Genomic DNA, 144,179 nt, shown 5'->3' with positions numbered 1-144,179 from the left:
TGAAGAATGGTCCTGATAGCCTCCAACAAGTCAGGAACATCCACCTGTGAAACAGATTCCCCATCAGAAGCATCGGGATCAGAATCTGTGGGGTCAGTATAAACGCCATCCTCATCAGACGAGGTGTCTGGGACGTTGGTGGATTGTAAGGAAGTAGTGGACTGCTTAGAGGACCGCTTGGTCTTAGGCGACTGAGGTTAGACTTCTGAGTAGTCAATGATTGGTTCAATTGCTGTAACTGAGCGGACAGTTGATCTGCCCATGGCGGATTAACCACGGGGACCATAAGCGGTTGCACTGGCACAGGAGGTCCCACCTGACAAGAATCCCCTGTGCAGTGTATCAGCACAAACAGGAAATTCAAGAGGTATATGGTGACTAAAAATCACAGAGAAAAATACATATGGAGTATATCCTGTGAACTGCCTATATTATGATAAACCTGACACACTTAGCCCCCTCAGGTTATAGAATATAGGGATAGCAATCTGAGTGAGAGACACAAAATGGAGTTCACACAGCAGCTATATGCACACACACAGAGTCACAGTTTGTACAATGCAGAAATTATAAAATGCAATAAAACCGCACTGGACTAGCAATCAGAGTAGTACTATGTATAGCTATACACTGAATAGATATAACAATGCACAGTAAAGACTGGGGGTGAATATACTAAACTGGGAGTTCTATTTAAGTCCCAGGATCAGCTCTGCTTGCTATAATGGCGCCCAAACGCAGAGAGAGAGAGAGAGAGAGAGAGAGATGCAGCTCCAGGGCAGGAACATTTACTCTAAATGGTGCCCTGGGGGAGGGGCTACAGGTCGAAGCCTTATCCCCCTGCTGGACTTCACCACCGGGTACTGTGGGCTTATATAAACTGTTTGAGAGAAAACCAACCTGTGCTCTTGCCCTGGTGGTCTAGTGGGGTCCCTGTACTACCACAGTGTCCACGCCAGCGTGCACGGCCCGTCTCCCACCGCCCGCACGGGATCGCGATTTACAGCGGGTCCCGCTGGGGGGACCCACTTATCTACTCCCTGAGTGCGGCCATGCGATCCAGGAGAACAGCGGTCGTGTGTGTGCAAGAAAACCGGAGCCTCCGCTGTAAGTATCCGGCATCCAAGGCGCGGGAGTGTACAGTGCCGCTGGGGGAGGTGATGGAGCTGCAGCAGGAGATGTCTGCTGCTGCCCTTGAAGTCTTCATTTTTCTTTTAAAAACTTATTCTCAGGGCTGCTGGAGCAGCCCCCCTGTTGTATGCCTGCTTACTGCATGGCACCAACTACAAAACTGAGCTCCTGTGCACGGAGGCGGGGTTATAGAGGAGGCAGCGCTATGCATTCTGGGAACAGTCAAAGATTTGAGCCTGTTGGTGCCACGGATCAAGATCCTACTCTACATCCCAATACCATTCCCTGTGAAGCCCAGTGTACCCCGCAGCAGAAATAGGAATTTTATACCTACTGGTAATTCCTTTTCTCGTAGTCCATAGTGGATACTGGGAATTGCAGATTATCATGGGGGGGGGGGGGGGGTAAAGATCGGGTCCATTGCAGCCTGGCACTTTAAGAAATTAATAGTGTGTGCTGTCTCCTCCCCTCTATGCCCCTCCTAGTAGACTCAGCTTAGGAAACTGTGCCCAAGGAGACGGACATACTTTCAGAGAAGGATATAACACATAAAGCGGTGAGGTAATGAACCAACACACAACAACAACAAAGATAGCATAGCTAACCACAACAAAGGAAAGCAACGCTAACTATAAGAAGGTAGCAATGATAACTAACATGGAACAGGGAAAGCAACAGCAAACCCAACAAAAAAACTCCTACTACCTGGTAAACAGGAAACGAACCACGGATCATATAATCCCTCTCCTGCAAAAATACCTCCATAGCATCAAGTGGTTAATGTCATCTGAGGATGATGTAAATAAGCAGGGCCAAACTCTGAAATGTAAGGCTTTTCAGAGTGTGGTATACAGGGGACAGATCACCGTCCCCATTGATAAAAATATGGACATCGATCTTCATTGATCGTTAGCCTTTTGCATCTCCTTTTGTAGTGCTTTAACCTAATCTGTATATAATATTGTTTATTCTGCTATAATGGGTGCCAAATCTATATTCACTTTCCAAAACATTGGGATCGGGCCGGCCCTGGGTACATGGCTTCAAATATCCTGATTTTTAAATCTGGGAATGTAAGTAAGAAAGCGACTAAATACATGGCAGATAGGCACAAAGCAGCCTCTTGCCAGGCGACACAGTCCGTGGTGTACAGTGTATTAAGAAGCACAGTAGTGAAAGTGACTGGGCTGCTTTGATAATGAGCAACAGAAAACACAACGTTTGGAAAAGTATAAATAAGTTTTCGAACCCAATCCAAATACAATAGACATTTTACCTATCTCTCTTTCAGTTAGCACTATACCGGTCATAGGTGATATCGGACTGGTTACTTTATATTACACACTACTGAGTACAAGTCCAAGAAAATACTAATGGTGAAGTTACAGAAATACCTTGTCCGACATTCTCAGGCTCCTATCAGTATTCAGAAAAGATTTGATGTTACATTTTTCTGCAAAGACAAGTATAACATTTTCACAGGGAAATGACAGGTAATCAAAGAAATGCTGGTGTTGCCCATAGCGATCATTGGGACTTTTACTCTAATTTTTAAACTCCTAGAAAGTGAGAGTCTTGTTGGATAAAAATTGCATTCACATCCTGTACACCAGAAAGCAGTGATGTCAGCCCTCTCTGTACTGCTGTCTGTTATCCTAGATTTCCCACCCAGACTCACTTCCAGAGCTGTGTCCCCGAGGTCTAGTGCCCCTTCCTAGCCAGTGTCAGTTTTAGAAGGTTTGGATCTAGACCCCAGCGGTCTTACCCTAATCACAGTAGGAGCTCACTGCACTTGTTGGGATTCCCAGGTAGGGATGCTTAGAATCATTCTGGAGCTGCTAGGAGGGAGCTTAATACTGCCGGGTCCTACTGAACCCCACTACATCACCCATAGCCAAATGTTAGTAAATGATCAGACAATGGCCCTCATTCCGAGTTGTTCGCTCGCAAGCTGCTTTTAGCAGATTTACTCACGCTAAGCCGCCGCCTACTGGGAGTGAATATTAGCTTCTTAAAATTGCGACCGACGTTTTCGCAATATTGCGATTAGACCTCTCTTAGCAGTTTCTGAGTAGCTCCAGACTTACTCAGCATCTGCGATCAGTTCAGTGCTTGTCGTTCCTGGTTTGACGTCACAAACACACCCAGCGTTCGCCCAGCCGCTCCTCCGTTTCTTCAGCCACTCCTGCGTTTTTCCCAGAAACTGTAGCGTTTTTCCGCACACACCCATAAAACGTCCAGTTTCCGCCCAGTAACACCCACTTCCTGTCAATCACATTACGATCACCAGAACGATGAAAAAGCCGTGAGTAAAAATACTAACTGCATAGCAAATTTACTTGGCGCAGTCGCAGTGCGGACATTGCGCATGCGCATTAAGCGGAAAATCGCTGCGATGCGAAGAAAAATACAGAGCGAACAACTCGGAATGAGGGCCTATAAGCTTTACCCAGCAATCTGTAAAAGGCTTCTTTTTTCCAATGACCTGGGCGAGGCGCCTTGGAATGGTGGCTTGGATATTCACAGATTATTTTTTTTTTTTAATTCAATAATTTTTTATTGAGATTTTAAAGTTTATAAAAATACAATTACAAAACAAACTGAAAATGCTGTAGCAAGTGCAGGTATACGTGGCAGAATATAGAATATACAACAAAAATTGCAAATCAAGAGGACACCTGACATACGATTCAGTATAAATAGTTTGTCTCCCCATACCAAAGTACGCAGAGGCCCACAGGCGCCATGTGAGCCCATATATTCTATCCACAGAATAAAATGGGGAGTACCTAGTCCCAAACACATGTCACCATAAAGACACATCATTGTTAAGTATAATCCAATAGGGTATGAAACGTCTGCCAAACAGCCACAAAAAATAAAACAAAACCCACAAAAACAAACCACCCCTGTAACCCCCCACCCTGTATAGCCTTCCCCCAACTCAGGTATACTTGGATCCCTAAACCCCCATCCCCTTCTCTAACTACCCTAACTAGCAACCTCCCCCTCCCTCCCTTTTATTCCAAAAGGATAATAGGACTCAAAACTAATAGGAGCAATAAACTAATGACCTTAAGCTAGGCTAAGTCCGGCTCTCCCACAGAAAGATATAGCGTTCCTCCCATATAGCATAAGCATACTAAGCAGTATATAAACGTACTGCATAGATAGGAGAAGATTCAACCATATAAAAAAATTAAAAAACATTACAAAAAATACAGGTAATAGAGATTACAAATAATAAAACAAAAATACTGGTAACAAAGATGAGAATCAATCCGGCCAGGCCTCCATCGCATGCAATATCACAGTATCAGTCTCGTCTCTGGTTATCCAAGGATAGACACATCGGGGCACAAAGTACTTAAAAGATAAGTCCAGGAAAGGTATTTGAGGCATGGGAGTAACGGATCTGGAAATTAGAGATGAGCGGGTTCGGTTTCTCTGAATCCGAACCCGCACGAACTTCATGTTTTTTTTCACGGGTCCGAGCGACTCGGATCTTCCCGCCTTGCTCGGTTAACCCGAGCGCGCCCGAACGTCATCATGACGCTGTCGGATTCTCGCGAGACTCGGATTCTATATAAGGAGCCGCGCGTCGCCGCCATTTTCACACGTGCATTGAGATTGATAGGGAGAGGACGTGGCTGGCGTCCTCTCCATTTAGATTAGGAGAGAGAGAGAGAGATTGACCTGAGGCTGATACTGTAGAAGAGAGTGCAGAGTTTAGTGACTGACCACAGTGACCACCAGCAGTGCAGTTGTTTTATTTAATATATCCGTTCTCTGCCTGAAAAAAACGGTACACACAGTGACTCAGTCACATACCATATCTGTGTGCACTGCTCAGCCCAGTGTGCTGCATGCCTGCATCATCTATGTATATATTATATATCTGACTGTGCTCAGCTCACACAGCTTATAATTGTGGGGGAGACTGGGGAGCACTGCAGTGCCAGTTATAGGTTATAGCAGGAGCCAGGAGTACAAGACAGTCACATACCATATCTGTGTGCACTGCTCAGCCCAGTGTGCTGCATCATCTATGTATATATTATATATCTGACTGTGCTCAGCTCACACAGCTTATAATTGTGGGGGAGACTGGGGAGCACTGCAGTGCCAGTTATAGGTTATAGCAGGAGCCAGGAGTACATATTATATTAAAATTAAACAGTGCACACTTTTGCTGCAGGAGTGCCACTGCCAGTGTGACTGACCAGTGACCTGACCACACTGACCACCAGTATAGTTAGTAGTATACTATATTGTGATTGCCTGAAAAAGTTAAACACTCGTCGTGTGACTTCACTTGTGTGGTGTTTTTTTTTTTATTCTATAAAAAACTCATTCTGCTGACAGACAGTGTCCAGCAGGTCCGTCATTATATAATATATATACCTGTCCGGCTGCAGTAGTGATATATATATATTTTTTATATCATTATTTATCATCCAGTCGCAGCAGACACAGTACGGTAGTTCACGGCTGTAGCTACTTCTGTGTCGGCACTCGGCAGTCCATCCATAATTGTATACCACCTACCCGTGGTTTTTTTTCTTTCTTCTTTATACATACATACTACTACATCTCTTTATCAACCAGTCTATATTAGCAGCAGACACAGTACAGTACGGTAGTTCACGGCTGTGGCTACCTCTGTGTCGGCACTCGGCAGTCCGTCCATAATTGTATACCACCTAACCGTGTTTTTTTTTTCTTTCTTCTTTATACATACATACTACGACATCTCTTTATCAACCAGTCTATATTAGCAGCAGACACAGTACAGTACGGTAGTTCACGGCTGTGGCTACCTCTGTGTCGGCACTCGGCAGTCCGTCCATAATTGTATACCACCTAACCGTGGTTTTTTTTTCTTTCTTCTTCATACATACATACATACTACGACATCTCTTTATCAACCAGTCTATATTAGCAGCAGACACAGTACAGTACGGTAGTTCACGGCTGTGGCTACCTCTGTGTCGGCACTCGGCAGTCCGTCCATAATTGTATACCACCTAACCGTGGTTTTTTTTTCTTTCTTCTTTATACATACATACTACGACATCTCTTTATCAACCAGTCTATATTAGCAGCAGACACAGTACAGTACGGTAGTTCACGGCTGTGGCTACCTCTGTGTCGGCACTCGGCAGTCCGTCCATAATTGTATACCACCTAACCGTGGTTTTTTTTTCTTTCTTCTTCATACATACATACTACGACATCTCTTTATCAACCAGTCTATATTAGCAGCAGACACAGTACAGTACGGTAGTTCACGGCTGTGGCTACCTCTGTGTCGGCACTCGGCAGTCCGTCCATAATTGTATACCACCTACCCGTGGTTTTTTTTTCTTTCTTCTTTATACATACATACTACTACATCTCTTTATCAACCAGTCTATATTAGCAGCAGACACAGTACAGTACGGTAGTTCACGGCTGTGGCTACCTCTGTGTCGGCACTCGGCAGTCCGTCCATAATTGTATACCACCTACCCGTGTTTTTTTTTTCTTTCTTCTTCATACATACATACTACGACATCTCTTTATCAACCAGTCTATATTAGCAGCAGACACAGTACAGTACGGTAGTTCACGGCTGTGGCTACCTCTGTGTCGGCACTCGGCAGTCCGTCCATAATTGTATACCACCTAACCGTGGTTTTTTTTTCTTTCTTCTTCATACATACATACTACGACATCTCTTTATCAACCAGTCTATATTAGCAGCAGACACAGTACGGTAGTTCACGGCTGTAGCTACCTCTGTGTCGGCACTCGGCAGTCCGTCCATAATTGTATACTAGTATCCATCCATCTCCATTGTTTACCTGAGGTGCCTTTTAGTTGTGCCTATTAAAATATGGAGAACAAAAATGTTGAGGTTCCAAAATTAGGGAAAGATCAAGATCCACTTCCACCTCGTGCTGAAGCTGCTGCCACTAGTCATGGCCGAGACGATGAAATGCCAGCAACGTCGTCTGCCAAGGCCGATGCCCAATGTCATAGTACAGAGCATGTCAAATCCAAAACACCAAATATCAGTAAAAAAAGGACTCCAAAACCTAAAATAAAATTGTCGGAGGAGAAGCGTAAACTTGCCAATATGCCATTTACCACACGGAGTGGCAAGGAACGGCTGAGGCCCTGGCCTATGTTCATGGCTAGTGGTTCAGCTTCACATGAGGATGGAGGCACTCAGCCTCTCGCTAGAAAAATGAAAAGACTCAAGCTGGCAAAAGCAGTAGCACCGCAAAGAACTGTGCGTTCTTCGAAATCCCAAATCCACAAGGAGAGTCCAATTGTGTCGGTTGCGATGCCTGACCTTCCCAACACTGGACGTGAAGAGCATGCGCCTTCCACCATTTGCACGCCCCCTGCAAGTGCTGGAAGGAGCACCCGCAGTCCAGTTCCTGATAGTCAGATTGAAGATGTCAGTGTTGAAGTACACCAGGATGAGGAGGATATGGGTGTTGCTGGCGCTGGGGAGGAAATTGACCAGGAGGATTCTGATGGTGAGGTGGTTTGTTTAAGTCAGGCACCCGGGGAGACACCTGTTGTCCGTGGGAGGAATATGGCCGTTGACATGCCTGGTGAAAATACCAAAAAAATCAGCTCTTCGGTGTGGAACTATTTCAACAGAAATGCGGACAACAGGTGTCAAGCCGTGTGTTCCCTTTGTCAAGCTGTAATAAGTAGGGGTAAGGACGTTAACCACCTCGGAACATCCTCCCTTATACGTCACCTGCAGCGCATTCATAATAAGTCAGTGACAAGTTCAAAAACTTTGGGTGACAGCGGAAGCAGTCCACTGACCAGTAAATCCCTTCCTCTTGTAACCAAGCTCACGCAAACCACCCCACCAACTCCCTCAGTGTCAATTTCCTCCTTCCCCAGGAATGCCAATAGTCCTGCAGGCAATGTCACTGGCAATTCTGACGAGTCCTCTCCTGCCTGGGATTCCTCCGATGCATCCTTGCGTGTAACGCCTACTGCTGCTGGCGCTGCTGTTGTTGCTGCTGGGAGTCGATGGTCATCCCAGAGGGGAAGTCGTAAGCCCACTTGTACTACTTCCAGTAAGCAATTGACTGTTCAACAGTCCTTTGCGAGGAAGATGAAATATCACAGCAGTCATCCTGCTGCAAAGCGGATAACTGAGGCCTTGACAACTATGTTGGTGTTAGACGTGCGTCCGGTATCCGCCGTTAGTTCACAGGGAACTAGACAATTTATTGAGGCAGTGTGCCCCCGTTACCAAATACCATCTAGGTTCCACTTCTCTAGGCAGGCGATACCGAGAATGTACACGGACGTCAGAAAAAGACTCACCAGTGTCCTAAAAAATGCAGTTGTACCCAATGTCCACTTAACCACGGACATGTGGACAAGTGGAGCAGGGCAGGGTCAGGACTATATGACTGTGACAGCCCACTGGGTAGATGTATGGACTCCCGCCGCAAGAACAGCAGCGGCGGCACCAGTAGCAGCATCTCGCAAACGCCAACTCTTTCCTAGGCAGGCTACGCTTTGTATCACCGGTTTCCAGAATACGCACACAGCTGAAAACCTCTTACGGCAACTGAGGAAGATCATCGCGGAATGGCTTACCCCAATTGGACTCTCCTGTGGATTTGTGGCATCGGACAACGCCAGCAATATTGTGTGTGCATTAAATATGGGCAAATTCCAGCACGTCCCATGTTTTGCACATACCTTGAATTTGGTGGTGCAGAATTATTTAAAAAACGACAGGGGCGTGCAAGAGATGCTGTCGGTGGCCAGAAAAATTGCGGGACACTTTCGGCGTACAGGCACCACGTACAGAAGACTGGAGCACCACCAAAAACTACTGAACCTGCCCTGCCATCATCTGAAGCAAGAAGTGGTAACGAGGTGGAATTCAACCCTCTATATGCTTCAGAGGTTGGAGGAGCAGCAAAAGGCCATTCAAGCCTATACAATTGAGCACGATATAGGAGGTGGAATGCACCTGTCTCAAGCGCAGTGGAGAATGATTTCAACGTTGTGCAAGGTTCTGATGCCCTTTGAACTTGCCACACGTGAAGTCAGTTCAGACACTGCCAGCCTGAGTCAGGTCATTCCCCTCATCAGGCTTTTGCAGAAGAAGCTGGAGACATTGAAGAAGGAGCTAACACGGAGCGATTCCGCTAGGCATGTGGGACTTGTGGATGGAGCCCTTAATTCGCTTAACAAGGATTCACGGGTGGTCAATCTGTTGAAATCAGAGCACTACATTTTGGCCACCGTGCTCGATCCTAGATTTAAAGCCTACCTTGGATCTCTCTTTCCGGCAGACACAAGTCTGCTGGGGTTGAAAGACCTGCTGGTGAGAAAATTGTCAAGTCAAGCGGAACGCGACCTGTCAACATCTCCTCCTTCACATTCTCCCGCAACTGGGGGTGCGAGGAAAAGGCTCAGAATTCCGAGCCCACCCGCTGGCGGTGATGCAGGGCAGTCTGGAGCGACTGCTGATGCTGACATCTGGTCCGGACTGAAGGACCTGACAACGATTACGGACATGTCGTCTACTGTCACTGCATATGATTCTCTCACCATTGAAAGAATGGTGGAGGATTATATGAGTGACCGCATCCAAGTAGGCACGTCACACAGTCCATACTTATACTGGCAGGAAAAAGAGGCAATTTGGAGGCCATTGCACAAACTGGCTTTATTCTACCTAAGTTGCCCTCCCACAAGTGTGTACTCCGAAAGAGTGTTTAGTGCCGCCGCTCACCTTGTCAGCAATCGGCGTACGAGGTTACATCCAGAAAATGTGGAGAAGATGATGTTCATTAAAATGAATTATAATCAATTCCTCCGCGGAGACATTGACCAGCAGCAATTGCCTCCACAAAGTACACAGGGAGCTGAGATGGTGGATTCCAGTGGGGACGAATTGATAATCTGTGAGGAGGGGGATGTACACGGTGATATATCGGAGGGTGATGATGAGGTGGACATCTTGCCTCTGTAGAGCCAGTTTGTGCAAGGAGAGATTAATTGCTTCTTTTTTGGGGGGGGTCCAAACCAACCCGTCATATCAGTCACAGTCGTGTGGCAGACCCTGTCACTGAAATGATGGGTTGGTTAAAGTGTGCATGTCCTGTTTTGTTTATACAACATAAGGGTGGGTGGGAGGGCCCAAGGACAATTCCATCTTGCACCTCTTTTTTCTTTTATTTTTCTTTGCGTCATGTGCTGTTTGGGGAGGGTTTTTTGGAAGGGACATCCTGCGTGACACTGCAGTGCCACTCCTAAATGGGCCCGGTGTTTGTGTCGGCCACTAGGGTCGCTAATCTTACTCACACAGTCAGCTACCTCATTGCGCCTCTTTTTTTCTTTGCGTCATGTGCTGATTGGGGAGGGTTTTTTGGAAGGGACATCCTGCGTGACACTGCAGTGCCACTCCTAAATGGGCCCGGTGTTTGTGTCGGCCACTAGGGTCGCTAATCTTACTCACACAGTGAGCTACCTCATTGCGCCTCTTTTTTTCTTTGCGTCATGTGCTGATTGGGGAGGGTTTTTTGGAAGGGACATCCTGCGTGACACTGCAGTGCCACTCCTAAATGGGCCCGGTGTTTGTGTCGGCCACTAGGGTCGCTAATCTTACTCACACAGTCAGCTACCTCATTGCGCCTCTTTTTTTCTTTGCGTCATGTGCTGATTGGGGAGGGTTTTTTGGAAGGGACATCCTGCGTGACACTGCAGTGCCACTCCTAAATGGGCCCGGTGTTTGTGTCGGCCACTAGGGTCGCTTATCTTACTCACACAGTCAGCTACCTCATTGCGCCTCTTTTTTTCTTTGCGTCATGTGCTGATTGGGGAGGGTTTTTTGGAAGGGACATCCTGCGTGACACTGCAGTGCCACTCCTAGATGGGCCAGATGTTTGTGTCGGCCACTAGTGTCGCTTAGCTTAGTCATCCAGCGACCTTGGTGCAAATTTTAGGACTAAAAATAATATTGTGAGGTGTGAGGTATTCAGAATAGACTGAAAATGAGTGGAAATTATGGTTTTTGAGGTTAATAATAATATGGGATCAAAATGACCCCCAAATTCTATGATTTAAGCTGTTTTTTAGTGTTTTTTTAAAAAAACACCCGAATCCAAAACACACCCGAATCCGACAAAAAAAATTCGGTGAGGTTTTGCCAAAACGCGGTCGAACCCAAAACACGGCCGCGGAACCGAACCCAAAACCAAAACACAAAACCCGAAAAATTTCAGGCGCTCATCTCTACTGGAAATATCACCACCGGCAGCAAAGGTGTAGAACGGATCTTCAAAAAGCCCATAATGGAGCCTTGACACCCACGGACTAAGGCAATATCCATAACAGTTGGAGTCACATCCCTCAGGAAGGAGAAATCCAGAAGCTGCGACGGGACGCCATGAGCGCAGACCGCAGTGACAGAATGCAGAGGTACAGCTACCACATCTCCGAGCTCCGTAAGGAGCCTCTACGTAGAGGCAACGATTGCTTGAAGGAGTTGCTGCACAGAATTAGCCATCAGTAAGTTGTGAATTCAAGCCAAACAGGAGGCCCGTGGCAAGATGGCGGCAGCTAGCACACCACCAGAGCCCACCAATAGATCTACAGCGGAAGCCACCAGCCTGATGACTACAGAAGCAGGGAATAACAAGGAGACATAGCCGCAACAGTAGTATTGTCACGCTGGAAAGACCGCATCCATCACCCAAAAGGCGTCTGAGCAGACAGGGGATCCGTGCTGCAGCCGATGAGGACAACAACAAGATGGCAGCAGCCCGCGCCCAGCACGCCCCAAACACAGCAGCAGACAGGCGTATGTCGAGGAGAAGCCACTTGCAGGGGTTACACACGATCCTGGAGAACACAGCCGGGAGACAACCAAAAGGCAGCACTCAGGTATGTATAATGTCCCCGAACAGCCGCAGGAGCATACTTACCTACTCTCCCGGAAGCTGCGGGAGGCTCCCAATTTTTGGGGTAGCCCCCCGCACCCCCGGAAGAGAGGGCAGGTCTCCCGCATCCTGCTCGCACCCTAGTGATGCGGGCAGGATGGAGAGATTACCTCCCGCATTCACGGGTCCGTCGGGTGGAGAAGGGGTTAAAATGACGCAAATCGCGTAATTTTAGCCCCTCCCCCTTCCCGCGGACCCGCGAATCGCTGCATTTCCCGATGCTAGGGGCGGGGCTTAGTGATGTCACATTCCGGCCCCGCCCCCCGAAGACACTTGCAGCGTCTCCTCTCCGGGCTTCTCCCGGAGAGGAGAAATCAAATGTAGGTAAGTATGCGCAGGAGCTGGAGACGAGACACCAAGCCGCAGTGTGAGAAGGCCCGGCTGCAGAGATCTCTGTAAAACTGACAAAAGGCACCACACAGGATCCTTCCCCGGAGCTACTGGTGATCAGCAGACAATACACCACTGCAGAACCGAATCCAGGGGAGAAAACAGCTACAAAAATAAGAATTTACTCACTGATAATTCTATTTCTCGTAGTCCGTAGTGGATGCTGGGGACTCCGTAAGGACCATGGGGAATAGACGGGCTCTGCAGGAAACTGGGCACTCTAAAGAAAGATTAGGTACTATCTGGTGTGCACTGGCTCCTCCCTCTATGCCCCTCCTCCAGACCTCAGTTAGGGAAACTGTGCCCGGAAGAGCTGACATTACAAGGAAAGGATTTTGGAATCCAGGGTAAGACTCATACCAGCCACACCAATCACACCGTACAACTTGTGATAACCTTACCCAGTTAACAGGATGAACAACAACTGAGCCTCACTCAACGGATGTCTCACAACAATAACCCGTATTAAGCAATAACTATATACACGTATTGCAGAAAGTCCGCACTAGGGACGGGCGCCCAGCATCCACTACGGACTACGAGAAATAGAATTACCGGTGAGTAAATTCTTATTTTCTCTAACGTTCTAGTGGATGCTGGGGACTCCGTAAGGACCATGGGGATTATACCAAAGCTCCCAAATGGGCGGGAGAGTGCGGATGACTCTGCAGCACCGAATGGGCAAACACAAGGTCCTCCTCAGCCAGGGTATCAAACTTATAGAATTTTGCAAATGTGTTTGATCCCGATCAAGTAGCTGCTCGGCAAAGCTGTAAAGCCGAGACCCCTCGGGCAGCCCAAGAAGAGCCCACCTTCCTTGTGGAATGGGATTTCACTGATTTAGGATGCGGCAATCCAGCCGCAGAATGAGCCAGCTGAATCGTTGTCAGACTCGGGTTTGTCTGTGTCCCCGGAGGGGGCGCTAGTGGGTCAGTGGTGGTGGAAGGGAGAAAGCGAGGAGGCTGGATTAAGTTTCTGCGCATGGGCGCAATGATATTTATTGTACAGCAGGTTCACAACGGCAGTAAAAATAAACAGTAATAAATGCAAATGTCAATAGTGCAGCATGGAAGCTGAAAGTCTATGGCAACGGAAATATGGCAGATGGATGAATGGTAACTGATGAATGATAACTGATGATAATAATAACAGGTGAAAGTATACTGATGAAATAATAACTTGGCAGGAGATAAACTGGTATGGGAACCAGAGCAGTTTAAAACGTGGAGCCAGCAGAGATGGTAATGAATGGCAAACCTGGTAGCAGAGGCAGGAGACTGACGATGTCCACAGTGCAGGTGATGAGGCACTGGCAGCAAGCAAGCTGCATCACAGGTGGGGAGATGGAACACACCTGGAGTCAGTCTCTACTGCTTAGGCCAGGCATGTTCAAACTGTGGCCCTCCAGCTGTTGTGAAACTACATATCCCAGCATGCCCTGACACAGTTTTGCTGTCAGAGAATGCTAAAGCTGTGTCAGGGAATGCTGGGATGTGTAGTTTCTCAACAGCTGGAGGGCCGCAGTTTGGGCATGCCTGGCTTAGGCTGAAGCACACTGAGATGATGATTAGTGTGAAGCCTGTAACAGAAGCAGGTGTTGCTGAGGCTTGTAGTTCCACGGAGCTGTGAAGATAACCAGGAGCACAGAGTCTCAGGTAGATGACCAGGAACACGGAGAACAACAGGTAGGTATCCAGGAACACGGAACAACGGGTAGGTATCCAGGAACAGGAACCAGATCCAGACACATGGGTCGCAGGAGTGACACAAAGTTCAGGATGCCTGCAGACTGATCCTGCAGCTCTATATATACCCCCTGTTGCACAGTCATTGGTGGGAGTGAGGAAAGTGGGTGCGGCCAAGCACCGGATTGGCCGCCGTACTCTGACTGCTGGAAACTGTCATGGCGGCGCCCATGCCGCGGCCTAGCGGGAACGCGGCGTGCTACACGCCCGCTGTCACAGGAGCGCTCCCAGGACCAGGATGACGTCTGGTGGCAGAGGTGCGGATGACAGTGGAACGCAGGGACCCAGGACGGAGTCCGCACCGGCGGACAGATGTGACTGTGGTGAGTCGATTCCTGACAGTACCCCCCCCTTTAAGGGTGGGCACTGAACACCCACGTGGCTTGGCAGGATGAGTGTTATGGAAGACACGGACCAACCTTGGAGCATGGACATCTGACGAATTCACCCAACTTCTCTCCTCCGGACCATAACCGGACCAATCGATAAAGTATTGTAGACGACCATACCGGCAACGGGAATCCAGAATCTTCTCTATTTCGAACTCCACGCCCCGCTGAGTTCGAACTTTGGGGCCAACTGGAAGAGCTCTTTGGAAGCGATTCAGGACTAATGGTCTGAGGAGAGAGACATGAAAGGCATTAGGTATTCGCAGAGAAGATGGTAACTTAAGCTTGTAGGCCACAGGGTTGATGACTCTTTCAACAGGAAAGGGACCGATGAAACGTGGTGCAAATTTCATCGACGGGACCCTAAGACGAAGGTTCCGGGTAGAAAGCCAAACCTTGTCCCCAGGTTTCAGGCTAGGAACTGCGCGTCTTTTGCGATCAGCAAAGTATTTATACCGGCTGGAGGCCTTCTTGAGAGAAGTGTGAATTTTCCTCCAGGTTGAAGAGAACAGACTCAGGGCAGTAGTGGCAGCAGGAACATCTATGTGAGGGAGTTCTTGGAAGTCTGGAACACGAGGATGTTGCCCATATACTGCAAAGAATGGAGTTGTCTCAGTAGCAGTGTGATAGCGGAAGTTGTGGGCAAATTCGGCCCACGGGAGCAGATCCAACCAATCATCCTGAGAAGATGAAACATACAATCTTAAAAATGTCTCTAGTTCCTGATTTACCCTCTCTGTCTGCCCATTCGTCTGAGGGTGGTAAGATGACGAGAACTTCAGTTTAACCTGCATGGCAGAACAGAGAGCCCTCCAAAACCTCGCTACAAACTGTACACCTCGGTCGGATATTATTTCTGAGGGTAGACCATGTAGACGGAAAATCTCCCGTAGGAAGATTTGGGCGAGTTTTGGGGCAGAAGGGAGACCCTGGAGAGGAACAAAATGGGCCATCTTGGTAAATCTGTCCACTACAACCCAGATGGTATTGTATCCTTGAGAAGGAGGGAGGTCGGAAATAAAGTCCATGGACAGGTGTGACCAGGGGCGGCTAGGAACAGACAATGGTTGTAACTGACCTGCTGGAGACTGACAAGGAATCTTGTGCTGCGCACACTTAGGACAGGATGCCACGAAATCCTTGATGTCAGCTTTCATCTTTGGCCACCAGTATGTCTCAGAGAGGAACTTGAAGGTTTTCAGAACACCGGGATGTCCAGTGAACTTGGATTGATGGGCCCAAGACAGCAACTTGGGACGGAGTTCTGGGGAAACAAAAGTCTTACCAGGAGGAGGAGCTGGGGAGACTTGAGATGCAGCAAATACCACTGGACTCAGGATGGAATGTGGAACTGAGTCAGACGTTTCCTCTTCGGACTCCATAGATCGGGATAAGGCATCAGCTTTAACATTCTGCGAACCTGGGCGGAAATGAAGCTTAAAGTTAAAACGAGAGAAAAACATAGCCCACCGGGACTGGCGAGAGTTAAGGCACTGGGCTGCCTTTAAATATAGCAGATTTTTATGATCCGTATATATGTTGAACGGATGTTTGGCCCCTTCCAGGAGATACCTCCATTCCTCGAGGGCCAGCTTAATCGCCAGTAGTTCTTGATCTCCAACGGAATAGTTAGCTTCTGCAGGGAGGAATTTACGAGAATAAAATCCACAGGGGTGGATCTTCCCATCAGTTCCCTTCTGAGAGAGAACAGCTCCAACTCCAACTGTAGAGGCATCCACCTCCAACTCGAACGGCTTGTTTACATCTGGTTGAGACAGAACTGGAGCAGACATAAAGGCCAGCTTGATCTTTTGGAAGGCCGCTAAAGCTTCTTCTGACCAGTTGGAATGATCTGCCCCTTTCCGAGTTAAGTTGGTAATAGGAGCGATGAGAGTTGAGAATCCTCGGATAAACTTCCTATAGTAATTGGCGAATCCCAGGAATCGCTGAATAGACTTGAGAGAATTTGGAATGGACCAATTGGCAATGGCTTCCAACTTTGTCGGGTCCATCTGGAGATCCGATCCGGAAATTATATACCCCAGGAAGGGTATAGAGGAAACTTCAAAGGTACACTTGGATAATTTACCGTAGAGCCGGTTCTCACGAAGACGTCGGAGAACTTCACGGACTTGTAGACGATGAGAGGAGAGATCTTGGGAGAAGATGAGGATATCATCCAGATAAACTACAAGGTATTTGTACAGAACGTCACGGAAGATTTCGTTCACAAAGTGCTGGATCACTGCTGGGGCATTACTCAACCCGAATGGCATTACCAGGTACTCGTAATGACCATCTCGAGTATTAAAAGCTGTCTTCCATTCGTCACCACTCCGGATTCTGATGAGGTTGTAGGCACCGCGGAGATCTAACTTGGTGAAGATGCGTGCTCCCTTAACTCTGTCAAACAATTCGGTGATGAGTGGTAATGGATAGCTATTTTTGACGGTAATGTCATTGAGACCCCGGTAGTCGATGCATGGACGCAATCCTCCATCCTTTTTCTTAACAAAGAAGAAGCCCGCACCAGCGGGTGAAGACGAGGGACGGATGAATCCTTTCTGTAAGTTCTCCCTGATGTAGTCGCTCATCGCTTCAGTTTCAGGAACGGACAACGGATAGGTACGCCCCCTAGGTGGTTTCTTGCCAGGAACAAGGTCAATGGGGCAATCCCACTCTCTATGGGGCGGCAAAACATCAGCGGCTTTTTCACTGAAGACGTCAGAGAAATCTTGGTAAGCCGCAGGAAGACTTGACTGGGTTTTTACTTCAGTAGACTTGATAGGACAAACTTGAGCTAAACAGGACTGGTGGCAATGTGAACCCCAAGAAGTAAGTTGTAACGTTGACCAATCAAACTGTGGATTGTGTAGCTGGAGCCAGGGCATGCCCAAAACGATCTCCTGGGTGGCCTGAGGAATGACTAAGAACTTTATTAATTCAGAGTGCAGGAACCCAACTCCCAAAACCACTGGTGCGGTTTGGTGAGAGATATTCCCCTTGGAGATTCGGCTACCATCCACAGCGGTAATGTAGACTGGGTAAGAAAGTTCACATACAGGCAAACAAAACTTATTTACCGCAGCTTGAGTGATGAAGTTTCCTGCGGATCCACAGTCCACTAACGCAGATGCAGATTGAAGCCCAACTGAAGTCTCTAAAGTCACGGGAAGGATAAGGTCTTGATTAGAAGGAGCTTGTCTAGAAGATCCCAACTTGACTCCTCCTTTACAAGTCAGGATCTGGCGTTTCCCGAACGCACTGTACAAGAATTAATCTGGTGACCTGCAGCCGCACAATAAAGACACAGTCTCTCACGAAGTCTTCTTGACCGCTCCTCAGGAGTTAGGCGGAACCTATTTATTTGCATAGGCTCATCAGAAGGTGGAGACTGGAACTGTACGGAAGGTACCATCCTTGACCTGCGTGGCTCACTACGAGCACGTTCATTGTTGCGTTCGCGGATGCGAGAGTCCAACTTGATGCACAAGGAAATTAAATCGGACAATTGCTCAGGAAGGTCGCGGGTTGCCAGTTCGTCCTTGATCCGATCAGAGAGTCCATGCCAGAAAGCTGCTACCAGGGCTTGATTGTTCCACTGAATCTCTGCGGCCAACGTCTGGAACTGGATGACATATTGTCCCATACTACGGGTACCTTGACGAAGTTGGATTAGGTCTGCAGAAGCTGATGTTGCACGACCCGGCTCGTCAAAGATCCGTCTGAAGGTTGACACGAATTCTGCGTAGTTATTCATCAGAGGGTCAGCACGTTCCCACAGGGGAGACACCCAACTCAAGGCAGAACCAGAGAGTAGAGAGATAATGTAAGCAACCTTGGATCTTGGCGTGGGGAAATTGTGTGACAATAACTCAAACTGGATTTCACATTGGTTAAGAAACCCGCGACATAACTTTGGGCTGCCATCATACTTGCTAGGCACGGGCAGGTGCAAGCGTGACACTGGAGCTGATGCAGCCGGCATAGAAGAACTCACAGTACTTGCAGGTGCTGGAGTAACAGGAACTGTAGAAGTGAGTACACTAGGCAGGGTTTGCTGTAGTGTATCAATCCGGGAGGACATCCCTTGCAGGAACTGAAACATCTGCTGCTGCGCAGCCTCTTGACCATCCAAACGGGAGACCAGATTTTGCAAGGCCTCTGACCCCACACTCCGACCACCGTCCGAGTCCATCGATCCTGAACTTACTGTCAGACTCGGGTTTGTCTGTGTCCCCGGAGGGGGCGCTAGTGGGTCAGTGGTGGTGGAAGGGAGAAAGCAAGGAGGCTGGATTAAGTTTCTGCGCATGGGCGCAATGATATTTATTGTACAGCAGGTTCACAACGGCAGTAAAAATAAACAGTAATAAATGCAAATGTCAATAGTGCAGCATGGAAGCTGAAAGTCTATGGCAACGGAAATATGGCAGATGGATGAATGGTAACTGATGAATGATAACTGATGATAATAATAACAGGTGAAAGTATACTGATGAAATAATAACTTGGCAGGAGATAAACTGGTATGGGAACCAGAGCAGTTTAAAACGTGGAGCCAGCAGAGATGGTAATGAATGGCAAACCTGGTAGCAGAGGCAGGAGACTGACGATGTCCACAGTGCAGGTGATGAGGCACTGGCAGCAAGCAAGCTGCATCACAGGTGGGGAGATGGAACACACCTGGAGTCAGTCTCTACTGCTTAGGCTGAAGCACACTGAGATGATGATTAGTGTGAAGCCTGTAACAGAAGCAGGTGTTGCTGAGGCTTGTAGTTCCACGGAGCTGTGAAGATAACCAGGAGCACAGAGTCTCAGGTAGATGACCAGGAACACGGAGAACAACAGGTAGGTATCCAGGAACACGGAACAACAGGTAGGTATCCAGGAACAGGAACCAGATCCAGACACATGGGTCGCAGGAGTGACACAAAGTTCAGGATGCCTGCAGACTGATCCTGCAGCTCTATATATACCCCCTGTTGCACAGTCATTGGTGGGAGTGAGGAAAGTGGGTGCGGCCAAGCACCGGATTGGCCGCCGTACTCTGACTGCTGGAAACTGTCATGGCGGCGCCCATGCCGCGGCCTAGCGGGAACGCGGCGTGCTACACGCCCGCTGTCACAGGAGCGCTCCCAGGACCAGGATGACGTCTGGTGGCAGAGGTGCGGATGACAGTGGAACGCAGGGACCCAGGACGGAGTCCGCACCGGCGGACAGATGTGACTGTGGTGAGTCGATTCCTGACAATCGTGTTACAGATCCAGCGAGTAATAGTTTGCTTTGAAGCCGGAGCACCCAGCTTATTGGGTGCATACAGAATAAACAGCGAGTCAGTCTTCCTGACTCCAGCCGTTCTGGAAACATAAATTTTCAAAGCCCGGACTACGTCCAGCAACTTAAAGTCCTCCAAGTCCCGAGTAGCCGCAGGCACCACAATAGGTTGGTTCAAATGAAACGATGATACCACCTTTGGGAGAAATTGGGGGCGAGTCCGCAATTCTGCCCTGTCCATATGGAAGATCAGATAGGGGCTTTTACATGACAAAGCCACCAATTCTGACACACGCCTAGCCGATGCTAAGGCCAACAGCATGACCACTTTCCACGTGAGATACTTTAGTTCCACGGTCTTAAGTGGCTCAAACCAGAAATCCAACACAACGTTAAGATCCCCACTGGTGGCACAAAAGGGGGCTGGATATGCAGCACTCCCTTTACAAACGTCTGAACCTCAGGCAGTGAAGCCAGTTCTTTTTGAAAGAAAATAGATAGGGCCGAAATCTGGACCTTTATGGACCCTAATTTTAGGCCCATAGTCACACCTGACTGTAGGAAGTGCAGAAAGCGACCCAGCTGGAATTCCTCTGTAGGGGCCTTCCTGGCCTCACACCAAGCAACATATTTTCGCCATATACGGTGATAATGCTTTGCTGTTAAATCCTTCCTAGCTCCTATTATCACTGACCTGGTTTGGGAGTGTTGTGGACTCGGGGCTTCTTCCGATGACCGGGAAGAGGAACCGCTACTGGGTCGCAGTAGAGATGGCCGGATGTAGGTCTTCCTCATGCAGGATTAAGACGGCAGGCAGGAAGCACAGAGGAATTCTTGAAGGTCCCCTGAAAGACAAGACTTGTAGAAATACTAAAGGCTGAGGTACTGAGATATTGAAGGCACGGTGGTGTTGGAGACACTGTGGTGTTGGAGGCACTGAGGTGCTGGGAGTACAGGGAGTGCTGGGAGGCACTCGGAGGCACGAGGGTGCTTGGAGGCACGAGGTAATTGGAGGCACGGAGGTGCTTGGAGGCACGGGGTGCTTGGAGGCACGAGGTGCTTGGAGGCACGGAGGTGTTTGGAGGCACGAGGTGCTTGGAGGCACGAGGTGCTTGGAGGCAGGGAGGTGCTTGTAGGCACGAGGTAATTGGAGGCACGGAGGTGCTTGGAGGCACAGAGGTGTTTGGAGGCACGAGGTGCTTGGAGGCACGAGGTGCTTGGAGGCACGGAGGTATTTGGAGACACTGAGGTGTTTGGAGGCACGAGGTGCTTGGAGGCACGGAGGTACTTGGAGGCACAGAGGTAATTGGAGGCACGGAGGTAATTGGAGGCACGGAGGTGCTTGGAGGCACAGAGGTGTTTGGAGGCACCAAGGTGTTTGGAGACACGAGGTGCTTGGAGGCACGGAGGTATTTGGAGACACCAAGGTGTTTGGAGGCACGAGGTGCTTGGAGGCACGGAGGTATTTGGAGAGACCAAGGTGTTTGGAGGCACGAGGTGCTTGGAGGGACGGAGGTACTTGGAGGCACGGAGGTACTTGGAGGCACGGAGGTGCTTGGAGGCACGGAGGTGCTTGGAGGCACAGGATGCTTGGAGGCACAGGATATCACAGGGACGAGGGAGCTCTGGAATCACAGCTTCCGCAGGAGAAACGAAGATACTCAGGCACCGGATCTCTGCCTGGTGTCTAGTTTTAAATCCCCCGCCCTAGCCTGATTGGCGGAGCAGGCAGGTGACGTCAGACCTGCTCCGCCTCCTTGCCCTCGCTTATGATGGCGGCGTCCTTGCTTCCGGGAAGCCGCCGGAGGGACGCGCCGACCCGCCGCCGAAGCCGGAGATCGTCAGGAGAACAGAGGCGCCGGGCAGACCAGGCCACCCGCAGGGACAAGCGCGGTCGCCGCTGCCCGAGGTGCGTGACACCTATCAGCGTAGGAATCACTTGATCCGGAATGCCCTTTTCCTTTAGGATCCGGCGTTCAACTGCCATGCCGTCAAACACAGCCGCGGTAAGTCTTGGAACAGACAGGGCCCCTGTTGCAACAGGTCCTGTCTGAGAGGCAGAGGCCATGGGTCCTCTGTGATCATCTCTTGTAGTTCTGGGTACCAAGTCCTTCTTGGCCAATCCGGAACGATGAGTATTGTTCTCACTCCTCTTTTTCTTACTATTCTCAGTACCTTGGGTATGAGAGGAAGAGGAGGAAACACATAGACCGACTGGAACACCCACGGTGTCACTAGTGCGTCCACAGCTATCGCCTGAGGGTCCCTTGACCTGGCGCAATATCTTTTTAGCTTTTTGTTGAGGCGGGACGCCATCATGTCCACCTGTGGCCGTTCCCATCGATTTGCTATCTGTGTGAAGACTTCTTGATGAAGTCCCCACTCTCCCGGGTGGAGGTCGTGTCTGCTGAGGAAGTCTGCTTCCCAGTTGTCCACTCCCGGAATGAACACTGCTGACAGTGCTTGCACGTGATTCTCCGCCCAACGAAGAATCTTTGTGGCTTCCGCCATTGCCACCCTGCTTCTTGTGCCGCCCTGGCGGTTTACATGGGCGACCGCCGTGATGTTGTCTGACTGAATCAGCACTGTTTGGTCTCGAAGCAGGGGCTCCGCTTGACTAAGGGCGTTGTATTTGGCCCTTAGTTCCAGTATATTTATGTGCAGACAAGTCTCCTGACTTGACCACAGCCCTTGGAAGTTTCTTCCCTGAGTGACTGCCCCCCATCCGCGGAGGCTTACATCCGTGGTCACCAGGACCCAGTCCTGTATGTTGAACCTGCGGCCCTCGAGAAGGTGAGCACTCTGCAGCCACCACAGAAGAGACGCCCTGGCCCTCAAAGGAAAGGGTGATCAGCCGATGCATCTGAAGATGTGATCCGGACCACTTGTCCAACAGATCCCGCTGAAAGATCCTTGCATGGAACCTGCCGAAGGGAATGGCTTCGTATGAGGCCACCATCTTTCCCAGGACTCGCGTGCAGTGATGCACCGACACCTGTTTTGGTTTGAGGAGGTCTCTGACCAGAGTCACGAGCTCCTGAGCCTTCTTCTCCGGGAGAAACACCTTCTTCTGGTCTGTGTCCAGAATCATGCCCAGGAAGGGCAGACGCGTCGTAGGAATCAGCTGCAACTTTGGATTATTCAGAATCCAGCCGTGCTGTTGCAACACTTCCTGAGAGTGTGCTACGCTGATCAACAAATGCTCCCTGGACCTCGCCTTTATAAGGAGATCGTCCAAGTACGGGATAACTGTAACTCCTCGCTTCCGAAGGAGTACCATAATTTCCGCCATTACCTTGGTAAATACTCTCGGTGCCGTGGACAGACCAAACGGCAACGTCTGGAATTGGTAATGACAGTCCTGTACCACAAACCTGAGGTACTCCTGGTGAGGTGGATAAATGGGGACATGCAAGTACGCATCCTTGATGTCCAGATACCATAAAATCCCCCTCTTCCAGGCTTGCAATGACCGCTCTGAGCGATTCCATTTTGAACTTGAATCTCTTGAGATAAATGTTTAGGGATTTTAAATTCAGAATGGGTCTTACCGAACCGTCCGGTTTTGGTACCACAAACATAGTGGAATAGTAACCCCTTCCTTGTTGAAGGAGGGGAACCTTTACTATCACCTGCTGGAGGACTAGCTTGTGAATTGCCGCCAGTACCACCTCCCTTTCCATGGGGGAAGCTGGCAAGGCCGATTTTAGGTAACGGTGAGGGGGCATCACCTCGAATTCCAGCTTGTATCCCTGAGATACAATTTGTATAACCCAAGGATCCACCCGTGAGCGAGCCCACTGGTTGCTGAAATGTCGGAGACGCGCCCCCACCGCTCCTGGCTCCGTCTGTGGAGCCCCAGCGTCATGCGGTGGACTTAGTGGAAGCCGGGGAGGACTTTTGTTCCTGGGAACTGGCTGCATGGTGCAGCTTCTTTCCTCTCCCCCTGCCTCTGGCAAGAAAGGAAGCACCTCTGACCTTCTTGCTTTTCTGAGAACGAAAGGACTGCATTTGATAATACGGTGCTTTCTTGGTCTGTGAAGAAACATGAGGCAGGAAAGTCGACTTTCCAGCTGTAGCTGTGGATACGAGGTCCGAGAGACCGTCCCCAAACAATTCCTCACCCTTATAAGGCAACCCCTCCATGTGTCTTTTAGAGTCGGCATCCCCTGTCCATTGCCGAGTCCATAAGACCCTCCTGGCAGAAACGGACATTGCATTAATTCTAGAACCGAGCAGGCAAATGTCCCTCTGGGCATCCCGCATATATAAGACAACGTCTGTTATATGGCCCAGGGTTAGCAAGACAGTATCCCTGTCGAGGGAATCTATGTCGTCTGACAGAGTATCTGTCCATGCTGCTACAGCGCTACACATCCAGCTGAAGCAATAGCTGGTCTCAGTAAAGTACCAGAGTGAGTATAAACAGACAGGATAGCTTCCTGCTTCCTATACGCAGGCTCCTTTAGGGCGGCCGTATCCTGAGACGGCAGGGCCACCTTCTTAGATAAGCGTGTCAGCGCCTTGTCTACCCTGGAGAGGGATTCCCAACTCCAGCAGTAATCTTTTGGGAATCACTATTTTCTTATCAGTGGAGCTCCACGCTTCTTCACATAACTCATTCAATTCATGTGACGGGGGAAAAGTCACTGCCTGCTTTTTCTCCCCAAACATATGTACCCTCTTGTCAGGGACAGGGTTAACCTCTGAAATGTGCAATAATCATATAGCGGATGGCCTTGGTCATTTTAGGCTGCAATTGTGGCTCATCATCATCGACACTGGAGTCGGACTCCGTGTCGGCATCCGTGTCAACCATCTGAGACATTGGGTGTTTATGAGACCCTGACGGCCTCTGAGCTGCCTGGGCAGGCCCGGGTTGAGAGCCCGGCTGTCCCCCGGCTGCAACATCATCAAACCTTTTATGTAATGAGTTTACATTTTCATTTAAGACCTTCCACATATCCACCCAATCAGGTGTTGGCCCCGACGGCGGCGACACCACATTTATCTGCACTTGCTCCGCCTCCACGTAACTCTCCTCATCAAACATTTCGACACAGCCGTACCGACACACAGCACACACACAGGGAATGCTCTGACTGAGGACAGGACCCCACAAAGGCTTTTGGGGAGACAGAGAGAGAGAGTATGCCAGCACACACCACAGCGCTATATAACCCAGGGATACACACTATAAAAAGTGATTACCCAATAGCTGCCGATTATATGACTTTTTTGCGCCTAAATTTATGTGCCCCCCCTCTCTTTTTACCCTTCTTGTATCAGGATACTGCAGGGGAGAGCCTGGGGAGCGTCCTTCCAGCGGAGCTGTGAAGAGAAAATGGCGCTGGTGTGCTGAGGAAGAAGGCCCCGCCCCCTCAGCGGCGGGCTTCTGTCCCGCTTCTTGTGAGAAAATATGGCGGGGATTTTACATATATACAGTGCCTGACTGTATATATGTAGTTTATGCCAAAAGGTACTTCAATTGCTGCCCTGGGTGCCCCCCCCAGCGCCCTGCACCCTACAGTGACCGGAGTGTGTGGTGTGCTGTGGGAGCAATGGCGCACAGCTGCGGTGCTGTCCGCTTCCTTAAATGAAGACAGGAGTCTTCAGCCGCTGATTTCGCCGTCTTCATGCTTCTGTTCTTCTGGCTCTGCGAGGGGGACGGCGGCGCGGCTCCGGGAACGGACGATCGAGGACAGGTGCCTGTGTTCGAACCCTCGGGAGCTAATGGTGTCCAGTAGCCTAAGAAGCGCAACCTAGCTGTGAACAGGTACGTTTGCTTCTCTCCCCTCGGTCCCTCGTAGCAGTGAGTCTGTTGCCAGCAGAAGCTCACTGAAAATAAAAAACCTAATAAATACTTTCTTTTCTAGTAAGCTCAGGAGAGCCCACTAGGAGCACCCAGCTCTGGCCGGGCACAGATTCTAACTGAGGTCTGGAGGAGGGGTATAGAGGGAGGAGCCAGTGCACACCAGATAGTACCTAATCTTTCTTTAGAGTGCCCAGTCTCCTGCGGAGCCCGTCTATTCCCCATGGTCCTTAAGGACTCCCCAGCATCCACTAGGACGTTAGAGAAAACAGGATATATTCAAGGATATGAGCGGGAGAGCCGGCAAAAGCTCCCTCACCTAGCTACTCCAGGCCATGCCCCCAATATTCACAGATTCTTAGTTTTCTTTTCTTGGCTGGGAGCTGGGCAGTTTGCCTGTGTGATAAATTATTCTCTATTATATATGGTAATATTTATTTTCATATGAAAGATGATTCAGCATTCATAGACACATATAGAATGCCGCTGTAAAGTGGGGACGCAGCTACGTTTGCTGGATTGCAGGTCTGGCTGACATTGCACATGGGGAAAAGAGTAATATGTAACTTTCATTCTAAATATCCTTTAGTTTTTCAGATGATAAGAAGCTCTGCAGCCACCCACAGATCAGGTGATTCCTCCATAAATGTGGCCACGTCATCCTTTCCATCTTCTGTAAGTACTTTCTCCCACTATATGAAAGCTCATGTTACATGTGGAAGCGTTGTGAGGTCATACTGGCTCCCTGATGGGATACATGCTTTTTATTACTGTATTTCTTCATAGAGAATATCAGAATAGTGGCTCTATAAGATCTATAACTATCTGTAAAAATGTTAATTACAGATCTCTACCGCAGTACTGACCTGCAGAAATAGTCCCCAAGTTACTGATATCTTTTCTCTGCATAATATAAGCTACTATTTGTAGTGACTTACCTATAAGCTACTATTTGTAGTGACTTACCTATAAGCTACTGTGGGAATGTGTCCTGTTTTACAGGACACATTCCAGCTGCAGCAGCCAGAGCGCCTGTGTCCCCTGCGGGACAATGTCTCTGACAGCGCGGGGACAGCTTGTCTGTCCCCAGCGCCTGTCAGTGTGTGGCGGCGGCGGGTGTCCGGTGCAGGGATTACCCTTTTTTCTGCACCGGACCAGAGACTGCGGGGGCATTTGAATCTTGGCGCCCTCCGGGAGCCAATCGCGGCTCCCGGAGCGGCAGCCAATCGTAGAGAGACGCGGCGAGCCAATCGGCGCTCGCTGCGTCATAGGCCCCGCCCCCGGCGTCTGACACCAGACGCCGGGCGGGAGCCTGAAGCAGAGGCCGCGCCGAAGAGCGGCAGGAGACACGGGCGGGAGCGGACGAGAGCGGGCGCGCAGAAGAGCGCGAAGAAAGAAGATGTCCAGCGGCGGCTGGACGCGGCGTGACGACGGCGGCGCCGCTGGCCAGGACGGGCCAGCGGCCGAAGATTGAAGAAGAACAGCGCCGGAGGGGTCACCAGGGGTGGGAAGCAAAGGGCTGCCGAAGCTCCCCCCTGGTGCCTCTCCCAGCGGGTCAGGTAGGCCCTTATCAGGCGCCCCTGTACCCGCCCCTCCCTAGACCACCGGGTGTTCGGGCATTAGGCCCGTGGGCACAGTCAGGCCCTCCCGGCCTGTGGGCACGTAGTCGGGCCCTCCCGGCCCGTGGGCATTTGGTCGGGCCTCCGGGCCCGTGGGGCATGTAGCCGGGCCCTCCAGGCCCGTGGCCACGGTTAGCTGGGGGAGCCCCAGCTCGGATAGGCAGGCCCTAGGCCTGGGCGCAGTTGGGCACTAGGCCCTTAGGAATAGTCAGGCCACAGGCCTGTGGGCAGTTAGGCGGGCATTAGGCCCGAGGCGCAATCCAGGCACTAGGCCTGTGGGGGCATTAGAGGGCATTAGGCCCTAGTGTATTTTGGCCATTAGGGAATATTAAGGTGACCCTGGGCACAAGGCCCAGGTCACCCAACGGGCGGCAAGTTAGGCGGGCGCTAGGCCCGTGGGCGAAGTCAGGCCTCCGGCCTGTGTGCAGTTAGGGGGCGCTAGGCCCAGTGAATTACTGTTCCCCCGAGGTGAGTACAGGTGGCCCTGGGCGCTAGGCCCCGGCCACCCTGAGGTGTTAAGTAGGCCGGCCAGCTCGGCCTGAGCCCCTAAGGAGAGAGCACGGTAGGTGGGTGGGCTGTGCGGCCCCCACTACGGGGTGTTCTGAGTCGGGTAGATAAAGGGACAGCACCGTTTTATGTTGTAACTCCGATAGTGTGATATATGTTGTTACCGTGCAGGGCAAAGTGTATGTGTTGTGTAAGTTGTGCATAGTTGTGTCGCACCACCCACACGAGCTAGTTTGAGGGCTCTATTTATGTAGCTAGTGTAGCGGACGCACACTAGGGTAGTTCTTGGCCCTGCACGGCTGTTTCTCTTTGCCTCCTTACAGGGACCTGTAAGTGGAGAAGATCGGAGTGCAAGACTTGTGACGGTGAGTAGCATCCGTGTACGTCTGTCCCTTGTTTGTCCCCGAGCGCCGGAGTTAGGATTGCTCACGGACGTGAGAATCCCTTTCATCACACTACGTGCGAGAGCGCGAGTGTGTGAAAGCTGGGTAGCTGAGGCTTTGTGCCGGTGATGACCATTCACCCAGCCGGTGAAGGTCGCGGCCACCCCTGGGGTATCCCCTGTTCCACCGGAAGAAGGGTCGATACCCCCTTTAATGTAGACCATTCTCTCCTCAGCTCGGTCGTCGGTCAGCTCCGAGAGGGAATCGCCGTGTCCGGATCCGAGTGAAGATTTCCAGGTCCGTTGAGGGTTCCGGTACCTGAAGGTGAGAGCGAGCGGCGCCTGGTGAGTACCGAGTCTACACCTGCACGGCAGCAGGCACCACCACATGCACTCGCAGGCCCCCACCCCCTCTCACACTACTATTTGTAGTGACTTACCCAGAGTCCATTGCTCCGCAGCTTGCTCACACTCACCAAAGGTGAGGTGAAGTTTATAAAGGTGACTTAAATATTATAAAAGATATATTGTACTATATACAAAAGAATAAAGAAAGTAAATTATAAAATGAAGTAAATGTAGTTTCATTCCACAACGTTTTGATGCTCAGGTAGGTGAGACAACTGTCAGGCACAGAGCTCACAGCTAGTCTGAGAAAGAACAACTGGCATTGCTATGACATCAGGATGAGCAATAATGGTGCTAGTTCTGTTGCCATGGTTATAACTAGACTTAAAGGGCCACTAAAGCTAAAGGCTGTATTACATAAGGGAAGTAATATAGAGGTTAAAAATCAGACATGATTGACATATAAACATATATATGTGAGAAAGTTAGAAGAAAAGTGGTTAATAAAAAGGCAAAATTCACTAATTCAGTCCCTTACAGTATTTAGTGCTATATTGTGACCAGATTGATCTATGCAGGAAATCTATGTAATCCACAATATATGTATAGTTGTTCTCCACTAGACAATATAATAAATAAAGATATATTGAAAGTTGAAAGCCTGATATTGACTTTTAAATTACTGTCTTTGTAGTGTCCTAGTCTACAGTTTATGTTCTGGTTGTTAAATGAAACTCCAATGAGTGATTGTGTATTTGTGTCTATGGGGGTCATTCCGAGTTGATCGCTAGCTGCTTTCGTTCGCAGCGCGGAGATCAGGCTAAAATTCGACACTTCTGCGCATGCGTATGGTACGCAGTGTGCATGCTCGACGTACTTTCACACAAAACTATGCAGTTTCACACAAGATCGAGCAACGCTTTTCAGTCGCACTGCTGATCGGTGAGTGATTGACAGGAAAGGGATGTTTCTGGGAGGTAACTGACCATTTTCCGGGAGTGTGCTAAAAAACGCAGTCGTATCTGGTAAAAACGCAGGCATGCCTGGGAAAACGGGGGAGTGGCTGGCCGAACGCAGGGCGTGTTTGTGACGTCAAAACAGGAACTAAACAGACTAAAGTGATTGCAAGGAAGGAGTAGGTTTAAAGCTACTCAGAAACTGCTTGGAAAAATGTCTGCACTATTCTGCGATCCTTTCGTTCGCTCTTCTGCTAAGCTAAGATACACTCCCAGAGGGCGGCGGCTTAGCGTTTGCACTGCTGCTAAAAGCAGCCAGCGAGCGATCAACTCTGAATGAGGGCCTATGTAGGTTCTATAAATTCTGAACCAGCGGTGGGAAAATCCTACCAGTTCGTATTTGTTAATAAATCCCATGGGAGTCAAATCAGCCAATGATGACACCTTCTTAGAATTAGTTTTATTTGGGGGATATTGTTACCCTAAGGGATATGATTAATGGGGGTAATTCAGACCTGATCGTAGCAACAAATTTGTTAGCAGTTGGGCAAAACCATGTGCACTGCAGGGGAGGCAGATATAACATGTGCGGAGAGAGTTAGATTTGGGTCTGGTGTGTTCAAACTGAAATCTAAATTGCAGTGTAAAAATAAAGCGACCACTATTTACCCTGCACAGAAACAAAATAACCAACCTAAAGCTAACTCTTAACATGTTATATTTACCACACCTGCAGTGCACATGGGGGGTAATTCCAAGTTGATCGCAGCAGGAATTCTGTTAGCAATTGGGCAAAACCATGTGCACTGCAGGGGAGGCAGATATAACATGTGCAGAGAGAGTTAGATTTGGGTGCGGTGTGTTCAATCTGCAATCTAATTTGCAGTGTAAAAATAAAGTAGCCAGTACTTACCCTGCACAGAAATAAAATAACCCACCCAAATCTAACTATGTCTGCAAATGTTATATCTGCCTCCCCTGCAGTGCACATGGTTTTGCCCAACTGCAAAAAAAATTCCTGCTGCGATCAACTTGGAATTACCACCATGGGAGGTAATTCTGAGTTGATCGCAGCAGCAAGTTTGTTAGCAATTGGGCAAAACCATGGGGGTAATTCCAAGTTGATCGCAGCAGGAAATTTTTTAGCAGTTTGGCAAAACCATGTGCACTGCAGGGGAGGCAGATATAACATGTGCAGAGAGAGATAGATTTGGGTGTGGTGAGTTCAATCTGCAATCTAAATTGCAGTGTAAAAATAAAGCAGCCAGTATTTACCGTGCACAGAAACAAAATAACCCACCCAAATCTAACTCTCTCTGCAAATGTTATATCTGCCCCCCCCCCCCCCCCCCCGCAGTGCACATGGTTTTGCCCAACTGCTAAAAAATTTCCTGCTGCGATCAACTTGGAATTACCCCCATGGTTTTGCCCAACTGCTAACAAATTTGCTGCTGCAATCAACTCTGAATTACCCCCAATGACTCCCACTATTTAAATGATAATAGAAGGGGATTCAATGTTCAGGTTGTAGAAATATATTATTCCTATATGTCAAGAGACTATGGGGGTAATTCCAAGTTGATCGCAGCAGGAAATTTTTTAGCAGTTGGGCAAAACCATGTGCACTGCAGGTGTGGCAGATACAACATTTGCAGAGAGAGCTAGATTTGGGTGGGTTATTTTATTTCTGTGCAGGGTAATACTGGCTGCTATATTTTTACACTGTAAATTATATTGCAGATTGACCACACCACACCCAAATCTAACTCTCTCTGCACATGTTATATCTGCCTCCCCTGCAGTGCACATGGTTTTGCCCAGTTGCTAACAGAATTCCTGCTGCGATCAACTTGGAATTACCCCCAATATTCTCCACAGTGGTAGTCACAATTTAGAGATGTGCGCCACACCCGATGATTTGGATTTGTTGGCGGGATTTGGATTTGCCAAACAGTCCTGACGGGCTTTAGTTTTGGATTTGGATTTTTTTCAAAAATTTTCCAAAAATGCCAAAATCACAGAATTTTTGCGTGCTTTTTTTGTCCCTAGAGTATTATTAACCTCAATAACATTAATTTCCAGTCATTTGCAGACAATTTTGACCACCTTATAGCTGACAATGTGCATCAGTGTTAGTACTAGATGACATCAAATCGGCACTACAGGTTGAGTATCCCTTATCCAAAATGCTTGGGACCAGAGGTATTTTGGATATCGGATTTTTCCGTATTTTGGAATAATTGCATACCATAATGAGATATCATGGTGATGGGACCCAAGTCTAAGCACAGAAGGCATTTATGTTTCATATACGCCTTATACACACAGCCTGAAGGACATTTTAGACAATGTTTTTTTTACAAATTTGTGCATTAAACAAAGTGTGTCTATATTCACACAATTAATTTATGTTTCATATACACCTTATGCACACTGCCTGAAGGTCATTTAATACAATATTTTTAATAACTTGTTTTAAAATAAGTTTGTGTACATTGAGTCATCAAAAAACAAAGGTTTCACTCTCATACTCTCACTCAAAAAAGTCTGTATTTCGGAATATTCCATATTTCGGAATATTTGGATATGGGATACTTAACCTGTATTACTGGTGGCAGCAGCTGGAGCAATAGTATTTGGTTCTATGAACTGATTGTTATCCATTTTTCAATTCACATATCACAATTCACAAATCAAGGGTGCAGTGCACACAACAAATAATGTAAACACTAAACAGCAAAGATTTTTTTTTAATTTTTTGGCGACGCAGCTTTTCCCACATTGCGTGGAGTGTGGAGTCAGACTGCTTACACACACGGTACTATATAACTAGGGTATACTGGGGTGCAGTGCATACAACAAACAATGTAAAGAGCAAACAAATTATTTTTATTTTATTTTGGGGGGGGACGCACCTTGTTCCACACTGCTTGGAGTTAGATCGCTTTCACACACAGTACTATACAAATATGGTGTACTGGGCTACAGTGCACACCACAAACAATTTGATTTAATTTTTTTGGGAATGCACCTTCGGCATACATGCCGACATTCTGGCTGCTCTCTCCGGGAGAGCGCAGCCAGGTCAGCTCAGCAGGGGAGCAGGGGAGGGCTGTGACATGAGGAGAGGGTGGACTGGAGGCGGGATGGGGGTGGGGCGTAGGTGGGACGGGGCAGGGTTATATCAGCTCCTCCTTTAAGCCACGCTCTCCCCCGCTCTGTAATGCCGCAATCACGGGCATTATACTGCAGGGTGTGTGGCTATGATGACGCGAGTCAGCAAGAATCGCATTATCGATTGCCTGGCCCGTCCACTTTATACACTAAGTGAGTGGACGGGCAGGGGCAACCCGAAGAATAGGGAGACTTGCTTGCTCTTCCGGGGGGTCGGGAGGGTCACCTGATTTTCGGGAGCCTCCCGGCCGTTCCGGGAGAGTAGGCAAGTATGACCTTCGGCCTAATTAAGATCTGATCACAGCAGCAGCAGCAGAAAATGTGTTAGCTAATGGGACAGATAGGGGTATAGCGAGGGTGGCTCCGGTATAGCACGAGATCCGGGCGCTGAAAAAGGTAGAGGGCGAACTGCCGCCCGTCACCCTCCATTTCCACGGCCCACTGTACTGGCAGCCGCAGAGCAGAAGGAGGAGAAGCAGAGGGGGGTGCACACTGACTCGGACTCAGAGACTAGGTAGGGAACAGGGCAGGCCAGAGGCGACAGCAGGAGACATAGCAGCCGGCACATGCCGGAGCACTGCCTGCCCTCTTTATATGTCTCACTTGCTTGTAGCTGTGCAGCAGGGTTACTTCTGTCCTGGTATACCACTCTCTCCCCCTGCTGCTGCAGCACCTCTCTCTTCCCTGGAAGCTATAACACGTCTCTACTTCAGATGCTAAAACATCTCTCTGCCCTAGCTGCTGTAGCACCTCTTTCTGCCCTGGCTGCAGCACATCTCTCTACATTGATGCTGCAGCACCTCTCGCTGCCCCAGCTGCTGCTGCAACAGCACTTCCCTCTGCATTAGAAGCTACAGCACCTCTCTCTGCCCCTCAGGCTGCTGAAGCACCTCTCTCTGCCCCTCAGGCTGCTGCAGCACAGCTGTCTCTGCCCCTCAGGCGATTCTAGGACATTATTTTCATTGAAACATGAAAATAATGTACCACAATTGCCTGAGGGGCAGAGAGAGCTGTGCCGCAGCAACCTGAGGGACTGTAACATAGTGGGATTATCAGGTCTGGTATTGCAGTTCTAGGGTATTATTTTCATTGAGGCACTGTGTGGATTATCAAGTCAAGGGGGGGGGGGGCGATTTTGGTGTATTATTTTCATTGAGAGTTTGGGGGGGTTTCATCTCTGCAGAGTGGTCAGTACAGGGAAGGGAGGTGCCAAAACATACTGTTGCTTCGGGCACCATGGCGTCTAGCTACACATCTGGGGACAGATAAACACAATAAACTAAAAACATAGAGGTTGATAATCCTACAGTATGTTGAGGGACTCACCAACTTAAACTGTATACAATAATATAAGCACTACATCCAAAGCACTATAGGCGATATTACAAGTGGAGTTACGCTGTGCTTTCTCTTCCTTATTTTTGACTTGAGATATAGGAGTACATTTACTAAGCAGTGATAAGAGTGGATAAGTGAGCCAGTGGAGAAGTGCCCATGGCAACCAATCAGCACTGAAGTAATATCTATAATTTGCATACTATAAAATTGTACAGAGCTGCAGATTGGTTAATGGGGCAACTTCTCCACTGGCTCACATCTCCACTCTTATCACTGCTTAGCAAATGTCCCCCATAATCACATATTTATCTTATGGGATCTTTGAGTCACCATACACTTTTTCCTTCTTACATATTTATTCTCCTTAAAATATGGACGATATAACCTAGTCCTAGAGAATATGAGAAGATTTCAGTGAATTACTCAAATGAGTTTACCCACTGGGGTCACTTCATCACTATTTATAGTCATTATCTATGGCCATTTATTCGCTCTGATAATATACGTATAGAATCTCCACTATCTTTCTTTTATCTTGTCTTATCTTTGACATCACTGTGACACTGGTGTTTCAATTACCGTATATACTCGAGTATAAGTCGACCTGAATATAAGCCGAGGCACCTAATTTTACCACAAAAACCTGGGAAAACTTATTGACTCGAGTATAAGCCTAGGGTGGGAAATACAGCTCTAGCTGTACACAGCCCTCATACTACCAGATAGGCCCCCACAGTGCCAGATATGCCCTCATAGTGCCAAATATGCCCTCATAGTGCCAGATATGCCCCCACAGTGCCAGATATGCCCTCATAGTGCCAGATATACCCCCACAGTGCCAGATATGCCCTCACACTGCTAGATATGCCCCCACAGTGCCAGATATGCCCCCACAGTGCCAGCTATGCCCCCACAGTGCCAGATATGCCCTCATACTGCCAGATAAGCCCCCACAGTGCCAGATATGCCCTCACACTGCCAGATATGCCCCCACAGTGCCAGATATACCCTCATACTGCCAGATATGCCCCCACAGTGCCAGATATGCCCTCACACTGCCAGATATGCCCCCACAGTGCCAGATATACCCTCATAGTGCCAGATATGCCCTCACACTGCCAGATATGACCCCACAGTGCCAGATATACCCTCATAATGCCAGATATGCCCCCACAGTGCCAGATATGCCCTCATACTGCCAGATATGCTCCGTCAGTGCCACATATGCCTCCCCCCACCCCCCAAGTGCCAAATATGCTCCCCCAGTGCCAGGTATAACTTACCCTCCGCCGCTCCCGCACTGTTTTGTGAAGGAGGGACACGGAAGGCGCAGCGCGCGCCTCTCCTGTGTCCCTCCTGCATCTCCATCGGCCGCGGCGGGTCTGTTAAATGAAGTACCGGTTCGTGAGCCAATCAGAGCTCACGAACGGGTACTTCATTTAGTAGACCCGCCGCTGCCGTCGGAGACGCAGGAGGGACACAGGATAGGCGCGCGCAGTGCTCTCCGTGTCCCTCCTTCCCACTGACTTGAGTATAAGCCGAGGGGGCTTTTTCAGCACAAAAAAAAGTGCTGAAAAGTCGGCTTATACTCAAGTATATACGGTCATTTTTCTTCACTTCCCCTCCTTCCGATATTTATTGTTTAGGATTACCTTTTAGGAGGCTTCACTACAGCACTATTTTCCCACTTTATTTTCCTTTCACCTTTTCAACATCCATTCTACTTATTTTTCTGTATTACTGTCCAACACAGGTGTGGTTATGATGGTCCTGTGATAATACAATCCATACCAGGTAGATATTTCTTTACAGTATTATACAGGACTTTGTAACCCAATTAATCTTTAGGTCTAAAAACACTTTTTTTACTTTACTTTCCCTAATTATCAATAACTAAGAAGCACACCCTTTTTTATAGCTGTAGTATTGATATTACATCATTTACTGTTGAATACCACTTTTTTACTGGGGAGAATTTTTGACTATACTTGTGGAATAATCACTCTATGATATACTTACTCCTAAAATCTGTGGAATCTATTAATTTAAGGATGGTTCGACAATATATTATGTCTACTCTGATCCAACTACATTACGTTTCAATATACTTTCACTATTATTACTTACCTCATGATGAGTTTAATTTCTGTGAAATATCTAGATACTTAATGAGTGCAGTGGCGGAACTAGCGCAGGGGTATAGCACCGGGCCCGTCGCCATGAAGGGGCCCACAGCTGTCATAATACAATGAGTCACACTGACCTTATTGTATGCTGCCGCCAGCACTGCGCCCACCATTCAGAGTCTGCAGCCGGTCGGCATGCGGGTACTAGCAGGAGGGGGGAGGAAGGTCCGCTCTCTCCGCTGAGGCTGCCTGTCTCGCTCCTTCCTGGTGTGCACTGAATGATGGGAGGAAGGAGGAGGAGGGACGGGAGCTGTGGACTGTCCAAGTGTGGAGTCAGGACGTTTTGGAGCAGTGAAGTAGGCTGAGAAGAGCCAGCCATGTCATCAGCCGTACAAAGTTTGTTGGGGGGTGGATGCTAGCGTTTATGTTTGCATGCACTGTGTGCGTCTATGAGTGTGCATAGATCTATATATATATGTATGTTCCCTATGTGTGTGTGTAGATTTATATGGGAGAATGCACAGTATATGTATGTGTGTGTGTAAAGAGCTATACAGTATATGTGTGTGTGCACTCACTGTGTGTATGTACGTGTGTCCGTGTGTGTGTGTGTATATATATATATATATATATATATATATATATAATATAAAGTTCTGTAGCGGATATCTGAAATAGTTATAGTGTTTTCACAACGTTTCGGTGGCCCGTCTTCAGGTGAGACAGTGTGTGTATGCATATATATATATTTCTCTTACATCCTAGGATGCTGGGATTCCATTTAGTACCATGGGGTATAGACTGGCACTTTAAGAGTTTAATAGTGTGGGCTGGCTCCTCTCTCAATGCCCCTCCTACCAGACTCAGTTTAGAATATGTGCCCAGAGTAGCCGGTGACAGCTAGGGGAGCTCCTAGGATCTTTTCTAGTTTTATTCTTTTTTTTAAGAGTTTTTAGGTACAGGAAGGCTGCTGGCAACAGCCTTCCTGCTTCCTGGGACTTAGGGGGGAGTAGGAACCAACTGTAGAAGTTAATGGTTTTCTTTCTCCACTGACAGGACACTGAGCTCCTGAGGGTGCTGATGGAAAGCCCACGAGGCGACCGCTCACTCCCGCAGCATGGCCGTCACCCACTAACAGAGCCAGAAGAAAGAAGAGTGGTGAGTATGACGCCGGCGGCCTGGGAAGCGGGGAATGGCGGCACAAGGGAGGGAGCGCAGCTCTGACAGGCTGCGCTCCGGAAGGCTCAGCAGCACTTGGTGGCACTGTGAGGGGCGTCATGGGCCGGTGCACATACCCTACACTGGTCAACTATGCTAAAAGGGGCTAATATCGCTGTTAGCAGCAAAAATACCTCAGGCAGGTATAATTCATTAAGTGCGGAGGCTTCTCGTCAGTGCGGATCCAGCACTCACCAGCGCCATTTTCTTCCTGCAGATTACACAGATGAGACGCTGACAGGGAGCGCTGCCCTCCTCATAACTCCAGAATACCTCTGTGGTACCAGGGTGTTATAGACAGGGGGGAGAGTGTTATATCAACTGTTTATCCTATTAAGGTTATTTAGTCAGCACTAGCCATTTTTTCTATTAACTGCCTACTGGGGCGCTGTGTGGCTGGTTCCTTATACTCTGTGACTCTCTGAAGGTACTCTGGGGAAACTGTGTCTGACATTTTCCTGTGTGTGTGTGTGTGTATGTTCATTTATCCACATTACCATGTCTGAGGGCTCTGTATCCTGTGCTGCAAAGTGTGTATCTTCTCCTGATGAGTCTATCCCATGTACTCAGGACTGCAATGTGCTTTCCCAACCTGTCGAATCCGAGCCCCCATGGGTGGATTCTTTAAGAGGAATGATATCACAGATTTCATCTAGGATGTCACATAATTAGAAAGAAGCACAGTTTTTGAGGAAGTCTGTAGAGGGGTTACAGCATTCAGCTCCTACTCCCTCCCATACCCCACCTACATACCCTAAGAAACGTACACTTGCACAAATAATGCAAGTTGACACTGATACTGACTCTGATACAGGAGACGGTGATGGAGATATGCAGGGGGGGATGCATCCCTTGCTAAGGGGATGCAGTTGATGATTGAAGCCATTCGGGATGTTTTGCATATTACTGAGAAGGTATCTGAGCCAGAGGAGGAATCTTATTTCACAGAAAATACGAAATCCTCTCTCACCTTCCCTGCTTCTAAAGAGCTGAACTCTTTATTTGAAAAATCCTGGGAAATACCCAGATAAAAAATTCCATATCCCTAATAGAATTCTCATTGCTTTTCCTTTCCCTGAAGAGGATAGGAAGAAATGGGAAACACCACCTATAGTAGACGCTTCTGTATCTAGGTTGTCTTAAAAGGTGGTTTTACCTGTCCCTGGTTCAACCGCCCTCAAGGAGCCGACTGACCGCAAGATTGAGACTACGCTCAAATCTATATACACGGCTACAGGCGGGCTTTAAGACCCACTATTTCTTGTGTGCGGATTTCTAAAGCCATAGTAAAGTGGTCAGGCACATCAGGGCCGAAACTAGGATTTCTCTCACCCGGGGCAAGACAGTAAATCTGCGCCCCCCCCCCCCCCACACACACACACACACAAAAATTATGTATAAAAATAATAATAATTAAAATACAATGCAATATATATATATATATATATATATACCCATTACATAGATTGTATAGGGGGCACACTGACACACATATAGTGCAGGTCCCAGGGGAACACTGACACCCACACACAGACCAGGAGCACACTGACACAAAAACAGATTGTATATGAGCACATTGACACACACACACACACACACACACACACACACACACACACACACACACGGTATAGGGACCATATGCACACTGACACACACACACACACACACACACACACACACACACACACACACACTAAATGTATAGGGACCAGATGCACACTGACACACACATACACACTGTATAGGGATCAGATGCACACTGACACACACACACACACACACACACACACACACACACACACACACACACACACACTGCATAGGGACCAGATGCACACTGAAACACACACACTGTATAGGGATCAGATGCATACTGACACTCACACACACTGTATAGGGACCAGATGAACACTGACACACACACACACACACACACACACACACACACACACACACACACACACACACACACACACACACACACACACATTGTATAGGGACCAGATGCACACTGACACACACACACACACACACACACACACACACACACACACACACACACACACACACTCACGCTTTGAGAACCCTCCACCCCAGCCCAGGCCATTGGTAACTGCCCCATTTATCAAAAGCCAGCCATGTTTATTTTGCTATTCCTTTACCATGATAAAATGTTAATTGCTGAAACTTTCAATTACATAAATATTTGTATTTTATTTCAGGCTCACAGGTATTTACTGTTTTATTGTGGACGGCACTCAGTATTGCTATGGTTATCATAGGTAAGACTCTTTAGATTGTCTGTATAACAATATCGTCTACTGTGATCGATAAATATAGTCTTTGTGCTGTAATCTTTGTAACTTTCTTTTTACAGGTTCCATGCATGTTGACAACTGTCCAGTCGAGCCAAAAATTCCAATCTACCTTATTGTGGCAGGGGTCTTTCATTTGGTGGCATTCGCACTCCTCCCATTAAAGCTGGTGGGTGACAAGCTAGCATATGCCATAGAGAGCGTTATGGCCCTTTTCTCCTTTTGCTGGTTCATCGCAGGTAAATGTAAAGTGATTTGGGGTTAAATCATTTTCTCAACACAAACTATTGCAGTGAATAACATACAGACAAGAAAATAATTGAAATTGCCCAATTATATATGTTCAGTAGAATGTAAAAGGGGAGACTGGAGGGGTGGGGGGGGGGTGGGGGGAATTTCTCAAAGCTTGGATAGGAAGTGGAGAGAGATACAGTACCAACCAATTAGCTCCTAATTGTCATTATACAGGCTCTCTCCACTTTATCTTTCTCCAAGCTTTGATAACTCTCCCCCATGTTTATATATTATCCCTTAAAATATCACAGCTTTAGGCAGGGGCAGATCTAGACTTTTCTTATGGGGGGGGGGGGGGGCGGTTTCAAAATCCTGACTCCTCCCCTCACTACTGATTTCTCCCAATTCCAGCCCTGACTCCTCCCATTTTCAGAGCATATATTATACAGTACTTTAATTTATATGGTGCCATAAGGGATCCACAGCACCCAGTGACAGAGTACATAAACAAATAAGTAAAACAAGAAAACAGTGACTTGCAAGTCAAGACAATATAGGACAAGTATAGGGTACATAAACATAAGTATCAGTGATTTTGTCAAGTGTCTGGGGCACAGTTGCGCAAATTCCTTTAGACCTCTCTGCTGTCCTCGCACAAACATGCAGTCTTATCAGGGACCAGATGCACACTGACACACACACTGGGGTAAATTTACTAAGGTGGGAGATTTTTAGAACTGGTGATGTTGCCCATAGCAACCAATCAGCTTATATCTATTATCTGCTAGAAGCAGCGAAATAAATGGTAAGTAGAATCTGATTGGTTGCCACGGGCAACATCACCAGTTCTAAAAATCTCCCACCTTAGTAAATTTACCCCACTGTATAGGGATCAGATGTACACTGACACACACACACACACACACACACACACACACACACACACACACACACACACACACACACACACACGCACACACACACACACACTGTAGTATAGGGACCAGATACACACGCACACATACACTGTATAGGGACCAGATGCACACTGACACACACACACACACACACACACACACACACACACACACACACACACACACACACACACACACACACACACACACTGTATAGGGACCACATGCACACTGACACACACTGTATAGGGACCAGATGCACACTGACACACACACACACACACACACACACACACACACACACACACACATATTGTGTAGGGACCAGAATGATGCTCACTGACACACACACACACACACACACACACACACACACACACACACACACACACACACACACACACACACACTGTATAGGGACCATATGCATACTGACACACACACTTACACACACGTTGTACAGGGGGAGCTGTCTGCCAGCCAGAGATTTATACCTTCTAAATCTCCTGTCTGTCTGTCACAGGTCCGCTCCATCTCCCTCTTGTTCAGAGTTGACGCTGCACTGTGTTCCCAGGCATGGGGGAGGGCTGTGTGCTCAGGGCTGCCAGAGACATACAGTCTCAGTGAAAGCTCCCCTGTCAGACGAGCCTTTAGAATCCAGTGCGGAATGCTGAAGCGTGACAGTGGCTCTTTCACTGTCACTGATTGCAGCCAGCATGCCCTTATCAGTCCCGCACTCTATGCGCATGGGTTCAACCACGCCAGCCAGACTCCTCTCTCCAGTCCGTCCTCTCTCCCTCTCCTCCGTCGATGCGTGATGCGTGTGACATCACGCATCGACGTGGCAGCCAGAACCCGAACGCGTCCCTGGAGCCGACACCCGATAGGCTGTCAGGTATTGACAGCTGCTGTATGTTGGTGTCTGCAGGCACAGCACGCGGTAACCTCAGATAAACTTGGCTCCGCAAAACAGTCTCCCTAGCGCCCCCCTCATTCCAGCGCCCGGGGCGCGTGACCCCCTAGCCCCCCCCCTAGTTACGGCCCTGGGCACATTACTAGAGGACTTAGATTCTATGGATAGGTGTGACCTTGATTAATTTTTGCGTCACATACAGGATTCTGCTGGTTTCATGGTGGAGGCCATGAAAGACCTTGCAATGCTGAATGCAAGGACTACTTCCATAGTGGTGTCAGCACGCAGAGGACTCTGTTTACGCCAATGGACTGCGGATGCAGAATCCAAGAAAAGTGTGGAGAACCTACCCTTCACAACTTTGGGTAAGTCAACCTTTATGCCCTCAGCAGCTCCACCGACTAGGAAATCTTATCCTACGTCCACACTGCAGTCCTTTCAGACCGTAAAATGTAAAAAATCCAAATCCCCTTCCACCTTCTTTAGGGGTGGTCGGGAAAAATCCAGAAAACCTGCACCAACAGGTTCTCAGGAACAGAAACCAGGTTCTCTCTTCTCCAAATCGTTAGCATGATGGTGGACTTCCCAGCCTGGGGATTGTGCAGGTGGAAGCAAGACTAAAAAAATTTCAGTCACATCTGGGCGTCATCAGGCCTAGACCCCTGTGTGATGGAAATTGTTACACAGAGTGTTAGGGTCTCCTGCCCTGTGCTGCCACGTCATCATGGCAACCGGGAGACAAGTGCTAGTGGAGTAACCTGAGCGCAGCTGATACTCCGGTTCGGGTCTTTTGCTGTGCAGTGGTTATAGGCTCTGTGCACGGCAGGGGATCCGGTGCTGGTTTTTGTGCTCACAGTCTGTGAGGTCTGAGTGGGGCGTGGACAGCACCTGCTTTATAAGGCCTCTTTTCAGGGTAAGCAGATGCTGCTGAATCTTTGTTGGTTAGTCAGTTCATGAAAGTTAGCCAGTACTGTGTAGCTTTGTATTTGTTTGTTGCTTACTGCAAATAGGCCTGGGGATTTGGTATTACACTCTGCCAATCCAGACCTAGCAGTAAGACTGGAGTCAGTCGTTTAGCTTGCTGGGGTTCTGTTACTACTCTGTGAACTTAGCAAGTTTGCGGCTGTATTCTAAGACTTGCCTGTCTAATCCTGTCTCACTGTGCTAGGTGTCAGGGGTCAGTTTAGTGGCAGTAAGCTAAAACCTGTGCACTGCAAGTGAGAATCAGGATTGTGGAGACTCTCCTTGTGTCTATCATTCCATCTCTGACCAAGGAGTTTACTGCCACACCCGTTGGTAACCCTTTAGGGTTTTGCTGTTGCCCTTAGCAACAGCATTTCGGGTTCTCTACGTATTAAAACACAACATCTTGCTTTTTCCATCTGAGCAGTTCTAATACAAGGGAGATACCCAGTTCCTTAGCCTCTGGGCTTCTCTGTTCACTTTGTGTGTATTTTGTTACCCTATCACCTTCTGTGTACGTTATGTCCTATTCCCCAGTTTGTCTGTGAGTCCATTTGTTTTGCATAACAGTTCAAACACCAGTACATTCCTGCAGACACTGGAGTGCATAACAGTTCTGACACCAGTACTTTCCTGCAGGCACTGGTGTGCATAACATATTCAGCAGCCTAATACTCCTGTTGAAATTTTGTGGGAATATGGAGCATACCCCTCAAAATACGTTGCAACAGGTGGTCGATCAGGTGCAGGTCCTGACTCGACAATTTAATGATTTGTCCATTAAAATGCACACCTCCCAGGCTGCTGGCGGAGCTCCCGCAGCAGCAGCACCTGCAGGGGTTAAGGAGCCGAAAGTAAATCTCCCGGATCGTTTTTCTGGAGATCGCTCGCAGTTCTTTTGTTTCAAGGAGAGCTGCAAGCTATACTTCCGGCTTAGGCCTCAGTCTTCTGGGTCGGAGATTCAGCGGGTGGGCATAGTGATTTCCTTGCTACAAGGAGACCCACAGGTCTGGGCATATGGGTTGCAGCCTGACTGTCCGTCGCTTAAAAGTGTTGATGCTTTATTTACGGCACTGGGCATGTTGTATGATGACCCTGACAAGACGGCCTCAGCCGAGGCTCAGATTTCGATCCTTAAGCAAGGGCGAAGGCCAGTTGAGGTTTACTGTACGGAGTTTCGGAGGTTGGCCCATGATACCCAGTGGAATGACCCAGCCCTGAGACACCAGTACCGAAGAGGTCTTTCTAACCAGATAAAGGACCAACTGGTACAATATCCCTTGCCTGATAGCTTGGATCAGCTCATGCAGTTATCCATCCGGGTGGATAGACGGCTGAGAGAGCGTAGGCTTGAAAGGGAGACTGAGATTTCCTTCCTTCCCAAGGGAACCTCAGACTCTGAGGAATTTTCTGAGGAGCCTATGCAGATTGGGGATACCCGCCTCTCCTCGCGTGAGAAGACGCGGAGGAGACAGCAGGGGTTGTGTTTGTACTGTGGGAATAAAGGTCATGTGGTAGTATCATGCCCAGAAAAGCCGGAAAACTTCAGGGCCTGAGGGTGATGGGAAATATCCTGTCAGGCCAGAAGTCAGAATTTCTCAAGAAGACTTTTATCATTCCGGTGACCTTGAAGATCCTCGGTCAAACTGTCAAGACCGAGGCCTTTGTGGACAGTGGGGCCGACGGGGTTTTTATGGACCGCCAATTCGCCCTGAAACACTCTGTTCCCTTAGTACCCTTGGCATCGGAAATTGAGATTTGTGGGTTAAACGGGGAACCATTATCCCAAGGTAAAATTACCTCTTGCACTAGCCAGATTTCTTTGTTTATTGGAGCCACACACTCTGAAAAATTGTCCTTTTATGTGACTGTCTGTACTTTTGCCCCATTGGTGTTGGGGTTACCCTGGTTAAGGGCCCACAATCCTCAATTTGACTGGGTCTCTGGGGAGATTCTTAGTTGGGGTACTGATTGTTTCAGGAGTTGCTTGAGCCTTCCAGTCAGGCTCTCGCAGCTAAGTTTGCCAGGATTGCCAGGGTGTTATGCAGATTTTGCGGACGTGTTCTCCAAAAAAGTTGCAGAGGTACTACCTCCCCATCGCCCCTATGACTGTGCCATTGATTTGTTGCCAAATGCTAAGCTTCCCAAGAGCAGGTTGTACTCCCTGTCACGTCCTGAGACTCAGGCTATGGCAGAGTACATTCAGGAGAACTTGGCTAAGGGATTTATCAGACCTTCACAGTCTCCAGTTGGGTCGGGGTTCTTCTTCGTGGGTAAAAAGGACGGTTCGTTGCGACCCTGCATCGACTTCAGGGAATTGAACCGTATCACGATTAAAAACTCATACCCACTGCCTCTCATTTCGGTCTTGTTTGACCAGCTTCGTACTGCCACCATTTTTTCTAAGATTGACCTACGCGGTGCGTACAATCTAATCCAAATAAGAGAGGGGGATGAATGGAAGACTGCCTTTAATACCCACTCAGGGCATTATGAATATTTGGTGATGCCTTTTGGGCTCTGTAATGCCCCGGCAGTCTTCCAGGATTTCATGAATGATGTGCTCAGGGAATATTTGGATAGATTCTTAGTTGTATACTTAGATGACATCCTAATCTTCTCCCATTCCCTGGAGGAACATCGGAAGCATGTACGCTTAGTCCTCCAGAAACTCAGAGACCACCGGCTTGGGGCGAAGCTGGAGAAGTGCGAATTTGAAGTTCAGCAAATCGCATTTCTAGGATATATTATCTCCCCAGAAGGTTTCCAAATGGAGGGTTCCAAGGTACAGGCAGTCCTGGATTGGGTGCAGCCCACTAGTTTGAAGGCGCTTCAGCGTTTCCTGGGCTTTGCGAATTTTTATAGACGATTTATCGCTGGATTTTCGTCTATAGTGGCGCCCTTGGTGGCACTCACTAAGAAAGGGGCGGATGTTGCTCACTGGTCTTGTGAGGCTAAAGCGGCTTTTGCCCGTCTCAAAAGGGCATTTGTTTCGGCCAAGGTGCTGCGACACCCAGATCCAGAGCGTCCTTTTGTGGTGGAGGTGGATGCCTCTGAGATGGGTATTGGGGCAGTGCTTTCTCAGATGGGAGTGTCTGATAATCGCCTTCATCCCTGTGCTTACTTTTCCCGTAAATTTTCGCCTGCCGAGATGAATTATGACGTGGGTAACCGGGAATTGTTGGCTATTAAGGATGCACTCGAGGAGTGGAGACACTGGCTTGAGGGGGCTAAGTTTGTGGTCTCAATTCTCACTGACCATAAGAATCTGGCATATTTAGAGTCAGCGAAGCGTCTCAATGCCAGGCAGGCACGATGGGCTTTGTTTTTTGCTCGCTTTAATTTTTTGATAACATATCGCCCTGGGTCAAAAAACATCAAGGCTGATGCGCTCTCGCGGAGTTTTGCTCCAATCCAGGAGACCACCGAGGAGCCGTTGCCCATTGTTTCCCCATCATGTATTAAAGTGGGCATTACCCAGGACCTCTTATCATTAGTCCTTAGAGCACAGGAGCAGGCTCCTCCAGACCTTCCGGTAGGTCTTTTGTTTGTGCCTCCTAGGTTAAGACAGCGAGTGTTCCTGGAATTCCATGCCAAGAAGTCGGCAGGTCACCCGGGTATTGCCAGAACTCGGGAGTTGCTATCTAGGGCGGTGTGGTGGCCCTCGGTGGCTAAGGATGTGGATCAGTGGGTTCGGGCATGTGACATCTGTGCCCGAAATAAGACTCCTAGAGGGGTTCCTGTTGGCCCATTACATCCACTCTCTATCCCATCTAAGCATTGGACCCACATTTCAATGGATTTTGTGGTGGACTTGCCCAAATCCTCGGGGATGACAGCCATCTGGGTTGTCGTTGACAGGTTTTCGAAGATGGCGCACTTCGTTCCACTGGTTGGGCTGCCATCAGTCAGACGCCTGTCTGAATTATTTATGCTGCATGTTGTGCGTCTCCACGGGTTGCCACTTGATGTGGTCTCTGACCGCGGATCCCAGTTTGTGGCCAAATTCTGGAGGGCATTTTGTTCCGATCTCCAGATTTCTGTCAGCTTGTCGTCAGGCTACCATCCGCAGTCTAATGGGCAGACTGAAAGGGTGAACCAGTCCTTGGAGCAGTTCCTCAGGTGTTATGTCTCCAAGTGTCAGACTGACTGGGTTGCTCATCTGTCCATGGCGGAGTTTGCCTATAACAACGCGGCTCACTCTGCTACAGGGATCTCTCCCTTCCTTTGTGTGTATGGGCATCATCCTAAGGCCAATTCTTTTGACCCCCTGGACTCCACGCCTGGTGGTTCCTCTGTGGTTTCGGTCCTTAGAGGTATTTGGCGGAAAGTGAAGAAAGCCCTTGTGTCTGTGTCATTAGTGACCAAAAGGGTTTTTGATAAGCGGAAAAGACCCTGCAGCTTCAAATTAGGAGACTTCGTCTGGTTGTCTACCAAGAATTTGAAGTTGAGACAGCCATCTCATAAGTTAGGCCCCCGGTACATAGGCCCTTATAAGATCACCAGGGTTATCAATCCGGTGGCATTTCAGTTAGATCTGCCCCGTTCTTTGGGTATCAATAAAACATTTCATTGTTCCCTTTTAAAACGGGCGATTAGTAATCCTTCTTCCAGTGGAAGACCTTCCCCTCTTCTGAAACGTGGCCAGAGGGAGTTTGTTGTTGAAAGGATTCTTGACTCCAAGGTGGTTCGGGGTCGGCTGTCATTTTTGGTGCACTGGAAGGGGTATGGCCCAGAGGAGCGGTCGTGGGTGCGCAGTTGTGATCTTCATGCCCCCAGACTGATACGCTCTTTCTTCTCGCAGTTCCCTGATAAACCCGGTGGTAGGGGTTCTTTGACCCCTCGTCAGAGGGGGGGTACTGTTAGAGTCTCCTGCCCTGTGCTGCCACGTCGTCATGGCAACCGGGAGACAAGTGCTAGTGGAGTAACCTGAGCGCAGCTGATACTCCGGTTCGGGTCTTTTGCTGTGCAGTGGTTATAGGCTCTGTGCACGGCAAGGGATCCGGTGCTGGTTTTTGTGCTCACAGTCTGTGAGGTCTGAGTGGGGCATGGACAGCACCTGCTTTATAAGGCCTCTTTTCAGGGTAAGCAGATGCTGCTGAATCTTTGTTGGTTAGTCAGTTCATGAAAGTTAGCCAGTACTGTGTAGCTTTGTATTTGTTTGTTGCTTACTGCAAATAGGCCTGGGGATTTGGTATTACACTCTGCCAATCCAGACCTAGCAGTAAGACTGGAGTCAGTCGTTTAGCTTGCTGGGGTTCTGTTACTACTCTGTGAACTTAGGCAAGTTTGCGGCTGTATTCTAAGACTTGCCTGTCTAATCCTGTCTCACTGTGCTAGGTGTCAGGGGTCAGTTTAGTGGCAGTAAGCTAAAACCTGTGCACTGCAAGTGAGAATCAGGATTGTGGAGACTCTCCTTGTGTCTATCATTCCATCTCTGACCAAGGAGTTTACTGCCACACCCGTTGGTAACCCTTTAGGGTTTTGCTGTTGCCCTTAGCAACAGCATTTCGGGTTCTCTACGTATTAAAACACAACATCTTGCTTTTTCCATCTGAGCAGTTCTAATACAAGGGAGATACCCAGTTCCTTAGCCTCTGGGCTTCTCTGTTCACTTTGTGTGTATTTTGTTACCCTATCACCTTCTGTGTACGTTATGTCCTATTCCCCAGTTTGTCTGTGAGTCCATTTGTTTTGCATAACAGTTCAAACACCAGTACATTCCTGCAGACACTGGAGTGCATAACAGTTCTGACACCAGTACTTTCCTGCAGGCACTGGTGTGCATAACACAGAGCTACAGACTGGAGTTTCAGGAACTCCCACCTCACAGATTCTTCAAATCAGGCTTACTAGTTTTGCTGACAGAAAATGCTATCCTACATGGATAAAAAATTGGTCAAAACAGATGTTATTGTCCCAGTTCCACCTACCCTACACCTCAGGGGTTATTATTCCAACCTATTTGTGGTGCCGAAAAGGGATGGTTTGGTAAGGCCGATTTTAAACCTAAAATCATTGAACCCCTATTGAAGGGAATTCAATTTCAAGATGGAATCTCTGAGAGCGGTGATATCAGGTCTGGAGGAAGGGTAATTCCTAGTATCCCTGGATATCAAGGATACGTACCTTTACATTCCGATCTGGCCACCTCACCAGGCGTATCTCAGATTTGCGCTACTGGATTGTCATTATCAGTTTTAAGCTCTGCCGTTTGGCCTCTCCACAGCACAGAGAGTGTTCACCAAGGTCATGGCAGAGATGATGCTACTCCTCCACAAGCAGGGAGTGAACATAATTCCATATCTGGACGATCTCCTGATAAAAGCGTCTTCCAGGGAGAGGTTGTTGCAGAGTATTGCTCTCTCAACTTGACTACTCCAGGATCATGGGTGGTTCCTGAACCTCCCAAAGTCACATTTGGAACTGACAAGGAGACATGAAAGTGCAGAGAGTATTTCTCCCGGTAGAGAAAGCGTTGGGGATCCAATCAATGGTACGTGATGTCCTGAAGCCAGCCTGGGTATCAGTTCATCAGTGCATTCACCTTCTGGGGAAGATGGTAGCCTCCTATGAGGCTCTTCAGTATGGAAGAGTCCATGTGAGGTCCTTCCAACTGGATCTCCTAGACAAGTGGTCAGGATCACATCTGCACATGCACCAGTTAATACGCCTGTCGCTGAAAGCCAGAATTTCACTCCTCTGGTGGCTGCAAACTACTCACCTACTCGAAGGCCGCAGGTTCGGGATTCAGAATTGGACGAGCGTCCGCATGTCAATCTGCGGTCTCCTTCCCTCCGCTGCTGTGTTGGAGGGACACGGAGGGCACCGCGCGCGCCTCTCCAGTGTCCCTCCTGGCTCTCCGGCCGGTCTAATAAAGGAAGTGCCTTTCGTGAGCTCTGATTGGCTCACAAACCGGCACTTCCTTTATTAGACCCGCAGGAGAGCCAGGAAGGACACGGAAGAGGCGCGCGCTGGGCCCTCCGTGTCCCTCCAACATAAAGGAGCGGCGGGGGGGGGGGGGGGGCGGATAGGGGAGCAGGCACTGTGGTGGAATATCTGGCACTGAGGGCATGTACCTGGCTGCACTGTGGGGGAATATCTGGCACTGGGGGCATATACCTGGCACTGTGTGGAGGAATATCTGGCACTGGGGGCATATACCTGGCACTGTGGGGCAATATCTGGCACTGGTGGGAGCAGTCACTGAGGGGGCTTATGTGACACTGTGGGGGAATATCTGGCACTGGGGGCATATACCTGGCACTGTGGGGGAATATCTGGCACTGGGGGGAGCAGGCACTGAGGGGGCTTATGTGGCACTGTGGGGGAATATCTGGCACTGGGGGGAACAGGCACTGAGGGGGCTTATGTGGCACTGTGGGGTAATATCTGGCACTGGGGACATATACCTGGCACTGTGGGGGAATATCTGGCACTGGGGGCATATACCTGGCACTGTGGGGGAATATCTGGCACTGGGGGGAGCAGGCACTGAGGGGGCATATGTGGCACTGTGGGGGAATATCTGGCACTGGGGGCAAATACCTGGCACTGTGGGGGAATATCTGGCACTGAGGGGAGCAGGCACTGAGGGGGCATATGTGGCACTGTGGGGGAGTATCTGGCACTGGGGGCAAATACCTGGCACTGTGGGGGAATATCGGGCACTGGGGGGAGCAGGCACTGAGGGGGCATATGTGGCACTGTGGGGGAATATATGGCACTGTGGGGGCATATACCTGGTACTGTGGGGGAATATCTGGCACTGGGGGCATATGTGGCACGGGGGGGGGTATATTTGGCACTGGGGGCATGTACCTGGCACTGTGGGGGAATATCTGGCACTGGGGGCATATGTGGCACTGGGAGCACGGCCCTACCAACAAGCACTACCCCCTAGCAATGAGCATGACACCCAGTGCATGAAACCCCTGGCAACGAGCATGACACCCTGAGCATGAAAATCACTGGCACCGTGCATGGAACCAAGAGCAGGAAACCCCTGGCAACGAGCAGGTGATTTAAAAGTAATTAGAAGCCTTACTGTAGAACTTAATGTGTAATGGGCATTACGGTGTGTGGCATAATGTATCACGGACATTGCGGTGTGTGTCATAATGTGTCAGGCATTACGGTGTGTTGTATACTATATCACGATCATTGTGGTATGTGGTATAATGTCTCAGGGTCATTGCGGTGTGTGTCATAATGTGTCACAGACATTGTATGTGCTATAATGTATCAGGGGCATTGCAGTGTGTAGCATAATGTATAACGGGCATTGCGATTCCTGTCATAATGTGTCACAGGCATTACGGTGTGTGGCATAATGTGTCGGGGGCATTACAGTGTGTGCATGTTGTGTCATGTGCATTATTGTGTGTGGAATAATGTATACTGGGCATTACTATAAGGAGGAAAAATGATAAATAATGTAAGGGGCATGAATCAAGATTATTTCTCTTTCCTGTGGTGGCTGACGTCTGGGCGTGCAGGTTGCAAAAATAAGAATTTACTCACCGGTAATTCTATTTCTCGTAGTCCGTAGTGGATGCTGGGGACTCCGTCAGGACCATGGGGAATAGCGGCTCCGCAGGAGACAGGGCACAAAATTTAAAAGTTTGACCACTAGGTGGTGTGTACTGGCTCCTCCCCCTATGACCCTCCTCCAAGCCTCAGTTAGGATACTGTGCCCGGACGAGCGTACACAATAAGGAAGGATTTTGAATCCCGGGTAAGACTCATACCAGCCACACCAATCACACCGTACAACTTGTGATCTGAACCCAGTTAACAGTATGATAAACGTAGGAGCCTCTGAAAAGATGGCTCACAACAATAAACAACCCGATTTTTTTGTAACAATAACTATGTACAAGTATTGCAGACAATCCGCACTTGGGATGGGCGCCCAGCATCCACTACGGACTACGAGAAATAGAATTACCGGTGAGTAAATTCTTATTTTCTCTGACGTCCTAGTGGATGCTGGGGACTCCGTCAGGACCATGGGGATTATACCAAAGCTCCCAAACGGGCGGGAGAGTGCGGATGACTCTGCAGCACCGAAAGAGAGAACTCCAGGTCCTCCTTAGCCAGGGTATCAAATTTGTAGAATTTTACAAACGTGTTCTCCCCTGACCACGTAGCTGCTCGGCAGAGTTGTAATGCCGAGACCCCTCGGGCAGCCGCCCAAGATGAGCCCACCTTCCTTGTGGAGTGGGCATTGACAGATTTAGGCTGTGGCAGGCCTGCCACGGAATGTGCAAGTTGAATTGTGCTACAAATCCAACGAGCAATCGTCTGCTTAGAAGCAGGAGCACCCAGCTTGTTGGGTGCATACAGTATAAACAGCGAGTCAGATTTTCTGACTCCAGCCGTCCTTGAAATATATATTTTCAATGCTCTGACAACGTCCAGCAACTTGGAATCCTCCAAATCGCTAGTAGCCGCAGGCACCACAATAGGCTGGTTCAGGTGAAACGCTGATACCACCTTAGGCAGAAACTGAGGACGCGTCCGTAGTTCTGCCCTGTCCGAATGGAAAATCAGATATGGGCTTTTGTACGATAAAGCCGCCAATTCTGACACTCTCCTGGCTGAAGCCAGGGCCAGTAGCATGGTTACTTTCCATGTAAGATATTTCAAATCCACCGATTTGAGTGGCTCAAACCAATGGGATTTGAGAAAATCCAAAACTACATTGAGATCCCACGGTGCTACTGGGGGCACAACCGGGGGCTGTATATGTAGTACTCCTTTTACAAAAGTCTGGACTTCAGGAACTGAAGCCAATTCTTTTTGGAAGAAAATCGACAGGGCCGAAATTTGAACCTTAATGGACCCTAATTTGAGGCCCATAGACAATCCTGTTTGCAGGAAATGTAGGAATCGACCCAGTTGAAATTCCTCCGTGGGGGCCTTCCTGGCCTCACACCACGCAACATATTTTCTCCAAATGCGGTGATAATGTTGTGCAGTCACCTCCTTCCTGGCTTTGACCAGGGTAGGGATGACCTCTTCCGGAATGCCTTTTTCCCTTAGGATCCGGCGTTCAACCGCCATGCCGTCAAACGCAGCCGCGGTAAGTCTTGGAATAGACACGGTCCCTGCTGAAGCAGGTCCCGTCTTAGAGGTAGAGGCCACGGATCTTCCGTGAGCATCTCCTGAAGTTCCGGGTACCAAGTTCTTCTTGGCCAATCCGGAGCCACGAGTATCGTTTTTACTCCCCTTTGCCGTATAATTCTCAGTACCTTGGGTATGAGAGGCAGAAGAGGAAACACATACACTGACTGGTACACCCATGGTGTTACCAGAGCGTCCACAGCTATTGCCTGAGGGTCTCTTGACCTGGCGCAATACCTGTCCAGTTTTTTGTTGAGGCGGGACGCCATCATGTCCACCATTGGTCTTTCCTAATGGACCACAATCATGTGGAAGACTTCTGGATGAAGTCCCCACTCTCCCGGGTGCAGATCGTGTCTGCTGAGGAAGTCTGCTTCCCAGTTGTCCACTCCCGGAATGAACACTGCTGACAGTGCTATCACATGATTTTCTGCCCAGCGAAGAATCCTTGCAGCTTCTTCCATTGCCCTCCTGCTTCTTGTGCCGCCCTGTCTGTTTACGTGGGCGACTGCCGTGATGTTGTCCGACTGAATCAACACCGGCTGACCCTGAAGCAGAGGTTTTGCCAGGCTTAGAGCATTGTAGATTGCTCTTAGTTCCAGTATATTTATGTGAAGAGACGTTTCCAGGCTTGACCACACGCCCTGGAAGTTTCTTCCCTGTGTGACCGCTCCCCAGCCTCTCAGGCTGGCATCCGTGGTCACTAGGACCCAGTTCTGTATGCCGAATCTGCGGCCCTCTAACAGATGAGCACTCTGCAACCACCATAGCAGAGATACTCTTGTCCTTGTTGACAATTTTATCCGCTGATGCATCTGCAGATGCGATCCGGACCATTTGTCCAGCAGATCCCACTGAAAAATTCGTGCATGGAATCTGCCGAATGGAATCGCTTCGTAAGAAGCTACCATTTTTCCCAGGACTCTTGTGCATTGATGCACAGATACTTTCCCTGGTTTTAGGAGGTTCCTGACTAGTTCGGATAACTCCCTGGCTTTCTCCTCCGGAAGAAATACCCTTTTCTGAACAGTGTCCAGAATCATCCCTAAGAACAACAGACGTGTCGTCGGGATCAGTTGGGATTTTGGAAAATTCAGAATCCACCCGTGTTGTTGGAGCACTACTTGGGTTAGTGCTACTCCGACCTCCAGCTGTTCTCTGGATCTTGCCCTTATCAGGAGATCGTCCAAGTAAGGGATAATTAAGACGCCTTTTCTTCGAAGAAGGATCATCATTTCGGCCATTACCTTGGTAAAGACCCGGGGTGCCGTGGACAATCCAAACGGCAGCGTCTGAAACTGATAATGACAGTTTTGTACCACGAACCTGAGGTACCCTTGGTGTGAAGGGCAAATTGGGACATGAAGGTAAGCATCCTTGATGTCCAAGGACACCATAAAATCCCCTTCTTCCAGATTCGCTATCACTGCTCTGAGTGACTCCATCTTGAACTTGAATTTTTGTATGTACAGGTTCAGAGATTTCAGATTTAGAATAGGTCTTACCGAGCCGTCCGGCTTCGGTACCACAAATAGCGTGGAGTAATACCCCTTTCCCTGTTGTAGGAGGGGTACCTTGACTATCACCTGCTGAGAATACAGCTTGTGAATGGCTTCCAATACCGTCGCCCTGTCGGAGGGAGACGTTGGTAAAGCAGACTTTAGGAAACGGCGAGGGGGAGACTTCTCGAATTCCAACCTGTAACCCTGAGATACTACCTGCAGGATCCAGGGGTCCACCTGCGAGTGAGCCCACTGTGCGCTGAAATTTTTGAGGCGACCCCCCACCGCCCCTGAGTCTGCTTGTAAGGTCCCAGCGTCATGCTGAGGTCTTTGTAGAAGCCGGGGAGGGCTTCTGCTCCTGGGAAGGAGCTGCTTGCTGCAGTCTCTTACCCTTTCCTTTGCCTCGGGGCAAATATGAATGTCCTTTTGCTCGTTTGTTCTTATAGGAACGAAAGGACTGCGGCTGATAAGACTGTGGCTTTTTCTGCTGGGAGGTGACCTGGGGTAAAAAAGTGGATTTCCCGGCTGTTGCCGTGGCCACCAGATCCGATAGACCGACCCCAAATAATTCCTCCCCCTTATACGGCAATACTTCCATATGCCGTTTGGAATCCGCATCACCTGACCACTGTCGCGTCCATAAACTTCTTCTGGCAGATATGGACATCGCACTTACTCTTGATGCCAGAGTGCAAATATCTCTCTGTGCATCTCGCATATAAAGAAATGCATCCTTTAAGTGCTCTATAGTCAGTAAAATACTGTCCCTATCCAGGGTATCAATATTTTCAGTCAGTGACTCCGACCAAGCCACCCCAGCACTGCACATCCAGGCTGAGGCGATTGCTGGTCTCAGTAAAACACCAGTATGTGTGTATATACTTTTTAGTGTATTCTCCAGCCTCCTATCAGCTGGATCCTTGAGGGCGGCCGTCTCTGGCGACGGTAACGCCACTTGCTTTGATAAGCGTGTGAGCGCCTTATCTACCCTAGGGGGTGTTTCCCAGCGCGCCCTAACCTCTGGCGGGAAAGGGTATAATGCCAATAACTTCTTTGAAATTAGCAGTTTTCTATCGGGGGTAACCCACGCTTCATCACACACTTCATTCAGTTCCTCTGATTCAGGAAAAACTACCGGTAGTTTTTTCACACCCCACATAATACCCCTTTTTGTGGTACTTGCAGTATCAGAGATATGCAAAGCCTCCTTCATTGCCGTGATCATATAACGTGTGGCCCTACTGGAAAATACGTTTGTTTCTTCACCGTCGACACTGGATTCAGTGTCTGTGTCTGGGTCTGTGTCGACCGACTGAGGTAAAGGGCGTTTTACAGCCCCTGACGGTGTCTGAGACGCCTGGACAGGTACTAACTAGTTTGCCGGCCGTCTCATGTCGTCAACCGACTTCTGTAGCGTGCTGACAGTATCCCGTAATTCCATAAACAAAGCCATCCATTCTGGTGTCGATTCCCTAGGGGGGGACATCACCATTACAGGCAATTGCTCCGCCTCCACGCCAACATCGTCCTCATACATGTCGACACACGTGTACCGACACACAGCAGACACACAGGGAATGCTCTGATAGAAGACAGGACCCCACTAGCCCTTTGGGGAGACAGAGGGAGAGTTTGCCAGCACACACCCAAGCGCTATAAATATATAGGGACAACCTTAAATAAGTGTGTTCCCTTTATAGCAGCTCAAATATTATCAATATCGCCAAATAAGTGCCCCCCCTCTCTGTTTTTACCCTGTTTCTGTAGTGCAGTGCAGGGGAGAGTCCTGGGAGCCTTCCTAGCAGCGGAGCTGTGTAGGAAAATGGCGCTGTGTGCTGAGGAGAATAGGCCCCGCCCCCTTTTCGGCGGGCTTCTTCTCCCGGTTTTTCTGGAACCTGGCAGGGGTTAAATACATCCATATAGCCCCAGGGGCTATATGTGATGTATTTTAGCCAGAATAGGTATGTTACATTGCTGCCCAGGGCGCCCCCCCCAGCGCCCTGCACCCTCAGTGACCGCTGGTGTGAAGTGTGCGGAGAGCAATGGCGCACAGCTGCAGTGCTGTGCGCTACCTCATGAAGACTGAGAAGTCTTCTGCCGCCGGTTTCAGGACCTCTTCTCTATTCGGCATCTGCAAGGGGGTCGGCGGCGCGGCTCCGGTGACCCATCCAGGCTGTACCTGTGATCGTCCCTCTGGAGCTAGTGTCCAGTAGCCTAAGAAGCCAATCCATCCTGCACGCAGGTGAGTTCACTTCTTCTCCCCTAAGTCCCTCGTTGCAGTGAGCCTGTTGCCAGCAGGACTCACTGAAAATAAAAAACCTAACAAAAACTTTTTCTAAGCAGCTCTTTAGGAGAGCCACCTAGATTGCACCCTGCTCGGACGGGCACAAAAACCTAACTGAGGCTTGGAGGAGGGTCATAGGGGGAGGAGCCAGTACACACCACCTAGTGGTCAAACTTTTAAATTTTGTGCCCTGTCTCCTGCGGAGCCGCTATTCCCCATGGTCCTGACGGAGTCCCCAGCATCCACTAGGACGTCAGAGAAACTGGGGTATAAGGTAGTTTTTTCCTGCAATGCCACGCCCCTTTATGCAAAGTCACGCCCATTTCAACGAAGCCACACACCCTTTTTGGCGACGCGCTCTTCCGGCGCGCCTATTTGTCCCTTTACTACTGCCAATTATGGGGGGGCGCCGAAGAATTTTTTGGCTTGGGGGAGAAAAATTTCTAGTTACGCCACTGATGTGGATGTCAAGTTTCTTACTTGTAAGGTGGTCACACTGTTGGCATTGGCGTCTGCTAGACGTGTGTCGGAATTGGGGGCATTGTCATGCAAGAGCCCCTACTTGATTTTCCATGAGGTTAGAGCTGAGCTCAGAACACATGAGCAATTTCTTCCAAAGGTTATGTCAGCCTTTCATATCAACCAACCTATTGTAGTGCCAGTGGCTACTGACTCCTCAATTACGTCAAGGTCCTTGGATGTTGTGAGGGCTTTGAAAATATATGTGATGAGAACTTCTCACAGGAAGTCGGACGCTCTGTTTGTCCTTTATGATCCCAAAAAGGTTTGGTGTCCTGCTTCTAAGCAGACAATTTCTTGCTGGATCAGGTTTACTATCCAGCATGCTTATTCTACAGCTGGTTTGCCATGTCCAAAATCTGTTAAGGCCCACTCTACTCATGGGCCCTCATTCCGAGTTGATCGCTCGCAAGGCGAATGTAGCAGAGTTACACACGCTAAGCCGCCGCCTACTGGGAGTGTATCTTAGCTTCTTAAAAGTGCGACCGAAGTAATCGCAATATTGCGATCACAAACCTCGTAGCAGTTTTAGAGTAGCTTCAGACTTACTCTGCCTGTGCGATCAGTTCAGTGCTTGTCGTTCCTGGTTGACGTCACAAACACACCCAGCGTTCGACCAGGCACTCCCACCGTTTCTCCGGCCACTCCTGCGTTTTTTCCGGAAACGGTAGCGTTTTCAGCCACACGCCCCTAAAACGCCGTGCTTCCGCCCAGTAACACCCTTTTCCTGTCAATCACATTACGATCGCCGGAGTGATGAAAAAGCCGTGAGTAAAATTACTTTCTTCATAGCAAAGTTACTTGGCGCAGTTGCAGTGCGAACATTGCGCATGCATACTAAGCGGATTTTCATTGCGATGCGATGAAAAATACCGAGCGAAAAACTCGGAATGAGGGCCATAAAGCGAGTTCTTCCTGGGTGGCTGTCCGGGGTGTCTCGGCTTTACAGCTTTGCCGAGCAGCTACTTGGTCAGGGTCGAACATGTTTGCTATGTTCTACAAGTGCGATACTTTGGCCGATGAGGACCTTAAGTTTGGCAAGTCTGTTCTGCAGGAACCCCAGCACTCTCCCTCCCGTACTTGGAGCTTTGGTACATCCCCATGGTACTAAATGGACCCCAGCATCCTCTAGGACGTAAGAGAAAATAGGATTTTAATTACCTACCAATAAATCCTTTTCTCGTAGTCCGTTGAGGATGCTGGGCAGTGGCGTGCGGGGAGGTCAGTGGCTGGTGAGGATTGCCCGCTGCCAGTGTCCACTACTGTACTGTCACCCCTGCCAGCTGCTAATGCCTGCTAAGGTTGCTGCCAGGAACTGCCCCTATTGCCAATTCCCAGTCTATTGCTGCCGCTAATGCCTGCGAAGTCTGGGAGCAGCGGCAGTAGAGGTGCCCAAGGTTAAGGAGAGCAGCAGAGGGTCTGCATGGTGGTGTGGAAGCAGGATTAGAGCTGCAGGGCGGTTGATTGAGACAGCGGCAGTACCCAGGCACACACGCACTAATCACTACCCTCCCCATATACCAGTGCCGTAACTAGGCATTTTAGCGATGTGTGCAAGAAACGACATTGGCGCCCCCCATGTAAAATATATAGGGGCGTGGCTTCATGGGGAAGGGGCGTGACCACAAAATAATAGCAATTCATACTACGGTGCACAATAGTCTCCATTATTCAAATTACGCTGTGTTAGGCGCCGGGGTCCGCGATGTCCTCGCGGCCCGGCGCCTAGCAACTAGGGACGCTTAGCGCGTAGCCACCGGCTCCCTAGCAACGCGGGGACGCCGGGAGTGCTGAGCCGCCTGGACCCTAGCAACGGGGACGCCATGGGCGGACCGCGTTCCCCGTTGCAGGGTCAAATTACAACACACACACACACACACACACACACACACACACACACACACACACTGGTTATGGGCGTGCAGCAGGGCAGCTGCACAGCATTTAGGGCAATCAGACTGGGAACATCTGATTGGAGGACTCCCTGTTAAATACTTTCTCAGTGCTTCACACAGATGCCGGTAATAGCTTCCTGCATGCTGCTTAGGTTTGCTGAACGTCAGTTCCAGTCCTGCTGTGTCCGGTCATTCCTGTCCTCAGAGGTCCTGTATCTTGGCGTTGTCATCCCATCCCAAGAAGTCGTTCGGTCCCCTATTGTCAGCAACAATCACCAGATAATCTCGTGTGGTGTTCGTGAGTTGCGGCTCTGCCCTGTGCTGCGGCTCAGCCGCTTTATTTTTGTATTCTGTTTTCGGAGCATTTGCGGAGGGTTCCGCTTCCACAAGTCCTCTCCGGAACTTGGCGGTGCCGGGTAGGAGAGTGGACAAGTGGGTTTTTTGGTTGTCCTTTTCCCTGGTGGTTTTTCCGCACATATTCTAGTTTTTAGTTAGCTTGTAGCCCCTGGCTTTGTTGCTTAGTAAGAGGGCCCCTTGTTATTACCCTGTCTCGGATTTCCCTTTGTCTCCCATTAAGACCTTAGGGGGCATCGGAGTTGGGCAGACGTAATCCGCCTTCAAACGCGGCTGCCATGGGCTCAAGCAACCATAGTCTCGCAAGGGATTTCTGACAGCATGGGCGAGACAACGGAGTTAGGGCGCTAGGGGCTATTTTCCATTCCCGCTCCCTTTCCCAGCATTACGTTTCAGTGCTCAGGTCCTTGTTATTCGATCTCCTCAGACCAGAGTGCTGGAATCATAACACGCTGCACAGTAGTGCCACTACACCAGGTAGAGCCCCTTTTATACATTACAGCAGACAGCGTCCCTCTTTTTACACATTATAGCAGACAGTCCCCCTTTTACACATTACAGCAGACAGCGTCCCCTTTTTACACATTATGGCAGACAGTCCCCCTTTTTACACATTGCGGCAGCCAGTTCCCCTTTTTACACATTATGGCAGATGGTGTCCCCCTGAGAGAGAGAGCGAGAAAGAGAGAGAAAAGGAGAGAGAGAGATACTATTACTTACCATCTCCCCGCTGACAGGCTCCTCGTGCTGGCAGCTCCCTTGGTGCAGGCATCGGACAAGGAGGAGGAGGAGGGAAGGGGACTGGAGCCGCAGCAGCACTATTTCATTGGTTGTAAGCGGCGCTGCAGCTGTCCCCTCTCCTTCTGTATTGGCTGCCTGGCGCTGCTATGGATGCTGGGATGTGGTTCCTCCATCCCAGCAGCCACGGGCAGCCAATACGGAAGGAGAGGGGACAGCTGCAGCGGCGCTGCTGTGGCTCCAGTCCCCCTCCCTCCTCCTCCTTCTCCGCTGCCCGGCTCTTTTCTTACTCCACAGCGTGATGGCGCACACAGCAGAGGCGGCATGTAATGAGTCAATTTGACTCCTTACATGCCGTTGGCCGTGCGCCCTCAGGGCAACTGCGCTGTGTGCCAGGCCCACTTGGCACACACATAGTTACGGCCCTGCCTTATACCGCTGCCCACATGCAGTAATCACTCCCCCCTCCCCTTATACCCCAGCACATATGTAGTAATCATCCCCCCCCCCTTTATACCCCTGCCTGCATGCACTAATAACTCCCCCCTTTATAGTTTGGCACTTAAGTAGTAATCAACCCCCCCCCCCCCCTCTCTTATACCCCTGCTGCTGCTGCACACATGCACAAATGACTCCCTCATCCCTTATACGCTGGCACAGTGCGCACATCTATGGCGTTTGTGAAAAAATAAGCGCAGGACAGCCCGTGGGATGCTCACACCGCGTGCACACACCAGCCTGCTCTCTGCGCTGGTGTGCTGGTGTCCAGAGTGGTGTGGGGACACAGACCTGTGCAGATACGGAGGCCGCTGAGCACTTCATTTAGAAGTACGAGTATGCGGGGGGGGGGGGGGGGGGAGAATAGGTGTCACAACTGAGGGTTTAGGCTGACGGGAGGAAGTCTCAGTTGTAGGGGCGGAGATGAAATTAAACCTGGGAGGTTTAATCAGACCCCTGGACATGTAAGTGCAGAATAATTACCTGAAGGTGTGACCATGACAACCAAGTTAAAATTCAAAATGAAAGTTTATCAACAGACTCCGTGATACAACAAGCAGCATTCAAGGTTAGCAATTGACAGTGGCAAATAACACAGTTCCTGGAACACGTAACCGTAGAAGGTATTGCAGAGCACTGGTAGGTTAGAACAGATGTTAAAGTCCTTTGATAGAAATCCTTACCAGGCCTGATTGTAGTAGTGGAGATAGCCGAGGAACATGCCAGTAGTTGTAACAGGTGAATCTGGTAATTTGAGTAAGCTGCTGTATCAGCTGGATGGAACCAGCCAGGTGGTAAAACACGGAGTGGATGCTGAATGGAATCAGCCAGGTAATGAAACACAGAGTGGGTGCTGAATGGAATCAGCCAGGTACTAAAGTCACGGAGTGGATACTGGATGGAACCAGCCAGGTGATGAAATACAGAGTGGATGATGTGAGATGCTAGTGAGCGTAGAAACAGAATAGCTGATAGATGATTACCGGTAGTAGTGGATACTGCTGGTAAGATAGGATCCGCTGGATCAGCACCGGTGTTTTTGTAGAAGCTGAAATCTGTTTGAAAGCTGGCTGCTGGAAGCAGGTAGTAGTTAGCTGGAAACTGGACAGCCATGGAGGACTGTAAAGTCAGGCTGCACCGCAGAATGGAAAGCAGGTGCGGGTCTCTTTGTGGATGCTGGAGACAGGAACTGGAACCTGGAGAAACAAGCCACAGGGGAGAGAGACTGGAACAAGGTATGACATTCAAAGCACTGACATCTATCTGGCCCAGACACAGGATACTTATACCTGCTGCTATGCAGGAATTGGCTGGGCAATTATCCAGATTCCCAGGGATGATGGATTGGAGGAATTGGAGCATGTGATCAAATCCAACATGGCTGCGCCCATGCTGGAACCTGGAGGGAAAACTGGTTTGAAATGAAATGTACAAACATAGTGATAATGGCGGCGCCGGCCGCGGAGGACAGGAGACGCCAGATGACAATTATATGCTGAGACACTTGGAGGGCAGCAGAGGCCGCAGCAGGCATGATACACGATTCTAAAAACCTGCAGCAATAACACAGTAACGGCGACGGAGGCCGTGGAGGACGGGAGACGCCATTTTGGATTCAAACATGGCGCCGCTGTGGTAGTGTCTCAGAACGACAGGAGGGATGCACAGAGTGTTGACACAGATGAGATCCGGACTTAGAACGCTGTGCCAGTCTCAGAAGACACCTGAACGGCAGGTAATGGCGTCCAGATACCCGGATCGTGACAGCACCCCCCCCCTTTGAGTGGAAATTTCGGACCAAGGCAGGAGCATGGACGTCTGAGGCAATGGTCCAAGAGCGTTCTTCAGGACCATAGCCCTTCCAGTCAATGAGGTACTGTAACTGACCGTAACGGAAACGTGAGTCCAAAATCTTGGCCACCTCGTACTCGACTCCCCGTTGAGTCTGAACTTTGGGAACTGGAGGAAGTGCGGAATGAAACCGATTCAGGATCAGCGGTTTCAACAAGGAAACATGAAATATCCTGGGTATTTTTCAAGAAGGGTGGTAACTGTAATCTGTAGGCAACAGGATTGATGACTTGATCAATCTTGAAGGGACCGATGTAGCGAGGTGCAAATTTCATGCTGGGAACTCTCAACCTCAAATTCTTCGTGGACAACCACACACAATCACCCGCTCTACGCTTCCTATCGGCAAACTTCTTTTACCTGAATGAGGCTTTAAGCAGGGCTGCGTGGACGTTCTTCCAGTTATTTGAAAACTGACGCAAGGTGACATCCACTGCTGGAACAGAAGTTGCGGGAAGTGGTTGGAATTCTGGGACCTTAGGGTGGAATTCATAATTGATGAAGAATGGTGTCGAAGAAGATGAGGAATGGTATTGATTGTTGTGGCCCAAGGAAGGAGTTGAACCCAGTCATCTTGAGAGGAAGACACATATATACGGAGGAAGGCCTCCAAGTCCTGATTCACCCTCTCGGTTTTACCATTGGTCTGAGGATGGTAAGCTGTGGAAAACTTTAACTTGACTTGGAGGGCTTGACACAAACTTCGCCAAAATTTGGCTACAAATTGTACTCCACGATCCGAGATGATCTCTTCAGGAAGACCGTGAAGTCAGAAGATCTCTTGTATAAACACTTGAGCCAACTTGGAAGCTGACGGAAGACCGGTGAGAGGGATGAAATGTGCCATCTTGGTGAACCGGTCAACTACCACCCAGATGGTATTAAACTTGATGCACATAGATAGATCAGTAACAAAGTCCACAAATGGGTCCATGGTCGACGGGGAACAGATAATGGAACCAGTTGCCCCGCAGGCGACTGGCGGGAGACTTTGTGTTGGGCACACTTTGGGCAGGAGGCAATAAATTCCATAACGTCCTTCTTCAGAGTTGGCCACCAGTAGGACCTAGAGATAAACTCCAGGGTTTTCTGAATGCCTGTATGTCCAGCAAAAGGGGAAGCGTGGGTCCAATGCATGAGCTTCTTCCTTAGAACTTGTTTAACAAAACTTTACCCTGGCGGGGGCGTAGAGTCCATCCCTACCGTGGAGAATGCCAATGGATTAATAATAGGATGTTTGTCTGCAGACTCGGACTCATTTTCTTGCTCCCATGAGCGGGAAAGGGCATCGGCCTTGCGATTCTGAGAACCCGGACAGAACTGGAGTTTAAAGTCAAACCTAGAGAAGAAAAGTACCCATCTGGCCTGACGAGGGTTCAGACATTGTGCGCCTTTGAGATATAAAAGATTTTTGTGGTCGGTAAGTATGGTGATTGAATGAGAAGCTCCCTCCAACAGGTATCTCCACTCCTCCAGAGCGAGCTTGATGGCTAGCAACTCCTGATCGCCAATGGCATAGTTGCGCTCAGCTGGGGAGAACTTCCGGGAGAAGAAACTGCAAGGATGTAGATGACCATCTTTGGCCCTCTGGGATAACACCGCTCCTACTCCAACGGAGGAGGCATCCACCTGTAAGATGAAAGGAGAGTCGGTGTCGGGCTGTTTCAGAACTGGTGCAGAGATGAACCGTTGCTTCAGAAGGTGAAAGGCCTGCGTAGCTTCCTCGGACCACTTGGACGGATTAGCACCTTTCTTGGTTAATGCAGTAATAGGCGCCACAATGGTGGAAAAGTCTCGTATAAACTTTCTATAATAATTGGCGAACCCCAAGAGCCTCTGGACACCTTTGAGGGTTAAGGGTATAGGCCAATTCTGGATTGCTTGGAGTTTCTCAGGATCCATCTCTAGTCCAGAACCGGACACAATGTAACCTAGAAACGGAATGGTTTTAACTGCAAACACACACTTCTCCAATTTACAATAGAGGTGATTGACACGGAGACGGGAAAGAACCTCCTTTACCCAGAAACGATGATCTTCTAGATTATTATCAAAGATGAGGATGTCATCTAGATAAACCACGACATGGCGGTATAAGATGTCCCTGAAGATCTCATTCACGAAGTGCTGGAAGACTGCTGGAGTGTTGCTCAATCCGAAGGGCATGACGAGGTACTCATAATGTCCATCACGGGTGTTAAAGGCGGTCTTCCACTCGTCACCCTCACGGATCCGGATGAGATTGTAAGCACCCCTCAAGTCCAGCTTTGTAAAAATGGTTGCACCACTAACTCTATCGAAGAGCTCTGTAATCAGGGGTAAAGGGTATCGGTTCTTGACGGTAATGTCATTCAGACCTCTGTAGTCGATGCACGGACGCAGACCACCATCTTTCTTCTTAACGAAGAAGAAGCCTGCGCCGGCTGGAGAAGAAGATGGTCGGATGAAACCCTTCGCCAGGTTCTCTTTGATGTACTCTTCCATGGAGTGTGTCTCAGGCAGAGACAACGGATAAGTTCGGCCTCGCGGTGGAACCTTCCCTGGAATGAGGTTGATTGGGCAGTCCCATTCTCTATGAGGAGGAAGGATATCAGCCGAGGCTTTACTGAACACGTCCGTGAAGTCTTGATATGGAGGAGGTGGACCATCAGATGACCTGGGGAAGGAAGAACAAACAGGAAGAACTTTGGCTAAACAAGTCTCAGCACAGGAGGGACCCCATGCCAGTATTTGCGTAGTCGTCCAGTCAATCGGTGGGTTGTGGAGACGGAGCCATGGAAGGCCTAAAACCACTGGATGTGTGGCTCTTGGAATCACTAAAAAAGAAATATACTCAGAATGAAGAACTCCCACTCTCAGACGAACTGGAAGAGTCCTTAAGGAAATGACTGCGTCAAAAATCTTGCTGCCATTCACGGCAGTCAAAGAGATGGACGAGGACAGTCTCTCGGTGGGTAGGGACCACCGTTTAACATAAGCTTCGGTTATGAAATTCCCAGCTGCTCCGGAATCAAGGAGGGCAATGACGTTCCTGTAACATTGAGCAATTTGGAGCGACACTGGGAGGTTACAATCATGAGGAGATGGAGAGGAGATCATTACTCCTAGCCGGCCCTCTCCTTGGCGAGCTAGTATCTGGAGTTTCCCGGACGTTTGGGACATGCATTGATAGTGTGCGACGGAGCTGCACAGTAGAGACAGAGAGACTTGGAGAGACGTCTTCGGCGCTCAGCGGGAGATAGACGGGAACGGCCAATTTGCATAGGCTCATCCTTGGATGGAAATGGTTGACGAGGAGGAGGAGCAGAAGATTTAGGAACGGATGATCTTCCTCGCTCGGTTGCTCTCTCTCTGAACCGTAGATCAACCTTTCTGCATAGTGAAATTAGCTCATCCAACTTAGAAGGCAAGTCTCTGGTAGCTAACTCATCTTTAAAGCGTTCTGACAAGCCATGCCAGAATGCAGCATACAGGGCCTCGTCGTTCCAGGCCAGTTCAGATGCCAGGATTTTGAACTGTATAAGATACTGTCCCACAGTACTTGTTCCCTGGCGTAGATGGAGAATCTCAGATGAAGCAGATGATACCCGGCCTGGCTCGTCGAAGATGCGCCTGAATGATGCCACAAAGTCAGTATAGGAGGAAAGCAGAGGATCAGACTTCTCCCATAACGATGATGCCCAATCAAGGGCTGAGCCACTGAGAAGAGAAATAATATAAGCAACTTTGGTACGGTCACTGGGGAAGTTGCCAGGTTGAAGCTCAAAATGGATTTCGCATTGGTTGAGAAATCCCCTGCAGAAACTTGGAGATCCATCAAATTTTGCTGGCGTTGGAAGATGAAGACTTGGTATGGAAATGGGTAAGGTGGGTGGGGTTACAGCTGGAGTCACTGTGGTGGACGCACCAGACGTGCCAGGTCCACCGAGGGTCGTCTGAATCCCATCCAGCCGAGGTAGAGAGATCCTGTAGACAGCGGACAATGTGACCTTGTGATGTTCGAGTCTAGCTGCCAGTTCTTGCATAGGTCTAGCCGCTTGATCCTGGTCTCCGGCTGGATTCATATGGTCAGTGCTTACTGTCACAACTGAGGGTTTAAGCTGACGGGAGGAAGCCTAAGTTGTAGGGGCTGAGATGAAGCTAAACCTGGGAGGTTTAATCAGACCCCTGGATATGTAAGTGCAGAATAATTACCCGAAGGTGTGACCATGACAACCAAGTTAAAATTAAAAGTTTATGAACAGACTCCGTGATACAACAAGCAGCATTCAAGGTTAGCAATTGACAGTGGCAAATAACACAGTTCCTGGAACACGTAACCGTAGAAGGTATTGCAAAGCACTGGTAGGTTAGAACAGATGTTAAAGTCCTTTGATAGAAATCCTTACCAGGCCTGATTGTAGTAGTGGAGATAGCCGAGGAACATGCCAGTAGTTGTAACAGGTGAATCTGGTAATTTGAGTAAGCTGCTGTATCAGCTGGATGGAAACAGCCAGGTGGTAAAACACGGAGTGGATGCTGAATGGAATCAGCCAGGTAATGAAACACAGAGTGGGTGCTGAATGGAATCAGCCAGGTACTAAAGTCACGGAGTGAATGCTGGATGGATCCAGCCAGGTGATGAAATACAGAGTGGATGATGTGAGATGCTAGTGAGCGTAGAAACAGAATAGCTGATAGATGATTACCGGTGGTAGTGGATACTGCTGGTAAGATAGGATCCGCTGGATCAGCACCGGTGTTTTTGTAGAAGCCGAAATCTGTTTGAAAGCTGGCTGCTGGAAGCAGGTAGTAGATAGCTGGAAACTGGACAGCCACGGAGGACTGTAAAGTCAGGCTGCACTGCAGAATGGAAAGCAGGTGCGGGTCTCTTTGTGGATGCTGGAGACAGGAACTGGAACCTGGAGAAACAAGCCACAGGGGAGAGAGACTGGAACAAGGTATGACATTCAAAGCACTGACATCTATCTGGCCCAGACACAGGATACTTATACCTGCTGCTATGCAGGCATTGGCTGGGCAATTATGCAGATTCCCAGGGATGATGGATTGGAGGAATTGGAGCATGTGATCAAATCCAACATGGCTGCACCCATGCTGGAAACTGGAGGGAAAACTGGTTTGAAATGAAATGTACAAACATAGTGATAATGGTGGCGCCGGCCGCGGAGGACAGGAGACGCCAGATGACAATTATATGCTGAGACACTTGGAGGGCAGCAGAGGCCGCGGCAGGCATGATACACGATTCTGAGAACCTGCAGCAATAACACAGTAACGGCGGCGGAGGACGGGAGACGCCATGTTGGATTCAAACATGGCGCCGCTGTGGTAGTGTCTCAGAACGACAGGACGGATGCACAGAGTGTTGACACAGATGAGATCCGGACTTAGAACGCTGGACCAGTCTCAGAAGACACCTGAACGGCAGGTAATGGCGTCCAGATACCCGGATCGTGACAATAGGTAACACACTGTCAGTGTCTACAGACAGTGTCCGAGGCAGGTGAGGATCGAGTTACTACTACTACTAGGCCCCGGCGCGCCTCACCCGGAGTAATGGTATGGCCAGCCCTGGCAGCAGAGAGTGCAGCTATTCCCAAGTCCCAGCTTCCAGTGGCGACGTATGAATGAGAGGCGTGGAGGTGCGGCGTAGGGGGTGGACAATGAGGAGGAGCTTCTAAGTCCCAGTGAAGGTGGGCAGGATCTCAAGGTGAGCTCCAAATCTGCTAACCAATCATATCTGCCTCAGAGACAGGGGCGTGCTTTCATATGGACTGAAAGCACGCCCCTGTCACTGAGGCACATATACTAGTGCCGCTTACTATGCTTTTTTAAATGGGCTTTTTACTGCCCATTACTTGGCCCCGCCCCCTGCTTCTGGCTCCTTATTATTGGCAGCAGGAGGCACCACTCTCGGTGCCTTCCGAAACTATTTTAAACCTATTTTTACAATGTATAAATGATGACAATAATATAAAGAATATACTTATGACACATATCTGTCATAAGTATCTTCTTTGTATTATTGTAATCATTAATGACAGGAGAGGCACTGCCTCCCCTGCTGAGCCTCGCAAGTTGCAGCCTACATCACCCGGCAAAGCCGTGGCCTCAAGTAGTTGGCTGATCCCTAAAGCGGTGCGCAGCCGGTGCGGAGCTCCGGAGACACGGCCGATTCCTGCTGCAGACCGTGGATACGTCCTGCCCCTCTGCCCTACCTGGACTACTTGTGCCTGGGCCCTCCCATGCCTGTTCTAAGCTCCGGTTGTGGTGCTCCTGGTAAATCTGGCCTATACCTTATCAGAAGCAGGGGGCTAAATTTTAGATAGACGCTGGACCCGACTTCCAGGAGTGACAGGCCGCACTGTGACCCACTCTACAGAGTCCCACACCCTGCTATATTCCTCTGTACACTTCTGGATACCCTCCATAGTTGTGGCCCTTATTATTGTTCCCTGGCAAAGGGCTAAATCAATGTGCAGTACCGGGTCTTCTAGTTGAAGGGGATCTAGGAACAAGTGCCTATTTTAACAGCACAGACTCCGAGCTCCCCTGTGTATGATACTAGCAGGGCAGGAAACATTTTGAGAATTGGCTACTTGCTTGATGCAGATAACGTTAGATATGAAGCTTATAATCCTCTATGCCTTGATGTAATGCTGGTTACTCAATGTTATATTAATGCCAGGCTGATGGGGTCGTTGCTCAATAGACGCATTCTTATGTAGCTCTGCACCTATTCCTCACTACGGTTCAGACCAAACTACGCTTTTATTGCTTTATTCTTCATCTCAAACGACCATAAGGCCTTTTCTCCAACCTACACCGCCCGAGACTGATCAAGAGTCAATGGCGGCTAGTCCTTCTTTTCCCTCTTCCTCACCTAAGTCAGTATCTAAAGGTGATCCTACATCCTGTGATAGGAATGAACTTAAAGAAATATTTAATTTTCTTAAATCACTCCCCACTAAACAGGATCTTCAGGATAAGATTAGATGGGAACTGGTGACCGTTAATAAGGACATTTCACAACTATCGGACAGGCTGACAGCTGTTGAAGAAACCAAAGATACTTCTGATACACTTTTCCGATCCTTACAGGATATCATAATGGCTCAAACCTTGGAAATACGTTCTCTTCAAAACAGAATGACGGATCTGGACAACGAGGGAAGATGGAATACTATTCGCAATCAGGTCTGATAGATGCTCTCACGAAGATTTTCAATTAATTATTGGAAAACGAGCCAAACATCACTATTGTCTTTGACAGAGCTCATCGTGCCCTCAAACCTCGTGGACTCTCCTCAGATCGACCCCGCAATGTAATTTGCCGCTTGCACTATTTTACACAAAAAGAAGAAATAATGCGCAAGGTGCGCCAATCGGATGGAGTGGATTTTAATGAAATGCCGATCTTCCTTTATCAAGATTTGTCCTGGCATACACTTCAACCACGTAAGGCATTGAAACCATTAGTGGACGAACTTCGCAAACGACAACTAAAATATCGCTGGGGTTCCCCTTTAACCTACAGGTTTCACATTCTGGGAAAGTTCTCTTCCTACAGAAGTCATCTGATTTACCATCCTTCTGTGCAATGCTGGGTCTACCAAAGATGACCATTCCGGACTGGGAGGTAGAAATCCCGCAATTGAAATTGCCTCAACACCAACAAAGAACCACCTCCTGGCAGACAGTCCGTTATGCCAAGAATGCGCCAACCACTGTCGCAGTATCCTCGGATATGGACAATACCTTACTGAGTCCTCTTTCTATTCTCTAGATTCTCCAGTGTGTGAGTTTCATCGCTCCTTAGCGACCCCGGCCAGGGGTGACTAGTTGGGGATTTAATGCCAGGGCCGCACTATCTCTCTTACTAGTAGAGCCCGGTGCTGGTGTTAAAAATACGGGGGACCCCTACATTTTTTGTCCCCCATATTTTTTGCACCAGGACCAGGCGCAGAGCCCGGTGCTGGTTGTTTAAATATAGGGGGACCCCAGTAATTTTTTCCCCTGTATTTCTCTGACGTCCTTGTGGATGCTGGGACTCCGTCAGGACCATGGGGATTAGCGGCTCCGCAGGAGACTGGGCACAAAAGTAAAAGCTTTAAGACTACCTGGTGTGCACTGGCTCCTCCCCCTATGACCCTCCTCCAAGCCTCAGTTAGATTTTTGTGCCCGAACGAGAACTGAGCTGCTTAGTGAAAAGTTTAAGTTTAGGTTTTTTATTTTCAGTGAGTCCTGCTGGCAACAGGCTCACTGCATCGAGGGACTAAGGGGAGAAGAAGCGAACTCACCTGCATGCAGAGTGGATTGGGCTTCTTAGGCTACTGGACATTAGCTCCAGAGGGACTGATCACAGGCCCAGCCATGGATAGGTCCCAGAGCCGCGCCGCCGGCCCCCTTACAGAGCCAGAAGACAGAAGAGGTCCGGAAAATCGGCGGCAGAAGACGTCCTGTCTTCAACAAGGTAGCGCACAGCACTGCAGCTGTGCGCCATTGCTCTCAGCACACTTCACACTCCGGTCACTGAGGGTGCAGGGCGCTGGGGGGGGGGGGGGGGGGGGCGCCCTGAGACGCAATAAAAACACCTTGGATGGCGAAAAATGCATCACATATAGCTCCTGGGCTATATGGATGGATTTAACCCCTGCCAGTTTTCCTTAAAAAAGCGGGAGAAAGGCCGCCGAGAAGGGGGCGGAGCCTATCTCCTCAGCACACAAGCGCCATTTTCCCTCACAGCTCCGCTGGAAGGACGTCTCCCTGACTCTCCCCTGCAGTCCTGCAACAAGAGAGGGGGGGCACTACAGCAGCTATATAAGGGAGAAACACTTATATAAGGTTGTCCCTATATATTATATATAGCGCTCTGGTGTGTGCTGGCAAACTCTCCCTCTGTCTCCCCAAAGGGCTAGTGGGGTCCTGTCCTCTATCAGAGCATTCCCGGTGTGTGTGTGCTGTGTGTCGGTACGTTTGTGTCGACATGTATGAGGAGGAAAATGGTGTGGAGGCAGAGCAATTGCCGGTAATAGTGATGTCACCCCCTAGGGAGTCGACACCTGACTGGATGGTCTTATGGAAGGAATTACGTGACAGCGTCAGCACTTTACAAAAGACTGTTGACGACATGAGACAGCCGGCAAATCAGCTAGTGCCTGTCCAGGCGTCTCAAACACCGTCAGGGGCTCTAAAGCGCCCGTTACCTCAGATGGTCGACACAGACCCAGACACGGACACTGACTCCAGTGTCGACGGTGAGGAGACAAACGTGACTTCCAGTAGGGCCACACGTTACATGATCACGGCAATGAAGGAGGTTTTGAACATTTCTGATACTACAAGTACCACAAAAAAGGGTATTATGTGGGGTGTGAAAAAACTACCCGTAGTTTTTCCTTAATCAGATGAATTTAACGAGGTGTGTGATGAAGCGTGGGTTTCCCCCGATAAAAAACTGATAATTTCTAAAAAATTATTGGCATTATACCCTTTCCCGCCAGAGGTCAGGGCGCGTTGGGAAACACTCCCTAGGGTGGATAAAGCGCTCACACGCTTGTCTAAACAGGTGGCACTACCGTCCCCGGATACGGCCGCCCTCAAGGAACCAGGTGATAGAAAACTGGAAAATATCCTAAAAAGTATATACACACATACTGGTGTTATACTGCGACCAGCAATCGCCTCAGCCTGGATGTGCAGCGCTGGGGTGGCCTGGTCGGATTCCCTGACTGAAAATATTGATACCCTGGATAGGGACAGTATATTATTGACTATAGAGCATTTAAAAGATGCATTTCTATATATGCGAGATGCACAGAGGGATATTTGCACTCTGGCATCAAGAGTGAGTGCGCTGTCCATTTCTGCCAGAAGAGGGTTATGGACGCGACAGTGGTCAGGTGATGCGGATTCTAAACGGCATATGGAAGTATTGCCTTATAAAGGGGAGGAGTTATTTGGGGTCGGTCTATCGGACCTGGTGGCCACGGCAACTGCTGGGAAATCCACCTTTTTACCCCAGGTCCCCTCTCAGCAGAAAAAGACGCCGTCTTTTCAGGCTCAGTCCTTTCGTCCCCATAAGGGCAAGCGGGCAAAAGGCTCCTCATTTCTGCCCCGGGGCAGAGGAAGGGGAAAAAGACTGCATCAGGCAGCCTCTTCCAGGAACAGAAGCCCTCCCCCGCTTCTGCCAAGTCCTCAGCATGACGCGGGGGCCTTACAAGCGGACTCAGGCACGGTGGGGGGCCGTCTCAAGAATTTCAGCGCGCAGTGGGCTCACTCGCAAGTGGACCCCTGGATCCTTCAGGTAGTATCTCAGGGGTACAAATTGGAGTTCGAGACGTCTCCCCCTCGCCGGTTCCTGAAGTCTGCTTTGCCAACGTCTCCCTCCGACAGGGAGGCCTAATTGGAAGCCATTCACAAGCTGTATTCCCAGCAGGTGATAATCAAGGTACCCCTCCTGCAACAGGGAAAGGGGTATTATTCCACGCTGTTTGTGGTACCGAAGCCGGACGGCTCGGTGAGACCTATTTTAAATCTGAAATCCTTGAACACTTACATACAAAGGTTCAAATTCAAGATGGAGTCACTCAGAGCAGTGATAGCGAACCTGGAAGAAGGGGACTATATGGTGTCTCTGGACATAAAGGATGCTTACCTCCATGTCCCAATTTGCCCTTCTCACCAAGGGTACCTCAGGTTTGTGGTTCAGAACTGTCATTATCAGTTTCAGACGCTGCCGTTTGGATTGTCCACGGCACCCCGGGTCTTTACCAAGGTAATGGCCGAAATGATGATACTTCTTCGAAGAAAAGGCGTCTTAATTATCCCTTACTTGGACGATCTCCTGATAAGGGCAAGGTCCAGGGAACAGTTAGTGGTCGGAGTAGCACTATCTCAAGTAGTGTTACGACAGCACGGATGGATTCTAAATATCCCAAAATCGCAGCTGATTCCGACGACACGTCTGCTGTTCCTAGGGATGATTCTGGACACAGTCCAGAAAAAGGTGTTTCTCCCGGAGGAGAAAGCCAGGGAGTTATCCGAGCTAGTCAGGAACCTCCTAAAACCGAGCCAAGTGTCAGTGCATCAATGCACAAGGGTCCTGGGCAAAATGGTGGCTTCTTACGAAGCAATTCCATTCGGCAGATTCCACGCAAGAACTTTTCAGTGGGATCTGCTGGACAAATGGTCCGGATCGCATCTTCAGATGCATCAGCGGATAACCCTGTCTCCAAGGACAAAGGTGTCTCTCCTGTGGTGGTTACAGAGTGCTCATCTTCTAGAGGGCCGCAGATTCGGCATTCAGGACTGGGTCCTGGTGACCACGGATGCCAGCCTGAGAGGCTGGGGAGCAGTCACACAGGGAAGAAATTTCCAGGGCTTGTGGTCAAGCATGGAAACGTCATTGCACATAAATATCCTGGAACTAAGGGCCATTTACAATGCCCTAAGTCAAGCAAGGCCTCTGCTTCAGTGTCAGCCGGTGTTGATCCAGTCGGACAACATCACGGCAGTCGCCCACGTAAACAGACAGGGCGGCACAAGAAGCAGGAGAGCGATGGCAGACGCTGCAAGGATTCTTCGCTGGGCGGAAAATCATGTGATAGCACTGTCAGCAGTGTTCATTCCCGGAGTGGACAACTGGGAAGCAGACTTTCTCAGCAGACACGATCTCCACCCGGGAGAGTGGGGACTTCATCCAGAAGTCTTCCAATTGATTGTAAACCGTTGGGAAAAACCAAAGGTGGACATGATGGCGTCCCGCCTCAACAAAAACCTAGACAGGTATTGCGCCAGGTCAAGGGACCCTCAGGCAATAGCGGTGGACGCTCTGGTTACACCGTGGGTGTACCAGTCAGTGTATGTGTTCCCTCCTCTGCCTCTCATACCAAAGGTACTGAGGATTATAAGACGGAGAGGAGTAAGAACTATACTCGTGGCTCCGGATTGGCCAAGAAGGACTTGGTACCCGGAACTTCAAGAGATGATCACGGAGGATCCGTGGCCTCTACCTCTAAGAAGGGACCTGCTTCAGCAAGGACCCTGTCTGTTCCAAGACTTACCGCGGCTGCGTTTGACGGCATGGCGGTTGAACGCCGGATCCTGAAGGAAAAAGGCATTCCAGATGAAGTCATCCCTACCCTGATCAAAGCCAGGAAGGATGTAACCGCACAACATTATCACCGTATTTGGCGAAAATATGTTGCGTGGTGCGAGGCCAGGAAGGCCCCGACAGAGGAATTTCAACTAGGTTGTTTCCTGCATTTCCTGCAAACAGGAGTGTCCATGGGCCTAAAATTAGGGTCCATTAAGGTTCAGATTTCGGCCTTGTCGATTTTCTTCCAGAAAGAATTGGCTTCAGTTCCTGAAGTCCAGACTTTTGTCAAGGGGGTACTGCATATACAGCCTCCCTTTGTGCCTCCAGTGGCACCCTGGGATCTCAATGTGGTTTTGGGATTCCTAAAATCACATTGGTTCGAACCACTTGCCACAGTGGATTTAAAATATCTCACATGGAAAGTGGTAATGCTGTTGGCCCTGGCTTCAGCCAGGCGCGTATCAGAATTGGCGGCTTTATCCTATAAAAGCCCTTACCTGATATTTCATTCGGATAGGGCGGAATTGAGGACTCGTCCTCAATTTCTTCCTAAGGTGGTTTCAGCGTTTCACCTAAACCAACCTATTGTGATGCCTGCGGCTACTGGGGACTTGGAGGACTCCAAGTTGCTGGATGTAGTCAGGGCCCTGAAAATATATGTTTCCAAGACGGCTGGAGTCAGGAAATCTGACTCGCTGTTTATCTTGTATGCACCCAACAAGCTGGGTGCTCCTGCTTCTAAGCAGACTATTGCTCGTTGGATTTGTAGTACAATTCAGCTTGCACATTCTGTGGCAGGCCTGCCACAGCCAAAATCTGTAAATGCCCATTCCACTAGGAAGGTGGGCTCATCTTGGGCGGCTGCCCGAGGGGTCTCGGCTTTACAACTTTGCCGAGCAGCTACGTGGTCAGGGGAAAACACGTTTGTAAAATTCTACAAATTTGATACCCTGGCTAAGGAGGACCTGGAGTTCTCTCATTCGGTGCTGCAGAGTCATCCGCACTCTCCCGCCCGTTTGGGAGCTTTGGTATAATCCCCATGGTCCTGACGGAGTCCCAGCATCCACAAGGACGTCAGAGAAAATAAGAATTTACTTACCGATAATTCTATTTCTCGTAGTCCGTAGTGGATTCTGGGCGCCCATCCCAAGTGCGGATTGTCTGCAATACTTGTACATAGTTATTGTTGCCAAAAATTCGGGTTTTGTTGTAGTGAGCCATCTGTTCTGGAGGCTCCTCATGTTATCATGCTGTTAACTGGGTTTAGATCACAAGTTATATGGTGTGATTGGTGTGGCTGGTATGAGTCTTACCCGTGATTCAAAAATCCTTCCTTATTGTGTACGCTCGTCCGGGCACAGTATCCTAACTGAGGCTTGGAGGAGGGTCATAGGGGGAGGAGCCAGTGCACACCAGGTAGTCTTAAAGCTTTTACTTTTGTGCCCAGTCTCCTGCGGAGCCGCTAATCCCCATGGTCCTGACGGAGTCCCAGCATCCACTACGGACTACGAGAAATAGAATTATCGGTAAGTAAATTCTTATTTTTTACAACCAGGACCTGCTCAAAGAGCCCGAGGCTGGTTATGCTTAGGAGGGGGAACCCCACGCAATTTTTTTTAAAGATTTTTAACTCTTTCACACCCCTTCCCACTGATAAACATGCACGGATCTCACTGATCCATGCATGCCTATCAGAATACGGTAAAAAAAAAGCAGGTCTATTTGAAAACTGCTTTTTTTTTACGATTTGTACTTTTTCACGGCAGTGTTTGGCTATTGTCGGCAGTGATTGTGAATACAATTTTTTTGTAAATTACCGAGTTGTATCAAATAACAGGCGTGTTTGACCGATGGTGTATTCATTCGTATTTTTTTTCTGCCTTCAATAAAAATATGAATGCCCTCATCACTGCCGAGATTTGTGTTTAGTAAATTCCCGTGATGACACTTTGAAAACCCCCCCACAAAATTGGTCAAAATCGGAAGCTTAGTAAATATACCCCCAGGTCTATTCCCGTTTAGACTATCTATTTTAAAGACATCGACACCTTCCCCTTCTTTTGGATGCGATATAGGTCCAATCACGTGGTCAGATCATGTTCCCATATCAATGACTCTTTCACTCCAGGCCTCCACTTTGGGTCAATGGTCATGGCGTTTAAATGAATCTCTTTTGCAGGATGCTTATTGTAAAGGTAAGCTGGAAAAGACCTTATCTGATTATATTGAACTGAATGATACTCCTGAGATGTCCAAAATTATAGTATGGGAGGCACATAAATGTGTCATCCGGGATAAACTGATTCAGCTGGGAACCTATGTGAAAAAAAAAAAAACCAGCCCTTATAACTAACCTTTTTATACAACAGATACACACTCTAGAATCAGCTCATAAATCTTCTCTCTCTGGAGAGATATACACAAAATTAGTTCAAGTTAGAGCCCAATTAAATAAAGTGCACTCTGACAAAACTATGGAGGTCATTCCGAGTTGTTCGCTCGCAAGGCGATTTTAGCAGTATTGCACACGCTAAGTCGCCGCCTACTGGGAGTGAATCTTAGCATAGTAAAATTGCGAACGATGTATTCGCAATATTGCGATTACAAACTTCTTAGCAGTTTCAGAGTAGCTTTTGACTTACTCGGCATCTGCGATCAGTTCAGTGCTTGTCGTTCCTGGTTTGACGTCACAAACACACCCAGCGTTCGCCCAGACACTCCCCCGTTTCTCCAGCCACTCCCACGTTTTTTCCGGAAACGGTAGCGTTTTTTCCCACACGCCCATAAAACGGCCTGTTTCCGCCCAGTAACACCCATTTCCTGTCAATCACACTACGATCGCCGGAGCGAAGAAAAAGCCGTGAGTAAAAATACTTTCTTCATAGCAAATTGACTTGGCGCAGTCGCAGTGCGAATATTGCGCATGCACACTAAGCGGAAATTCACTGTGATGCGAAGAAATTTGCAGAGCGAACGACTCGGAATGAGGGCCAATATACTCTATGCATAAATTTCGAAATTGTTATTACCAATGGGGCAGTAAACCAGATAAGCTGTTGGCACGTGCCCTTCATACACAACATTCTACATCATTTATTAGTTTAATGAAAGATACAAATAACCTTCCTCACTCCAAAACCCCAGAAATCGCATCTTGTTTTAAACAATACTATTCAACTCTATATAATTTAGCAAAGACCTCGACTAATCCTAACCCACCGACAACGATACCACAGATTAGGAACTATTTACTAGCAATGGATTGCCCTACTATTTCAACTACAGATATAGAACTTTTAGAGCGACCATTCACCATTCAAGAACTTGACCATGTAATCTCTTTATCGCCATCAAATAAAAGCCCTAGAGCTTATGGTTTTACAATAGCATATTACAAACCATTTAAAAATAGGTTGACACCTTTATTGCTTCGTGCCTATAACGCCATATCTGGTAACTCACATTTTTCTTCTCAGTCCCTGGAGGCACATGTAACAGTAATTCCTAAACAAGCGAAGGATCCCGCATTATGTTCCAGCTACAGACCTATTTCACTTTTGAATGTCGATCTAAAATTGTACGCTAAACTCATGGCTATTAGATTAAATATCCTTCTCCCCTCCCTTGTAGACTGGGATCAAGTAGGTTTAGTCCCCGGTAGGGAAGCTAAAGATAACACCACCAAGGTCTTCAATTTGATACACTTAGCTTGTCAGAGACGATTGCCCACAATATTGCTTTCAACAGATGCTGAAAAAGCATTTGATCGAATCAACTGGGACTTCATGAGGTCTGTGCTGGAGCATGTGGGCCTGGGACCTGTCGCGCTTCATAGAATTATGGCTTTATACACCTCTCCTACAGCCAGAGTAGGAATTAATGGTACTCTTTCTGACCCTTTTGATATTAGTAATGGCACAAGACAGGGCTGTCCCCTCTCTCCCTTGATTTTTGCATTATGTATTGAGGCGTTAGCAAGAGCAATTAGGAATAATACTAATATTTCAGGTCTCCAGATTGCTGGGGAGGAATACAAACTGGCGCTGTCTGCCGGCGATCTTCTAGCGGTTATATCTAACCACACCATATCTCTTCCACATCTAATGAGAGAATTTGATGCCTTTAGTAAACTATCTAATTTTAAAATACATTTTTCTAAATCCAATGCACTTAATATCTCAGCTCCCCCTCTACGATTAGGGGCCTTCAACAAGCATTCCCTTTCTCTTGGAACCCAAATTACATTATTTATCTAGGAATTAAATTAACAAACAACCTTTCTCAACTGTTTACCTTGAATTTTGCACCAATAATACCTCTAATTCGTAATGATTATAGTAGATGGCATTCTAAACACTTGTCTTGGCTGAGAAGAGTTAATGTAGTGAAAATGAATACTCTTCCAAAACTGTTATACCTCTTCCAAACTCTGCCGATTTCTATCCCGAATTCATGGTTCCAATCCATTCAGCGCCTGATTCAACAGTTTATCTGGTTCCGTAAAAGACCCAGAATTGGTTAATCTACTCTTTCTAGATCTACTAGTTCTGGTGGTATTCAACTTCCAAATATCAAAAATTATTATTATGCTATTTTATTGAATAGAGTGCTTGATTGGACCAAGAATAGAGATATAAAGCAATGGGTGATACCAGGGCCGGACTGGGACTAAAAATAGGCCCTGGTATTTTTGAAGAACAAAGGCCCACCTTGGTGACTCCTCCCCTTACTATTCCTGACCCTCCTACTTCTTAGTCTATGCTCTTACAAATATAATTAATAATATAACAACATACAAGCGTACATCATACACACAACCAGTGGTTGAAGTGGAAATTTTGAAGTAGGGTATGGAAAAGTGAAGGTTGTAACCAAGCGCGCGCCAAAGGCGCGTGCTATGGGAAAGGGGGCGTGGTCACTCAAAAGGAAGCGTGTCCTTCAGTGTAGTTTACTACACCATATACCCCTTACACACATTATGCACCACAATAGTAGGACCCCTTAACTATCTAGTACTGGTTCCTCTTTCACATTATACCACACAGTATGAGCCAAAATTCACATTATAGCACACGGAATGAGCCGAAATTCACATTATACCACACAGTATGAGCCAAAATTCACATTATATCACACAGAATGAGCCGAAATAATACTGGTACTCCAGGTGTAAGCACACCATTGTTCTGGTCCATATTTCTAACAGAGTGTCTTTGAGTAGCTACTACATGTGGCTGAAAGTCACTTGCCCCCTTTAGGAGTTACCCTGTGGTGGCATATAATCATTTGAACAGTTAATCAGTCCTTTGAAACATAGGGGAATTGTGTGTGCCCCTGGTCCATTGACCTGCAGTGTTCAGTGGTTATAATGCATCTCTAAATAGGGATTATTCCCTATGGAGTTTGGAAGGTTTGCACAAAAGTGTAGGGGATGGACCATGTGCCAGTACCCTCAACCTACTGCTACACATGGTCATATATAGTATATACATAAGCATGATATATAGATACATGTTATGATGAAAATATTGGGTGTGGTATGGTATACCGGCGGGCGGGTTCCCAGCGACCAGCATACCGGTGCCAGAAACCCGACCACCAGCATACCTACAGCGTGGCAAGAGCAAATGATCCCCTTGCGGGCACGGTGGCGCGCCACGCTATTTATTCTCCCTCCAGGGGGATCGTGGACCCCCACGAGGGAAAAAAACTGTCGGTATGCCGGCTGTCGGGATTCCGGCGCCGGTATACTGTGCGCCGGGATCCCGACAGTCAGCAACCTGAAGACCACACGAAAACATATGCACACATAAATAATTTTGTTCAATCTTAACAGTTTGCAATAACTAACTATAAACAAAGTAGCAGGTTACCTATCACAATTCAAAAAGACCCCTTAGTCCAATAGAATGAATAGAACTCTAAATACCCGGGCAACGCCAGGTAAGGAATGTTTGTTTGTTTGGTAGTTTGTACGAGATAAACTCAGGAACTGCTGAATGCATTGTTTTAAACATTGATATGTTCATTAGACTGACCATTAACATATAGGCTATGTATCTTCACGCTAATTCTGTTAGGGGTTGAGTAGTGAACTTAAACTTAAAGATGGGCATAATGAAAATAGTTTTATTGCGTTAAAATTTCCACGCGGGTGAAGTCGTGGACAAAAAGCTAGTAATTTAATAAATTGAAAAATCAATACTTAATAAACGGATTGTCAGACAGTCAAGCTATTTAGCAGAAGTAGTTGATTTAACATCATCTCTTAACTAAAATAAAATCGTACATATCTGATATAGGTGGTGGATATTTGTGCTGAACATGTCCAGGTTAGAAATTTGATTTCATTTTTAAAAAAAATGTTTTGCCCATATAAATTTGTATCTATCTACAATTAGCTTTTTCCTCTACATAAAAAGAAATATATATTTTTTAAATAAAATAATTTTGTACAATTTGGTTGAGAAAAACATTTCTATTGGGTTGATGTTATATCCTTGTCTTCCACCTTCAGCAAGGGTCGGTGGTATTTCCCAGCAAGTTACACAGGAATATAAAGCTGGTGGTATAGATGGCAATAATTGGTTATATAGTGTAGCTTTGCAGTAGCTGGTTACGTAGTTGGTGATGTAGATGGTATTGTTGGTTATATAGATGTTAGTAGTTGTTCTATAGATGGCAGTAACCAGACACATAGATGGCAGAGTTGGTTACATTGATGTTATAATTATATAGATGGCAGAGGTGGTAATAGATGACACTGAATACAGGGCTTCTTTTGTTAATACTGACTGGATGAATGATATTTCCTTTTGTATCTCCTGATGACTGGGTATGTAGGTGTGGCAAGATGGGCTCTTCGTTCACGTCTCCATATATAATGTTCATCTCTCATAACCTAGTAAAGAAAAAACTGTTATACAATGTATGAGGGTCACATACTGCTCACAGTCTGCTGGTTGGACTTCCACACTCTAGAATAAACATCTTGCGTGACCCAGAATCTGTTGATGGTGCTCAGATACACTATCTGAGGGAATGATTCCAAAATAGTAGAGCAGGTCTGATATTGTGGTGTCACCCCCTAGGATTGTGTCAGATGGTGCAACCTGCACCCTTTTAACCCCCCCCCCCCTCCCCCCTCCAGATGGTCAGCATCCCGACAGTAAGCACTGGGGTTAGGTTTAGGGTTAGGCATTAGGAGAAAGGTTAGGCTGCGGGTAAGGGTTGGTTAGAGCTAGGCTGCATGAGGGAAGGGTTAGGGGTAGGCATAGGCTTAGAATATGTATAGGGACCCATCAGCATTCTGACCGTTGGGATTCTGACCATCTGGATCCTGACAGGCGGCATAGGCAGGGTTATCCTCTAATCGATACAGTCACAATTATATTGCGAAGGCATGGTGGGGCGGGGCAACACACATGCTGGGCAGCCTTGTCCTGTGCTGGGCAGCCCCCAGCTTGTGTGTTAATGGACGCAGATTTTGCTGTGGAAGCAAGATCTGCGTCCATGTGAATATCCCCCATTGTCATTATAGAATGACTGGAAAGATGAAAAACAATAGTTTCAATGATGTAACAAAGGCAGAGACTCTATATACACAACATTGCTGATCACACATCAGTAATAAGTAATAAGTTTTGTGCACTACACAACACCCATTACACTTTCCAAGTGCTCTACAATGGTATTATGACCTGCAGGTGTTTCAGATACATTACACAGTACATTATTTAGAGAGGTGTTATTTGTTGTTCCCAGTGGGATCCATGACATTCTCCTACTTCTACTTATTCTACTGCTTTACTCACCTCTTCCAGTTCCTCAGGAGTAACAAAAGTCCTCCACTGCATCCGTGCCCAAAAGATGTTCTTTCTCTTCTCAAAATCCTTTAGATTGATTAGGACAGCAATATCGGCATACATCTTGTAATAGAAGAAATTCTCCTCTTCCATCTGATTTGCGAGGAATCTGCAGAAACAGAATACCACGAGGAGTAAGTCTATGCAACATAGGTGGTCATTCCGAGTTGATCGCTCGCTAGCAGTTTTTAGCATCCGTGCAATCGCTATGCCGCTTCCCACTGGGAGTGTTTTTTAGCTTAGCAGAAGTGCGAACGAAAGGATCGCTGAGCGGCTACAAAGTTTTTTTGTGCAGTTTCAGAGTAGCTCCAAACCTACTCAGTACTTGCGATCACTTCAGACTGTTCAGTTCATGTTTTGATGTCACAAACATGCCCTGCGTTCGCCCAGCCATGCCTGTGTTTTTCCTGGCGTGCCTGTTTTTTTTCCGGACACTCCCAGAAAATGATCAGTTGACACCCAAAAACACCCACTTCATGTCAATCACTCTGCGGCAGCCAGTGCGACTGAAAAACATTTCTAGACCCTGTGTGAAACTACATTTTTCGTTGTAATAGTACACCGCGTGTGCGCATTGCGCCTCATGCGCAGAAGTGCCTTTTTTTTGCCTCATCGCTGTCACGTCTAGCAAAGTTTGAGGATCCGGCAGCTGAGATTTGCCAGAGGAGGTAGCAGGCTGTGGATGAACAAGATGAGGGGGTTGGATATAGTTCCTTCGCATAGGACACGGAGCAATGAAGAACGTAGGCAGGGTTTGAGAGTCAATAGGAAGTATTTATTATGTACAGGGCAGAGGTAGAGAACTGAGGCTGGAGCACGATGGTTAAGGAACGTAATTGCGAATAAAGAACTGCAGGTTGTTGATTGAAAGACGAGGTTGTGATTAATGAACTGCGGAACTGTGGATAGTGGTTAAAGACGTAGCTGGAGGCGAAGAACTGTGGACTGTGCTTTGAAAGATGAGACTGTAGATTACGAACTGTGGAACTGTGGATGGTGGTTGAAGACGTGGCTGGAGACGAGGACTGTGGACTGTGGTTTGAAAAACGAAAGCTGAAGATAATAATCTGCAGGCTGTGGTCGGTGGTACAAAGGCGTGGCTGGTGAAGGAGATCTGTGGAGTGTGGCTTGAAAGACAAGGCAGAAGACCCGAGGCCGACTGTGCTCAAAGAGTCTTACTGGACCGGGTTTTCCAGGAGCGCGTCCACAGGCAGTAGCAGGCTACAAACAGCAGGGCTGCAGCAGCAACAGAGAACCGACCAAGCAGGATCAGGAGGAACCAGAATACAGCAGGAATCCTGGGAACACACGCTAAAGCACCTACAACAGGCTTGTAACTTGAAGCACTGGTAAGACTCCAGACGCTGACAGTACCACCTCCCTTTGCGGGTGGACTCCGGACACCTATGTGGTTTAGTTGGAAATTTGGCATGAAATGTCCAAAGAAGTCTTGGAGCATGGACATCCTCTGCATCTACCCAAGATCTCTCCTCTGGCCAGTACCCCTTCCAATCAACAAGGTACTGGATGCGACCATAACGTCTGCGAGAATCGAGGATCTTGTGAATCTAAAATTCATCTTCATGTGCTGATTGGATCTTGGGTGATTTAGGCAGAGCGGCTCTGAACCGATTAAGTACCAATGGTTTTAAGAGAGAAATATGAAATGCATTAGGTATTCTTAACTGCGGAGGTAATTTCACTTTGTAAGCCACAGGATTCAACACTTTTTTGATTGGGTAAGGCCCAATAAATCTGGGAACAAACTTTCTTGTAGGAACCTTTAATCTTAGGTTACGTGTGGAAACACAAACCCGATCTCCTACCTTAAGGCTTGGTACACCTTTTCATTTCAGATCTGCATAGGTCTTATATCTCTTGGATGTCTTGAGCAAAGTCTTGTGAATTTGTTTCCAGGCTTCAGTAAATTGTCGAAGTGTTGACTCTGCGGCAGGAACCTCGAGCGTAGGCAGAAGTTGGAAGTCAGGAACTCTTGGATGGTAACCATAATTAATGGAGAATGGAGAAGATTTTGTGGCAGATAAAGATTGTTATGGGCAAATTCTGAGAACAGGAGGCAGTCCAGCGAGTCGTCCTGTGAGGAGGTGTTATGCACACCAGTGCCTGCAGGAAAGTACTGGTGTCAGAACTGTTATGCACTCCAGTGTCTGCAGGAATGTACTGGTGTTTGAACTGTTATGCAAAACAAATGGACTCACAGACAAACTGGGGAATATGACATAACGTACACAGAAGGTGATAGGGTAACAAAATACACACAAAGTGAACAGAGAAGCCCAGAGGCTAAGGAACTGGGTATCTCCCTTGTATTAGAACTGCTTAGATGGAAAAAGCAAGATGTTGTGTTTTAATACGTAGAGAACCCGAAATGCTGTTGCTAAGGGCAACAGCAAAACCCTAAAGGGTTACCAACGGGTGTGGCAGTAAACTCCTTGGTCAGAGATGGAATGATAGACACAAGGAGAGTCTCCACAATCCTAATTCTCACTTGCAGTGCACAGGTTTTAGCTTACTGCCACTAAACTGACCCCTGACACCTAGCACAGTGAGACAGGATTAGACAGGCAAGTCTTAGAATACAGCCGCAAACTTGCTAAGTTCACAGAGTAGTAACAGAACCCCAGCAAGCTAAACGACTGACTCCAGTCTTACTGCTAGGTCTGGATTGGCAGAGTGTAATACCAAATCCCCAGGCCTATTTGCAGTAAGCAACAAACAAATACAAAGCTACACAGTACTGGCTAACTTTCATGAACTGACTAACCAACAAAGATTCAGCAGCATCTGCTTACCCTGAAAAGAGGCCTTATAAAGCAGGTGCTGTCCACGCCCCACTCAGACCTCACAGACTGTGAGCACAAAAACCAGCACCGGATCCCCTGCCGTGCACAGAGCCTATAACCACTGCACAGCAAAAGACCCGAACCGGAGTATCAGCTGCGCTCAGGTTACTCCACTAGCACTTGTCTCCCGGTTGCCATGACGACGTGGCAGCACAGGGCAGGAGACCCTAACAGTACCCCCCCTCTGACGAGGGGTCAAAGAACCCCTACCACCGGGTTTATCGGGGAACTGCGAGAAGAAAGAGCGTATCAGTCTGGGGGCATGAAGATCACAACTGCGCACCCACGACCGCTCCTCCGGGCCATACCCCTTCCAGTGCACCAAAAATGACAGCCGACCCTGAACCACCTTGGAGTCAAGAATCCTTTCAACAACAAACTCCCTCTGGCCACGTATCAGAAGAGGGGAAGGTCTTCCACTGGAAGAAGGATTACTAATCGCCCGTTTTAAAAGGGAACAATGAAATGTTTTATTGATACCCAAAGAACGGGGCAGATCTAACTGAAATGCCACCGGATTGATAACCCTGGTGATCTTATAAGGGCCGATGAACCGGGGGCCTAACTTATGAGATGGCTGTCTCAACTTCAAATTCTTGGTAGACAACCAGACGAAGTCTCCTAATTTGAAGCTGCAGGGTCTTTTCCGCTTATCAAAAACCCTTTTGGTCACTAATGACACAGACACAAGGGCTTTCTTCACTTTCCGCCAAATACCTCTAAGGACCGAAACCACAGAGGAACCACCAGGCGTGGAGTCCAGGGGGTCAAAAGAATTGGCCTTAGGATGATGCCCATACACACAAAGGAAGGGAGAGATCCCTGTAGCAGAGTGAGCCGCGTTGTTATAGGCAAACTCCGCCATGGACAGATGAGCAACCCAGTCAGTCTGACACTTGGAGACATAACACCTGAGGAACTGCTCCAAGGACTGGTTCACCCTTTCAGTCTGCCCATTAGACTGCGGATGGTAGCCTGACGACAAGCTGACAGAAATCTGGAGATCGGAACAAAATGCCCTCCAGAATTTGGCCACAAACTGGGATCCGCGGTCAGAGACCACATCAAGTGGCAACCCGTGGAGACGCACAACATGCAGCATAAATAATTCAGACAGGCGTCTGGCTGATGGCAGCCCAACCAGTGGAACGAAGTGCGCCATCTTCGAAAACCTGTCAACGACAACCCAGATGGCTGTCATCCCCGAGGATTTGGGCAAGTCCACCACAAAATCCATTGAAATGTGGGTCCATGGCTTAGATGGGATAGAGAGTGGATGTAATGGGCCAACAGGAACCCCTCTAGGAGTCTTATTTCGGGCACAGATGTCACATGCCCGAACCCACTGATCCACATCCTTAGCCACCGAGGGCCACCACACCGCCCTAGATAGCAACTCCCGAGTTCTGGCAATACCCGGGTGACCTGCCGACTTCTTGGCATGGAATTCCAGGAACACTCGCTGTCTTAACCTAGGAGGCACAAACAAAAGACCTACCGGAAGGTCTGGAGGAGCCTGCTCCTGTGCTCTAAGGACTAATGATAAGAGGTCCTGGGTAATGCCCACTTTAATACATGATGGGGAAACAATGGGCAACGGCTCCTCGGTGGTCTCCTGGATTGGAGCAAAACTCCGCGAGAGCGCATCAGCCTTGATGTTTTTTGACCCAGGGCGATATGTTATCAAAAAATTAAAGCGAGCAAAAAACAAAGCCCATCGTGCCTGCCTGGCATTGAGACGCTTCGCTGACTCTAAATATGCCAGATTCTTATGGTCAGTGAGAATTGAGACCACAAACTTAGCCCCCTCAAGCCAGTGTCTCCACTCCTTGAGTGCATCCTTAATAGCCAACAATTCCCGGTTACCCACGTCATAATTCATCTCGGCAGGCGAAAATTTACGGGAAAAGTAAGCACAGGGATGAAGGCGATTATCAGACACTCCCATCTGAGAAAGCACTGCCCCAATACCCATCTCAGAGGCATCCACCTCCACCACAAAAGGACGCTCTGGATCTGGGTGTCGCAGCACCTTGGCCGAAACAAATGCCCTTTTGAGACGGGCAAAAGCCGCTTTAGCCTCACAAGACCAGTGAGCAACATCCGCCCCTTTCTTAGTGAGTGCCACCAAGGGCGTCACTATAGACGAAAATCCAGCGATAAATCGTCTATAAAAATTCGCAAAGCCCAGGAAACGCTGAAGCGCCTTCAAACTAGTGGGCTGCACCCAATCCAGGACTGCCTGTACCTTGGAACCCTCCATTTGGAAACCTTCTGGGGAGATAATATATCCTAGAAATGCGATTTGCTGAACTTCAAATTCGCACTTCTCCAGCTTCGCCCCAAGCCGGTGGTCTCTGAGTTTCTGGAGGACTAAGCGTACATGCTTCCGATGTTCCTCCAGGGAATGGGAGAAGATTAGGATGTCATCTAAGTATACAACTAAGAATCTATCCAAATATTCCCTGAGCACATCATTCATGAAATCCTGGAAGACTGCCGGGGCATTACAGAGCCCAAAAGGCATCACCAAATATTCATAATGCCCTGAGTGGGTATTAAAGGCAGTCTTCCATTCATCCCCCTCTCTTATTCGGATTAGATTGTACGCACCGCGTAGGTCAATCTTAGAAAAAATGGTGGCAGTACGAAGCTGGTCAAACAAGACCGAAATGAGAGGCAGTGGGTATGAGTTTTTAATCGTGATACGGTTCAATTCCCTGAAGTCGATGCAGGGTCGCAACGAACCGTCCTTTTTACCCACGAAGAAGAACCCCGACCCAACTGGAGACTGTGAAGGTCTGATAAATCCCTTAGCCAAGTTCTCCTGAATGTACTCTGCCATAGCCTGAGTCTCAGGACGTGACAGGGAGTACAACCTGCTCTTGGGAAGCTTAGCATTTGGCAACAAATCAATGGCACAGTCATAGGGGCGATGGGGAGGTAGTACCTCTGCAACTTTTTTGGAGAACACGTCCGCAAAATCTGCATAACACCCTGGCAATCCTGGCAAACTTAGCTGCGAGAGCCTGACTGGAAGGCTCAAGCAACTCCTGAAACAATCAGTACCCCAACTAAGAATCTCCCCAGAGACCCAGTCAAATTGAGGATTGTGGGCCCTTAACCAGGGTAACCCCAACACCAATGGGGCAAAAGTACAGACAGTCACATAAAAGGACAATTTTTCAGAGTGTGTGGCTCCAATAAACAAAGAAATCTGGCTAGTGCAAGAGGTAATTTTACCTTGGGATAATGGTTCCCCGTTTAACCCACAAATCTCAATTTCCGATGCCAAGGGTACTAAGGGAACAGAGTGTTTCAGGGCGAATTGGCGGTCCATAAAAACCCCGTCAGCCCCACTGTCCACAAAGGCCTCAGTCTTGACAGTTTGACCGAGGATCTTCAAGGTCACCGGAATGATAAAAGTCTTCTTGGGAAATTCTGACTTCTGGCCTGACAGGATATTTCCCATCACCCTCAGGCCCTGAAGTTTTCCGGCTTTTCTGGGCATGATACTACCACATGACCTTTATTCCCACAGTACAAACACAACCCCTGCTGTCTCCTCCGCGTCTTCTCACGCGAGGAGAGGCGGGTAGCCCCAATCTGCATAGGCTCCTCAGAAAATTCCTCAGAGTCTGAGGTTCCCTTGGGAAGGAAGGAAATCTCAGTCTCCCTTTCAAGCCTACGCTCTCTCAGCCGTCTATCCACCCGGATGGATAACTGCATGAGCTGATCCAAGCTATCAGGCAAGGGATATTGTACCAGTTGGTCCTTTATCTGGTTAGAAAGACCTCTTCGGTACTGGTGTCTCAGGGCTGGGTCATTCCACTGGGTATCATGGGCCAACCTCCGAAACTCCGTACAGTAAACCTCAACTGGCCTTCGCCCTTGCTTAAGGATCGAAATCTGAGCCTCGGCTGAGGCCGTCTTGTCAGGGTCATCATACAACATGCCCAGTGCCGTAAATAAAGCATCAACACTTTTAAGCGACGGACAGTCAGGCTGCAACCCATATGCCCAGACCTGTGGGTCTCCTTGTAGCAAGGAAATCACTATGCCCACCCGCTGAATCTCCGACCCAGAAGACTGAGGCCTAAGCCGGAAGTATAGCTTGCAGCTCTCCTTGAAACAAAAGAACTGCGAGCGATCTCCAGAAAAACGATCCGGGAGATTTACTTTCGGCTCCTTAACCCCTGCAGGTGCTGCTGCTGCGGGAGCTCCACCAGCAGCCTGGGAGGTGTGCATTTTAATGGACAAATCATTAAATTGTCGAGTCAGGACCTGCACCTGATCGACCACCTGTTGCAACGTATTTTGAGGGGTATGCTCCATATTCCCACAAAATTTCAACAGGAGTATTAGGCTGCTGAATATGTTATGCACACCAGTGCCTGCAGGAAAGTACTGGTGTCAGAACTGTTATGCACTCCAGTGTCTGCAGGAATGTACTGGTGTTTGAACTGTTATGCAAAACAAATGGACTCACAGACAAACTGGGGAATATGACATAACGTACACAGAAGGTGATAGGGTAACAAAATACACACAAAGTGAACAGAGAAGCCCAGAGGCTAAGGAACTGGGTATCTCCCTTGTATTAGAACTGCTTAGATGGAAAAAGCAAGATGTTGTGTTTTAATACGTAGAGAACCCGAAATGCTGTTGCTAAGGGCAACAGCAAAACCCTAAAGGGTTACCAACGGGTGTGGCAGTAAACTCCTTGGTCAGAGATGGAATGATAGACACAAGGAGAGTCTCCACAATCCTAATTCTCACTTGCAGTGCACAGGTTTTAGCTTACTGCCACTAAACTGACCCCTGACACCTAGCACAGTGAGACAGGATTAAACAGGCAAGTCTTAGAATACAGCCGCAAACTTGCTAAGTTCACAGAGTAGTAACAGAACCCCAGCAAGCTAAACGACTGACTCCAGTCTTACTGCTAGGTCTGGATTGGCAGAGTGTAATACCAAATCCCCAGGCCTATTTGCAGTAAGCAACAAACAAATACAAAGCTACACGGTACTGGCTAACTTTCATGAACTGACTAACCAACAAAGATTCAGCAGCATCTGCTTACCCTGAAAAGAGGCCTTATAAAGCAGGTGCTGTCCACGCCCCACTCAGACCTCACAGACTGTGAGCACAAAAACCAGCACCGGATCCCCTGCCGTGCACAGAGCCTATAACCACTGCACAGCAAAAGACCCGAACCGGAGTATCAGCTGCGCTCAGGTTACTCCACTAGCACTTGTCTCCCGGTTGCCATGACGACGTGGCAGCACAGGGCAGGAGACCCTAACAGGAGGACATAAATAAACACAGAAAAGTCTCCAGATCCTGGTTCACTCTCTCTGTTTGACCATCCGTTTTGGGGATGATATCCTGAGAAGTTTAATTTCACACCAAGATCAGAACATAGGGATCTCCAAAACTTGGCCACAAATTGAGGACCTCTTTCAGACACGATTTCCTGTGGTAGACCATGGAGTCGAAAGATCTCTGCTATAAACAATTTTGCCAACTGGGATACAGATGGAAGATTAGCCAGAGGAACAAAGTGTACCATTTTAGAGAATCGGTCAACTATGACCCATACGGTGTTCCGCCCACCAGACGTAGGTAAATCTGTAATAAAGTCCATAGAAATATGCGTCCATGGTCTTAGTGGTACCGTCAAAGGATGGAGTTACCCGGCTGGTGGACCTTTGGGACTTTTATGCTGGGCTCATTTTGGATAGGCAGCTACGAATTCCTGAACATCAGTCCTGAGATGAGGCCACCAGTAGGAGCGCTGAATGAATTTAAGTGTTTTATGACTGCCTGCATGGCCCATGAGGGGAGAGGAGTGAGCCCATGTAAGAAGTTTTTTGCGAAGATTTGGTGCAACTAAGATCTTCCCTGGAGGAGGAAGTGGAGAGGTATTAGTTGCAGAAAAAGAGGTGGATTCCAGGATAAATTAATCTTTTGAACGGTCAGAGGGTTCTTCTGAACTTAGGGAGCGAGATAATACATCTGCCTTTTTGTTGAGGGAACCTGGTCGGTAACTGAGTTTAAAATTAAAACGGGTAAAGAAGAGTGCCCATCTTGCTTGGCGTGGGTTCAGACATCGGGCTGACTGTAGATACAGGAGGTTCTTGTGATCCGTGGTCACCGAAATTGGATGATGAGCTCCCTCCAACAAATACCTCCACTCCTCAAAGGCTAACTTAATTGCCAGTAATTCCTGGTCCCCAATAGCGTAATTCTGTTCAGTGGGGGAGAATCTTCGCGAGAAGAATGCACAAGGATGGACCTTCATGTCCTCGAAGAGCTGGGATAATACTGCTCCTACTCCTACAGTAGAGGCATCAACCTCCACCAAGAACAGACGGCTGAGATCGGGTTGTTGAAGAACTGGAGCAGTCATGAAGGCCTCCTTTAAAGATGAAAAAGCTTTCAAAGCCTCCGGAGACCACTTGGCAGGATCGGCTCCCTTCCTAGTTAATGCGGTTATAGGAGCTATGACAGAAGAATAATTTTTAATGAATCTTCGGTAGAAGTTAGTGAACCCCAGGAAATGTTGAATTCCTTTAAGGGTAGCTGGAAGCGCCCAATCCTGAATCGCCTGGACTTTAGCGGGGTCCATCTGTAAACTCTGCCCTGAAAGAATTTAACCGAGGAATGGAATCGTGGGTACTTCAAAGGTGCACTTCTCTAACTTACAGAATAACTGATTCCTACATAAAGGAGTTAGCACTTCTTTGACTTGTTCGCAATGGGTCTTCAGATCCCTAGAAAAAATGAGCATGTCATCCAGATACACTACCAAGCAGTCATATAGATGATCTCTGAAGATTTTGTTAACAAACTCTTGTAAGACGGCTGGGGCATTACATAGGCCAAAAGGCATTACCAGGTATTTGTAATGGCCGTCATGGGCATTAAATGCCATCTTCCATTCGTCCCCTGGGCGAATACGTATAAGATTGTAGGCCCCCCGTAAGTCCAGCTTAGTAAATACAGTAGCTCCTTTAACACGGTCGAACAGTTCTGGGATCAGAGGTAACGGATATCTGTTCTTAACTGTTATGTCATTGAGACCTCTATAGTCAATACAGGGCCGCAACCCCTCATCCTTCTTTTTGACGAAGAAAAACCCCGCTCTCCCGGATATACTTCAACATGGCCTGTGTCTCGGGATGTGAGAGAGGGTAAATTCGACCTCGGGGAGGAGTCTTACCGGGTACTAGCTCAATTGGACAATCCCAAGTACGATGCGGAGGCAAGGTGTCCGCCCCATGCTTACTGAAAACATCTTGAAAAGCTTGGTACTCCACAGGAAGGCTGGAAGAACTGAGAGGTCAACTGAAGGTAAACCGTTCTGAAAGCAGTCTTGTCCCCAAGAGAGAACATCCATAGTTTGCCAATCTATGTGGGGATTGTGTCTGATTAACCATGGAAACCCTAGGATTAGTTCATGAGAGGCTTTAGGAATTACAAGGAAAGAGATTTTTTCTGAATGGAGAACTCCGACCTTCATCTTGAGAGGAATAGTACGAAAGGATATAATACCCTCAGGGATATAACTTCCGTCCACCGCGGTAACAGAAATAATACGATTTTACTCACCGGTAAATCTATTTCTCGTAGTCTGTAGTGGATGCTGGGGACTCCATAAGGACCATGGGGAATAGACGGGCTCCGCAGGAGGCTGGGCACTCAAAGAAAGAATTATGACTACTGGTGTGCACTGGCTCCTCCCTCTATGCCCCTCCTCCAGACCTCAGTTAAGGAAACTGTGCCCGGAAGAGCTGACAGTACAAGAAAAGGATTTTGGAATCCAGGGTAAGACTCATACCAGCCACACCAATCACACCGTATAACTTGTGATAACATACCCAGTTAACAGTATGAACAACAACAGAGCATCAGCCAACCTGATGCCAACATAACATAACCCTTTATTAAGCAATAACCATATACAAGTATTGCAGAAGAAGTCCGCACTTGGGACGGGTGCCCAGCATCCACTACGGACTACGAGAAATAGATTTACCGGTGAGTAAAATCTTATTTTCTCTAACGTCCTAGTGGATGCTGGGGACTCCGTAAGGACCATGGGGATTATACCAAAGCTCCCAAACGGGCGAGAGAGTGCGGATGACTCTGCAGCACCGAATGAGCAAACACAAGGTCCTCCTCAGGTAGGGTATCAAACTTGTAGAATTTTGCAAAAATGTTTGTACCCGACCAAGTTGCTGCTCGGCAAAGCTGTAATGCCGAGACCCCTTGGGCAGCCGCCCAAGAAAAACCCACCTTCCTTGCGGAATGGGCTTTTACTGATTTTGGATGCGGCAATCCAGCCGCAGAATGAGCCTGCTGAATCGTGTTACAGATCCAGCGAGCAATAGTTTGCTTTGAAACAGGAGCACCCAGCTTGTTGGATGCATACAGAATAAACAGCGAGTCATGTCCCTGACTCCAGCCGTTCTGGCTACATAAACCTTCAAAGCCCTGACTACATCTAGTAACTTGGAATCCCCCAAGTCACGAGTAGCCGCAGGCACCACAATAGATTGGTTCAAATGAAAAGATAACACCACCTTTGGCAGAAATTGTGGACGAGTCTGCAATTCTGCCCTGTCCATATGGAAAACCAGATAGGGGCTTTTACATGACAAAGCCGCCATTTCTGACACACGCCTAGCCGAAGCTAAGGCCAATAGCAAGACCACTTTCCACGTGAGATATTTTAACTCCACGGTCTTAAGTGGCTCAAGCCAGTGAGATTTCAGGAAACTCAACACCACGTTAAGATCCCAAGGTGCCACTGGTGGCACAAAAGGGGGGCTGAATATGCAGCACTCCGTTTACAAAGGTCTGAACTTCAGGAAGAGAAGCCAGTTCCCTTTGAAAGAAAATGGATAGGGCCGAAACCTGGACCTTGATGGACCCTAATTTTAAGCCCATAGTCACTCCCGACTGTAGGATGTGAAGGAAACGGCCCAGCTGGAATTCCTCGGTAGGGGCCTTCCTGGCCTCACACCCAGCAACATATTTTCGCCATATACGATGATAATGTTTTGCTGTCACGTCTTTCCTAGCCTTTATCAGCGTAGGCATAACTACATCCGGAATGCCTTTCTCCGCTAGGATCCGGCGTTCAACTACCATGCCGTCAAACGCAGCCGCGGTAAGTCTTGGAACAGACAGGGCCCCTGTTGCAACAGATCCTGTCTGAGAGGCAGAGGCCATGGGTCCTCTGTGAGCATTTCTTGCATTTCCGGATACCAAGTCCTTCTTGGCCAATCTGGAACAATGAGTATTGTTCCCACTCCTCTTTTTCTTACGATTCTCAGCACCCTGGGTATGAGCGGAAGAGGAGGAAACACATAAACCGGCTGGAACACCCACAGTGTCACTAGAGCGTCCACAGTTATCGCCTGAGGGTCTCTTGACCTGGCGCAATATTTGTAGCTTTTTGTTTAGGCGGGATGCCATCATGTCCGCCTGTGGCAGTTCCCATCAATTTGTAATCTGTGTGAAGACTTCTTGATGAAGTCCCCACTCTCCCGGGTGGAGGTCGTGCCTGCTGAGGAAGTCTGCTTCCCAGTTGTCCACTCCCGGAATGAACACTGCTGACAGTGCTCTCATGTGATTTTTCGCCCAGCGAAGAATTTGGGTGGCTTCCGCCATCACTACCCTGCTCCCTGTGCCGCCTTTGCGGTTTACATGAGCCACTGCGGTGATGTTGTCTGATTGAATCAGCACCGATTTGTCGCAAAGCAGGGTCTCCGCTTGAATTAGGGCGTTGTCTATGACCCTTAGTTCTAGGATATTGATGAGAAGGCAAGTCTCCTGACTTGACCACAGACCCTGGAAATTTCTTCCCTGTATGACTGCCCCCCACCCTTGGAGTCCGTGGTCACCAGGAACCAGTCCTGAATGCCGAATCTTCGGCCCTCGAGAAGGTGAGCACTGTGCAGCCACCACAGAAGAGACGCCCTGGCTGGGGGATAGGGTGATCAGCCGATGCATCTGTAGATGTGATCCGGACCACTTGTCCAACAGATCCCATTGAAAGGTTCTCGCATGGAACCTGCCGAAGGGAATGGCCTCATAAGATGCCACCATCTTTTCCCAGGACTCGCGTGCAGTGATGCACCGACACCCGTTTTGGTTTGAGAGGTCTCTGACCAGTGTCATGAGTTCCTGAGCCTTCTCCGTCGGGAGAAAAACCTCCTTCTGGTCTGTGTCCAGAATCATGCCCCGAAAGGGCAGACGCGTCGTAGGAATCAGCTGCGACTTTGGAATATTCCGAATCCAGCCGTTCTGTTGTAACACTTCCCGAGAGCGTGCTACGCTGATCAGCAACTGCTCTCTGGACCTCGCCTTTATGAGGAGATTGTCCAAGTATGGGATAATTGTGACTCCCTGCTTTTGCAGGAGCACCATCATTTCTGCCATTACCTTGGTAAATATTCTCGGTGCCATGGAGAGACCATACGGCAACGTCTGGAATTGGTAAGGACAATCCTGTACCACAAATCTGAGGTACTCCTGATGAGGTGGATAAATGGGGACATGCAGGTAAGCATCCTTTATGTCCAGAGACACCATAAAATCCCCCTCTTCCAGGCTTGCAATGACCGCTCTGAGCGATTCCATCTTGAACTTGAACCTTTTCAGGTAAATGTTCAGGGATTTTAAATTCAAAATGGGTCTGACCGAACCGTCCGGTTTCGGTACCACAAACATTGTGAAATAGTAACCCTTTCCCTGTTGAAGGAGGGTAACCTGCACCACCACCTGCTGGAGATATAATTTATGAATTGCCTGTAACACTAATTCCCTCTCTAAGGGGTAAGCTGGCAGGGCCGTCAGTGAGGGGGCATCTCCTCAAAGTCCAGCTTGCATCCCAGCGACACAGTATCTATTGCCCAGGGATCTAACAGGGAGTGAACCCACTTGTGGCTGAACTTACGCAGGCGTACCACCACCGGGCCTAGCTCCGCCTGGGGAGCCCCAGTGACATGCAGTGGATTTTTGTAGAGGCCGGGGAGGACTTCTATTCCTGGGACCTAGCTGTGTTGTGCAGCTTCTTTCCTCTGCCCCCGCCTCTGGCAAGAAAGGACGCACATCAGACTTTCTTGTTACTTTGTTCGAAAGGCTGCATTTGATAATGTCGTGCTTTCCTAGGCTGTGCAGGAATATACGGCAAAATATCAGAATTACCCGCAATGGGGTATATGCAATAAGCGGCGAATCACTGCAATTTTTCGCCGTTTTTTTAATTCGACACAATCGACCGTCGAATTCCGGCAAGTGGGTCCCGAATTTCACCATATTCAATTAAAAACGGATTCGACAGTCCCGCTGTCGAAAAACGTCCAATTTGACGGATTTTGTCCCGATTTTTAAAAAACGGGGAAAAAAAACGGAAAAAAATTGCGTGGGGTCCCCCCTCCAAAGCATAACCAGCCTCGGGGTCTTCGAGCCGGTCCTGGTTCTAAAAATCCGGGGAGAAAAATGACAGGGGATCCCCCGTATTTTTAAAACCAGCACCGGGCTCTCGCCTGGTGCTGGTGCAAAAAATACGGGGGACAAAAAGAGTAGGGGTCCCCCGTATTTTTTACACCAGCATCGGGCTCCACTAGCTGGACAGATAATGCCACAGCCGGGGGTCACTTTTATACAGCACGCTGCGGCCGTGGCATTAAATATCCAACTAGTCACCCCTGGTCGGGGTACCCTGGGAGAGTGAGGACCACTTCAATCAAGGGGTCCCCCCCCAGCCACCCAAGGGCCAGGGGTGAAGCTCGAGGCTGTCCCCCCCATCCAAGGGCTGCGGATGGGGGGCTGATGGCCTTGAGAAAATTGCAAGAATATTGTTTTTTCCAGAAGAACTACAAGTCCCAGCAAGCCTCTCCCGCAAGCTGGTACTTGGAGAACCACAAGTACCAGCATGCGGGGGGGAAACGGGCCCGCTGGTACCTGTAGTTCTACTGGAAAAAAATACCCAAATAAAAACAGGAGACACACACCGTGAAAGTAAAACTTTATTTCACACCTGCCGACATACACATACTTACCTATGTTGACCCGCCGACTGCCACGCCCCCCTAATCACTGAAGAATCCTGGGTACCTGTGAATAAAATTATACTCACCTGATCCAGTGTCCAGATTATAATCCACGTACTTGGCAAAAAAAAAAAACGAACACCCGGACCAAACGGACTGAAAGGGGTCCCATGTTTACACATTGGACCCCTTTCCCCGAATGCAGAGACCCCCCCGTGACTGCTGTCACAGAAAGGTCTCTTCAGCCAATCAGGAAGCGACACTTCGTGGCACTCTCCTGATTGGCTGTATGTGCGTCTGCTGGCAGACAGCGCATCGCACAGCTCCCTCCATTACTTTCAATGGTGGGAACTTTGCCGTCAGCGGCTGACCGCGGGTGACCTCACCGCTAACCGCAAAGTTCCCACCATTGAATATAATGGAGAGGCTTTGCGATGCGCTGTCTGACAGCTCAGACGCGCATAGCCAATTAGCAGAGTGCCAGGAGGTTGCGCTCGCTGATTGGCAGAAGAAACCTTTCTGTGACAGCAGTCACGGGGGGGGGGTCTCTGCATTCGGGGAAAGAGGTCCCATGTGTACCCCTTGGGACCCCTTTCAGCCCGTTTGGTCTGGGTGTTCGTTTTTTTTTTTTGCCAAGTACGAGGATTATATAATCTGGACACTGGATCAGGTGAGTATAATTTTATTCACAGGTACACAGGATTCTTCAGTGACGAGGGAGGCGTGGCAGTCGGCGGGTCAACATAGGTAAGTATGTGTGTGTCGGCAGGTGTGAAATAAAGTTTTACTTTCACGGTGTGTGTCTCCTGTTTTTATATGGGTATTTCTTTTCCAGTAGAACTACAGGTACCAGCGGGCCTGTTTCCCCCCCGCATGCTGGTACTTGTGGTTCTCCAAGTACCAGCTTGCGGGGGAGGCTTGCTGGGACTTGTAGTACTACTGGAAAAAACAATATTCTTTACATTTTCTCAAGGCTATCAGCCCCCCATCTGCAGCCCTTGGATGGGGGGACAGCCTCGGGCTTCACCACTGGCCCTTGGGTGGCTGGGGGGGGGACCCCTTGATTGAAGGGGTCCCCACTCCCCCAGGGTACGCCGGCCAGGGGTGACTAGTTGGATATTTAATGCCACGGCCGCAGGGCGCTGTATAAAAGTGACCCCCGGCTGTGGCATTATCTGTCCAGATAGTTGAGCCCGATGCTGGTGTAAAAAATACGGGGGACCCCTACTCTTTTTGTCCCCCGTATTTTTTGCACCAGCACCAGGCGCAGAGCCCGGTGCTGGTTTTAAAAATATGGGGGATACCCTGTCCGTTTTCCCCCCGGATTTTTAGAACCAGGACCGACTCGAAGAGCCCGAGGCTGGTTATGCTTAGAAGGGGGGACCCCACGCAATTTTTTTTCGGGTTTTTACCATTCCATGTTAAAAAATAAATAAATTTTTTTAAAATATATAAATAATACTTGTGCCTCCAAAAAAGACAAACCAAGTACCTAATCCCTTCTAATATAAATAGATATGCTATTACCAATAAAAAAAAAACACCAAAAAAAATGTGTTTTAATTTTTTTTTATTAGATTCCGCCACCAAAGTGTGGCGGATTGAAAATGACGAATTTACTGTCTAAGAGCACTGTTGTCGAATTTCCAAACTTCAATTGAATATACTTTTGGCGAATTGCCGCATTTGTACCATTGCAGAAATGTCGAATTTCACAAATGTCGAATTTCAAAAAGTCGAATTTGGAAAGTCCGTTTTTTGGAAGAAAAGTACTAAATTGCATTGTCTAATTATTTTTTTGGGCGAAAAAGTCCAGTTTTTCGACAATTTCGGGAATTCGACCGCATTTGCATATACCCCTATAGCTGTGGAGACCAGGTCCGAGAACCCTTCTCCACACAATCCTGAGCCTTACATATGCCTCTTTAAGTCGGCATCATCTGTCCATTGCATATTCTACAGGACACGCCAAGCAGAAATCGACATAGCTTTGTCTCTAGGACCCAGTATACTCATGTCTCTTTGGGCATGTTTTATATATATATATATATATATATATATATAAACACATAGAATTGAGCGGCACTCTCAGGACTTTAACAAAGAACGGGTCCTCAGCCCATCATAAGTTTGCAACGTTTCGGTAATTTTATTTCAACCGTCGTCAGGCATAATAACATATAAGCAGACAATCTTACCTTTAAATAACATACAGAAAACACGTGAACTGGCCACAGGATGCCCAGAGCCCTGGACTTCCTCTGACGTCTGTCAGAGTTGACCTCATCAATTAACATCAATTAACATCAATAAACACTTAACCCTTCACCGTGAAATAAACGGAGCACTGGAGAGAAAAAAAGCAGACTCCAGTGCTCCGTTTATTTCACGGTGAGGGGTTAAGTGTTTATTGATGTTAATTGATGTTAATTGATGAGGTCAACTCTGACGGACGTCAGAGGAAGTCCAGGGCTCTGGGCATCCTGTGGCCAGTTCACGTGTTTTCTGTATGTTATTTAAAGGTAAGATTGTCTGCTTATATGTTATTATGCCTGACGACGGTTGAAATAAAATTACCGAAACGTTGCAAACTTATGATGGGCTGAGGACCCGTTCTTTGTTAAAGTCCTGAGAGTACCGCTCAATTCTATGTGTTTATACAGTGGATGACGCTGCAAGAGAAGGCACCAGGCATTACATTTACTTTATCAGGAGTGCCGACTACTTGGACATCTATATATATATATATATATATATATAAATAAATATATATATATATATATATATAAATACAATACTCAGAGGGCGCTCAGTAACAATTTGTTCAAATAAAATCCAAAACCAGCTTGACCTAAATTACACAATTTAATTTATTAAAAATAATATCTAAAATATTGTGTAATAATACATCAATATAGTAATTCATACAGTGAATTCATAAAACAATATTTCATAAAACCCAACGCGTTTCGTCCGTTAAGGACTTCATCAGGGGTATGGGTCTTCGCTGGTGTTAGTCAAAAGGAGAAGAGGAGGAAAGAACAAGAGAGCAAAGAAAAAAAGAATCAATACAAATCATCATGATATACAGATATATATTCAAGTAACGTTTTCATTGTTTATAAAAGAAAACCTTTTTTCATTATTTCATTAACTATTACATCACAATTTTTCATAGAGAATGAATATTTAAATTCTTTAGTAGACATTGGAAAAAGAAGATACTCTCCAATAATCAATTCAGGCTTTTTTTTTTTTTTTTTTTTTTTTGTTTGTCCTAATTGCCTTATTTCAAAAGAAAATAACAACTTACTGTGCAAATATAACTGCTCTGAGTGGATTATTTCTTCTTTATAATGCAGTAGTTTATTCTCTGTAATTCTAAGAATAAAATATATATATTGTTTTAAATGGTACTGAAAGGTTGAATATAGAATTACATCTAATTAAAATGGATCACTCACTTGGCTGTCTCTGGAGATAATCTTCATTAGAGATCAACTACTCCTATATTATGGTCAGTCAATGTTCAATACGTCTAAATAAGAAATTCAACAGTATTACGGGCCAAATGCCTCAAGGAATTTAGAATCTTATTGGAATATGTAGCCATACTCACTTTCCAATACAAATTCACCTGCTCACTGATGGTCTAATCTTGACCGGATGAATTAGTCTAAGAAATTAATTGGAGATAATTAAGGGTGTCCAAAGCACTATATAGGCATATTTAAAAACTGAACTTTGTTATAACTTACTTAAAGTTCAGCACAATGATAACGAGTTGGGCTAAAAAGCTCCTTAAAATCCAATAAGGTGCATCTTCTAACTAGAATCAAAAGTGAATTAAATTAAGGACCTAATTAGTGACCAATAATAGCACTTAATATAGAGTCTTAATTATTACTTACAATAAAAATTCTTTAGAGTTCGACAACAAGTAGGTTCTGAGCTCCACAGTGGCCGGTAAGATATAACTTCCAACTAGAACTAAATAAATTATATTATACTAACAGCATAATTTGATATTAACCTATTAAAGAGCATCAGAAGTACTTACATTAAGAGATTCAGGACCTGTGTTGCTGCCTCCTTTCCTGTATGGCAAGTGATTTGGAAGAGATTTCTGAGGCCTATTTATACCCCTAGGGAGTTTACATCACTTCCTCCCTCTGCTGATAGGTTAAATCTGATGAGTCAATTATATGACATTTTACCAATATTAAACTAGTATAAGGCCTGATGCCTATATATATGGGTCAAGTTTATTCTACAGATGTTTGTGTCTGAAAGGCTAATGATAATATGGCATAATTAAATACTACTTCCGCCTTTCACTTCAATTATTTCCACGGTTTGCTGTATAATTACTACCCTCTGTATTAATTCGGATCGGGGCAGCCTCACTTGGCATTTTTTACTGATTACCCCATTTCTTATTTAATTAAGCCCAGAGAGAAAATTGAACGAAGATAAATAAATTCTCCTTATGTAACGCCGTTTTATTTTTTATGTTCCTTAGATGCTCCTGAATTCTAATCTTAAGTTTCCGTTTGGTCTTTCCCACATACGAAAGACCGCATGGGCAATTGATCTTATAGATTACGTACTCTGTATTACAGGTTACTCTATCTTTCAGGGTGTGAAATTTGCCGTTCTCCAACTTAAGTTTAACTGAAGATTTTTGCATATATTTACAGCAAATGCATTGGTTACAAGGAAAACATCCCCACCTGTTCCCCATAAGAACATGATGGTCACTCAAAAATTCTTGTGGCTTATCTTTTTTAAGATTACTAGGTGCTATCAAATTTTTTAAATTCTGTGCTCTCTTATAGACTAATCGAGGTTTATTCGGCAGTGTAGGTCCTAAAATCGGGTCTTTTTGTAGTAGACCCCAATGTTTAGTCATTATCTTCTGTATTTTATTCGCATCTTTACTGTACTGAGTGATAAAAGATTTGCATTGGTTGGAATTATTGGGGATAGTTACAGATTTGCCCTCTATAAGTTCTGTCCTGGATCTCTTGGAGGCCTTTAATCTGACCTCATTCAGGAATCCAGCTTCATACCCCCTTTCTATAAATCTCTCATAGAGAATGGCCGATTGTTCCCAATAGTCAGTCATGTCACTACAGTTTTTCCTCACCCTCACAAATTGGGAATAAGGGACTCCATTTTTCCATACTGGGTGATGACAGCTATTTTGAGGAATATAGCTGTTAGCATCTACAGATTTAAAGAAGGTTTTGGTAGTTATTCCTCCTATAGTACATCCTTTCAGTTCTAGATCTAAATAATCTATAGTAACTGGATCTGTTTTATATGTAAACTTTAGATTAAAGCTATTATTGTTCAGGTGATCTATGAACCTCTCTATACTATTTAAATCACCGTCCCATATAAATATAAGGTCATCGATATATCTTCTATATAATTTAATATTGGTCCTTTCAAAATCACTGTCATACACAAATTTGTTCTCCCACTCGCCCATCAGAATATTCGCATACGATGGGGCAAATTTAGTCCCCATCGCGGTACCCTGTTTTTGTAGAAGATAACTACCATTAAATTCAAAAAAATTATGTTCTAAAATGAATCTAATGCAGTCAATAATGAATGTAACTTCTAACGCTGTATTCTTAGAATCCTTTTCCAATGCATTTTTCACTGCTTCTATTCCCCTATCATGTGGGATGGAGGAATAGAGGGCCTGTACATCCACCGTTAACCACCTATTGGTGTCAGACCACTTGTGATTTTTGACAAGTTTTAAAAGGCTAGTTGAATCTTTAAGGTGGGATTTATTCAACAGGACATATGGCTGTAATTTTAAATCGATAAAATGTGAGAGATTAGAAGTAAGTGAGCTTATTCCTGCAATAATTGGACGGCCTGGAGGGCATTCTCTATTTTTGTGTACCTTAGGAAGTTGATAAAATAATGGCATTTTGGGAAATTTTTTGTAAAGATAATTAAATTCATCTTTACAAATTAAATTATTTCCTCTAGCGGTGTTTAAGAGTACATATAAAGAGTCTTGGAATTCTACAGTCGGATCTTTTTCGAGTTGAATATACGTGGAAGTATCTTCCAGTATGTTATAGGATTCCTTTAGGTATGCAGATTTGTCTTGTAGGACTACTGCCCCCCCTTTATCCGCAGATTTAATAATTATATTAGGGTCTTTAATCAGATTTTTAATGGCATTTTTTTCCTGTGGGTTGATATTATTATTGTATTTACTATCATAAGTTTTCATTTTTCTAAAGTCGTCTCTGACAGACTCATAAAAAATATCAATATGGCTCCCCCGGGACTCTACGGGGTAAAATTTTGAAGGTAGGGAGACAACCGGTTTGTCCTTAGGCTCATATGATAATCTGGGAACAGGATTCTTTAGAAAATGTCTCTGTACAGTCAGGTTTCTAACATACCTATTTAGATCTATAAAAAGATGGAACTTATCAGCTCCCCCATTGGGAGCAAACTTCAGACCTTTAGCTAATACCGATTTTTCGGCTGTAGAAAGTTCTTTCGTTGATAAGTTAATGATTGGAGCGCACGGGACAATCCGGAAGTGACGTTGTGCGTTCCACCGTCGCTATGGGAGGAACGCACGAAGATTCGGCCAATGCGCAGGTCCGGAAGTGCAGACGTGCGCTCCACTGCTACTATGGAGCGCACGGGACAACTCGGAAGTGACGCTGTGCGTTCCACCGCTGTTATGGGTGGAACGCACGGCGTTACATAAGGAGAATTTATTTATCTTCGTTCAATTTTCTCTCTGGGCTTAATTAAATAAGAAATGGGGTAATCAGTAAAAAATGCCAAGTGAGGCTGCCCCGATCCGAATTAATACAGAGGGTAGTAATTATACAGCAAACCGTGGAAATAATTGAAGTGAAAGGCGGAAGTAGTATTTAATTATGCCATATTATCATTAGCCTTTCAGACACAAACATCTGTAGAATAAACTTGACCCATATATATAGGCATCAGGCCTTATACTAGTTTAATATTGGTAAAATGTCATATAATTGACTCATCAGATTTAACCTATCAGCAGAGGGAGGAAGTGATGTAAACTCCCTAGGGGTATAAATAGGCCTCAGAAATCTCTTCCAAATCACTTGCCATACAGGAAAGGAGGCAGCAACACAGGTCCTGAATCTCTTAATGTAAGTACTTCTGATGCTCTTTAATAGGTTAATATCAAATTATGCTGTTAGTATAATATAATTTATTTAGTTCTAGTTGGAAGTTATATCTTACCGGCCACTGTGGAGCTCAGAACCTACTTGTTGTCGAACTCTAAAGAATTTTTATTGTAAGTAATAATTAAGACTCTATATTAAGTGCTATTATTGGTCACTAATTAGGTCCTTAATTTAATTCACTTTTGATTCTAGTTAGAAGATGCACCTTATTGGATTTTAAGGAGCTTTTTAGCCCAACTCGTTATCATTGTGCTGAACTTTAAGTAAGTTATAACAAAGTTCAGTTTTTAAATATGCCTATATAGTGCTTTGGACACCCTTAATTATCTCCAATTAATTTCTTAGACTAATTCATCCGGTCAAGATTAGACCATCAGTGAGCAGGTGAATTTGTATTGGAAAGTGAGTATGGCTACATATTCCAATAAGATTCTAAATTCCTTGAGGCATTTGGCCCGTAATACTGTTGAATTTCTTATTTAGACGTATTGAACATTGACTGACCATAATATAGGAGTAGTTGATCTCTAATGAAGATTATCTCCAGAGACAGCCAAGTGAGTGATCCATTTTAATTAGATGTAATTCTATATTCAACCTTTCAGTACCATTTAAAACAATATATATATTTTATTCTTAGAATTACAGAGAATAAACTACTGCATTATAAAGAAGAAATAATCCACTCAGAGCAGTTATATTTGCACAGTAAGTTGTTATTTTCTTTTGAAATAAGGCAATTAGGACAAACAAAAAAAAAAAAAAAAAAAAAAAAGCCTGAATTGATTATTGGAGAGTATCTTCTTTTTCCAATGTCTACTAAAGAATTTAAATATTCATTCTCTATGAAAAATTGTGATGTAATAGTTAATGAAATAATGAAAAAAGGTTTTCTTTTATAAACAATGAAAACGTTACTTGAATATATATCTGTATATCATGATGATTTGTATTGATTCTTTTTTTCTTTGCTCTCTTGTTCTTTCCTCCTCTTCTCCTTTTGACTAACACCAGCGAAGACCCATACCCCTGATGAAGTCCTTAACGGACGAAACGCGTTGGGTTTTATGAAATATTGTTTTATGAATTCACTGTATGAATTACTATATTGATGTATTATTACACAATATTTTAGATATTATTTTTAATAAATTAAATTGTGTAATTTAGGTCAAGCTGGTTTTGGATTTTATTTGAACAAATTGTTACTGAGCGCCCTCTGAGTATTGTATTTGTATCACTATTTTTGTCACCGTCTAGCAAGGTGACTACTATTGAGGTGCAGCTGTGTTGTACAGCGCGAATTAAGGGTATATTCTTTTTATATATATATATATATATAGGAGAAATATGTCTTGCACTCCCCCGTGGGCTAATTGAGCAAGGCTCACGCTCCTGTGCCCTCCCAGACAGACCCGACAGTCTGTATATCTATTGCAGTGAAAGAATGAGGCGGCACCCTGGAGACTCTGGTAAAGCTGTGAACTCTGTCAGTCTCACCTGACAGAGTTCACCGCTTTACCAGAGTCTCCAGAGTGCCGCCTCTTTCTTTCAATGCAATATATATATATATATATATATAATATATATATACCAAGCGTTGGGTCCACACTCACGTTTTAAAGTTTCTTTGCTGGGGTGCCGTCCAAAACTGGGAATCTAGTTAAAGTCACCAGTATAATACACAAGCGAAGAAAATGGGAGCACTCACCAGTCTTCATTAAAGTAGAAATTTATTTATAAATCCATACCAGACAGAGCAATCGACGTTTCGGTCCTCATCCTGACAAAGGTCCAAGTGAGGACCGAAACGTCGATTGCTCTGTCTGATTTTCTTCGCTTATATATATATATATATATATATATATATCTTAAGAGAGCATCTTTAATATATATATATCTATATCTCTATATATACATATATATATATATATCTACATACTAGGGTCTCAATCTCTGTTGATAAGGTAACTGTCCACGCTGCCACAGCGCTATAAACCCATGCCGACGCCATCGCCGGTCTGAGTAGTGTACCAGAATGTGCACGCTATCTGCAGGATCCCTGAGAATAGCTGTTACTACAGGGCTACCTTTTGTGACATCCTAGGGGAAGATTCCCATCGTATCCTGGCCCTAGTGGGGAAAAGATACTGCCTGAGAATTCTTTGTGGGAAATTGCAGTCTCTTGTCTGGAGATTCCCGCTCTTTTTCCTCATGAGAGGAGGGAAATTTACCTCAGCTTTCTTCCCCTTAAACATGTGTACCCTTGTGTCAGGGACAGATGAGTCATCAGTGATATGCAAATCATCTTTTATTACAATAATCATATATTGAATACTTTCCTGCCATTTTGGCTGTAACTTTGCATTATCGTAGTCGACACTGGAGTCAACCTCCGTGTCGATATCAGTGTTTATTATTTTTGGATAGTGAGCATTGAGAGACTCTGAAGGTCTCTGCGACAGAGGGACAGACATGGCTAGATTTCCTGTCTGTTCTCTAATTTTTTGTGCCATAAATTCACCTTAGCACTTACACATATCCAAACAGGTGTCGGCGTTGTCGACGGAGACACCCTCTCACACACATATTAGCTCCATCTCCTCCTTAGGGGAGCCTTTTACCTCAGACATGTCGACACACACGTACCGACACACCACACACACAGGGGATGCTCTATTTGAAGACAGTTCCCCCACAAGGCCCTTTGGAGAGACAGAGAGAGAGTATGCCAGCACACACCCCAGCGCTATATAACCCAGGAATCATACAGTAACGTAGTGTTAACCCAGTAGCTGCTGGATATATTGTTTTTACGCAAAATTTATGTGCCCCCCCTCTCTTTTCACCCCCTTCTATCGTGCTTCTGCAGGGGAGAGCCTGGGGAGCTTCCTCTCAGCTGAGCTGTGGAGAGAAAATGGCGCTGGTGAGTGCTGAGGAAGAAGCCCACCCCCTCAGCGGCGGGCTTCTGTCCCGCGATTTAGTGTAAAAATAATGGCGGGGGCTCATGCATATTACAGTGCCCAGCTGTATATATGCCCTATTTTGCCAGGAGGTACTCAATTGCTGCCCAGGGCGCTCCCCCCCCCCCCTGCGCCCTGCACCCTACAGTGACCGGAGTGTGTGGGTTAGTGTGGGAGCAATGACGCACAGCTGCAGTGCTGTGCGCTACCTCATATGAAGATAGGAGTCTTCTGCCGCCAATTTTGACATCTTCTTGCTTCACCCGCCGGCTTCTGTCTTCTGGCTCTGCGAGGGGGACGCCGGCGTGGGGACGGGAACGGACGACCAAGGTTAAGTTCCTGTGTTCGATCCCTCTGGAGCTAATGGTGTCCAGTAGCCTAAGAAGCGCAACCTAGCTGCAGTTAGTAGGTTTGCTTCTCTCCCCTCAGTCCCACGTAGCAGAGAGTCTGTTGCCAGCAGAAGCTCTCTGAAAATGAAAAACCTAACAAAATACTTTCTTATTAGCAAGCTTAGGAGAGGAGAGCTCACTAAAATGCACCCAGCTCCGTCCGGGCACAGATTCTAACTGAGGTCTGGAGGAGGGGCATAGAGGGAGGAGCCAGTGCACACCAGTAGTCCTAATTCTTTCTTGGAGTGCCCAGTCTCCTGCAGAGCCCATCTATTCCCCATGGTCCTTACGGAGTCCCCAGCATCCACTAGGACGTTAGAGAAAGTATGATCCAACGGAACCGTTTGTATTCCAGATCGTTTGACCACAGTTGACGTAATGAAGCTTTCGGCGGCTCTGGAGTCGAGTAGTGCAGGGATGAGAAGAGAAAAATAAGAGAGCTCCAATTGGGTTAACAAGACAGACTCTTTCTTGGTATGTTATTCTGAGACTTCTCCTAGCTTGACCTCTCCAGCACAAACTAGGAGCGGGCGTTTCCCAGACGTAGATTGCAAGTTTTAACAAAGTGATCAGATGCACCACAATACAAGCAGAGGTTCTCTTGTCACCGTCTCTGATGTTCTTCATTGGAGAGGCGAGAGCGATTAATCTGCATGGGTTCCTCCGCAGTTGGTGATGATGGTGTTGGTGGAAGAACAACTATAGGCTTAGGGCGATCTGACCGCAACCTCTCCATACAGTGTTCTCTGTACCTCAGGTCTAACTTATTGCAAAAAGAAATTAGTTTATCCAACTTATCAGGTACGTCCTGAGTTGCGAGGTCATCTTTGATCTTTTCGGAGAGACTGCTCCAGAAAGCTGCAATGAGAGACTCCTCGTTCCAGTTCAGTTCTGAGGAAAAAGGGTGCGAAACTGGATCACGTACTGACTGACCGTACGCGTGCCCTGACGCAGGCGCAGGATCTCCAATGAGGCGGCAGAAGTCCTGCCTGGTTCGTCGAAGATTCTTCAAAATGTGGCCACGAATTCTGGATAGTTAGATAAGATGGGATCCATCCTCTCCCACAAAGGTGAAGCCCATTCCAACGCTTGCCCAGTAAGTAAAGAAATTCTATAGACTACTTTGGTTCGTGCTGATGGGCGACTGTAGTTCGAACTGGATTTCGCACTGGTTATGAAACCCGCGGCATTGTTTTGGATTCCCATCGAATTTACTGGGAGATGGCAAATGCAACCGTGGAAGTGGTACTGGTACAGGAGAAAGCTGGACCGGAGGTGCTAATGTCGGAGCAGCTGTAGATACTTGACGGGCTGTCATGGCAACACAGAGGGAATTGAGACGTTTGAACATACTCTGCATGAACTGCACGATTTGGGATTGTGTGGCCTCCTGCTTACTTAAGCGAGACCAGATATCTGCAGTTGAATCCCCTCCTGAGGCCTGATCATCTGTCGAATCCATTGGGCCAGTGCTTACTGTCACGTCTAGCAAAGTTTGAGGATCCAGCAGCTGAGATTTGCCCGAGGAGGTTGCAGGCTGTGGATGAAAAAGATGAGGGGGTTGGATATAGGTCCTTCGCATGGGACACGGAGCAATGAAGAATGTAGGTGGGGTTTGAGAGTCAATAGGATGTATTTATTATGTACAGGGCTGAGGTAGAGAACTGAGGCTGAAGCACGATGGTTAAGGAACGTAACTGCGGATAAAGAACTGCAGGTTGTGGCTTGAAAGACGAGGTTGTGATTAATGAACTGCGGAACTGTGGATAGTGGTTAAAGACGTGGCTGGAGGCGAAGAACTGTGGACTGTGATTTGAAAGACGAGACTGTAGATGATGAACTGTGGAACTGTGGATGGTGGTTAAAGACGTGGCTGGAGGCAAGGACTGTGGACTGTGGTTTTGAAAACAAAAGCTGTAGATAATAATCTGCAGGCTGTGGTCAGTGGTACAAAGGCGTGGCTGGTGAAGGAGATCTGTGGAGTGTGGCTTGAAAGATGAGGCAGAAGACCCGGGGTCGACTATGCCCAAAGAGTCTTACTGGACCGGGTTTTCCAGGAGCGCTTCCACAGACAGTAGCAGGCTAGAATCGGCAGGGCTGCAGCAGCAACAGAGAACCGACCAAGCAGGATCAGGAGGAACCAGAATACAGCAGGAATCCTGGGAGCACAGGCTAAAGCACCTACAACAGGGTTGTAACTTGAAGCACTGGCGTCCCTGTCCTAAACCAGCCCCCTTTTATAGGGAGAGCTTCCCCTGGATTGGCTAGAAGAAACAGGAATCAGGAACTATGCTTTAAAACTTGGTCTCCAACATGGCAGTGCCCAGTAATACAGACCTTTTTGCAAAGCCACATTGCTCACTGCCCCTGGTCTCCTAGCAACGGACCCCCTCACCGCCGCTACTGCTGCCTATGGATCCGGCTCAGCAGCCCACCTCCATCACTGCCCGCACATCACCAAGGAAGCCAGCCCCGCGGCCCAGCGTACCGGTAAGACTCCGGACCCTGACATTTGCTGTACAGTGAACAACTCAGAATGACCACCATAGCCATCATATATGCAAACCATGTTTTAGTTTCTATTAATTTGACCTACTATGTGTCTCATTTTGTCAAGTACAAGACAATATAGTAGATTGTGGTATGGTAGTGACAGTGGGTGTATTTATCACAGAGTACAGCCCTTTGATGGAGAAAATGCCATAGAGGCTGGCTTTTTTACTGCACACAGGGCCTAATTCATGGTTGATTGCAAAAGTAAAATCTTCCTCTAGTGCGCAAAACCATGTGGACTACGGGAGGAGGGGCAGATATAACATGTGCAGAAAGAGTTACATTTGGGTGGGGTATGTTGTTTCTGTGCAGGGTAAATACTGGCTGCTTTATTTTACACTGCAATTTAGATTTCAGTTTATACACACCCCACCCAAATCTAACTCTCCCTGCACATGTTATATCTCCCCACCTGCACTGCACATGGTTTTGTCCATTAGAGAAAGATTTGGCTTTTGCGATCAACCTTGAATTAGGCCTACAGTGTGGAGCTGACTGTTCCACCAATAACCACCTCTGCCAATTGTCTAATTTATCATCTATGCAACACAATGCCTGTTCTGTTAACGCCAACTCAATATGTCAATAACAGAAAGAACAGCCTGAATATATAATTAATTAAAGGAGCAAATATTTTTCTTCATATGTATCTTTTAAAAACTAATGGAGCTGTTGTGCTTCCCCCAGAAGTATATAGTATTTTCTAGGAGGAAGGTGATAGATAGAAATATATCTGGAATGTATAATATGTATGCAGGTAAGTAAATAACCCCTGACTTGCCTGGTAAATTATCTGGAACATTATGTATTTTATAATCCAGCCGTATCTGACTAATTAACAAGTGGAAATACTTACAGAGCACAGAAGAAATTGACACAGTCGTATTCGCTTGGTGCTAGGTTGGCTCTTTCAAAGTAGATGTAGATCATAGCCAGTAAGTACTAGTATAGAAATGCGAGTTACAGCGTCAGAATGGGGAAATACAGGTATACATAGCCCAGAAGTCCTATTTTTTACCGTGGTCATTCCCAGTCCCTGTGGAATAAGTCAAAATATTGGGGGCACAGCTGTGGGACTTGGATGCACAGATTTTGAGGATCTAAGTGTGGTCTGGGCACATCGTGTGTATACAGGGCTAGCCTGACCAATATGCCAGGTACTCGGCTTCACAGAGCACCAAACTGCGGTTGCCGCCGTGCTGCAGCCCGACATGTGCCACCGCCACAGTCAGTGATAGTGAGTCACTGTCACTCAGTCCTCCACTGTGCCACTGTTCATAGGAGGCTTGACACTGCTCTGCCTCTCGGTGGCATGTAAGGGTGATATCATGGTATGATGTCACATTGCTATCATACAGACTGGGAGGTAAAACTGGTCGAGGGGCTGCTGGCAGGTCTGCGATGCCCAACATCAACTTTCCTGGCAGGTAAGTTTGCTGGAGGTGGCAGGGATGAGATAGGGATGCTGTGCCATATATTTGGGTAGAGGGTTGCTGTGCTGAAAGAATTGCAATGCTATGATGGAAATCTGTGTTGTGAAGGTAAGGGGTGTTATGCTGTGAGTGGAGAGGTATGTTATGGTATGAGGAAGTGGGGTACTGTGTGGGAAGAGTGGGGCTGTGCTATGCTGAGAGGTATATTGTGAGGCATAGGCAAACGCAGGGGGGTTTCCAGTTGCCCAGAAACCCCCCTCCTCTTGGCAAGTGGCCCAAATTATGACAACAATAGCAATGGTATATAATATGATTACTAGAGCTGCTGCCACATCATGCAGTTTAAGGGACAGAGCAGAGCTGCTGCACATGCCCAGTGGTAGCAGCTTATTCTACCAAGTTTAGTGTGTGTGTGTGTGTGTGTGTGTGTGTGTGTGTGTGTGTGTGGATCTGAGTACTCAATTAGTGCACTGGACCAGAGAGTAGCTGCTAGGAAGAAGAGACAGGAGCCTTACCATGAGCTGGAAGAATGTGTGCTTAGAAAGTCCAGTACTGGTTCTTTTAAGTTTGTATATTTATTTATTTATTATGGTATGTTTAACCTTTTCCTGACCACTTACTTAGATTATTTAAATATGTTTCATACAGCCTATACTATTTACCATCTATAGCGTTAAATATTAATGCTGTATTCCATACAGTATACAGTGTATAAAAAGACCAATGTTTACATCAATGTAATTACTAGGTTCTTCTGCCACCCCCCCAGACTTCTGCAGAGTGGTACACTGTGGACTGCATTTAAAAAAAACCCTCTAGAAATCCTGCGTTTGCCACTGTGAGGGGCTTGGGGGGGGAGGGGGGATGGGGGTTGTGCTGTGAGAAGTGAGATATGTTATGCTGTGAGGAGAAAGTAGTGCTGTGCTATGCTGAGGTATGTTCTGAGGGGAGAGGGGTGCTTTGCTGTGAGGAGATATGTTATGTTGTGAGTGGAGAAGAGTGTTGTGCTGAGAGGTATGTCGTGAGGGAAGGGGGTATTGTGCTGTGACATGAGAGATATGCTGTGATGTGAGGGGAGAGGGGTGCTGTTCTATGTTGTGAGGGGAGGGGGGTGTTGTGAGGGGAGAGGGGTGTTGTAATCTGCTGAGAGGGCCGGGGTGCTGTGCTATGATGAGTGGAATGTTGTGAGGAGAAAGGGGTGCTGTGCGAATAGAGGTATTTTATGCTTTGTAGGGAGGGGGTGTTGTGCTGTGCTATGCTAATAGGTATGAGGTGAGGGAACGGGAGTGTTGTGCTGTGAGGGGAGAGGTATGTTGTGCTATGCTGAGAGGGGTGCTGTGAAGGGAGCAGTAAGTGGTGCGGTAAAGGTCAGTGAGTGCTGGGAGATGGGCAGTAACTTGGTTAGTGTCTTGTGCTGAAGGAGGGGGGCAGTGAGTTATCTGGGATGGAGGTCAGTGTGCTTAGAGAGGGCAGTGGGGTCTGTGAGATATCCAGAGGAAGCAATCCATGAAATATGGAGTGAGTGGGCAATGAGACAGCTATGGAGAGGGAAATCAGAAAGCTATGTAATGGCAAGATGGCAATGGAGGGGTTAATCCAGAGCCGGCCCTAACCAATATGATGCCCTAGGCAAGATTTTGGCTGGTGCCCCCTAGCACCACCGCTGGTTCCGCCTCTGACCTTGCACCTCTTTCCCAGCACCATCACCCCTCACCCATAGCAGTCCTTATTTTGGTGTTTGTACCCCTATATTTTAAATAGGAACAGTTCGCACATTTGGTGCTCAACCCAAAAAGGGGTGTGTTTTTGCTGGCAAGGAGCATGGCCACACAATAGTAACCTCAATTCCAATTACGCCACACAGTACTGCAACTTTATTCACATTTGATCATGCGATAGTGTCCATAATTCACATTACATCCCACAGTAGTATCACTTTTACCTTATAAATGTTATTCCTCACAGTAGAGCACCTTATTCACATTACATCACACTCTATTGCTCTTTATTCACATTAGACGACACAGTAGTGCCCTTTCTATACGCAATGCCACATAGTAGAGCACCTTATACACATAATGCCACAGAGTAATGCCCCTTACACATATGAGACACATTATTAATGTCCTTATAAACATAATGTGCCTTACACATTATGACAACCTTTATTAATGCCTTTTTACATATAATGTCCCTTACACATATGCCATACATTATTAATGCCCTTATACACATAATAACACACATAGTGCCCCCTACACATTTGCTGCACATTATTAGTGCCCCTATACACATAATGACACACATACAGTAGTACCCTGTTACACATATGCCGCACATAATTAATGCACTTATACACATAATGACACACATAGTGCCCCTTACACATATATTGCACATTATTAGTGCCCCTATACACATAATGACACACATGCAGTAGTACCCTGTTACACATATGCCGCACATAATTAATGCCCTTATACACATGATACACATAGTGCCCCTTACACATATGTTGCACATTATTAATGCATTTTTACATGACACACATAATGCTCCTTACACATATTCTGAACACTACTGCACAACCAACCCACTCACATGCACACAGCACTCACACTGCCACTAACACTGTGACCTCTGCTTCTTCTTGGATACAGATGTGTCCTCATAAATCTTGCCTCAATGCTAATGTTGTGCACCTTTTTTTTATGAAAATGCAGCTTATTTGCATTGCTAAGTGAATAGGATGCACAAGCAGCTTCTGCTGATTAAAATGATATGTAGCATGCCTATATACTGTGTGAGACTGTGGCTGTATCTGCATCTGAAATGCTACACACAGAATATAGGCATGCCGCATATCATTTTAATTAGCAGAAGCTGCTGATGCCCCTAGGCATATCAAATGCCCTAGGCAATTGCCTAGTTTGCCAATGCCTATGGCCGGCTCTGGGTTAATCAGAGAGATATGGAAGGAGGGGATTTTGAGATTGCTATGGAGGAGACAGACATTAAAATATGTTCAGTGAGAGACCCATGGAGGGACAGTGGGGCAGATGTATTAAAACTGGAGAAGGCATAAAGAAGTGATAAAGTGGTGATAAGTGCATGGTGATAACGTACCAGCCAATCAGCTCCAATATGTAATTTGGCAGCTAGGAACGGACTGGCTGGTGCATTATCACCTTGCATTTATCACTTCTTTATGCCTTCCCCAGGCTCAATACATCTGCCACACTGAGAGAAATTGATGGATCAGTGAGAGAGATATATGCATTCTAATACTTTGTTGGCTAGTAGTTGCAAATTTAGGGGGAGGGATTTAAATTATGTATTACTATTGAATGCAGGCATTTATTCCCTATCTCTTTTCCAGACAGGTCCTAAACTTTCCAAGATTAAGACAAGCACCAATGGAACCTAGAACACCAGCTGGCAGCTGCAGCAAGTTGTGAAGGCTACAAGTGCAGGTAGAACATTACTTGTCTTTGCCTTGTTTATTTTATGTGCTTTTTGTCGTTGTATACTTGTGCACCAGAATCTGTATTTGTTTATATAATCACTTGCTTCTGTTATATTAAGAGGATGTATTAATAATCATTGCCCTTAATAATAGTCCGTATTGTGAGGGATATTTTTATTGGGTCTGGGACTCAGGGTCGACAGCACAAATGTCGACACACTTTAGGTCGACACCAATTGGTCGACACACATTAGGTCGACAGGGTCAAAAGGTCGACAGGGTCAAAGGGTCGACAGGAACAAGGTCGACATGGGAAAAGGTCGACATAAGTTTTTTATGTTTTTTTGGTGTCGTTTTCTTCGTAGAGTGACCGGGAACCCGAATTAGTGCACCGCGTCCCCTCGCATGGCTCGCTTCGCTCGCCATGCTTCGGGCATGGTGCCTTCGCTCCGCTACCGCTTCGCTCGGCACACTTTACCGTTCCAATCGTAGTCCACGTGGATCGTTAAGTATGAAAAGGTTCAAAAAAAGAAAAAAATCGTGAAAAACTCATGTCGACCTTTTTCCATGTCGACCTTGTTCCTGTCGACCTTTTGGCCCTGTCGACCTTTTGACCCTGTCGACCTAATGTGTGTCGACCAATTGGCGTCGACCTAAAGTGTGTCGACCTTTGTGCTGTCGACCTGGAGTCCGGATACCATTTTTATTTTGAATGAAAATATCCCCGCTGTTTACTAAGGATAACTTGCAGGGACATCAGTGGCTTTAACTGCTGTTCTTGCGAGCTACATCCCCAGCACATTACACATTTGTGAAAGACTCCTCCAGGGAATTTGACACTGCGCATCTGCACAGCGTTAGCATCAGGAGCTGGCCAGAGGCTGATGAGAGGGATCATATAATCCCTCTCCTGCGAAAATACCACCATAACCATCAAGGGGTTAATGTCATCTGAGGATGCTGTAAACAAGCCGGGCCAAACGCAGAAATGTAAGGCTTTTCAGAGTGGTATACAGGGGACAGATCACCGTCCCCATTGATAATAATAGGGACATCGATCATCATCGATCGTTAGCCTTTTTCATCTCCTTTATTAGGCTTTTATTACATAGAAGCGATACCTAAAATTATCCAGAAAGTGGTTTATGAAAAACCGCCTTGATAAATATGCACATGGCAGATAGGCACAAAGCAGCCTCTTGCCAGGCGACACAGTCCGTGGTGTACAGTGTATTAAGAAGCACAGTAGTGAAAGTGACTGGGCTGCTTTGATAATGAGCAACAGAAAACACAACGTTTGGAAAAGTATAAATACGTTTTTGAACCCAATCCAAATACAATAGACATTTTACCTATCTCTCTTTCAGTTAGCACTATACCGGTCATAGGTGATATCGGACTGGTTACTTTATATTACACACTACTGAGTACAAGTCCAAGAAAATACTAATGGTGAAGTAACAGAAATACCTTGTCCGACATTCTCAGGCTCCTATCAGTATTCAGAAAACCTTTGATGTTACATTTTTCTGCAAAGACAAGTATAAAATTTTCAAGGATTACATGGTATAATGGGAAATGAGAGGTAATCGAAGAAATGCTGGTGTTGCCCATAGCGATCATTGGGAATTTAACTCTAATTTTCTCTTACGTCCTAGAGGATGCTGAGGTCCACATTAGTACCATGGGGTATAGACGGGTCCACCAGGAGCCATTGGCACTTTAAGAGTTTGAGAGTGTGGGCTGGCTCCTCCCTCTATGCCCCTCCTACGAGACTCAGTTTAGAAAATGTGCCCGGAGGAGCCGGTCACAGCTAGTGGAGCTCTACAGAGCTTTTCTAGAAAAGTTTATTTTTAGAACAAATGGGAAAACCCGCCAATTGTTGCCGCATCTGTGTCCAGATTCTCAAAGAAGGTGGTTTTGCCTGTTCCAGGAACTACCTACCGCCTTAAAGGAGCCGGCTTATAGAAAAATTGATAACACATATTACGTCCCACTATTGCTACCGCATGGATTGCAAAGGCAATAGTAAAAATGGTCGTCTACCTTACTTGAGGATTTGGATACGATGGATAGGGATGATGTTGCATTATATACATGATTCAACAGGTTTTATGGTAGAATCCATGAAAGACCTGGGTTCCATGATTGCGGAAATATCTTCCATGACTGTTTCAGCTCGTCAGGGACTGTGGCTGCGCCAGTGGTCGACCGACGCGGAATCCAGAAAAAGTGTGGAGTCCCTACCCTATACAGGTCAGGCACTCTTTGGGGAAGCTCTAGACACGTGGATATACATGGCTACAGCGGGTAAGTCTCTGTTTCTTCCCTCAGCAACACCTGCTCCGAAGAAATCCTTCTCTTCATCTGCAACGCAGAGTCCTTTCTGCCTAACAAGCCTAGAAAGGCCAGACCGTCCAATACCTTCTTTAGGGGAGGGTGAGTTAAGTCCAAGAAACAGCTGCAGGTTCCCAGGAACAAAAGCCTGTTTCAGATAAGCCAAAGTCCTCCGCATGGCGGTGGACTGTGCGGCCTGGAGGTGGGGCTTCAGTCAGGTCTGGGTTTTCGTCCGGTCTGGATCCCTGGCTGATAGATGTTGTATCCTAGGAATACAGGCTGGAATTTCAAAGTCTCCCTCCTCATCGATTTTTCAAATCCGGCTTACCAACTCTGTTGGCAGACAGCACTGTACTACAAGAGGCTGTCCAGGAACTGGTGGAGGCACAGGTCATTGTGCCAGTACCACCTCACATGCAGAACAAAGGTTACTATTCGAACTTTTACGTGGTACCGAACCTAAAATCATTGAACCCCTTTTTAAAGGAGTTCAAGATGGAGTCTCTCAGGGCGGTGATATCAGGTCTGGATGAGGGGGAATTCCTGGTATCACTGGATATCAAGGATGCGTACCTCCACATTCCGATCTGGCTGCTGCATCAGGCTTATCTCCGTTTTGCATTGCTGGACTGTCATTTCCAGTTCCAGGCCCTGCCATTCGGCCTCTCCACAGCACCAAGGGTGTTTACCAAGGTGATGGCTAAAATGATGGTTCTCCTCCGCAAACAGGATGTGAACATCTTTCCATATCTAGACGATCTGCTGATAAAGACATCGTCCACGGAGAAGCTTCTGCAGTCCATTGTTCTCACAACACGCCTCCTTAGGAGTCATGGTTGGATTCTGAACCTTCCAAAGTCACATTTGAAACCAACCCAGAGGTTGTTCTTCCTGGGAATGATCCTGGATACGGAAGTGCAAAAGGTGTTTCTTCCGCAGGAAAGGCGTTGGTGATACAAGCTATGGTCCGGGATGTCCTGAAGCCAGCCCGGGTGTTGGTTCATCAATGCATTTGCCTATTGAGAAAGATGGTAGCCTCTTACAAGGCTCTACTGTATGGGAGGTTCCACGCTCGGACCTTCCAACTGGATCTCCTGGACAAGTGGTCAGGATCTCATCTCCACATGCACCAGAGAATTTGTCTGTCGCCAAAGGCCAGGATTTCACTCCTCTGGTGGGTCCAATTGCCTCGCCTTCTGGAGGGCCGCAGGTTCGGGATTCAGGACTGGGTCCTTCTAACCTTCTGAATCTACTGCAAGAAGATCTGAGGCCTCTTCCTCTTTGGAAGGACCTGCTGCAACAGGGGCCATTCGCCTATCAAGACTTACTGCGGCTACGTTTGACAGCATGGACGTTGAGCGCCTGATACTTGCCCGGAAGGGCATTCCGAAGAGGTCATTCCTACCCTGATACAGGCTAGTAAAGGGGTAACGTCTGAACATTACCATCGAATTTGAAAGAAATATGTCTCTTGGTGTGAATCCAAGAAGTTTCCTACGGTGGAGTTTCAACTCGGATGTTTTTTCCTCTTCCTGCAAGCAGGTGTGGATATGGGCCTGAGTTTAGGATCTGTGAAGGTACAGATTTCGTCCCTGTCCATTTTCTTTCAGAAACAATTGGCTGCCCTCTACAGGAGGTTAAGGTCAAATGTCTTACATGGAAGGCGGTCACGTTGTTGACCTTAGCTTCTGCTAGACGTGTGTCAGAGCTGGGGCCTTTGTCCTGTAAAAGCCCTTACTTGATCTTCCATGAAGATAGAGCTAAGCTCCGGACACATCAGCAGTTTCTTCCAAAGGTTGTGTCGGCATTTCATATCAACCAACCTATTGTCTTGCCAGTGGCTACTAACTCCTCAATTACATCAAAGTACTTGGATGTTGTAAGGGCTCGGAAGATATATGTGAAGAGAACTTCTCATCACAGAAAGTCGGACTCTCTGTTTGTCCTATATGATCCCAAGAAAATTGGGTGTCTTGCTTCTAAGCAGACTATTTCTCGCTGTATTAGGTTCACTATCCAGCATGCTTTTTCTACGGCAGGACTGCCTTGTCCAAGATCTGTTAGGGCCCACTGTATTCGTAAGGTGGGGTCTTCCTGGGTGGCTGCTCGGGGTGTCTCGGCAGTGCAACTTTGCCGAGCTGCAACTTGGTCTGGGTCGAACACGTTTGCAAAGTTTTACAAGTTCGATACTTTGGCCTCTGATGATCTGAAGTTCAGTCAATCAATTTTGCAGGAGCCTCCGCGCTCTCCCTCCCGTTCTGGGAGCTTTGGTACATCCCCATGGTACTAATGTGGACCCCAGAATCCTCTAGGACTTCAGAGAAAATAAGATTTTGGTACCTACCAGTAATTCCTTTTCTCGTAGTCCGTAGAGGATGCTGGGCGCCCGCCCAGCGCTTCGTTTTCCTGCAAATGTTATTTGAATCAGTACAACTTCATTTAGTTGAGTACTGAATTGTTACTTGGTAAGTAATATTTCAGCGGTTGTTAAGTGTTTAAGCTTCGTTGGCTTGACGTGCCTTGTATGTGTGAGCTGGTACGATTCTCACGACTATCTGTGTATAATCCTTCTCTTGAAGATGTCCGTCTCCTTGGGCACAGTTTCTGTGACTTAGTCTGGTAGGAGGGGCATAGATGGAGGAGCCAGCCCACACTCTCAAACTCTTAAAGTGCTAATGGCTCCTGGTGGACCCATCTATACCCCATGGTACTAATGTGCACCCCAGCATCCTCTACGGACTACGAGAAAAGGATTTACCGGTAGGTACCAAAATCCTATTTTTAAACTCCTAGAAACTGAGTCTTGTTGGATAAAAATTGCATTCACATCCTGTACACCAGAAAGCAGTGATGTCAGCCCTCTCTGTACTGCTGTCTGTTATCCTAGATTTCCCACCCAGACTCACTTCCAGAGCTGTGTCCCCGAGGTCTAGTGCCCCTTCCTAGCCAGTGTCAGTTTTAGGAGGTTTGGATCTAGACCCCAGCGGTCTTACCCTAATCACAGCAGGAGCTCACTGCACTTGTTGGGATTCCCAAGTAGTGATGCTTAGAATCATTCTGGAGCTGCTAGGAGGGAGCTTAATACTGCCGGGTCCTACTGGACCCCACTACATCACCCATAGCCAAATGTTAGTAAAGGATCAGACAATGGTGGTCCTTTCCGAGTTGTTCGCTCGCTGACGTTTTTAGCAGAATAGCGATCAGGCCAAAAATGGGCGAATTTGCGCATGCGTATGGGCCACTGGGTGCACGCGCTAAGTATTTTTACACAAAACTATGCAATTTTACACAGGTCCGAGCTACGCTTTTCAGTCGCTCTGCTGATCGGTGAGTGATTGACAGGAAGTGGGTATTTCTGGGCCGAAATTGAGCGTTTTCCGGGAGTGTGCTAAAAAACGTAGGCGTGTCAGGCTAAAACACAGGAGTGGCTGGAGAAACGGAGGAGTGGCTGGCCGAATGCAGGGCGTATTTGTGACGTCAAACCAAGAACTAAACGGACTGAGGGGATCGCAATCTAGGAGTAGGTCTGGAGCTACTCAGAAACTGCAGGGAAATATTTAATAGCAGAACTGCTAATTTTTCGTTCGCAATTCTGCTAAGCTAAGATACACTCCCAGAGGGCGCCGACCTAGCGTTTGCACTGCTGCTAAAAGCAGCTAGCGAGCGATCAACTTGGAATGAGGGCCAATAAACCTTACCCAGCAATCTGTAAAAGGCTTCTTTTTTCCAATGTTCTGAGCGAGGAGCCTTGAAATGGTGGCTTGGATATTCACAGATTCTTAGTTTTCTTTTCTTGGCTGGGGGCGGCTGGGCAGTTTGCCTATGTGATAAATTATTCTCTATTATATATGGTAATATTTATTTTCATGTGAAAGATGATTCAGCATTCATAGACACATATATACATTGCCGCTGTAAAGTGGGGACGCAGCTAGGTTTGCTGGATGGCAGGTCTGGCTGACATTGCACACGGGGAAAAGAGTGATATGTAACTTTCATTCTAAATATCTTTTAGTTTTTCAGATGATAAGAATCTCTGCAGCCATCCACAGATCAGGTGTTTCCTCCATAAATGTGGCTACGTAATCCTTTCCATCTTGTGTAAGTACTTTCTCCCACTATATGAAAGCTCATGTTACATATGGAAGCGTTGTGAGGTCATACTGGCTCCCTGATGGGATACATGCTTTTTATTACTGTATTTCTTCATAGAGAATATCAGAATAGTGGCTCTATAAGATCTATAACTATCAGTAACAATGTTAGTTACAGATCTCTACAGCAGTACTGACCTGCAGAAATAGTCCCCAAGTTACTGATATCTTTTCTCTCCATAATATGTGACTCCGCTACACACAGTCAGCATCACAATGTTTTATCCCTTCCCCAGTATCCTATAAGCTACTATTTGAAGTGACTTACCCAGAGTCCATTGCTCCGCAGCTTGCTCACACTCACCAAAGGTGAGGTGAAGTTTATAAAGGCTTAAATATGAATAAAAAAAAAAAATGCTATATACAAAAGAATAAATAAAGTAAATGTAGTAGTAAATATATAAAAAAGAGTAAAATGAAGTAAATGTAGTCTAATTCCGTAACGTTTCGATGCTCAGGTAGGTGAGACAACTGTCAGGCACAGAGCTCACAGCTAGTCTGAGAAAGAACAACTGGCATTGCTATGACATCAGGATGAGCAATAATGGTTCTAGTGCTGTTGCCATAGTGATAACTAGACTTAAAGGGCCACTAAAGCTAAAGGCTGTATTACATAAGGGAAGTAATAGTAACATTTACAATTACATATCTGTAAAATCTATTTTATGAACCTGTCACAGATTAAATTATTTAACATAAATCCACGATTGTAGACATGCAGTTTTCCTCTTTTTGGTCACTGACACATGGGAACTTTCTCGCATTAGCGGGTATACTCAGAGGGGATGGCAGCTATGGGGTCCAGATGTGAGGAGGCCATGAGGCAATGCTGGGTCACCATTACAAGGCCCTTTGCTTTGGTGATGAAAGAGATGAACTTCTTCTAAACATACATAGGTCCAGTACATTCACTGCAGTGCCCAAATTGTCCTAAGATTTTACCATGGAGCCCAGCGATGCCATGGGTCACTATGTGTATCAGTGATGGTATATCTAGCACTCTGTGCTTACACTGTCTGTTGTATAAAGGAAACATAAGGAGGTGCTTACTAAAGGGCCGGATTTACTGTTCAGTAATGTAGAGGGTGGTTTGAAAACCACTGTCAGTCTGCAGCTGCTAAAAATGGACAAACTGCTCCAAAACAGCTAGAAATCTATCTGGCCAATCTGTTGATGAAAAAGGAGAAAGTTATATCTGCACACTACCAAACATGTTTTTTTTTTTTTTTAAATCACACAATTAGATTATGGGGTTGTATCCCTGATTCAACCAAGTTGAACTATGATATGAGGGAAAGGAACATAAGGTTATTGTAATGGGCGCACAATGAGTCATTTATTTTAGTAAAACTTTGCTTTTATTGCTTCTTTCTATAAAGGTATCCCAATTTATGGGCAAAGGAACAGTGAAATATAGAGGTTAAAAATCAGACATGATTGACATATAAACATATATATGTGAGAAAGTTAGAAGAAAAGTGTTAATTAAAAGGCAAAATCCACTAATTCAGTCCCATATAATATTTAGGGGGATATCCAATTAGCCCTGGTAATTTTTTTTTACAAGCGATCAATCTGTATAGCCTGAAAAAAAATAATCTGTGAAACACTGGAAAAAGATGTTTTACCGGGGATTATTGGATATCCCCCTTAGTGATATACTGTGACCAGATTGATCTATATAGGAAATCTATGTAATCCACAATAATTGTATAGTACAGTATAATAAATTAAAGATATATTGAAAGCTGAAAGGCCTGATATTGACTTTTAAATGACTGTCTTTGTAGTTTTCTAGTCTACAGTATATGTTCTGGTTGTTAAATGAAAATACAACCAGTGATTGTGTGAACCTTGATCAGGGTAAGGAGGCGGATATAATCTTTATAGACTTTGCCAAAGCTTTCGACACAGTACCGCACATGTGATTTATCTATAAGCTACAGGAAATAGGGCTAGGGAGCACAATATGCACTTGGGTCGGAAATTGATTGGATAATAGGGAGCAACGTGTTGTGGTTACTGGATCATTTTCAAATTGGACTGAAGTGCTAAATGGTGTGCCACAAGGGTCTGTTCTTGGACCACTATTGTTTAACATTTTTCATTAATGACCTAACAGTAGGTCTAGAGAGCATGGTGTCAATCTTTGCAGACGATACAAAATTGTGTAAGGTTATAAATACTAGAGATGAGCGCCTGAAATTTTTCGGGTTTTGTGTTTTGGTTTTGGGTTCGGTTCCGCGGCCGTGTTTTGGGTTCGACCGCGTTTTGGCAAAACCTCACCGAATTTTTTTTGTCGGATTCGGGTGTGTTTTGGATTCGGGTGTTTTTTTTTAAAAAAACACTAAAAAACAGCTTAAATCATAGAATTTGGGGGTCATTTTGATCCCATATTATTATTAACCTCAAAAACCATAATTTCCACTCATTTTCAGTCTATTCTGAATACCTCACACCTCACAATATTATTTTTAGTCCTAAAATTTGCACCAAGGTCGCTGGATGACTAAGCTAAGCGACACTAGTGGCCGACACAAACACCTGGCCCATCTAGGAGTGGCACTGCAGTGTCACGCAGGATGTCCCTTCCAAAAAACCCTCCCCAATCAGCACATGACGCAAAGAAAAAAAGAGGCGCAATGAGGTAGCTGACTGTGTGAGTAAGATAAGCGACCCTAGTGGCCGACACAAACACCGGGCCCATTTAGGAGTGGCACTGCAGTGTCACGCAGGATGTCCCTTCCAAAAAACCCTCCCCAATCAGCACATGACGCAAAGAAAAAAAGAGGCGCAATGAGGTAGCTGACTGTGTGAGTAAGATTAGCGACCCTAGTGGCCGACACAAACACCGGGCCCATTTAGGAGTGGCACTGCAGTGTCACGCAGGATGTCCCTTCCAAAAAACCCTCCCCAATCAGCACATGACGCAAAGAAAAAAAGAGGCGCAATGAGGTAGCTGACTGTGTGAGTAAGATTAGCGACCCTAGTGGCCGACACAAACACCGGGCCCATTTAGGAGTGGCACTGCAGTGTCACGCAGGATGTCCCTTCCAAAAAACCCTCCCCAATCAGCACATGACGCAAAGAAAAAAAGAGGCGCAATGAGGTAGCTGACTGTGTGAGTAAGATTAGCGACCCTAGTGGCCGACACAAACACCGGGCCCATTTAGGAGTGGCACTGCAGTGTCACGCAGGATGTCCCTTCCAAAAAACCCTCCCCAATCAGCACATGACGCAAAGAAAAAAAGAGGCGCAATGAGGTAGCTGACTGTGTGAGTAAGATTAGCGACCCTAGTGGCCGACACAAACACCGGGCCCATTTAGGAGTGGCACTGCAGTGTCACGCAGGATGTCCCTTCCAAAAAACCCTCCCCAATCAGCACATGACGCAAAGAAAAAAAGAGGCGCAATGAGGTAGCTGACTGTGTGAGTAAGATTAGCGACCCTAGTGGCCGACACAAACACCGGGCCCATTTAGGAGTGGCACTGCAGTGTCACGCAGGATGTCCCTTCCAAAAAACCCTCCCCAATCAGCACATGACGCAAAGAAAAAAAGAGGCGCAATGAGGTAGCTGACTGTGTGAGTAAGATTAGCGACCCTAGTGGCCGACACAAACACCGGGCCCATTTAGGAGTGGCACTGCAGTGTCACGCAGGATGTCCCTTCCAAAAAACCCTCCCCAATCAGCACATGACGCAAAGAAAAAAAGAGGCGCAATGAGGTAGCTGACTGTGTGAGTAAGATTAGCGACCCTAGTGGCCGACACAAACACCGGGCCCATTTAGGAGTGGCACTGCAGTGTCACGCAGGATGTCCCTTCCAAAAAACCCTCCCCAATCAGCACATGACGCAAAGAAAAAAAGAGGCGCAATGAGGTAGCTGACTGTGTGAGTAAGATTAGCGACCCTAGTGGCCGACACAAACACCGGGCCCATTTAGGAGTGGCACTGCAGTGTCACGCAGGATGTCCCTTCCAAAAAACCCTCCCCAATCAGCACATGACGCAAAGAAAAAAAGAGGCGCAATGAGGTAGCTGACTGTGTGAGTAAGATTAGCGACCCTAGTGGCCGACACAAACACCGGGCCCATTTAGGAGTGTCACTGCAGTGTCACGCAGGATGTCCCTTCCAAAAAACCCTCCCCAATCAGCACATGACGCAAAGAAAAAAAGAGGCGCAATGAGGTAGCTGACTGTGTGAGTAAGATTAGCGACCCTAGTGGCCGACACAAACACCGGGCCCATTTAGGAGTGGCACTGCAGTGTCACGCAGGATGTCCCTTCCAAAAAACCCTCCCCAAACAGCACATGACGCAAAGAAAAATAAAAGAAAAAAAGAGATGGAATTGTCCTTGGGCCCTCCCACCCACCCTTATGTTGTATAAACAAAACAGGACATGCACACTTTAACCAACCCATCATTTCAGTGACAGGGTCTGCCACACGACTGTGACTGATATGACGGGTTGGTTTGGACCCCCCCCAAAAAAGAAGCAATTAATCTCTCCTTGCACAAACTGGCTCTACAGAGGCAAGATGTCCACCTCATCATCACCCTCCGATATATCACCGTGTACATCCCCCTCCTCACAGATTATCAATTCGTCCCCACTGGAATCCACCATCTCAGCTCCCTGTGTACTTTGTGGAGGCAATTGCTGCTGGTCAATGTCTCCGCGGAGGAATTGATTATAATTCATTTTAATGAACATCATCTTCTCCACATTTTCTGGATGTAACCTCGTACGCCGATTGCTGACAAGGTGAGCGGCGGCACTAAACACTCTTTCGGAGTACACACTTGTGGGAGGGCAACTTAAGTAGAATAAAGCCAGTTTGTGCAATGGCCTCCAAATTGCCTCTTTTTCCTGCCAGTATAAGTATGGACTGTGTGACGTGCCTACTTGGATGCGGTCACTCATATAATCCTCCACCATTCTTTCAATGGTGAGAGAATCATATGCAGTGACAGTAGACGACATGTCCGTAATCGTTGTCAGGTCCTTCAGTCCGGACCAGATGTCAGCATCAGCAGTCGCTCCAGACTGCCCTGCATCACCGCCAGCGGGTGGGCTCGGAATTCTGAGCCTTTTCCTCGCACCCCCAGTTGCGGGAGAATGTGAAGGAGGAGATGTTGACAGGTCGCGTTCCGCTTGACTTGACAATTTTCTCACCAGCAGGTCTTTCAACCCCAGCAGACTTGTGTCTGCCGGAAAGAGAGATCCAAGGTAGGCTTTAAATCTAGGATCGAGCACGGTGGCCAAAATGTAGTGCTCTGATTTCAACAGATTGACCACCCGTGAATCCTTGTTAAGCGAATTAAGGGCTCCATCCACAAGTCCCACATGCCTAGTGGAATCGCTCCATGTTAGCTCCTCCTTCAATGTCTCCAGCTTCTTCTGCAAAAGCCTGATGAGGGGAATGACCTGACTCAGGCTGGCAGTGTCTGAACTGACTTCACGTGTGGCAAGTTCAAAGGGCATCAGAACCTTGCACAACGTTGAAATCATTCTCCACTGCGCTTGAGACAGGTGCATTCCACCTCCTATATCGTGCTCAATTGTATAGGCTTGAATGGCCTTTTGCTGCTCCTCCAACCTCTGAAGCATATAGAGGGTTGAATTCCACCTCGTTACCACTTCTTGCTTCAGATGATGGCAGGGCAGGTTCAGTAGTTTTTGGTGGTGCTCCAGTCTTCTGTACATGGTGCCTGTACGCCGAAAGTGTCCCGCAATTTTTCTGGCCACCAACAGCATCTCTTGCACGCCCCTGTCGTTTTTTAAATAATTCTGCACCACCAAATTCAAGGTATGTGCAAAACATGGGACGTGCTGGAATTTGCCCATATTTAATGCACACACAATATTGCTGGCGTTGTCCGATGCCACAAATCCACAGGAGAGTCCAATTGGGGTAAGCCATTCCGCGATGATCTTCCTCAGTTGCCGTAAGAGGTTTTCAGCTGTGTGCGTATTCTGGAAACCGGTGATACAAAGCGTAGCCTGCCTAGGAAAGAGTTGGCGTTTGCGAGATGCTGCTACTGGTGCCGCCGCTGCTGTTCTTGCGGCGGGAGTCCATACATCTACCCAGTGGGCTGTCACAGTCATATAGTCCTGACCCTGCCCTGCTCCACTTGTCCACATGTCCGTGGTTAAGTGGACATTGGGTACAACTGCATTTTTTAGGACACTGGTGAGTCTTTTTCTGACGTCCGTGTACATTCTCGGTATCGCCTGCCTAGAGAAGTGGAACCTAGATGGTATTTGGTAACGGGGGCACACTGCCTCAATAAATTGTCTAGTTCCCTGTGAACTAACGGCGGATACCGGACGCACGTCTAACACCAACATAGTTGTCAAGGCCTCAGTTATCCGCTTTGCAGCAGGATGACTGCTGTGATATTTCATCTTCCTCGCAAAGGACTGTTGAACAGTCAATTGCTTACTGGAAGTAGTACAAGTGGGCTTACGACTTCCCCTCTGGGATGACCATCGACTCCCAGCAGCAACAACAGCAGCGCCAGCAGCAGTAGGCGTTACACGCAAGGATGCATCGGAGGAATCCCAGGCAGGAGAGGACTCGTCAGAATTGCCAGTGACATTGCCTGCAGGACTATTGGCATTCCTGGGGAAGGAGGAAATTGACACTGAGGGAGTTGGTGGGGTGGTTTGCGTGAGCTTGGTTACAAGAGGAAGGGATTTACTGGTCAGTGGACTGCTTCCGCTGTCACCCAAAGTTTTTGAACTTGTCACTGACTTATTATGAATGCGCTGCAGGTGACGTATAAGGGAGGATGTTCCGAGGTGGTTAACGTCCTTACCCCTACTTATTACAGCTTGACAAAGGGAACACACGGCTTGACACCTGTTGTCCGCATTTCTGTTGAAATAGTTCCACACCGAAGAGCTGATTTTTTTGGTATTTTCACCAGGCATGTCAACGGCCATATTCCTCCCACGGACAACAGGTGTCTCCCCGGGTGCCTGACTTAAACAAACCACCTCACCATCAGAATCCTCCTGGTCAATTTCCTCCCCAGCGCCAGCAACACCCATATCCTCCTCATCCTGGTGTACTTCAACACTGACATCTTCAATCTGACTATCAGGAACTGGACTGCGGGTGCTCCTTCCAGCACTTGCAGGGGGCGTGCAAATGGTGGAAGGCGCATGCTCTTCACGTCCAGTGTTGGGAAGGTCAGGCATCGCAACCGACACAATTGGACTCTCCTTGTGGATTTGGGATTTCGAAGAACGCACAGTTCTTTGCGGTGCTACTGCTTTTGCCAGCTTGAGTCTTTTCATTTTTCTAGCGAGAGGCTGAGTGCCTCCATCCTCATGTGAAGCTGAACCACTAGCCATGAACATAGGCCAGGGCCTCAGCCGTTCCTTGCCACTCCGTGTGGTAAATGGCATATTGGCAAGTTTACGCTTCTCCTCCGACAATTTTATTTTAGGTTTTGGAGTCCTTTTTTTACTGATATTTGGTGTTTTGGATTTGACATGCTCTGTACTATGACATTGGGCATCGGCCTTGGCAGACGACGTTGCTGGCATTTCATCGTCTCGGCCATGACTAGTGGCAGCAGCTTCAGCACGAGGTGGAAGTGGATCTTGATCTTTCCCTAATTTTGGAACCTCAACATTTTTGTTCTCCATATTTTAATAGGCACAACTAAAAGGCACCTCAGGTAAACAATGGAGATGGATGGATACTAGTATACAATTATGGACGGACTGCCGAGTGCCGACACAGAGGTAGCTACAGCCGTGAACTACCGTACTGTGTCTGCTGCTAATATAGACTGGTTGATAAAGAGATGTCGTAGTATGTATGTATGAAGAAGAAAGAAAAAAAAACCACGGTTAGGTGGTATACAATTATGGACGGACTGCCGAGTGCCGACACAGAGGTAGCCACAGCCGTGAACTACCGTACTGTACTGTGTCTGCTGCTAATATAGACTGGTTGATAAAGAGATGTCGTAGTATGTATGTATGAAGAAGAAAGAAAAAAAAACCACGGGTAGGTGGTATACAATTATGGACGGACTGCCGAGTGCCGACACAGAGGTAGCCACAGCCGTGAACTACCGTACTGTACTGTGTCTGCTGCTAATATAGACTGGTTGATAAAGAGATGTAGTAGTATGTATGTATAAAGAAGAAAGAAAAAAAAACCACGGGTAGGTGGTATACAATTATGGACGGACTGCCGAGTGCCGACACAGAGGTAGCCACAGCCGTGAACTACCGTACTGTACTGTGTCTGCTGCTAATATAGACTGGTTGATAAAGAGATGTCGTAGTATGTATGTATGAAGAAGAAAGAAAAAAAAAACACGGTTAGGTGGTATACAATTATGGACGGACTGCCGAGTGCCGACACAGAGGTAGCCACAGCCGTGAACTACCGTACTGTACTGTGTCTGCTGCTAATATAGACTGGTTGATAAAGAGATGTCGTAGTATGTATGTATAAAGAAGAAAGAAAAAAAAACCACGGTTAGGTGGTATACAATTATGGACGGACTGCCGAGTGCCGACACAGAGGTAGCCACAGCCGTGAACTACCGTACTGTACTGTGTCTGCTGCTAATATAGACTGGTTGATAAAGAGATGTCGTAGTATGTATGTATGTATGAAGAAGAAAGAAAAAAAAACCACGGTTAGGTGGTATACAATTATGGACGGACTGCCGAGTGCCGACACAGAGGTAGCCACAGCCGTGAACTACCGTACTGTACTGTGTCTGCTGCTAATATAGACTGGTTGATAAAGAGATGTCGTAGTATGTATGTATAAAGAAGAAAGAAAAGAAAACCACGGTTAGGTGGTATACAATTATGGACGGACTGCCGAGTGCCGACACAGAGGTAGCCACAGCCGTGAACTACCGTACTGTACTGTGTCTGCTGCTAATATAGACTGGTTGATAAAGAGATGTAGTAGTATGTATGTATAAAGAAGAAAGAAAAAAAAACCACGGGTAGGTGGTATACAATTATGGATGGACTGCCGAGTGCCGACACAGAGGTAGCTACAGCCGTGAACTACCGTACTGTGTCTGCTGCGACTGGATGATAAATAATGACATAAAAAATATATATATATCACTACTGCAGCCGGACAGGTATATATATTATATAATGACGGACCTGCTGGACACTGTCTGTCAGCAGAATGAGTTTTTTATAGAATAAAAAAAAAAACACCACACAAGTGAAGTCACACGACGAGTGTTTAACTTTTTCAGGCAATCACAATATAGTATACTACTAACTATACTGGTGGTCAGTGTGGTCAGGTCACTGGTCAGTCACACTGGCAGTGGCACTCCTGCAGCAAAAGTGTGCACTGTTTAATTTTAATATAATATGTACTCCTGGCTCCTGCTATAACCTATAACTGGCACTGCAGTGCTCCCCAGTCTCCCCCACAATTATAAGCTGTGTGAGCTGAGCACAGTCAGATATATAATATATACATAGATGATGCAGCACACTGGGCTGAGCAGTGCACACAGATATGGTATGTGACTGTCTTGTACTCCTGGCTCCTGCTATAACCTATAACTGGCACTGCAGTGCTCCCCAGTCTCCCCCACAATTATAAGCTGTGTGAGCTGAGCACAGTCAGATATATAATATATACATAGATGATGCAGGCATGCAGCACACTGGGCTGAGCAGTGCACACAGATATGGTATGTGACTGAGTCACTGTGTGTACCGTTTTTTTCAGGCAGAGAACGGATATATTAAATAAAACAACTGCACTGCTGGTGGTCACTGTGGTCAGTCACTAAACTCTGCACTCTCTTCTACAGTATCAGCCTCAGGTCAATCTCTCTCTCTCTCTCCTAATCTAAATGGAGAGGACGCCAGCCACGTCCTCTCCCTATCAATCTCAATGCACGTGTGAAAATGGCGGCGACGCGCGGCTCCTTATATAGAATCCGAGTCTCGCGAGAATCCGACAGCGTCATGATGACGTTCGGGCGCGCTCGGGTTAACCGAGCAAGGCGGGAAGATCCGAGTCGCTCGGACCCGTGAAAAAAAACATGAAGTTCGTGCGGGTTCGGATTCAGAGAAACCGAACCCGCTCATCTCTAATAAATACGGAGGGGGATGCTGAGTCTCTTCAGAACAACTTAGTGAAACTAGACGCATGGGCAGCTAAATGGAGAATGAGATTCAATACCCACAAGTGAGGGGTAATGCATTGTGGTAGCAAGAACAAAAACAACACCTACATACTAAATGGGGTAATATTAGGGTATTCTGTACTGGAAAAAGACTTGGGTGTTCACCTAGGTAGCAAACTAATACCCCTTTTACACTCGCAGAAAAATCCTGGGATATTGCACGTGAACGCGCATCATCCCGGGATTCTTCTCAGTGTAAATGGGTACAGGGACAATTTCCCAGGACGAGCATCCCGGGATTTCATCCCAGGTCAAAAGCAGGGTTGAACCCGGGACCGTCCCGGGAAGCTGGGTAGTGTGAAAGGGCCCGTCCCGGGATTCACTACCCGGGACTGTTAAAAGGCCTCCGATTGGAGCTTTCATGGGCTCAGAAAAGATGATGTCATCTTTCAGAGCCCTGGGGAGCGTCCTTGATGCGTGTGAGGAAGGCAGCATGGCGACCTGGACAGACCTGGAGGTGAGAGAGTTGCTGAGCATTAGGGGAGAGGAGGAAATAATGAGGCAGATCACAGGCACAGTTAAAGATGCAGTAATTTATCAAAACATCTCCAAGATGCTGCAAGCCAGGGGAATCATCCGCACACAGCAGCAAGTATGGTACTCATCCTGGATGATATGAGGGCTCTCCTCCTGCGCAAATATTGGCGGCGACTAGCAGCCCTATCCAGCATAAATTGCGCCCTCCTCCTCCTCATGAAATATATGTGCAGTATACTGCACAGTGTGACAAGCTGCATCATGCTGTCAGTGGCTGTATGAAACATCTGCAAAGCAGAAAGAATCATGAGCTCAGGCATACACACTGTTACTCCGTCGGCCATGACTGCAGCAATGGTGTGAGCAGGCACCACCCCTCCCTTTGTTGACTAGTGTGACCTCATCAATGTGAGCCAGAAAAGGCCATTTCTAATGACATACATGTGCATTTGCAGGAATATCCCGGGATCAGTGTAAATGGGGCTGTCCCGGGTCGATCCCAGGTCTTAGTGCAGTGTGAAAGGGGTCAGTCGCGGGAAGGCATCCCGGGACGCATCCCGGGAAGCAACCCGGGAGTGACCCGGGAGTGCGAGTGTAAAAGGGGTATTAGTAGCAGTACCCAAAGTAGGATTGCAGCAAAGAATGCTAATAAGATATTAGCATGCATAAAACGGGGAATTGATGCAAGGGACGATAGTGTTATACTACCATTATATCAATCACTAGTGAGGCCACATCGAGAATACTGTGTACAATTTTGGGCACCATACTTCAAAAAGGATATCCTGGAGCTTGAAAAGGTTCAGAGGCGGGTGACCATACTAATCAAGGGAATGGAGAATCTGGAATAAGAGGAAAGGCTTGCAAGACTAGGCATGTTTACACTGGAAAAGAGGAGACTAAGAGGGGACATGATCAACATCTACAAATATATAAGGGGACAATATACAGAGCATGCACGGGACCTGTTTTTGATAAGATCAGCTCAGAGGACACGTGGGCACTCGCTTAGGTTAGAGGAGAGGAGATTCTGCACAATGCGGCGAAAGGGTTTTTTCACAGTATAGACAATACGTGTTTGGAATTCCCTGCCTGAGGAAGTAGTAACGGCAGACTCAGTCAACACCTTTAAGAATGGGTTAGATAAATTCCTAATGGATAAGGATATTCAGGGTTATAGTGCTTAGTCACGCACTATAGTTATTAAAACAAAACGGCTGTCATTAAAACAAAAAGGCTGACATCAGCATGAGGCAAAATTAGTCCTAAAAACTGCATAGGAGACCACCAATAGGTTGAACTCGGTGGACAAATTGTCTTTTTTTCAACCTTAGATACTATGTTACTATGTATTTGTATGTAAGTTGGTTCTACAGATTCTGAACCTGCCGTGGGAATAATCCTACCAGTGTGTATTTGTTAATAAATCCCATGGGAGGCAAATCAGCCAATGATGGCACCTTCTTGAGCTGTGTACACACGGCGCAATGCGCTGTTTGCCTGACACTGGCTATTCGATGAGGCCGGAGCCCAGCCCTGCCGATATAGTCAATGTTGGACTGCCTGTGCAGTATATCTTTTCTTGCGATGGCGCTCGCGTGGGACCGCGCATCAGCATCGCAAGCTGTGTTCACACAGTGTAATATGCACTAACTTTCCTTACAATTTTCACTATACAGGTTGAGTATCCCTTATCCAAAATGCTTGGGACCAGACGGATTTTGGATATGGGATTTTTCCGTATTTTGGAATAATTGCATACCATAATGAGATATCATGCTGATGTTACCTAAATCTAAGCACAGAATGCATTTATGTTTCATATACACCTTATACACACAGCCTGAAGGTCATTATAGACAATATTTTTTTATAACTTTGTGCATTAAACAGTTTGTGTACATTGAGCCATCAAAAAACAAAGGTTTCACTATCTCACTCTCACTCAAAAAAGTCTGTATTTCGGAATATTCCGTATTTCGGATATTTGGATATGGGATACTCAACCTGTATAGTGAAAATTGTAAGGAAAGTTAAGTGCATATCGCACCATGTGAACACACCTTATGAATTAGTTTTATTTGAGGGATATTGTTACCCTAAGGGATATGATTAATGACTCCCACTATTGAAATGATAATAGAAGGGGATTTAATGTTCAGGTTGTAGAGATATAGTATTCATATATTTCAAGAGACTATAGGGTCTATTTACTAAGCCTTGGATGGAGATAAAAAGCACAGAGATAAAGTGCCAGGCAATCAGCAACTACTTGGCATGTAACAGACTGCATTTGAAAAATGACAGGAGCTGATTGGCTGGTACTTTATCTCCTTGTGCTTTATCTCCATCCAAGGCTTAGTAAATAGACCCCTATATTCTCTACGGTGGTAGTCACAGTTTAACTAGAGATATGCGCCGGACCTGATGATTTGGATTTTTCAGTGGGATTTGCCAAACAGTCCTGACGGGCTTTGGATTTGGATTTTTTTTTTAATTGTAAAAAAATGCCAAAATCACATAATGTTTGTGTTTTTTCTGTCCCTAGTATGTTATTAACCTCAATAGCATTCATTTCCAGTCATTTGCAGACAATTTTGACCACCTCACAGTGTTGTTTTCATCCACTCTAGGTCAAAGTCTGCAGCGAGCTGGCTGGTTACTTACTAGTTACGACAGAGCAGCGGCACAAACAGATGGCAGATTGTAGCATATATATGAAACACTGCCACACAGCAGTGGGATAAATGAACGGTGGTGCAAGATGGAATTGTCCTTGGCCACTCCCACTCACCCTTCTGTTGGATACTAAACAGGACATGCACAGTTTTGCTGCCTTAGTGGTTTTTAGTTTTTGTACACCTCTAACGTTTGAGTGACAAGGTCTTTCCTTGTCATGAGAGGCAGAAGATGCCTCACCAACAGTTGCAGAATCACCAGTCATAAACATAAGCCAAGGCCTGAGTCTTTCCTTGCCACTGCGTGATGTGAATGGCATGTTGCAAATTTTAAGTTTTTATTTTTCTTACTGCTTGAGGTATTTTTTTTTCTTTACCAGTTGTGGAAACTCTCTATGCCCTTAGCAGCTGATTAGTAATAGATGACATTAAATCGGCTTAATGACTGGTGGCAGCAGCCGGTGCGCTAGTATTTGGTTCTGTAAACTGATTGTTATCCATTTTTCAATTTACAGATCACAATTCACAAATCAGGGGTGCAGTGCACACAACAAACAATGTAAAGAGCAAAGATTTTTTTTATTTTTTAGGCGGCTCAGCTTGTCCCACACTGCGTGGAGTCAGACCGCTTTCACACACGGTACTATATAACTATGGTGTACGGGGGCGTGGTCTGGCTGCTGAAGGAGGCAGCTGTGTATTAGTGGAGCTCCCGGGACCCACAGCAAAAAACGCTCAAACTGCACTCACCTAAAACCTCCTACCTGCCCCAACACCTTCTCTGCACTTCTTGTACCCCCTGCTGAGTCCCCCGAGGTACCGCGGAATCGGGGAGCAGTTTTAACTGCTCCCGCGGGTTGCGGCCTACGGGGATCACGGAAGCCGGGGCCTCGATTTTGACCTCCAGCTGGAGATGGTTCCAGGACCCGTTGCTCGGCCCGCGAATCTCCTCCGAAGCTCTGGGCCTCTCGCTGCCGCTAGCCGCTGACCGCGACTAAGCGTACCTCCCGGCTCTCTACTACAATTATAACACTCCCACCCGGCAGGGACCCGGAGAAGCGTCGCGCGGGGTGGAACAGGCGGGAGCCCGGCGGCCATCTTGAAAGCAAGGCCTGAGGTGTTTCTGTGAAGCCGGGGACTGAAATAGAGACTCCCCCCCCCCCCCCCCCCCCCCGGATCCGTTCTGACACTCGGCCGAGTGCTGCACTCCGGAGACAGAGCCTACACCTGCCCACATCGAGAGGCGGCGGCAGGCGGGGAAGGAGATCGCGGGCCGTGGAGACGTAAGCCCCTTGAACTTTCGCCCCTGAGGCGCGGCGGCGGTGACGGAGGTCCGGAATACCCGCGGACCAGACGGAGGCGACGGCTGGTAGGTTTTTACTAGCCTGCCAGTCCCTCGCCACCCGGCGGCCCGGCGGCATCCATTGCACCCCTCCCGCCCCCTGTCGCTCAGCCAGAAAGGCGCCCAGCTTGAGCCCGACATCCGAGGCCTCCACCACCCCACATCCGTGGGCCGGGGACTGAAGTTTGGAAGAGGCCCGGCCGTGAGTTCCGGGACCGGAACGAGACACGGCGGGCCCCAAGCACACGCCCTCGACCACCTTCCTCATCCAGAGGGCCCCTCCCCACATGTGGCAGGCCTAATAATAGCTTCTATCAGCACTCAATGTATGGGGGTATTCATTATTTAATATTATATACCCCAATAACACACAGCTCATTGATGTGAATACACCCCTTGGAGACCCTGCACCATTTATTTCATCATATCCCACTGTGCCTGCTGAGTCCCATAGAGGACCCTTTATGATTTACAGTTCTGATATTATACCTACTGGGACCAGTGGGATTAACTCCTAATCTTCAGTGGCAGTGCCCTTTGCGATTTATGTCTTGAGCTGGAGCTCCCTCTAGTGGCCTATCCATATACATAGTTATACATGTGTCACTCAGGTCCCATTATACTTACCTGAGAGAATCTGCAAAGGAAGTGGGTCGCTCCCTGGGAGCCGGCAATGCGGGCACCTCATGTCTACCTCCACATTACCGAAGAAGCAGGATCTGATGCCATTTATGTGCCTGTTATTCTAATAACGATCACCGATTAATGACGTGCTAGTGCCATTCCATTGGGAGTCACCATGCTATAGGCACTTCATAGCGCACCAAGCAATGCCAAGTCTACACTTATGATACCTCTTGCAATCAAGTATTCATCTACTCATTTTTAAGCATGGTTAGATCCGGGAAAAAAAAATGTAATACCACACAACCTAAGGAGACCGCGACCCAACCGGGAATGAGATCGTTCCTACAACCTACTCCCGCAAGGCTATCCGGAAACCTCTCTCCCTCCAGCCCGTCTTCCTGTCATTCTGCTTCCTCTGCTTCCCCGTCAATGATGGAGCAACCTATTTTACACACTCACAGCGATACCGCTCTTCAAGATATCCTGCAATTCATGAAAACACTCCCAACTAAGCAGGATATCCAAGATACCATGCAAAGGGAGCTGGCATCAATCAAACAAGCTCTCTGAAAGGGTAAACACACTGGAAGAGCACCGAGACTCCACTGATATCTTTCTGGGGTCCTTAACAGACGTTATCAAATCCCAGTCGGAAGAGATCAGATTGCTACGGTCCCGTGTATCGGATTTAGATAACAGAGGGAGGAGGAACAATATCCGGGTGAGAGGTGTTCCGGGGGAGGTCCCACAGGCGGGCATAGTGGATGCCTTGACGATAATCTTCAACACAATTCTGGGCAAAGACCCAGCCGCCGTCATAACATTTGATAGAGCCCACCGCGCTCTAAAACCAAGGGGGCTTTCCTCCGATCGACCCCGAGACGTCATATGTCGCCTGCATTATTACTCCCAGAAGGAAGAAATCATGAATAAAGCGCGTCATATTGATGACTTGAACTACAACGGCGACCCTATCTCCATTTTTCAAGATCTCTCCTGGCACACCCTACAAAAAAGGAAGATTCTCCGCCCCCTGACGGATGAACTCCGCAAGCGACAGCTGAAATATAGATGGGGTTTCCCTTTCAGCCTACAAGTATCTTCCTCAGGCAAGATACACTCTCTCCACACCACATCTGACCTCCCTACTTTCTGCTCCGGTCTCGGTCTCGCACCCTTAAAGGTCCCAGACTGGGACTTCACCCCCCCGGATCTACACCCACCACAGCCTTCAGGAGGGGGAGAGCCATGGCAAGTGGTCGGCAGTGCTCAAAAGAAATCCTCGAAACCACTTTCTCCACGCCAGGATCACCTCCCCACCTGAAGAAATTATCTCCCACTATTTCGCTCAATGAACTCTGCTGTTTTCTCTGGGAGGACTGAATATCCTGACTGTAAGGTACCGGGTGAGACACGTTACACGCGGCCTAGTGCCAATTTGACCTCGTTTTGCTGTGTTCCCTTTTCCTCCCCCTCCCCCCCGGTCTCATTCTCAGTCCTAAAATTCAGCGACGGGACTTTATTAGAAGTTAATTACTTGTTTCCACCTATTAATATTATTGGTTATTATAAGCTTTACTAAATTAGTATTGTACTATTACGATGTTTATGCTAAAAATAGTGCCTGTAGGGGTGACTCCCTTACCCCGATCCCGCATACGGCCACCGTGCCCCATGGGGATGCTGGTTAATATACCTACCAACTCCCCCATTGCGGATGTTACTATATTTACAATGTTTCTATTTTTTGTAACCTGCTCTTTTCTTCACTCTTTTTCTCCTCATTGTTCTTTTATGTTTTTTTATTTCTCTAACGTCCTAGTGGATGCTGGGAACTCCGAAAGGACCATGGGGAATAGCGGCTCCGCAGGAGACTGGGCACAAAGTAAAAGCTTTAGGACTAGCTGGTGTGCACTGGCTCCTCCCCCTATGACCCTCCTCCAAGCCTCAGTTAGATTTTGTGCCCGAACGAGAAGGGTGCAATCTAGGTGGCTCTCCTGAGCTGCTTAGAGTAAAAGTTTAAATAGGTTTTACAGATGCTGAAGCAAGAAGAGGTCTATAAATCGGCGGCAGAAGACTTTCCTGTCTTCATAAGGTAGCGCACAGCACTGCAGCTGTGCGCCATTGCTCTCAGCACACTTCACACTCCGGTCACTGAGGGTGCAGGACGCTGGGGGGGGGCGTCCTGGGAAGCAATGAATTTACCTTAGTTGGCGAAAAATACATCACATATAGCTCCTGGGCTATATGGATGTATTTAACCCCTGCCAGTTTTCCAGTAAAAAGCGGGAGAAGAGCCCGCCGTGAAGGGGGCGGGGCCTATCTCCTCAGCACACAGCGCCATTTTTCCCACACAGCTCCGCTGGTAGGAAGGCTCCCAGAATCTCCCCTGCATCCTGCAACTACAGAAACAGGGTAAAAAAGAGAGGGGGGCACTTATTTGGCAAAATAACAGATATAAGCAGCTATAAGGGATAGACACTTATTGTAAGGTTGTCCCTATACATATATAGCGCTCTGGTGTGTGCTGGCAAACTCTCCCTCTGTCTCCCCAAAGGGCTAAGTGGGTCCTGTCCTCTATCAGAGCATTCCCTTTGTGTGTGCTGGGTGTCGGTACGTGTGTGTCGACATGTATGAGGAGGAAAATGATGTGGAGGCGGAGCAGAGTGTCTGTAACAGTGATGTCACCCCCTAGGGGGTCGACACCTGAGTGGATGTACTGTTGAAAATTACGTGACAGTGTCAGCTCTATATAAAAAAACAGTGGTTGACATGAGACAGCCGGCTACTCAGCTTGTGCCTGTCCAGACGTCTCATAGGCCGTCAGGCAGATGGCAGATACAGACGCCGACACGGATACTGACTCCTGTGTCGACGGTTAAGAGACAACCGTGATTTCCAGTAGGGCCACACGTTACATGATTGAGACAATGGAAAATGTTTTATACATTTCTGATAATACGAGTACCACCAAAAAAGGGGTATTATGTTCGGTGAGGGAAAAACTACCTGTAGTTTTCCTGAATCTGAGAAATAAAATGTGTGATGATGCGTGGGTTTCCCCCCGATAACAATTAATAATTTCTTAAAAAGTATTGGCTGCATACCCTTTCCCGCCAGAGGTTAGGATGCATTGGGAAACACCCCCTAGGGGGGATAAGGCGCTCACACGCTTGTAAGAACAAGGGCTCTACCCTCTCATGAGATGGCCGCCCTTAAGGATCCTGCTGATAGAAAGCAGGAGGGTATCCAAAAAAAAAAAAGGTATTTACACACATACTGGTGTTATACTGCGACCAGCTATCGCCTCAGCCTGGAGGTGCAGTGCTGGGTTGGCATGGTCGGATTCCCTGACTGGAAATATTGATATCCTAGATAAGGATAGTATATTATTGCCTATAGAGCATTTAAAAGATGCATTTCTATATATGCATGATGCACAGCGGAAAAATTGCCGACTGGCATCAAGTATAAGTGCGTTGTCCAATTCTACCAGTAAAATGGTCAGGTGATGCGGATTCCAAACGTCATTTGGAAGTATTGCCTTTGAAAGGGGACATTTGGGGTCGGTCTTTTAGACCTGGTGGCCACGGCAACAGCTGGGAAATCCACGTTTGTACCCCAGGTCGCCTCTCAAAATAAGACGCCGTATTATCAGGGGCAGTCCTTTGTTGGCAAGCGGACAAAAGGTTCCTCTTTTCTGCTCGTGACAGAGGGAGAGGAAAAAGGCTGCAGAGATCAGCCAGTTCCCAGGAACAGAAACCCTTTCCAGCCTCTGCCAAGCCCTCAGTATGACGCTAGGGCTTTACAAGCTCAGGCACGGTGGGGGCCCGTTCTCAATGAATTTCAGTGCGCAGTGGGCTCACTCGCAAGTAGACCCCTGGATCCTTCAGGTAATATCTCAGGGGTACATATTGGAATTCGAGACGTCTCCCCCTCGCCGTTTCCAAAAGTCGACTTTACCGACGTCTCCCTCTGACAGGGAGGCAGTTTTGGAAGCCATTCACAAGCTGTATTCCCAGCAGGTGATAATCAAGGTACCCCTCCTGCAACAGGGAACGGGGTATTATTCCACACTATTGTGGTACCGAAGCCAGACGGCTCGGTGAGACCGATTCTAAAATCTAAAATCTTTGAACACTTACATACAGAGGTTCAAATTCAAGATTGAGTCACTCAGAGCAGTGATTGCGAACCTGGAAGAAGGGGACTACATGATGTCTCGGGACATCAAGGATGCTTACCTTCATGTCAAAATTTACCCTTCTCACCAAGGGTACCTCAGGTTTATGGTACAGAACTGTCACTATCAGTTCAGACGCTGCCGTAGGGATGGTCCACGGCACCCCGGGTCTTTACCAAGGTAATGGCCGAAATGATGATGTTCCTTCGAAGGAAGGGAATTTTAGTTATCCCTTACTTGGACGATTCCCTGATAAGGGTAAGATCCAGGGAACAGTTGGAGGTCGGTGTAGCACTATCTCAGATAGTGTTGCGGCAGCACGATTGGATTCTCAATATTCCAAAATCGCAGCTGGTTCCGTCGACGTGTCTTCTGTTCCTAGGGATGATCCTGGACACAGTCCAGAAAAAGGTGTTTCTCCCGGAGGAGAAAGCCAGGGAGTTATCCGAGCTAGTCAGGAACCTCCTCAAACCGAGCCAAGTCTCAGTGCATCAATGCACAAGGGTTCTGGGTAAAATGGGGGCTTCCTACGAAGCAATCCCATTCGGCAGATTCCACGCAAGAACTTTCCAGTGGGACCTGCTGGACAAATGGTCCGGGTCGCATCTTCAGATGCATCAGCGGATAACCCTGTCACCAAGGACAAGGGTGTCCCTCCTGTGGTGGTTGCAGAGTGCTCATCTTCTAGAGGGCCGCAGATTCGGCATTCAGGACTGGGTCCTGGTAACCACGGATGCCAGCCTGCGAGGCTGGGGAGCAGTCACACAGGGAAGGAATATCCAGGACTTATGGTCAAGCCTGGAGACATCACTTCACATAAATATCCTGAAGCTAAGGGACATTTACAATGCTCTAAGCTTAGCAAGACCTTTGCTTCAAGGACAGCCGGTGTTGATCCAGTCGGACAACATCACGGCAGTCACCCACGTAAACAGACAGGGTGGCACAAGAAGCAGAAGGGCAATGACAGAAGCTGCAAGGATTCTTCGCTGGGCGGAAAATCATGGGATAGCACTGTCAGCAGTATTCATTCCGGGAGTGGACAACTGGGAAGCAGACTTCCTCAGCACGACCTCCACCCGGGGAGAGTGGGGACTTCACCCAGAAGTCTTCCACAGGATTATAAACCGTTGGGAAAAACTCGACAGGTATTGCGCCAGGTCCAGGGACCCTCAGGCAATAGCTGTAGACGCTCTGGTAACACCGTGGGTGTACCAGTCAGGGTATGTGTTTCCTCCTCTGCCTCTCATACCCAAGGTACTGAGATTGATAAGATGGTGAGGAGTAAGCACTATATTCGTGGCTCCGGATTGGCCAAGAAGGACTTGGTAACCGGAACTTCAAGAGATGCTCACGGAGGATCCGTGGCCTCTACCTCTAAGAAGGGACCTGCTCCAGCAAGGACCCTGTCTGTTCCAAGACTTACCGCGGCTGCGTTTGACGGCATGGCGGTTGAACGCCGGATCCTGAAGGAAAAAGGGCATTCCGGATGAAGTCATCCATATCCCGATCAAAGCCAGGAAGGATGTAACCGCAAAAACATTATCACCGCAATTGGCGAAAATATGTTGCGTGGTGCGAGGCCAGTAAGGCCCGACGGTGGAAATTCGACTGGGTCGATTCCTACATTTCCTGCAAACAGGAGTGTCTATGGGCCTGAAATTGGGGTCCATTAAGGTTCAAATTTCGGCCCTGTCAATTTTCTTCCAAAAAGAACTAGCTTCAGTCCCTGAAGTTCAGACGTTTGTAAAAGGGGTACTGCATATACAGCCTCCTTTTGTGCCTCCAGTGGCACTTGGGATCTCAATGTAGTTTTTTTTTGGATTCCAAAAGTCACATTGGTTTGAACCACTTAAATCTGTGGAGTTAAAATATCTCACATGGAAAGTGGTCATGCTGTTGGCCCTGGCCTGGGCCAGGCGCGTGTCAGAATTGGCGGCTTTATCCTGTAAAAGCCCTTATCTGATTTTCCATTCGGACAGGGCGGAATTGAGGACTCGTCCTCAATTTCTCCCTAAGGTGTTTTCAGCATTTCACTTAAACCAACCTATTGTGGTGCCTGCGGCTACTAGGGACTTGGAGGATTCCAAGTTGCTGGACGTAGTCAGGGCCCTGAAAATATATGTTTCCTGGACGGCTGGAGTCAGAAAATCTGACTCGCTGTTTATCCTGTATGCACCCAACAAGCTGGGTGCTCCTGCTTCTAAGCAGACGATTGCTCGTTGGATTTGCAGTACAATTCAGCTTGCACATTCTGTGGCAGGCCTGCCACAGCCAAAATCTGTAAAGCCCATTCCACACGGAAAGTGGGCTCATCTTGGGCGGCTGCCCGAGGGGTCTCGGCTTTACAACTTTGCCGAGCAGCTACTTGGTCAGGGGCAAACACGTTTGCTAAATTCTACAAATTTGATACCCTGGCTGAGGAGGACCTGGAGTTCTCTCATTCGGTGCTGCAGAGTCATCCGCACTCTCCCGCCCGTTTGGGAGCTTTGGTATAATCCCCATGGTCCTTTCGGAGTTCCCAGCATCCACTAGGACGTTAGAGAAAATAAGAATTTACTTACCGATAATTCTATTTCTCATAGTCCGTAGTGGATGCTGGGCGCCCATCCCAAGTGCGGATTGTCTGCATTACTTGTACATAGTTATTGTTACAAAAATCGGGTTATTGTTGTTGTGAGCCATCTTTTCAGAGGCTCCTTCTGTTATCATGCTGTTAACTGGGTTCAGATCACAAGTT

The 144,179-nt window shown here is 47.4% G+C and overlaps 1 protein-coding gene across 1 annotated transcript; it reads right to left on the bottom strand.

Annotated features, from left to right (window-relative positions):
- Nucleotides 1–80,776: 80,776 nt before the first annotated feature.
- Nucleotides 80,777–121,583, bottom strand: LOC134970077 (speedy protein E4-like). The gene is made up of 5 exons (XM_063946167.1): nt 121,468–121,583; nt 116,903–116,961; nt 111,390–111,475; nt 82,423–82,582; nt 80,777–81,509 (listed from the first exon to the last, which is right to left on the bottom strand). The coding sequence occupies exons 2-5, from the start codon at nt 116,912–116,914 to the stop codon at nt 81,393–81,395; spliced, it is 375 nt and encodes a 124-aa protein (XP_063802237.1). The 5' UTR covers nt 116,915–116,961; nt 121,468–121,583; the 3' UTR covers nt 80,777–81,392.
- Nucleotides 121,584–144,179: the final 22,596 nt, after the last annotated feature.

Source organism: Pseudophryne corroboree, chromosome 11 (genome assembly GCF_028390025.1).
Source record: "Pseudophryne corroboree isolate aPseCor3 chromosome 11, aPseCor3.hap2, whole genome shotgun sequence".
NCBI lineage: Eukaryota > Metazoa > Chordata > Amphibia > Anura > Myobatrachidae > Pseudophryne > Pseudophryne corroboree.
Note: the sequence above shows the minus strand (reverse complement) of the source record. Positions and strands in the feature narration are given on the sequence as shown.

Excerpts from the sequence above, each read along its gene's own strand:
- LOC134970077 (XM_063946167.1), bottom strand. Across the intron at positions 82,583-111,389 it reads GTCAATTTCTTCTGTGCTCT|ATTCCTCGCAAATCAGATGG; the intron begins GTAAGTATTTCC and ends CTGTTTCTGCAG. Across the intron at positions 81,510-82,422 it reads CTCCTGAGGAACTGGAAGAG|GTTATGAGAGATGAACATTA; the intron begins GTGAGTAAAGCA and ends TTTCTTTACTAG.